Genomic DNA, 144,179 nt, shown 5'->3' with positions numbered 1-144,179 from the left:
ACGGATCCAACGTCCTCAACTCTTTGATCCGAGCTGAAGCACTGGAGCCGAGCTTTTGCCGCTTCTTCGGAATATCTGCCAGACACAAGCCCGTCAGACTCAGAATATTACAAAAATAAAGAAGGGCAAGAGAGAAGACCCAAGTCACCTGCTCTCTGGAACGCCCGAGGAACACGAGCCTCGCAGGACCCGGACTCAGCAGTCTCCCAGCGACCGCAGGCCCAAAACCAACGTTCTCTCCAATGTTTGTTGGAAGTGGGAGGGTCAGTTATTAGGGAGCCGCCTCCGCCCCGCCAAGCAGCGAAGACATAAAAGCCGGGGTAGTTCGGGTTCACGCGCACTTGGTATAAGTGGAGAAATTCGTCGACTGTTAGCGGTGGCTGTTCCATCTCAGCCCACAACACCGCACACCCGAATAAGTTCCTCCACCCATTCGGAACTATTTGCCCCGGGGCAATCTGAATACGAGATAAAACTCCCCGAACAATGGCCTGAAGGGGCAGACGTAAGCCGCATTGCATCGAGACTTGGTAGATCGCGACCGCCCCAGCAGGAGGATGATCCGGCAAGTCATTCGGACGGGGGAGATAAGTGATAACCAATTCGGGGATGTGATACCCGATTCAGATTCTGTCTAAATCCGCCTTAGTTAAAACTGAAGGAACCGGGCCGCTTAGATCATCCCCCGATCCTTCTCCTTCAGACTCGGCGTGTGCCGACTTATCAACAGGAACCGGCCCAGAGGTTCCCTCAGCAATCAATATTTCCTCTTCCTCCTCATCTTCTTCCTCCATGCCCCTTGAAAAATTAGGCCTTCCCGGGCGGGTTATTAAAGACGACCCACCACGAGAAGGATCAACGGAAGCAGGGCGCTCCGCCGGAGCTTCAGTGACCCTCTCAGAAAGAAAAGCAGCGTTCGCATCAACTGCTATCTCTGTCAGTAAGGAAGGCGATTCCGAAACATTCCAAAAACGTTGCGCTTCGCCTTCATCTCCGGAAACTCCCTCCTGGGGACTTCGAGAACCTCTAGCCGCCATTATCACTAAATAAAGAGGAAGGAGAGACTCACCGGAGGGAGGAAGGAAAACGGAAATGATGAAAGGAGCCGCTGACAGTTAAGAAAGAGGAAATGAAGAAGACGAAAGACCGAAAAAGCTCCAAAGGAAATGCAAAGCGGGAATGGCAGTAGAAGTTCGAAATGCGGGACCCCCACTATTTTATAAGATTGCCATGTGGCGGAAGCAATTAATGGAGAAATGATTCGACGCCTGCATCGACTCCCCCACTCGACACGTGGCGCACGTCGACTGACGACAATAATGCCCTTGCTACGTGTCCAACCCTCATTGGCGGGGTGAGCGATTTGACGGATGTCGGCGCATGCGATGTCAGAAACTGAACCGTCTCCCGTCAAAGGCGACACAGAATGCATTAAATGACTACTTATTGTCTCGGACTAAGTTATGAACCGACTCAAAACTCGCTACTCCTAAGTGTCATATGAAACACACAGAGTAAGGGGGCTTACTGTTGGGGATAAAAGATACAGAGTTCGGAGACTCGGACTTAATGCCTCGGGTCGCCAAAGGATGTGTCAGATCCGAGGCATGGTTCACTAAACCGAGACAGAAGTTAAGTCGGTTCGGACGACATATCAGCAATCCGGGCATGCATCGGGCCGATCTTCTTATCAGATCGGCCAGCGCAAGATAAAGCCTCATCCCGAATATCTTGGGATAAGATCCCTGACCCCGAAGCTCACGGGATCGGATGAAGACTGGAGATGGGCACGATCCTATCTCCGTGATACCAGGAGAGGATCCCGCACACGATATCAAGAGAAGAATCCTTGTACGATTAAATGCTCCAGCAGCTATAAAAGAGGAACCTCCATCGTCTTGTGAGGTAGGCAAAAAATTCTTTCTCAAAACCCCTCAATACATTTAGACCCAGAATCCAGGCCTAACTTTGGCATCGGAGGGTCCCCTGCTCAAGCCAGGGTCTCCTTTGTCCTCTTTCCGTGCAGGTATACGAAGGTCTAAGAGGACGAACCAGATTTTTGCATCAACAGGACTCATGCTCTAAAGTAAGCTGATAAGATAGATGGACTGTGTGGATAAGACATACACATCATAGTGGGCCCTATGGAGTTTACTTAGTGTACAATCCCTATCCAAGTTAGATGCCATTCACACACAACGTAGACTTGACAATGTTACCTGCACTGAATTTTCTTCTACAACTAGTTGTGTGTGAGATATTCTCTTTTTGTGGTTGCACTTGCACAATGCTTGACCATTAAAATTTTAAAATACAATGTATTTTGTTATCCTTTAGACCATTAAAATATAATGTATTTTGTTATCCTTTGGATGCGGATTGCCTTAATTAAGCCTCTGGCAGGAGCTTCCTAGGATGGGAAGTTAGGTGGGCCGAAATCCATCCAGTCCATTCATCCGTTTTGTCAAATCATGAGAAATCCACCTAGTCCATTCATTCATTTTGCCAAATCATGTTAGGACATCGGCTTAAAAATTAAGAAGATCCAAAACTCAATTGGACATCACTACATGAAAAAGTGGGCAGAGAAATGTCTACCATTGAAACCTCCTTTAGTCCACCATGATGTTTATATGACATTCATACTATTCATAAGGTCATTTCCACTGGGATGAATTGAAAAGACGAAAATATTAACCTGATCCAAAACTTTTATGACTCCACAAATATTTCAACAGTGGACATTTAATCCTCCCTGTATCTTGTAGTGTGGCATGCTTGAGTTTGGATCTTTCTTATTTTTGGGCCCATTGTCTTGACATGATTTGGCAAAACAAATGAATGAATGTGCATTTCTTAGCTTTTAGTTTATGCCAAACACTTTCACATGCAATCCATATTGGTGTCCATTGTTACTTGGGCATGTTTGGTTATGGGGATTAAGTGGTATGGAATTACATTAAATGTAATTAACACCATTATTGTACAATGATTGCATGTCCATAAATACCATGGTATTGGATTGTCCAATCCCTCATTTGTATGTGATTAAATTCTTACTTAAGCAAAACATTGCAGTAAGTGAAACCCATGTTCGGTGAATAATGGAATTGTGCTCAAAAGACCATATTAATAACTAACGTTGGTAATAACTTGTATGCATATGCAACTCAGTCACGTGTAACCGTGCATATAGATGAACGACATGGATAGAAACATGCATCAATGTGAGGTCCGCATATGTAGTAGATTTAAAATCTCCCAAAAATCTTTCATATTTATTTTTGAGATGAGATGATCTGATACCTAAATTAATTCAATTATTCTCATCATTTCCAAACACCATATGAAATTTGCATGAGACTAAATGCAATTTCATGCCACCTAATCCCATATACTAAACAAGCTTTTAAATCCATGGGCTTAATGTTAGACAACACATCGCATAAACGGCGTTGCATTATTATTTTGTGCTGTATTTTTAAAATATCATAACTTGCTTGTATGAATTGAATCCAAAGTTTCTTGAATCGTACCATATATGACCCGTGGAGCTGTGAGGGCCATATCAACTGCACCATTGATGATAGACAAGACCTTTGATGGATTGTCAAAGTTGCATTCATTTGTCATTTGCAAAACCTTTCGTTATTAATTTAATATGATAGGTTTAGCTTCCTATGGGTAGAGGGTTGGGTAACCGACCTGGGTGCCGAGTTGATGTGGGTAAGTTCCATGGGCCCACCATGATGTGTTATATCTACACGGTTCATGTATTTTGCAAGATCATTTTAGGGTTTGACCTCAAGTGGACTACAATTAGTGGAGATTGAACGCCTACCGTTGAAAACTTCTTGAGAGCCAAGTAAGTTTTGGATTAATCCGTATTTGTGGGAAGGTCTGTGTGATCTTATGAACAGGTTGGATGGAAAGTAGACATTATGGTGGGCCTTAGGAAGATTTCTATGGTAGGAATTATTGTCCCCATTGCTCTATGTGGTGTGGTCTATCCGAGGTTTGGATTTGCCTCGGTTTTAGGATCACGAACTAAAATGATCTCACAAAATGAATAGACGGTCTGGATATAACACATACATCATGGTAGGGCCCACAGAACATTGCCATATCAACACTGGTCCATTGTCGGCCCACCCTTTTTGTGGATCCCTGGCCATTGACCTGCTTGGACTGAACTTGCAGTTGCAATTTAATTAGGTCGGGCTGAATATGCTGTTTGTAATCCACCCCATCCATCCGTTCTGCTGGCTTATGTTAGAGACATGAGCTTAGAAACGAGGCAGATCAAAAACTCAAGTGGGCCATGTGCCTGAAAATAGTGCAGATTGAATGACCACCATTGAAACATTTGGTGGAGCCATAAAAGTTTTGAATCAAGATAATATTTAATTTCAATGGTAGTGATTTTTCTACTTAGTTTTTCTCGTCACCAGGCCCACTTTAGTTTTGGATCTATTTTATTTTTGGGCTCATGTTTTATTTTTGGGCTTGCCTGCTAACATAAGATATGCCAAAAATGATGGGTGGGTGGATTTCTAACAAACATCATGATGGCCTACCTAACTTCGCATGCAATCTGAGTCATTTTGAAAGTGGTCAAAGGTGTTGATTTCATTTTTCCACTCGTGTGACAAAATTCCACGTGTTTATGAAAGAGGGAGGAGCCGCGTAGCTTCTCTCCCCGTGTGTGCGGTACGCGTACAGGTAGACATGGCACGTGAAATTCACGTGGAGAGAGAGAGAGTGTTTGGGAGACGCGGGAATGGAGAAACGGAATGGGAAATGTAGGGTTGTTTTATTTTATTTTATTTTTATAAATTAGGTAGGCGAGACCCTGACTTACTCAAGACGGTGCAGCCCTTACTATGGGGCCCACTTTGATGTATATATTCTGTATCCATGCCATTCATTTGTTTTTTTAGATCATTTTTGGGCTTTAATCCAAAAATGAAGAGATTCAATTATCAAGTGGACCATATCTTAGGAAACAGTTGTGATTGACCATCAATGGGCCACAAAAGTTTTGGATGACGCTTTACCTTCATCAAGGCTTATGTGACATTGTCAACAGATTGGATGACAACTAAACACTGCAAAAACATTAAGGCCCACCTTAAGAAAAATTTAATGGTAAGGTGTTCAATAACTACTAGAGTTGGGTACGGGCCAACTCGACTTGTCCAACTTGTTTAGATCTGACTCGATCCGAACTAGAGGTGGGCATGTTGGACCCGATCCGGTAGATTTGACTCGATTTGACCCGACTTGGTATCGTTTCGAACAGAACTGACGGCGTAGATCGGCCCTGATCGAGTCTGTCCATCCAGATCCGATTGTTTTTCAGGTCGGGTTCGGATGATGGTGTATCCAGACAAAACCGATTCGAAAACCCAGACCGAAAGGGTCCGAACCGAACTTACCAGATCCAACCCAGGATGTAAATATGTCTCTGTTTTGCAACTTCACCCCGCCCAGGCTTTTCGTTTGGGGTCAACCCCCCCCCCCCCCCCCCCTCTCCAAAACTCTCTCTCTCTCTCTCTCCCCCTATATCTGTCTATCTCTCTCTCTATATCTGTCTTTCCCTTTCTGTTAGGGCTTCTATTTCTCCCCCAAATTGCATGACGTCAATCCCCACATGTAGATCCTTGTCTATCTGTGACCGACGGTCTCGATTTATCTCGGGGCTTCAGTTCCTGTGAACTTCGCATCAGATCCTGAGATAAGGCATCTTCGCCCATGGGTTTCTTCATAACGATCCTGATCTTCATCTTGGCCGGCGTCGTTGCCACTTTTTCCATCAGGTTGTGCTGCAACATGGGCCCTCTTTCCGTCAAGCTGTGCTACAACAAGGGCCTTTTCGGCAATCTGTATGTCGACTGCCTCTCTCCAATTTCATTTTATTTTATTTGGTTTTGATTTTTTGAATGCCGAATGCATGGAAAATGACAATTGGCTGATTAATTCTTGGACCCCACTATGATTTATGTGTTTTATCCACGTCGTCCATCCATTTTGAAAGATAATTTTAGGGCTTTATCTCAAAAATGAGGTAGATCTAAATCTCAGGTGGACCACACCATGAGAAAAAAGTAGTGATTGAATTTCCACCTTTAAAAAATCCTAGGGCCCATTTTAATGGTTATTTGACATCTAGCCTGTTGATTATGTCATACACTTGGATGAAGGGAAAAAATATATTTCAGCTTGATCCAAAACATTTGTGGCCCAAGAAGTTTTTAATGGTGGGTGTTCAATCAACACTATGCGGTCCACTTGAGATCTGTATCAAACTAATTTTTGGGCTCATATCATAAAATGATCTGGAAGAATAGGTGGACGGAATGGATGAAACATGAAATGACAAACGGTCTACATATGCACCTGTCCACCAACAGATGATCGGACAGTCATGATTCCCGCACGTGGCATGCAAAGAGTGGGGGAGGCCAGATGAACAGCTCAGATGTCACACGTATGACAGGGGAGCGAAGTAGGCAGAGAATGTCTACTCAAGCAATTAATGTAGGGAAATCTGCATCTTAGGGACTATGGAGGGGTACTTGTCTCAATGGCCAGTTGGCCACCGAATCCATGATTTAAATAATAGGTGTAATCTCATTACGAGATCTCTTCTGCAACTTCACCCGTTCTCTCTCCCCAACATCCGCCCTGACGTTTCGTTCTATACATCTTGACGTATTATGATTATACATTGTAAGTTTTGATATTTCAATTTTCATGCGTATTTTCAGTATCTGAAGTGTATATATGAGGTTACTCACATTGGAATGATGAGCCGCAAGAAACAAAAACTTTACATTGGAACATTTCGAACTTAGACTGTTTCTCTTTTCATTTGAACATGGATGATATCTTTAGTTATTTAATTTTTTTAATGGATATATCTCATAACAAGTTATTCCTATCTTTTAAATGGTTCGGATCATTGAAGATGATATCTATTCAACGGATAAAGTCTTGAAGTTTCCTGCCATAGTACATTAGGATGGATCCTAGCACAGGGGTTATGTCATATATGATACTCTGGTAGCATACATCGCTTGATACGCAGACGTTGAAAAATAGCGTACATCGACAGACTCACAATCTAAAACTCAGATCGGCTAAGCAATCTTAACCTTTGATTCTCTGATAGCTGGCCTTGGATTAATTTTTAACCGTCAAATTAAATATGGAACAAGCACATTTTCAAATCATCTGATAAGCATAAATTTTCCTCCATGGGACATCTAAACTGGGACCCATGATATGGACGGACTTATTTGATTTATTGTATGCCAGGTATGCACCGAACTGTGTCGTGCCCAATCCGATCCGACTTGGTTTTCCTAACCGAGTTGGACTCGGATCGGATAAGGCCATGTACCATTCGGTACGGTTTGAGTCTGTTGACCACGACTCGGTCCCTGAATGGATCGAATTCGGGTCAGGAAAATGAGATTTTGGATAGGATCGGGTTGGACCCAATCCGATCCGACTCGGTCCGATGCCTAGCTCTAATCCGAACTAAGTATGTGAGTTGACCCGAATCAAGTGGACTTTGTCCAATCAGAACTCAAACTGAGTCGAGTTCGAGTCACCTAGTAACTCAACTCGACTCGACTCAAAATCCAACTCGATATTGACTCGAGTACATGTATATTTTTTTTAAAAACTTAGATATGACGTTTGAGATATGAGATGTCATGTAACTGATGGAGAGGTTGCAATTTTGGCAAGTGAATATAGGCTTTAAGTTGTGATTTCAGCCCATGGATATCCGTTGCTCCCAACTTGACTCGGTGCTTGTGATCGGGCTAGACTTGGTGGCCAGACCAGCTCGGATCGGGTAAGGAATGCTGGACTCGGTACCGAGTTGGTTAGAGTTCGGGTCAAGCCTATTTAAAAACCGGATTGAGTCGAATCAAGCCCAACTCGGTCCAACTTGACTCAATGCCCACCTTTAATCACCACTGTTTTGTGTAGCATGGTCCACCTAATAATTGGATCTGCTTCATTTCTGAAAAAATGGATAGACAGTGTGGATACAGAAAACATGCATCAAGGTAGGCCCCATAGTAAGGGCTGCACTGTCTTGGGTGAGGCTGGGGTCTCACCTAATCACCCAATTGTAAGTGGCCTGTTGACCAATCAAATTCCACCACATATTCACATATTTCTATTTAATAAGGACGCACATTGGCTACGACCCACCTGTCCTGAGCTCGACACAGGTTGGGGATCTGAGGGGCCCATAGCGTCAACTGCTATTCACTTTGCTATATATCGTTGTAGAATAAGCTTATTTCACAATTGATTTACTGATTCATCACCTATTCATGTGCTTATTATTGCTCGAGGCCATTGCATTGTGTATCACATCTAACAAGCACCACTTAGTGGGCCCCACCAAAATAATCCTATCCAATCATCAGGTAGAATTCATCATAGAAAGTAATTGAAAACAACTAAAAATCTCTAAATTCATATGTATGATGGTTAGATTAACTTGATTTTTGGGCCATGCACACAGATGGTGGCCTTTGTGGGACCCTTATAAAGTAAGCTTATTCTATAAGGACTAAGTAGAGGAATTGACATAAGAGACACACATGTATCTTTCTGTCCGGATAGAGAAATGATCCAACGCTCTCATGGCATTATAAGTTAGGGTACTTCCACTTGCTTTACAGTACTTGGAGAGTCTACTTAGATTGATCTGAACCATCCATTAGGCAAAACAAGCACTTCATGGACCACCATGATTTTTGACTCATGCAGAAAATGGGCTGGGCTTTCAGTCCGAACATATTCAATTTTTTGCATCTGTGAGGCCCAAGAATGGCTCATTGACAGCCCTAAAAATAACACCAACCAAAGAGCTTTGAGCCTCTGATCAATGGTCTATAGAACAAACGGTCAAGATTAGAGCTGGCATCGGACCAAGTCGGATCGGATTGGGTCCAACTCGACTCGGTCCGAAATTTACATGGCCTGACCCAAACTCGATTTGATATGGGACCGAGCCCAGGTCATCTGATTCGATCCGATCCGGACCACTGCTGACCTGATCTAATCCGAGTCCGACTCGGTCAGGGAAACCAAGTCGAATCGGATTGGGTACGGTTCAGATCGGTCCTGATTTTATATTTTATTTTTGGAAAATTTTTAAATAAAAATGGTAGGCCCCCGCTCCAAAATAGTCCAAAATATATGCTATATACATACATACATACATACATACATATATATATATATATATGTATATGTATATGTATATATAAATGAAAACTACGTACCTACCTGATGAATGGAGATGATGAGCGGTGATGATGAGTGGGCCGGGCTGCTGAGTGGTCAGATCAAGATGGACGGGTGCGGCACTCGTTCGGGTAGAGATAGATGAAAGTAGGCGGATCGAGATGGCTACTCGTTTAGGTAGAGAAAGAGGGGGATTTTAAAGATTTTGGAAATTTAGGGTTCGGTCGTTCGGGTGCAGGTGCTGCTTGGTAGGGTAAAAAGTAAAAGAAATAAAATAAAACCATATATATACTTAGGGTAAAAAGAGTAATATATATATATGTATGTATGTACACACACACACACACGCACACACACACACTTTATAATAGATCTGGATCGGGTCGGGTCGGATCAGATCGGTCCGGATTAAGTAGGATCCGAACTCGATCCGATAAACGATCAGATCTAGTTGATCATACTCGAACTGCACCAATCCAGGCTTTCGGTTCGGTTCGGTTCAGATCAGGTCGGATCCACCGGATCGAGTTGGTTTTTGCCCAACTCTAGTCAAAATAACTTTAAAAAATTAGGTCCCATCAACAACTTGATTTGAACCATTTATTTGTTTGGGCTTATAGATTTTGCTTATGGGTTTAAAGAATCACTTTTATCCAAGAATCCTAACCATCCCTTAGCATAAAAAACTTATGGCTGTAGAAAAAAGAAGGCCCACTTGGATAAAGTTAGGAGGGCCCCACCACAATGTTTGTGAGAAATCCACTTTGTTCATCCCTAATCTCATATTAGGACATGAACAAAAAATGAGGCTTATGCATACCTCATGTGGGCGACTCAACAGGAAAATGTGGAGAGGAAAATGCCTACCGCTAAAACCTTTCTAAGGTCTACCGGGTTATTATATTCGATCTAAACCATTCATAAGGTCATTCACCCCTTCAATGAACTGAAAACACAAAAATACTAGCATTGTCTAAAACTCTTATGCCCCACAAATGTTCCAATAATAGACATTTTCCTCTCCACATTTTTCATGCAATGTGGCCCACTTGAGTTTTAGGTCTGCCTCATTTTTAGGCTCATGTCCTGACATAAGCAGGAAAAACGGATGGACCATGTTAATTACCCACAAACATCACAATGGGCCCCACCTAGCTTCCTACATGGTCGCACACAATCAATGTCCTTGGAATTGGAATCCATTCACACGCACAGTCGATTAGATGCGGCCCTGACCGGGTTGTATATTCATTCTGTCCATCCATTATCCTGATCATTTTAGGCCATAATCCAAAAAATTAAGCAGATTCAAATCTCAAGTAAGCCTTGACATAGAAACAGGTCTGATTGAACTCCCACCATTAAAACCTTTTTAGGCCCACAGTAATGTTTCTTTAATCTTTATTAGCCATAGAACCTGTTGATAAGGTAATAAAATTTGGATAAAAAGTTTTGTAGCCTACAAAAGGGGAGAAAACAAATACCAGCATGATTTAAAAATTTTGTAGCCTACATAAAGTTTTCAACGGTGAACAACACTGTTTTCTGTAGTGTGATCCATCTGCGGTTTGGATCTGCTTCATTTTTGTAATAACACCCTAAAATGAGATGGGAAAACGGATGTACCATGTGTGTATGTATATATATATACAGAGAGAGAGAGAGGGGCATGCTCACCTACGCACCTATGCAGAGGCATGCTCACCTAGTCACAGAGAGAGAGAGAGAGAGAGAGAGAGAGAGGCTTGCTCACCTACGCACCTATGCAGAGGCATGCTCACCTAGTCACCTATGCACGTGCGCACCTTTTCACATGTGTCATGGGTGTTGAATCCGAACGGTCCATGGGATGCGGAATCCCATGAAACCTTAGGGGATGAATTTTCACCCTGATCTTTCTGATGGGCCATATCAAAGAAAAATTCAAATCAAGGGAAGAAACTGTTTGCATCTTTATGGCCCACCAAAGTTTTCGTTTCATGATGTTCTTCTTCATGTGGACCGTTCAGATTTTCGAGACTCATTTGATATGATGAGGTCTCAAAAAAGTTTGTAGGTAGTCCATGCGAATTCGTTCGCAGGTGAGCGTTCCTATATATATATATATATATATAGACAAGTCATCATCACCTGCGCTCCTTCTTGCGTGACCAACCGTGCACGCCTTTGCACAGGTGTCATCGGTGTCTAATCCGATTGGTCCATGTGATGCAGAATCCCATAAAACCTTGAATGACAAATTTTCACCTTGTTCTAAATTTCTAATGAGCCATAGCAAAGAGAAATACAAATCAAGGGATGAAATTGTTTTCATTTTTCATGGCCCACCAAAGTTTTGGATCAAAGTAAAAATTTGACGGAGGGTTTCATGAGGTGCTGCTTCACGTACTTTTCAGATTTTGGAGTCACACGTGCGTATGGTGAATTGTCAACAAATTCGGCCCTAAGGTCAAGGCTGCATTATTCTCTTTTCAGATGTTCTCTTTTCTTGCTTGGCTATTATATTATTTTGGTATATCTTGCTATTTAAAATGCATGGTCTAACATTGGACAACAGGTGGCATAGGTCACGTGGCACTAATTTTGTACACTTTAATTTAAATACCATATTCTTTTCTTTGAATAATAATAATAAAAAAAATAAAGTTGAATTAATCCATGGTTTATCGGATTGCACCATATACTACCCATGTAATTAAGAGGGTGATCTCAACGGTCCCATCGGGCAATAGACAAGACCTTGTGATATGTTGTCAAAGTTGCTTTTGACCCGATTGAACTAATATTTTTAAAATTCTTATAAAAGATGTTCAGATTGCTGGGTAAAACTGTCGTGATTCAATGGGATGGAGTTGATTGGTTCACATGTCGCTGTTAAAATTGAATTCACAATTATATTTAAAAGTTATTACGTTGAATACACATCAGACCAACTGACCGACCGACCTTCCTTGACCATGGTACATAGGCTAATCAAATTCCACCACGTTCAGATTGTAGTATCTTTTGAAAGGGATGGGATTGCCCGTTACCTTGATGGGAGGAAGTTTCCAGGGCCAAAAGTTAAGTGGGCCCAGTATGATATTTGTGTGAAATCCATCCGTCTATGTATTTTGCTAGCTCAATGTTAGGACATCAACCTAAAAAATGAGGCAGATCCAAAACTCAAGTGAACCACACGGCGGGAAATAGTGTGGATTGAACATCCACTGTTGAAACATTTCATGGGGCTATAGTAGTTTTAAATCAAGCTATTGCTTTTGTGTTTTCAGCTCACTTCAGTGGGAATGACCTTATGAATGGTTTGGATGACATATAGACATTACAGTGGAACCAGAAAGGTTTCATTGATAGGTATTTTCCTCTGAATTTTTTAAAACTGTCCCACTTGAGTTTTGGATTTATTTAATTTTTGAGCTTATGTTAGATTGATATTGTACATTTCCTGGAATATCGTGATGGCCGCACCTAGCTTCCTACCACGGGCAATCCATGTCCTTTTGAAAGTGGTCAAAGGTGGTTATTAGGTATTTCGAAAGATCACATGGCTATCAAATAGGATGGAGGCGTGGCTTCTCTTTGTGATACCCAAGCGAGTAGATATGGCAGGTGAAATTCTGGTGGAGAAAGCACGTGAAATTCTGGTGGAGAGAGAGGAAGTGTTGAAGGGAAAAGAGGAATTACTAAGAGGCTTGGTAAAGTTGCTTTTGTTGAGGTTAGGTATCACATGCATAGAATTTTTCTTAAAGAAACAGTGAGACAATAGTCATGATTAAACGGTCCAACCCATTCATATGACTCTCTAGTAGCATTTTCTACGTATCTAAATTTATCACAGCTGCTATGTGATGTATGGCGTGGCGCAAATGCATTCTTAACATGGCGGGACTAAAAGAGAGTCAAATAGAAGTGGAAGTGGTCCATTAGTTTTGGGCCCATTCCATAAGTGATATAATTGGGCTCAGGTGTTGGAGATAGGCTTGTGGGGTTCATTTGTAGGCAACCAATAGTGGGTGGGTCCCACATATATTTCACGCTTCTCTCTTTCGGGACTTTGTTTTGGACTTTGAAATTCAAAGAGAATTTGAAACTTGTTTTTTTAAGGCGAGGAGGAGATACAAGGATGAATCTTATCACATCCAAACTCATCTTTTATCTCTCGATCCCTCTTTCTATAGATATAGTAAAATACCTTTCAATGAGATCAAGTCATTAAGAAATAAAGAGACCTCAAATAGAGAAGCAGAGGATAATGAGTTTGTGTCCATTTTGGGCTTTTCGTTAAATAATCTAAGTCGTAGATTGTAATCCAATGCCATATATATATTATAGAATTAGAGGCGTGATTAGACTCATCTGCTTCTCTAGTGGTTAGGTGGACCATTAGACCTGCGTCGTTCATCATCAACTTTTGCAAATGTCCCATATTGTGTAGACTGTTGGATCATGCGGGACCACTCTTCTGAGCAGACTTTCACCAAGAGTGTTCGGATCGAAGAATTTCATTCCAAATAGGAAGAAATTGACGTTCAATGTGTGAACCGTAAATCAACTACAACTTCTTATATGAGAATCATCATTGGACATGTGACCCATTAATCTTTATATAGAGGGCCATCCGAGGTTAACTAATTGTGTACCTCCATTTTACAAGAAAATGCACCTTCCAATTGGAAATTGTTATTATAGAAAATTTATTAGTTTTAGTAATTCTGATTTTTATTTTATTTCATTGTTTTTATAATTTTAGGATTTTCGTATTTTGATAAATTGCTTGTAATCATGCTAGGGCTCTTCCAGTGAGTTTTATATAATTTTTTTATTTTTGATAAATTAAGCTTTAAAAGAGTTTTATTATTTTGAGTAACTTTGAATTATGATTAGAATTTTACTATTTTGGATATTTTTTAATTAGGGTTTTACTTCTTCTTCTTTAATGGTGTAATTGAGAAATCGTACACATTATTTAATAAAATACTTAAATTTTATCTCTTATTTTCTTGTGGACTTAAGAACTCTTATTGTGGATTTAATATTTTAATCACTTGAGGAAGATGATGATATTTCTCTTATTATTTCACGCTCTTCCCTACGTTGCTAAGGGGCTCACCAGTATGCTCAGTCCAAATAATTCACCGATAAGGTCATTTAAACCATTGATCCTGTAAGGACTGTTGCACTCCAGTTCAATCAAATGGGATAACCCATGCGATCGAGGGTTTAGATTGGATACACTTGGGTGTGAGTAGGATGTGAGGGCGTGCCATAGTTTGCCTGACTCAAGGGTTGGTTGAATTGTTGGTGTCCCCTTCACCAAGATGGAAAGATTAGAGACTGGGATCAAAGATACAGGGTCCTCTTGGCCACCAAAGTTGCGCTATGCTTAGGTGGTTAGTAAAAAAAAAAAAAATGAGGCTAATTCTTCCGAATGAGTTCTTTTTGCCTTGTGAAAATAAACATGAGTCTACAACCTTAAAGACTTATTCTTTCACTAACTCTTTAAGTTCAAAATACTTACTAAATGAACAGATACACACACACACACACACACACACACACACACACAAAAATTAAATAAAGCCTAAATGTTGTTGATTTCATTAAGTATTATAAAATATTATTTATTACAACTAACAACTTACGAAACAACCAAATGAATAAAAAATGAAAGGGATCAATACCTAATACGCCTATCGGAACAAACAAATCGAAACGAAGGTGACCAACCAAATTGGAACTTAGAAAAATCACTATCTAAACTAACTCTATTAAAAAAGTACTATGATAGCTAAATTAAGCTAAGCCAAGAAAAGAAAAGAAAAGAAAATTAAAAGATAAATTGATCCAAAATTGTCCGTTTGTATTGGAAAGAAAGAGTCCCAATTCAATTCGGACTTGTTAGCTTTCCATATCTTCATCTCATAGCTGATCAATCACAAAGATTTTCGTGGCCCACTAAAGATTAAGCCTAGGATCACTAAAATTCCTCTGGATCTTGGTTACCCAATTAGGTTTCGGGAACCTCATGGGCCAATCCGGAAGGGACCCTTCTAAGAAATTGACGCACCCTCAGAATCCATTGTCTTGATGGTTTAAAGCATTGAAGGGGATAAATGGGCATAATCCATCACATCAAGATCTTCCAAACCCCCAAACCTTTGATTGGAGAATGGTCGTGCTAGATTTTGGATCTAGTTATCTCATTCCCTTAATTCCAATTAAGGCATGGAGAGAATGATTTGATCGGATCAATAAGTCTATCTCTCCTGATTTAGGTCCAAATCAAAGTTGTGATAGTTTGGACATCGGTTCAATATAGAGGTCTTTGGAAACTTTTGGATCACTATAGTTTCTTTGAACATATCTAGTAAGATCTCATATTTTGGAAGGATTATGAGAGACGGTCTTGTCAAGATCATCATCATCAAATTTGTAATAAGATCTGATTTCTCGGTAGGTCTCTTATAAACATAGTGGGCACATTGGCTCATTAATGGTCACAATAACCATGGTCACATGTCATGCGATAATTCATCCTTTCAACAACATGCGTAAGGTTTTATACCATCACATTAATAGCAGAGAATACATAACGCTCAAGGTAAATCAATCAAAGATTTCCTCAAATGCCGGTATGCTTTCGCTGTGTGCCACATGGCAATTTCTTATCGAGTCAAGTCTGACGGCCAAAAATATGTGTAAACAACGACAACCTAATAGAAGCCATCAGGTCAACAATTCAAATTACTAAGTATAGTCCCAGGTCGAGCAATTATAACCCCAACTTAGTCTATAACAATACATGGGGACCTATTGTTGCAAATCTCTTCTTTTGGTGCTATTCTAATAATGCATGCCTTGCAACCTTGTAGTTTTCCTTGATGGTGTGCGCCACCAAAGCAGAGGCCAGTAACCCTACAAATCATTGTACAATAAACTTATTATATAAGTGATTTACCTGGTGTGTGAAAAGTCATTCGACTCACCTATTCACCTACTTATGAAAAACATATGAGTTGCATTGATACTCATTTTGAAGCTTCAAAACTACTGCATGTGCTAGTGCCTTAATTTATAGTTGTTTAGAAGCATGTGCCAGTGTATTGTGTGGACCCCATCTAATCTGCATGCTGAGTTGGCCCCAATCATCAGGTAAACTACATCATAGAAATCAATTGATAACAGCTAAAAACCTTTAAATTTGTATCACATGATGGTTGGATCAGCCTGATTTTTGGGACATTATCTTTGTGGGACCCTCATAAAATAAGCTTATTTTGCCATATATTTTATTATATCCATGCGGTACATCTGCTTCCCCAGCTTGCCTAAAAATGCAGCAGATCTAAATCTCAGTGGACCACTCCATAGGAAACAATGGTGAATAAACGCCAACATTAAGATCTCGGGGCCACCGAAATATTTGTTTAACATTCAACCTGTTGATAAGGTCACAAAGATCTGGATAAAGTGACCACACACAAAAAGTTTTTAATGGTCAATTACTACTGTTTCATGTGGTGCGGTCCACCTGTGATTTAGATCTGTTGTATTTTTGGGCTTGTGCCCTAAAATGATTTGTTGAAACGGATGGCAGCTTGGAAATAAGAAAAATACCACAGTCAGGGATCCACTGAAGCCATGTTGCGAGCAGAGAACGGCCTCCGATACACTAGGGGTGCACACAGAATTGGTGCAATCGGTAACCCAGACCGGAACCGACCAGACCGCATGGTTTGGTCGGGTTCTGAAGTGCATCGGTTCCAGTTCCAAAAATTAAAAAACCGGTTAATTCGATTCGGTTATCGGTTTGGTGTTTTGTAGAACCGAATCAAACCATGAACCAGATTGTAGAACTAAACTTGGAACTGGACCCATTGATTAGTATATATTAAATTTTTTTAAAACAAAAAATTATACCAATTATCAAATGTATCACAACACAAATAGACATTGGCAGCAAAATTATTTTGGGAACACGAAAGGCTTATAAAAACAACCCATGATAAAATTACTCTGGGTGAAAATTTTCAGTAGAGGAGCTTGGGTTGAATTATTAAAAAAGATGATAATAATAATAATAATAATAATAATAATAATTTTTGCAAATGAACTGAATTATAAAAACAAACAATGATCCAATTCTTTCGTGGCATTATAAGCTAAGGTGCTTCCAGGTGCTTTATAGAGTACTTGGACAGTCCACCTAGATTGATCTGAACCGTCCATTAGGCAGAACAAGCACTTCATGGGCCACTATGAAAAATTCACTAGTGCTGAAAATTGGCTGGACTTTCAGCCGGGCCTATTTAAAATTTACGTCTGCAAGGCCCAAGACAGGCCCATTGATAGCCCTAAAAATCACACCAACAAATGAACTTTGAGCATCCAATCGATGATCTATAAAACGGACGGTCAAGATAAATTATTAAAATTAGGTCCCTTCAACAATTTGATTTGAACCATTTATTTGTTTGGGCTTATGAGAATCACTTTTATCAAAGAATCCTAACCATCCCATCCATAGCATAAAAATCGGATGGCTGTAAAAAAAGGCCCACTTAGAGATGGTCAGATCATCCTATCATGATCGATTGTCACTATATGGCCCACTAAATAAAGTCCAGATTGATCAATTGGACTGTACAGGTTCTCCAATGCAATGAGGAGCATTCTAACTTATGGTACTTCAAGAGCACTGTTTAAATTCCAACCGTTAAGATTCATCTACAAAATCCAACGGCCATCTGTTGAGTTGGGGAATGCCGCAAGTGCATGAATCACGTTCACACCATCGAGTCACCCCTGACTCAGTCGAGCCGGGTTGAGTCGTGACTCGACTCAGGACCTAACGAATCGGTCCAAGTTGCCGAGTCTTTTAACCATGATCGAGTCACTAATTGGCTAAGCCCGACGACCCATACGATAGAACCGAGCTCAATTTTAGCCCATTAAATAAATGAATGGCTCAGATTTAGCGGGGATGGTGATGATTGATGGGATCTCGATGATTTCGCAAATGGGTCAACTCACACTTTGTAATTGGAGGCCCATGTGTCTATGTATAAATGAGTCCGTCAATGGGCTAGGTCCACCAATAGTATTTTAGGTCCAGCCCAGTTGTGCCCCCACAAAACAAATCATTGGTCCAGATCTTGTGTGGAATTTTCTTAAATGCTTTTACAATGGTTCGATCTCAAAGTCCGATGACCCAACTTAATTTGGGCCATTGATAGCTTTGAAGGACATGAGCGTGGCCCAAATTCAGTTTGTGTGGTCCCTGCCTATCCACACACATGCAAACATGAAACATATGTAAATTGTGGCCCACTTGAGGATTGAAATTGTCTGATTGTCTTTAGATAAAAGATCTAACATTATTTCCACTTAGACAGAACCTAGGGTTGGCAATGAGATTGGCTAGGGCCGAGCGAATGTTGATCTTGGCCTGGCTTTGAACCTAGGACGGCCATGAGATGGGCTAGGGCTGGGCCAAGGTTAACCCTGGCCTGGCTTTGGCTCAGCCCTAACCTTCTAGACAAACCTAGGGGTGGCAATGAGATGGCCAAGGTCGGCCTTAGCCTGCCTAAGCTTTAATGAGCTAAAGAAGCCCTGGCCTTGGCCCTCACCCTATAGGCCAAGGCCTAGTTAAGGTCACCTACATTTATGCTGTGTATAAGTAATGAGTGTATGTTAATGATTTATCATATTCTTTTACGGTTCTGCCCTAATTCCCTATAATTTAATGTGAATGGGTAATGATTACTTACCTTGGTATTTCCTTTAATATAATGTACGCAACGTCTATATCATAGCAAAATATGATGGCCCCTCATGATATATGTATTTTATTCATGTCATCCGATTATTTTGCCATGTCATTTCAATGCATGAACAAAGAAACAAGGCAGATCCAAAGATTAAGTGGACCATGCCACTGGAAGTGGTGGGAATATGACACCTATACTTGAAACCTACATGGACCTACACCCAATTTATTAACAAGGTTAGGCATACATGGATGAAAGGAAAACACAAAATCTGGCTTGATCCAAAATTTCTTTAGTGCTTAAGAAGCTTTGAACAGTGGGTGTTCAGATCCCACTGCTTTCTATAGTGTGGTCCATTTGAGCTTTGAATTTTCCTTAGTTTGAACCCATGCTCTAAAATGATCTTACAAAATGAATGGACGGTGTAGATAAGACACATACAATCATGGTGGAGCTCACACAATTTTGGTTTTAAAGATAGGCAATGAAGGTTGAGTTTTGCCCTTCCTTGGAGTTGGAGGTTTAAAACTTTTCGTTATCATGCTTTTACTACCATTTACCATTTACCGATAAGTACACCGAAGGCCATAGAAAATCGAAGTTTTTGTGTGGACCACCTATGTTAAATAAAATCATTTTACCAACCAAGCACCCCATCCAATCATCCGCATCACTATCTAAAGTGGGGTCAACAATTTGGATAGTTCATAAGTGCTTGTGTATCATCGAGCCACACTCTACTAAAGTATCCATGTTCTTCAAAATAATATAGAAGGGTGTTAATGGGCTGGGCTTGAGCTCAAGAAATCAGAATTTTGAATATGGCCAACCCTACAGCTCAGCCTCAAACAGTTGAAAATCCAGGTGGAGACTAGAGCTGTACACGAACCGAGTTAGCTCGATTCGAAACTGAGTTTGAGCTAAGTCGAGTTGATTTTTTGAGCTCGAAAAAATTTCAAGCCGAGTTTGAGCTTGCCTGAGCTTGACTCGGATCGAACCCCAACTCGAATCGAACTCGGATTGAACCAGTTCAGTGACTTGGTTATTTTGATATTAATGTTGCTCACCAAGTGTTTGATGAAATGACTCAACGAAGTGTCGGCTAGTGATGAGGAAGGTATGGATATGAAACAAATACCCTTGTATTTTGATTTTGATGTTGCCTATTGAGTATTTGATAAAATACTTGTAAACTATTGTTGCTATTTTACATACCGTGAGAAATTGAAGGTGCACTTTATGTGTTTGAGAAAATGCCATATAGGCTTGATCATGTCTCAAACTGGGTTTGAATTGGTCCAAGCTGCTAACCAAACCGAGCCAAGCTGAGTTTGGGCCATGCCAAGCTCGACTCGATTTGACTCATGTACCACTCTAGCGGAGACCTACCCCAAGCCCATCCGTTGACAGCCCTACTAGTAATATTACTAGTATATAAAACACTATAATATTTAGTACTAATGCCTATGTACCATGTAGTATGCACTTAGTGAAAATAGGCTGGCCGTACAATTTATCATTGGCCCATGTGCGGCCCGGCCTGAACAACAGGCCTAGATTTTAAAGCCCATCTCAGCCCTCGAGTCAAGTTGGGCGAAGCTCTAGCCCTGCAGGGGTAGGTCATCCGGGTTGGGCCAGTAGCCCAACTCATTGTCACTCTCAATAGAACCCTCTCATCTCGCGCTTGTGAATCCGTCGAGATCCACGCGTAGATAAAAGAAACAAACCTCTCGATCTATGCGCGAGTGTATGTAGTATCTCGAAGAATGCCAATACAAGTGGCAAACTTTCCGAGTGATCGGAACCATCAATTTGGTATGGCACCGACTGGACGGGTGCGGGTGGATCCCCGAGTGTAGGGCCCACCGTGGTGTATTTGCCTGATATCCAGGTCATCCATCTGTTTTCACAACTCATTTTAAGTTATCAAAATCTTAGGTGGACCACACCACAGGAAACTAGAGGTGGGCATCGAGTCGAGTCGGACTAAATTGGGTCCAACTCGACTCGATCCGATTTTTCAAGAACCTGACCTGAACTCGATATGATCCGGGACCGAGTCCAGTAAGGCTGACTCGATCCAATCTGAGTCCTTGTTGGCCTGACCCGAACTGAGTCCGACTTAGTGTTCACTCCCCAAGTATAGGATTGTGATGTAGTAATAAACTTGGTGAGACCGAGGTCGAAAGTACTTAACTGGACTTAGAGTCCCATCTTCATCCAGTTGAAGAATGTAACCATGGAAATCAAGACTGAACTTCTTTTGATATAGTTTTCAAGAGATGAAAGGTATATGAATTAGAATGTATTCCATCACCAAACCATGCCCAGGAGACAAAGTAAACAACAGAATTAAACTAATTACTAATCAACAATGTATGAGGGTTAGGAAGGGTACCGTCATCCAACCATGCCTAGGAGACGATGGTGAACAACAGGGCTTCCTGAAAGGAAAGAACCAAGCTTATCCATATTTGGTGTCACAATGACCATTAAAAACTAAAAATAATTCCTTAATTAAACTAAAATATATTTGGATTTGGCAAATCTCAAAGTCCACTGTTGACATGCAGCTTGTAGGAACAGATCATTGTCCATTCAACTCCACATAGAAAGCTTTGGGCATTGATGATTTTCAGAAATTTGCAAATGGTGTCAATGGTATGTGTGATATTACTTCAATGCCCTGACTTGAAAAGAACTTTGTGTCGTTCAACTTCTTAATCCTTGCATTATTTTTTACATTCCAAGATTTCAATGAGTGAGGCCCACAACGATCAACTGGCGAAAACAACGTCGGACGCTGTGTGAATCCTGGTAAGAGTCGGGTCAGCCCGGCTTTGACTGGACAAACTGTCCGGTGCGGCGCGGCTAGTGTGTGTGCTATGCACATGCATCGCATGTGTGGGTCCCAGGTGATGTATTCGAGAAATCCACTCCGTCCAAATATTTTTTCGCCCCATTTAAGGGGTTGAAACCAAATTTGAAGCATATCCAGATATCAGGCGGGCCCCAAATCGAGAATTTATGGGATGATCTATCCATTGGGACGCTTCAACAATGATCCATTGGCTGAAATTTAACTTGTACGGTTAATTTAGGGTCCTCAGGCTATATATGAAGTCTCGAACAAAACGGATGGTTGAAACCTTGTGATCTTGTATTCTGGACCAATTTCGGGCCACTTGAACTTCAGTTTCTCGATTTAATTGTGTTTGTAGTGTATAAATCCGTTGATCTTGGTCCCCTAGAGTCCATCCCTTGCCTTGGTGGTTCTTGAGCACTAAATCTATGCTTTTAGTACCCTTTTCCAGTCCAGACTCCTAAATACACCTTGCATCACAAACACGATCAAAATAGGCCATTAAACAGTATCATGTTCGTAAAAGCAGGTAGTAACTGGGGTCTAATATGCAATATTCGACCCTCAACACTTAGTCTGGGAAACCGAATTGAGTTGGATCGAGTTGAGTCTAAGGAGAGAGAGGGAGAGAAAGGAGGAGAGAGAAGGAGATGTGGGCAACCGAGAGAGACAGAAGGAGAGAAAGGAGGAGAGAAGGAAGGAGAGGAGGGAAATCGGGAAACAAAGAGGGAGAGAAAGGAGGAGAGATGGGTGGGTGTGGCGCGGTTAGGGTTCGTTCGGATTTCGGATCGGATCGGTCCAGATTAACCACAATCCGAACTCGATCCGATGTATGATCGGATATGAGTGGTCCTACTCGATCCTCACCTATCTAGGCCTTCGGTTTGGATTTGCTGGATCAGGTCGGATTTGCCGGATTGGTTCGGATTTTGCCCTCGATTGTTAAAAACTTCTTGTGGGCCACAAATGTGTTGGATCAAGATGATATTTGTAAGGTCCCTTCATCCACGTCTTTGTGACCTTATCAACGGGTTGGATGGAAAATAAACATTCCCTAAATTGTATCTGCTTATCATCCTGTGGTGTGGTCCACCTAAGATTTGGATCTGCTTCATTTTTTGGATCATGCCCTTAATGAGCTGTCAAAACGGATGGACGGCATGGATGTAATGCATATACATCATGGTGGCCCCCACAATCAGGGATCCACCGAAGCCATGCCCCGGCTGGATATGCCATATCTCAAATATCAAGAGAATTGGAATATAATAACCGTCCAATCAACGGTCCAGAAAAGTCATGGATAGAGCAATGGTCCACATGCAACCAACGAACACTCACGATAAGTGGATACTCGCAGTTGCAAAATATTGAGATCTTCCACCTACGGTTTAGCCACGAGCTGGTCCACCAGATCAACAGTCCAGATTGGAAGAAATGTCTGCCACATGTACCATTTGGAGGGAGCTGCACTGAACACTTCTTATGCAGCGACCTGCAAATGCCGTTAGCTATTTTCGTTCTCCACCGTCCCTTTGAGGGCCACCTATCTGAAAGACAAGATTTTTCTAATAAGTGTAATTTTAGGAAAATAAACCATCCATTCTAGTGTCCAATAAATGAACGGACCCAATTTAATACACGTGATCTGGACGGTTGGCTCTACCATAGAATCTCTTTCTTGTATATTTACTACATGTGATCTTCTGTTGGGCTGGGCTCATCAATGCCGTTAAGAGCTGGGCTCGATGGCAATGGACCGGGTGGTCCACCCAGCCTGGCGAGCCTTGCCTAGCTTTAGACAGTACTTGGACCTATTAACTAGGCCCGTGGGCCTGGCTTGGGTCTGGCATGTATGGGCTTATCAATACACGGCTGGGCTTGGGCTAATCAATGCCGTTAAGATCGTGTGGCCCACCCAGCCTGGCGAGTCTTGGCTAACTTTGGACCGTGCTTGGGTCTGACATGCATGGCTCGATCAATACTCGGCTAAGCTCGGGCTTGAATCATTTTGGCCCGACTTGGTATGTAGATGTGTTCTATCTTAGAAATATGTTGTTCAGATCCTCGGCCCGGCAACAAGCGTAGGGCTGTACATCGAGCCAAGTCGAGTCGAGGTGGGCCAAGCACAGCTTGACTCGTCCGTGCTCTCCTTGAGCTCGAGCTCGTCGTCAAGCTTAACATTGGAGCTTGACTTGTTTGCCAAAGCTTTCGAGGCGAGCTAGTGGATCGAGTTGAGTTGAGTCAAGCCTTCTCACACTTCAATTTATCATATTTGTTGTTATAAAATACCACTTGACCCAACCAACACCCAAACCAGCTTGACCCGCACCCAACCTAGCCCTAAACAACGCCCAACCCAGCACCCAACCCGACCCAACCAATACCACAGCCAACTCAACTCAGCACCCAACTTGCACCCGACCTACCCCCAAATCAAAGGAATATTTAATTATATAAAAGAAATATTAGAAGAATCACAAGAACATCAACGAAATTGGACAGGCGCACAGGCTGCGAATGCGATTATTAATGGACCGGGGCCAATATTTAGGTAGATGTTGAGTCGAGCGAGAGAGAGAGAGAGAGAGAGAGAGAGAGGATCTCGAGCGCGAGCACCGACAGGTTATGTAAGGGAAAGGGACAGGCAGTCGAGTAGAGTTTTTTAGGTTTTAGTTTTAAATTTTAAGTTCTTAACTTCTTTTAAACACACACACGTGCACACACACACATATATATATTTGAATTGAGCTGAACTGCACTATACTCGAACTCAGCTTGTTTTGAAAACTTGCTAGGTCATACGAAACTTGGCTCGCCCCGAGTCGTCTTTCAAGCTGAGTCAATCTAAGCTAGATCGAGACAAGTCGAGCGAGCTTTTCGAGCTAGCTCGGCTTGTGACCGCCATAAACAAGCGTTTCTTGCATGTCGGCTGTTAATTTCAAAATTCTAAATATCTATTTTGTCAACACGTGGGGCCCACTTGATCGATGATTAGATTTTGAACATTCACATTGGAAGTAAGGGTTTGCTGGGCGGGCCTGGGCCTACCATTCTAGGCTCATGAGGGCTCATGCTTGGGCCCAATAATTATGGGCCAGGCCGGATATATGGACCATCATCCACACATATCCAACCATCATTTTATCATCCACGTGTCCGCACTCAATGCGTCCATCGAATTCGTCTTCCGCCAAGTCAGCATCCTGAGTGGGCCCCACCTAGTCGATTGCATGGCTAAAACCAAGTGTGCAGGTTATGTTGGGTTCAGGTCCAATCCATGGTTTGGAATGCTATCAAACATCATTAAATTTTTTTTTCTTTGCAATTCAATTCACTTGTGCATCCAAACACGGCCCACCCGTCACAAATGCTAGGTCTTATGACATGGCACCCTCTTCATTGAAATGACAACACAGGCCCTGATTTTTTCCTCACAAGAGAAACACGATATGACACCGTCCTTGTCCATCAGGCCAGAATTTCTTGTTTTTATTTTTATTTTATTTTTTACCAGAGGACACAGCACATCAAGAAAAAAAAAATGTACATCCAACACATTAATGCCATGTTTGGCTGTCAACAATATCATGAAAATCAATAAAATTAAAAAAAGGTTTTTACATGAATATAATAGTTTTAGATGTTTGGATAAAAGGAAAAGTGAGAATTCACTATCTCATTTTTTTCACCGATTAAACTATCTGGTACAAGAAATTTTGAAAATTTTAAAATCTATAGAACCTTATCATCACAGGTATACGATTCATCGAGTCCGTACTTTTGTGAGTCTAGCTCTGCACTAAGCTCATGGGGAGTCATAGGGGACAACGCCTCTTTACTTGGGGTGGGGCGCGTGCTCCTACTATAAAATGTCATTTCATAATTTCATAAGAAATTTTATGTAAATTATAATTCATTTTAAATAATATTTTTCAGAAGGAGAGAGAGCCATCATTATATTAAGAGATTTTATTTTATTTTATTTTTTATTTTTTCACTTTTAAGCATGATAAATTAGTGTGATTATGAAAACACATTGAAAGAGAACTATATGAATCTCTATATTGTAGTTCGCATTTTTATTTTTATTTTCAATTTTTTTCTAAAAACATTATGCTTGTGGTTGAGAACAGTAGGGATCTCTCACAATAAAAATTACGTGACATTTGTCCCGTAGATATAAAATTTTCACTTGCTATATAAATAAGATGCTTAAAAGTGGAATCCTTGTTTCAATAGCCAGCGTTTAAAGAAATAATTATGAGTTGATTGTTACTTTTTGTCTTCTTTGTGGATGATGCATTCAAAAATGACCTAAAGACAATTAATATAATATTTCTAAATTTTTTACACATGCACTTACTACACATATAAACCCATGCACTCATATCACTGTGATTTCTCTTCACAATAGGTACTCAAACCTATGACCTCATGTTAAAACTCTAGTAAGTCTAGAACTAATGGATGAGTAAGGACCCTGTAGGTTTTAAGCAAGCATAAGCCTTGTTTGCCTGTGAATGTTTCTCCTTTGTTGATGTTGAGTTTTATATATGCTCTTCATCCATTTTTCCATATCGTTTTAGGATATGAACCCAAAATTGAAGCAGATCAAAAGTTCCAGTAGACTACAGTGGTATGGAAGTCTCACCATTAAAATCTTCTTTTGAGCAACATAAGTTTTAGATCAATCTAACATTTGTGTTTTCCGTTCATCCACTTCTATATAACCTTATGAATAGATTGGATAGCAAATAAACGTATTGGTGGCTCCTTGGAAAGTTTCAATTCATTATTGCGCTGCTTCCTATGATGCGGTCCACTTGAGCATTGGACCTGCCTGGTATTTAGACTCATACGTTAAAATGATCTGACAAAATGGATACACAGCGCTGATAAAACCCATACACATCACGGTGGGCCTCATAGAGCCCCTGCCCAGACACATTAAGCATGCAGGCAGGATGCAATCCACTTCTCATCTTTTAGCATTAAAAGTGGGTGGGGCTTGATTGACTGAGGTCTCGGTGGATCTCTTACCGTAGGGTCCACTGTGATGTATGTACCTTACATTCACACCATCCATCCATTTTGACAACTCATTTTAGGGCATGATCTGAAAAATGAAGCAGATCCAAATTTAAGTGGACCACACCAAAGGAAACTGTGGTGATTGAAATTTTCCTTTGAGTCTCAAAAGTTTTGGATCTTGTGTGTTCCCTTCATCCAGATATTTATGACCTTATCAACAGGTTGATGGCAAATAAACATTTCAGTGGGCCCCAATAATTTTTTAATGGTGGGTATTTACTAACCAATGTTTCATGTGGTGTTGTCCACCTAAGATTTGGGTCCACTTCATTTTTTGGATCATGGCCTAAAATGAGTTGTCAAAATGGATGGACAGTGTGGATGTAAGGCACATACATCACTCAAGCCTTGCCAATAAAAAATTAGGTGGTTTGATACTTCATATGTGCCACAATATATCAAAACAAATAAATGACTATCTTTTATAAATGACTATCTTATATAAGTGGAGTTAGCAAACCTTTGTAAAAGCTTAGTCCAATGAAACTTTCACTTGACACAGCATTTTGATGAGTGAATCAATGGGTCAACTCAACTGGTCTTTTTGTTCACATGTTGAATGATGGCTCTATTTGAAATCTTGGGTGGTCCATGTTTCAAGTCTTGATAGTAGCGGGCCATGGTTAACTAGCCCAAACCATTGTTATCTAATCTTGACCATTGATCATCTGGGCTCCACCGATATCGGCCATGCTTTGAAAATATCCCCGGCGGGACAATACTAACCGCTCCATTACAATAGTTGAAGAAATGAATGCTAATTGTGTGGATAGCAAACTTGCATAACACTTTACTTTGGCTTTTTTTCATATTACTACCATTATAAAAGTCCCCCTTTGATTTTATTTATTCCAATGTATGGTACCAGTTCCAACGAAATATATGGCGTGATGTTTGTTGATGACTTTTCTCATTTTAATGGTCAAATCTATCATATTTTCAAGAACTTTTTACTTCGCAAGAGCTTTAATTCAACTATTTAGTATGGTTGGATGTAAACACCATCACATAATAGAAATTATATCCGATGAAGCTGAATGTACACATCGTCAAATAATAAAAACTGCTCAAACCCTTCCCCCCCCCCCCTCCCTTTTTTTTACACACATACTATTATTATAAAAGTCCCATTCAATTTTATTCACTCTGGTGTATGGGATCAGCTCCAATGAAATATATGGTTAAACACCATCACATAATAGAAATTATATCCGGTGTAGCTGAACGTAAAGATAGTCATATAATAAAAACGGCTCGAACCCTTCTTCTATCCCTTTTTTTTTTTTTACACACATACCCACACACACTGCTATTATAAAAGTACCTTTTGATTTTATTCACTCTGGTATATGGGATCAGCTCCAATGAAATACATGGTGCGATGTTTGTTGATGACTTTTCTTGTTTTAGTGGTCAAATCTATCATCTTTTCAAGAACTTCTTACTTCACAAGAGCTCTAATTCAACTATTTGGTATGATTGGACGTAAACACTATCACATAATAAAAATTATATATGATGTAGTTGAATGTAAACATTGTTATATAATAAAAACTGCTCAAACTCTTCTTCCGCCCCTTTTTTTGCACACATACCCACATACACTACTATTATAAAAGTCTCCTTTGATCTTATTCACTCTGATGTATACGACCAGCTCTAATGAAATGTATGGTACTATGTTTGTTGATGACTTTTCTCATTTTAATGGTTGAATCAGTCATCTTTTCAAGAACTTTTTACTTTACAAAGAGCTTTAATTCAACTATTTGGTATGATTGCACGTAAACACCATTACATAATAGAAATTATATCTAGTATAACTGAATGTAAACTTCATCACATGATAAAAACTGCTCTGCCCTTCTTTCGTCCTTTATTTATTATTATTATTTTTTTTTACGCACACTGCTTATTTAGACCCTCCTTTCTTCCATCTTCCTTTATACCAAAACAATTTTAGAGAGAAGCCACCTTAACTTCTATTGGTATACAAGCAGGTCTAAAAGCCTTTCTTATTTTCATCTTTCCTAGACCCTATTTTTTTCACTTCAGATATCATAAATCTACAAAAATATCCATTGCTTCCTATGTCATTTGATAATCCTAGATGCATTTTCAAGGAATACAATCTATACGAACCGTTTATTAGGTAGGTCAAACAGTTTGGATGTTATCACTCAAAAAAAATAAAAAATTGGATGGGTAATTAATAAATCTCCAATCACTTTACATTGGTTTCATGAACTTTGATCCACCTAACAAATGGGGCCCACATGGTACTTGGGTAAGAGCATCTATTTAGTGGTCCCTACATGATGAATGGATAAAACACGAAAACAATGAGGCATTAATAGAAAATATGTGTACATGAGCTGTCTTCTACATGCTCTTGCCCTTAGCAAAGCTTTAAATACAATGTACTAAGATGAAGATGTAATTTGTGAAAGTTGCATGGTTGTACACAGTTAAAAGAGCACGGCTAGACAAGTATTTAATGAGTTGGTACTATGTCACACATTTCCAAGTAATCAAAGACCAACCCATTTAATAGTGGGGCCTGGTGGGCCAGGTTGGGTCTGTTTGGACTGTGGAGAGGAATCCAACAAGACCCATTTAAGAAATATGCTGGTTTTTTGGACCCAAAGCTCAAATTCTCAAAGACAGCTAATAAATAAAATAAAAACCCATGAATATGAATGTGGCAAATTTCTTTTCTAATATCAAAGTGAGGGATCCTTTCATGGGATTATTTTCTTCTTCTATTTTGAAATTATTTGGATTTTTATATTTCACTTATCAGGATGGAAAATAGGTGTATGCAAATCAATGGAATGGATGTAAATATCAATTTCCTTGCACCAAATCCAGTTGTTTTTTTTTTAAAAAAAAATTAATTAATTTTTAATAATGGTTTTGGATCTTTCTTGCAGCAATTATCACCTGGGACAAAAACAAGATCAGATGGCAGTCATGGAAAGTAGATGTCTGCTGGGGAAAAACACATTAGAAAAAAGGCATGCAAATACAGATTTGTTTTAAGGGCTAGGATATGATGTGAGGCCAATGCAATTTTTAAATGGTGGTGACCATGCATGTTTGCTTTAGATTGCATGTAAATTGATCTGAACTGTCCAAATATACGTGTCAATATTAGCCATCCAACTTTGTCCATTGAATTGCACCACTACCCAACTTTTAACCATCCATTAACGGACACTAGTTTGATGGTTAAGATCAATTGGTCCATGTACCCTTTATCTATAATGAGCTTCATGATCTGGACGGTCCAGATCTGTAAATATGTACGTGCAAAATGCATCATGGACCAGTGACCAGTCACCACCATTTAAAACTCAACAGTGAAGAAAAACAAGAATATTTTGGAGGGCTGGAGAGAAAAATCTCACTTGAGGAGAGGAGACAAGACGCATGGGGGATTGTGCCAGATGTGGGGCCTGGATTGCTGTGGAAATTGGATTTTCAGACAGCTTTTTGATGGGTCCAATGGCCCATTGGGGGGGGGCAATCAGTGGTAGGAGTGTTTGCTGGTGATGTGAAGTGCATGTGACATTTTTTTATTAGATTTATACAAAAAAAATAAAAAAGAAAAAGAAAGTATACATGGGCTAGGCTCCCATATTAATTCAAACTCCTCACATGTGGTACTCATGTACAACCATCCAGACCATCCATTTAGTGGGGTCCATTGTAGATGGGGCACATGTCTAAAATCACATTAATCAAACAATTCAAACCATTCATTTGATGGATGTAAAATGGATGGTTTAAGGTAGAAGTTGAGTTGTCCAACTTCCCAAAAAAAGATTTTTTTTAAAAATCAGATATTGGGTTATGCTCCATCCACAGTTGATGGCAATGTGAATGGTCCAGATTGCCAGACAAACATACCATGTGTACGGTTACAGCGTGATCATCATTTTCAAAATGGTGGTAATTAAATTATCATAGGAGTCTGGTCCAACATGAGAAAGTGATATCCTGATTTTATGTTGCGTTTGGATGTCCCTCTTTTTTCTTTTTTTTTTAGAAGTGGACAAAAATCGATGCATAACAGTCTGGATGTCGATTTGTTGGGGAGAAGGCCGAAGAATGAGATCCCATGTAATGTGGTTATCAAAATCCGTGCCATCCAAACATGCTAAGGAACGGATGACTATTTGTCCAGTGGAACCATAACACCAGATTGCAATTTGGGGGACATCCAAACGTGACTCCAGTCACGAAAACTACAAATGGGACTATGTTTGTATCATGTTTCACAAACAAGATTCAGCAGATTAGATGCATCAAGAGGAGAGAGAAACCCATTTGTTACGTTGGTAAAATTGTAGCTAGAAAAGGGACATTCCAAAACTTAGGTGGGCCACTCCCCGTTAATACATAGGTCCAAGGCTTTATCGTACATTGCTACCAGTTGTGGGTCCCACCTAAGTTTTGAATCATGATAAGTCTTGAGATGTACGGTGAATATGAGAAGCACAAGGTGGTGGCAGGTGCATGGTTTGGATTACATGCACCACATGGGTGGGCCCCATGCAGTGATAAACGTTTGGTACTGCAAAAGGATGCGATCATTTCGTCTCATAATCTCAACCATTGAATAGTTCAATGGTTTGGATTAAGGTGTTTCCTATTAATAGTATTGATGGCAATGACTACTGCCATTCCTGTTATCGTTACGATAAGGGCCGCTCATTATACCATCGAAACTTTTATTACAATCTTTAAAAATAAAAACCATTCTAGCCTATTTTTTCTATAATAGCCCTTTCAACCCCATAATGAACGGTTACCATCATTACAATTATGTGATTGTACCAATGATATGGATTCCATGTACCTATCACATAAGTTGGAAGTATGGTAACACCATGTTATCCATGTATCATGAAATTGAGCAATCATTTATATATCAATGATGGAGATTCAACGCTTTAATCTTAAGGCATATTTAATGGGAAAGACATGGCGGTTACCTTGATGCCACCGACAGTAATATTAATTTTCCGCACCTCACACCCTTAAGAGTACCTGTATATCAATGATCGTATGTGGCCCACTTTGTAAAAGTCTTACATACCATTTTACAAGCACGTACATGATCTTCCCTCTCTTATAATCAAACCCATTTCAATGTTTGGATTCCACAGCCACATCATGTGTGGGCCCCACACAACTTCAAAGGTATGATAATTACCATACTAGAAAAGCATGTGATCACTCCCTCTCTTATAATCCCACCCCATTGAAGACCTCAAATGAGGATTTTCCTCCTATGTTGGTATTGTGCTGGCTGCGCTTGGATGCTCAATAGACTTGAATTGCAATATTGCATTTTAATTGAGAGTAAAATTATTGAAATGCAGTCACCCCTAATTCCTATGGTTTTAAGTAGTAGAAACAGATGGGTAAGAAACTAGGGGTCCCACTTTGTTCATTTCTTTATTCATGAATTGGATAAATTACAATTCAATTGAATTGAGCAACCAAACGTGCCTACTATTTTTCGTAACTCAATGGCAGCCACAGATCATTGCATGGGAACTTTACAAGTATGAGGGATGGCCACATCATAGAGAATCAGAGATTAACAGAAACAAAAAAATAACAACGTCCCATCGGTCTAATTTAAACCATCCATTGTTTCGGTACAATGTGCCCCATCCAATAATCCAACCAGCCCGATTTTCGCTCCATATGATCATCATGGTGGGCCCCACTATTTGCACGGTTCGGATGTTATGCCACGTGACACGTCAGCACATGTGCAGCCATTACATGTGAAATTAAGTTGCAGTGGGTTGTAGGTGGACATGTTCTGACTGTAATAATGGTAAAAGGGAGAGCACCATGTTGGGAAGACATGGGGTGGGTGTGCTCAGGCCTGATGGATGGTGTAGAAGGACACAGCGATCAGAATAAAAGGTGGCAACGTTAAGATCATGGGTTCCATGCATGGGCATAGCTCATTAATCAGAAAAGGACGGGTGAAATATTCTCTCTACACTACCATGTGGATTCATCCTAAGCGGAGCTGTGGGGCCCATTGTGATGTATGTGTTTTATCCACACCGTCCATCTGTTTTGCCAACTCATTTTGGGTACACCCAAAAATTGAAGCAGATCAAAAGCTCATGTAGACCATGCGATGGGAAATGGTGTGGATCGAACACCTACGGTTGAAAACTTGCTGGGGGCTACAGAGGTTTTGGATGAAGCTCATATTTGTGTTTTCCCTTCATACAGGTCTGCCTGACATTGTCAACGGGTTGGATGGAAAATAAACGTTATGGTGGAGCTTGGAAAGGTTTAAACGGTGGTTGTCATTATCAACACTTTTTCTTGTGGTGTGGTCCACTAGAGATTTGGATCTGTTTCATTTTTGGATTAGTTGTGTAAAATAAGATGGAAAAATGGATGGACGGTGTAGATATAAAACAAACATCATTGTGGACCCCAGACCTGAGGTCATCTCTCTCTCTCTTTTTCTCTCTCTCTCTCTCTCTCTCTCTCTCTCTCTCCTCTACAGCTTTGAGTTCATCACATTTTCTCTCTCTACTACAACGTCAGTAGGGCTGTTAACAGGTCGGGTCCAGGTGCACCCGTACTTGGACAGACCGGGCCCCGGGTCCTGTTGGGTTGGGTCTCTGGTCGAGTCCGCGTACGGATTCTATTGGAATAGGGTTCCTGTCGGGTACGCACCTTGTCTCACAACAACAACAGTAGTTGAATTTTAAGATGGGCCATCAATGACTGGACTTAGTTGAACGGTCGCTATTGTAGCATTACCCTTTCACGTACAAGAGTGAAATGGTTGTTTTTATCTTTGATAAAGATACTCTGGCAGAGTGTGATAAATGATGTACATGCACTAAGAATTTGTTGGCCACATGGGTTGTGAACTGGCTTGATTTTTGGGTAATGGTACAAATACAGTGTGTCACACCTGATGGACGGTGTGGATTCATCCACATGAAGTTGATCCATTCACATCAGCTCCGTCTTGTCACTACCCAAAGCACTATGATTTATAGTGCTCCTAGGTTGTGTTGGATCATTTGACAATACCACTGATCGATTCGAAGTATCCATTAGGTCTTTGATGTAGAGTGGGTCGCAGACACTTTTATATCCAAGATGGATTAGAGAAGGTCCGATCAGAGGCAGAAATCATTAAGACCGTCAGAACTTTAAAATAGGCATGTCTCACGAATCGGAATGAGTTACTAAACTTACCATATATGATTTTGAGGTTGCCCATGCTAAATTTGTGAGATTCCATCCTATTGACCACCAAATTTCATGTTTAATTCCATTTTACTTATTTATGATAAGTTTTAGTTTGATTATAACTCTTCATACGTGGGGTTTAGGAGTTGTGTCTAACGTGAAAATTGTTTAGAATAATTAAGAGAATAACATGAGTAAGCAACGTAAAACACTTACTATAAAAGTAAATTTATAGTTAATTATGAATTTTAAGGAGTTTTAGTTATTGTGTACTTCTGATTTCTCTCCTATTGATATCCCTATTTAAAGGGTTGTGAACTCGTTTATTTAATTTACCAATTAATTTACAAATTTTCATGAATAATATTTTTATTTTCTTGCTTTCATTTCTCATGGATTGTGATTGACTTCATCATATTCATCCCTGTGTCAGCCTAAAACTTATTTCATTTACTACCATGTGAAAATCACATTGATATGATGATCTAATCCACCTTGACTTGGCTAAAATAGGCCTTACTATTTTAGCCATCCATTTCTGAGCCATAGATTAGATGTTTAAGATTGCCTAACAAAACTGATCCATTAAAATCATGAGCAATCCATGATGGGCCCTAACAAATTAGGTGGACCAAATGATGATTGAACCTATTTTTGAGTAAATGATCTTGACTATCAATATTAAATGCTAATGATCAGATGGTTAGTATTGTCAGATTGACATAAAAGTTACCGGGCAACGGTGAAATGATCGTTGAAACCTAGTGAACGGTCTAGATCAATGGATTGAATTATCTAAGTCTCACTAATAATTTATAGTGCTTTGAGAGCACTGGAGCCTTTCTCATTAATATATATATATATATATAATATAGTATTAATCGGGTACCGTCGGGTATCCGGTGCGAGATCCGGTCAAACCTGGTTTTCTAAACGAGTATAGGGATACCCGACTGTGGGGCCCACCGTGGTTTATGTGCTTTACATCCACTTCGTCCATCCGTTTTGACAGCTCATTGCAGTTCATGATCCAAAAAACAAAGCAGATCCAAATCTCAGGTCGACCACACCACCGGAGACAGTGGTGTGGGTCGGGTTCCTTGGGTACCCGTGGGTCCGGGTACCCATTGACCGCCTGGATGCGAGTTCATCACACTCTCCTACTACAGTGTGAGTTCACCACATTCTCTCTCTCTTTCTCCACTATGATGCAAGTACGTTATGGTTCAGTGAACTTGATCGGGCACACATCTACCCCAATCCAGACCGTCTAAACAACGGGCCTTATTGAGGATTAATAAGCAGAGATCAAATTTGCAACTATTGGGGGTGATCTTAGACGTCCATTTCTTTAACTATTCATTTTGATCGAAATGATTGGACGGTTAGAATTATTTCATTAGCAGTGTCTTGTGCTAGTAGCAATACGGCAATAGATTTGGATGGTCTGGACTGGAAGGAAGTGAATGGATGATCTCAACCGTCTGATTTTGCCTGCTGAATTCATGCAACTGGCTATTCCACTATACCATCCATTTGATGTCCACAGATTGGACGCTTAGGATCATCACGTTAATATGATCTCTCTCTCTCTCTCTGGTCCATTCATGATGATTAGAATGACTTTGAACGGTGCAGATTGATGTGAATGCATATCATGAGCACACGGGATGAGTTGCTGCAGCTTAATAAGCTATGCCAAACGCACATTATAGACCAAACTTGAAAATTCCTGGAGGACGAGAATTGTAATATTGCATGCATAAGAACATGAGAAATATCCTGACGCGCATCTCCTTATAAGCAGGGCCCACCTTCACGTGATCCAAACCGTTCATTTGATCTCTCTCATCATGGATAGAAGATGGCACAAAAAATCACTAGTTTGAAGATCCCAACCCTTTGATAATCGGCCTACAAATAGACAGTTAAGAAGAAACAAAGCAACAATCCAGAAAAAATGCCCATATATTGGACGGCCATGATCATATAATCTCAGACACGTCGATTATGACCACCATCCATCATGGGCCCCATCGAGCTAATGGCTCTGATCACCTAATTAACCATGTCTCCATTCCCACCAACAAGATCCATCAGGACCACTATTGAGATCTGGATACATCACAACCATACAAATTGTCATGGCATCATAAATAGAGGGAGTTTGTTGTTAAAAGGTCACTATGATGAGAGGTTGATAGAAGCTGAGAGGGAGACTTTAGGTTTTGTCCTTTTAAGGGATATATGTTTTGTATTTAATTGACAGGCATGGGGGACAAACCAACAGAAACAAACCATATCAAGAGGGCTGTTTACAGCCTTTGGTCTGTGGGCCCACCATATCAACCCCTCTTGAGAATTTTCCCAGAAAAGTGGGCTGAAAAAGTGAAAAGGGGAGAGAATAAAAAGGCCCATCTCCAAGATGGGTCCAAGCCCAAAAGGGCCATGGATAGGATTTTCTTCTTACATCGCAGGAGCACGTGGAGACGTGGCGCACGTGGGCATGATCCGAACCGTTCATCTTGTTGGCCACGTCATGGACGTGCCATCAGGCTAGTTTGATCATAGTTTGGTCCTGGGTGTACAATACAAAATAGATGGTTAAAATAAAAGGACCGTTGGTCCATCAGGACGCCAGTTCAATGGTGGGACCCACCAGATGAACGGACCGGATATCGTAAACGTGTGATTTACTGGCATGTTTCAAAATAAATTGAACCGTACAGATGTGCACGGAATCCAATCCGTTCATTAGGTGAAAATTGAATTCCAAGCGTACAATAAAAACTGACGGTTAAGATAAATTTACAGGTGATCCACAATATTCATTAAAGACAAGTGACCAACCTGGTGAACGAAGCCAGCTTGATTCTTTGTACCAGGGCATTCCGTGGTGGGTCCCACCAAATGAACAGACGGACATTGCAAGCGTGTGCTGCACTGGCACGTGTGCCCTAAAAGGGATACAGGAATACCCTCCATTTGAGAGTGACAAAATCACAACTTTTATTTTGCTTTATTTTGTTCGGTTGCTATCATTTTATGGGTTTTGTTCAACGGAAGCTAATATGGTAGAAACGGAAGGACCCGAATCAGGTACAGCCGCATCTCTCCATAATTAAAACTGAAAGTTTATTGTCGATCCAGACCGTCCATATAGTGGGCCCAATCAAATTACCCATGATTCTGAAACCACGTTATAATTTTCCTTATGTTTCATCACATAAAGCAGACCATTACAATCATATTTTTTTACTATTGCTTTAAAGGCCACTGATCAGATGCGTATCTCTAGTTATCCATAGTGGTTGCGATTAGATTGACGGCCCAGATTATACGTTGGCTTCCACGAATGCTGTGGAGAGATGGGCCTAACACATACCCATTCTTCCATCACTGCCGTAGAATCTACCTTATTCAACTGGGTCCTTTTTTATTAGAAATTTAAAAAGTGGCCCTTTTTAATCCTCTAAGAATCAGATTTTGGGCGGTTACTTAAAAAAAATGGATGCCTTTTGTTGAAAATTTGGGTCATGAGGCCCTACACGTGTGCATGAATCCACAAACAGGTAACACGTGCATACAACATAGAGTCGAGGGCTAGACTCCTATGCTAGCTTTTCACCATTTAAAAAAATGGTGGTGACTCTTGAACCGTACACATGGCATAGTTGTACAGCAATTCTGACCGTCCGAATCACTAACCTAAATGTGGATAAAGCATAACCAAAAGGGGGATTTGCTACTCTGGCTGCAGATGGTGCTTGATACGTGGGCCCCTTATAAATTATAAATCTTGCATCCATTGACTGAAATTAAATTAAATAAATTGTGGTACTCACTGTTGCTAAGTCAAAGTCCCAAAAATAATTGTTTGGCTGACTACCTTTGATTTGTGGATACTTGTTTATTGAAAGAGGACCATTTTTTTATTTTTTCCATTTTTATAAAGTGTCCACCAATCCAATAATGAGATGATAAAATAAAAGTAATTTTTGGGTTATGATGCATCTAGATTGGGATCCAAAATTTGGACGGTTTAGTCTGAATTACTTACAATTTCTAAGTAATTTGTAAGTGCCTGTGTATCATCCATCCCTCTTATTTCTTCTCATACCAAAAACTTGTACTAAGAAAATAATATTAAATATATAATTTTTTCTAAAAATGTGGACCACTCAATAATTTTATTTTAATCATTTATTTCATAGTCATTAATTGGATGGTCAGCATTGCAGAGTGAGCAAGTGTTTGCAGATATGCTTCATCCATAATGGCCACAGTTCTACTGGTCTGGATTGATGTGTATCAGTGCCACATGTGAAAAGGACAAGCTAGCACCTGCCTTCTTGTGGTGCATTTATCACAATAACCACGCTTATGATGGTATTGATCAGATGTGGGGCCATGTGATGATATATCACATCTAGACCGTTCACTAGGTGTGTCACCTCAATGACACCTCAGGGCTTGAAATATAGCTTAATCAAAAACTCAAGTCACAGAAGTAGCTGACTGTATCCTACACCACCTATCTCTAGTTGGGAACAAGTAGGAGCTCTGATTGGCCACTGTGATGTACAGGGTTTATCCACACCATCCATTTATTTCTCCGTGGCATTTTATGAAATAAGACCAAAAGTCAGGCAGGTCAAAGACTCAAGTGGACCACATCATAGAAAGCAACAATGATAATGATGCTCATAGTTGAAACTTTTCTAGAGCCCACTATAATGTTTATTTGTCATCCAACTTATTCATAAAATTACATAGACATGGATGAAATAAAAATGCAAATATCAGATTGATTCAAAACTTCTATTACCCTTAAAAAGTTTTTAACAATAAGGGTTTAATCTCCGTTGTATAGCTCACTTGAGTCTTTGATCTACCTTGTTTTTAGTCTATATTTTAAAATAGAAAAATGAATGAACACGGATACACCACGGAGGCCACTTAGAACCCTTACCTAGTCCAGGCTGAAAATGGGCCATGGTTGGACGCGTTCTTCACTCGTCGCATAATAGGAACAATATGGGAGGGAACACCCACCCTTGATTTTCAATTGCCGTGGCATGAGTCGCAAAACCACTTAATTTTTAGTCCAACACTGGATTCTATATACACAACATGACGAGAGAGCTCTCTACCTAAATCAAGGGTACGTGTGCCTCCTATCTTGTTCCTTGTGTTGTGGCTCAGCCAACATGATTTTCTAGCACTAGGGATATTTTGGGTTGACACATCTAATGGACAGGTTGGTTATTGTGAACACATCATGTGGACCATGAATTTGTACGGACACGTTTTGGGAGACTAGCTCATTTTTAAATGTTCAAAGCTAATTCAGTACCCTATGGGCAAAAAACATACAATATACATGTACAATGTGACACACATGCACAAAAGAATGAGAGAAAAAAATACACACACATACATGAATATACATATATAAATATATGTAAATAGCATAGATGCACGTGTTCATGTATATAGTGTAAGAGACAATAGGCTGTGGGATAGAGAATGCTAGTGTAGAAACTGTTGGAGCTTATTGATGTCTATTCATTTCTACTATAAGAATAGTACAATAATAATAGAATAATAGAAAAGATGTATGGATGGGATCTATAAAGCCTTTGAAGTTGGAAGACTAGACAATAAGCCTTCTTCGTGTTGTGATGTGCTCTGACTGAGAGAGAGAGATAGAGAGAGAGAGAGAGAGAGAGAGAGAGAGAGAGAGAAAATGGAAAGGAAGGCATGGCTAAGGGGCGTATGGGAGATGGTTAAGGAGGCTTTTTGTCAAAAGCTCTTCACATGCCATCTCCCATCTTCTCCTCACCTTCTCCCAGATCAGTTTTCCAGTCACTCTGTCATTGTCACAGGTGCAACCAGTGGAATTGGGTTACATACAGCAAGGTATCTCTCTCTCTCTCTCTCTCTCTCTCTCTCTCTCTCTCTCATGAGTAAAACAAGCAAATACTAATACAGAATTAATCAGAAAATGATATTTATAACCCATGTTTTTAACTTTACACCCCTTTTCCCTATTCTTTAGAAATGAGATTTGCACCCCTTTTCTTCTATTATGGTATCAAGGTAGTAAAGATCAAAACAATATAGCAATCTCTCTCCCTCTCTCTCTCTCTCTCTCTCTCGTATGAATAAACCCAGCAAATGCTTATACAAAATTCATAGGAGAATGATATTTATAACCCATGTTTTTTACTAGTAAGCCCACTTTTCCCACTCTATGGAAATGATATTTACACCCTTTTTTTCTATTCTACTATCAAAAGTAGGTGTATGCATAATAACTTCTCTATAATTAATCAATAGTGCACGTAGTTTACAAACATAAAACCATGTGTTTTGTATATCATTAAATACCAAATAACTATAACCGTTGATTTGTCTCCTCGCGAACGTGGCCCACATGATGATGATCATAGGCTTTCAAGGTAGGATATATAACATCATGCATGGATGGGCCTTGAAACAGGAAAAAAAAAACCACCCAATTCGAACGATGCCAGCCGTTCAACGAAATGGGCACTCACGAAATGACAATTGGTAGGGATTAGAAGGGAAAGTGGTCCACCAGTTCAACGGTTGATCATCCGAATTATGAAACTTTTGGTCTGTTGGACTATTGATGGTCTCATGCTCGACTTGGACGGTCCAGATTACATCCACCAAGATTCTGAGGAGTATTATTTTGCATGCTCACTCGACATGCAAAAACAAAGCCAGCATCTATTTTTCTCTTCTAATTCTCATTCCATTAATCTCAAAATTATTAAATAAAAACACCCTATAATTTAAGCTCATCCTTCACTCAATCAACATCCATACGATAATGGTATGTCCGAAATTTGGACCGTTCGTATAATGTCCACTACCCAACTTGGGCCATACTCTAAAAATTAAACAGACCAGATGATCCTAACCATCCATTGGAGGACTTTCGTCAATTGAATTTTGACCCTTTCCTATTCATCTATCTGTTGTTTCAGTAATCCACTAACTAGCGGCTAGGATTTTACAATCAATGCAAATTTAGACGTATGCACAGGTCCCTCCAATAGATGAAAGGTCCAGATATCATGAACGTGTGCCACGTGTGCAGAGATTTACTACTTGATTGCTGACTTAGATAACGTTGATAGCACCGTAATATATTGTTATAATGATCGCCGAGGAATTCCCGATTTTCTGACAAGTCGCAGCGATTTTTTTACCCAGGGAGGTGGCCATGTGTGGCGCCCACGTTACCCTGGCCTGCAGGAACACCAAAGCCGCCCGCGAAATCGCACATCGGTGGCAGCAAGAAGCGCACGCTAGCAGAGTCCTACACGTGGAGGTAACGTGCGCCGCGGGAGTACGATCTTTTGTAGACCTCTTTCTATTCCGTGGGCATCCGTTCACACGTGCCATTCCATGCAGGTGATGGAGCTGGACCTCCTTTCTCTCTCCTCCGTGCGGAGCTTCGCGGCCGAGTGGGAGAGACGCGCGCGGCCCTTGCACGTGCTAATCAACAATGCGGGCGTGTTTCTCATGGGAGGTGAGTTGTCACGTGCGACTGAGATGCATTGCACACGTCTAGGCATGCTTGGATCACACGCTTTGATTGGACGGTTGATAAGAGCTGACCATCCCAAGTTTGGTTGTGGGGCCCACGATCCTTATCCCCTCAGATTGGATTGCGGCATTCTCACAACTTGGCTGCGGCTGTCCTATAATGCATTGCTTTTCAGGAGGTGGTCTGATCATGTGGGGCCCACCCAACTCTAATCACCTCGGACCAGATGGTTCCAATGGAAGCTTCAGCCCAATCATGCCCATCATCGGACACACTAGATTGATAGTTCACCACACAATTTAAGATATACCCGATCATTAAAACGGATCCCAATCGGGCCTATTGGACCCGTTTGAAATCGGGGGCTTGTGTACAATCGGGTGCACCATTTAGACTCAATTTAGGTTCTCTCTGGATTGGGTTAACTTTAATCACATCCAACCGATTGGATGATAAATTGGGGTCCATCGGTCCGTGCAACCTTAGTCATCCACCCACCATGAGTATCAGCTTCGATAAAATTCAGCCACAGCCGGTCATTATGCATTATTTTCTATGGTGTACCCCACCTGCTGAGCTGATAGGTAGATTTTGAGCAAGGCGATCCCATGGTTGTGCCAGCTTAGCGGACAGAGTCCATGTCACACCCTGTATATTGAAAATTACCCATTGTGTGATAGTAACTTACTGTCTAACCTGTCTGATGTAACCATCTCTAGATGTGATGTGATGTGATATATATATATATATACACACACCTGTGTGTGTGCACGTACATATATGTACATCCATGCATGTATAGATACACATATTTCACATATAATGACTCACCCAATGGATAACTTACAACCTATTAAGTTCATGAGACATCCAATCCATCCAAAAGGTTAGCCCCAACACTGAGATCACCTTATCCAAAAATCAACCATATCCATTCATTGAGTTGACCATATATATTTTTTATATTTATCAGTGGCTATACATTGTTTTCTATGGTGTGGCCCACTTGATGAGTATGTCAAGATGATTTTTTTTTTTTTTACTAGATATTCCTACTGGTGAGGTAAATCTATTAGAAGGATTGGATGTTGTGGGAACTTCCCATTAGTTGAGACGTATTATATATATATATATATATATTTGAACAGTCCTGATGAAGATTGCTAAGCCCAGAAGATGAGAAAGCTCATGCACACCATACATGTGGCAAGGTGGCATATGTGTGCTAGTCCATTTATTTTGGTGGGTTGCATCATTCCCTTATTTGACTTGGTGGGCCATTGTGTTAGCGGTGTGTGTCTTAAAAGGTCAATTTTGATCTTGACCTTTGACAATGATAACCATCGGTCTTAAATGAACTTGTTATTAATGTCATAATTAATATGTAAGTTTACTTCAATTGTTCATGTATTCATGAGTTAAAGCAAGAGATATCCTTTGGTGTTTTTGTGAACTAGAATTTCGGCACAATACCACGAGTTGAAGGGCAGTTGTATTCCATAAATATTAGTACATTGTTAGTTAATTACGACCTAATAGGTTTTAAGATGAACCTACTGTTGTGCTTATGTGCTCATCCTGATTGAAGGGATTGATAACAAGTCGGGATGGATAGCCTATACCATCTAGCTCAATGACAATTTATGCATTTTCAATACCCAACATAGGAGCATGAGTGTTCATAGATATGAGATTTTATTATTAGGCCTTTTGGACAATTCGACTAGAGGATTCATTAAAGTCTCTAAATTGGAAGACGTATAATGCTTTCTTTAGATCAACTTTGACTAATTCTTACACATGATGACGTATGGAAAGTTCAAGTTCTTAGTATAATGTATTTTGCTTCTCCTCAGCAAGTTCAATTCAATGACTCATATGTGGGTTTAATTAGGTGGTGTAATGAGGTATAGTTGAGATTCATATGATCCAACAAGGAATCTATTAATTGCTTAGGAAAATTTTTATGACTTGAAGCATGTTAATTAAACTATCTATCAAGTTATTATTAGTTAGATCCATTGATTAAATGGTTTTAAATGTTTTCAATCGTTGATATTTTGTTTAACCATTCAAAATGTTTTAATTGCACTTGATGGATATTCAATGAGATCTTGTGATATACCTATTATTTTACATAGAAATTAAATCAAGGGTCAATGACTATGGTTAGTAGAGGGATTATGTCAATTTAAATACATGGAGTGTGTGAGTACCATAAAAAATAAAAAATAAATAATTTTTAAAATTAAAAAAAAAAGAAAAAAAAAGAAAAAAAAAAGCACATGGATAGGCAAAATCATAGACTTTAGACATAATAGGGCACATCAAAGTTTATAAGGAAGAGAAGCATCGTAGCTAGTGTCCGCTTAAAACCCTAATTTTTCATATATAGATCATATCTTAGTAGAGTAGAGAGAGAGCTTTAGACATCCTCTCCTCTTTCAGATGCCCCTCATAAGCACATGAGGAAACCTAGGAGAATAGTCCACACCTTATATAGGAGGATTTCTCCCAATTTATGACACTTCTAAGGTTAAGGTTTATAGACAATCACTGGTACCTAATAAAATGCCAAGGGTATTGTGAGATTCATAAGATTTATCCTAAGAATACTTAAACTAAGAAGTGTAACTCAATCTTTACCACTAATCATTGACAGAAGGCTTCAACGAAGGATCCAAAAGTCGTTAAGGCTTCAATTAAAGGGGATAAAGTAAGAAGATGCACCACCCTCTCAATCCACCACCTCTCTCTCTCTCTCTCTCTCTCTCTCTCTCTTCTTCTTCTTCTTCTTCTTCTGTCTCTCCTAAGGCATAAAATTCGTTTGGGAGCAAATGATTACCTTAAAAGCGCCTTTTATAGCACAAAAAAGGGTGCAAATGGCCCTAGTGGCCAAGTGTTTCGTATATTAACCATATGGGAGGTTAATTTCCATTATTGATGCCCACAAAAAGGTGCATGGGTTGATCTAAGTCATTGAATAAGTGACTTTTTTGGAGATCTACATAAGGGTGCGATCACTCTGACCTCCAAATGTGTCGATCAATAGATAATGTCCCAATTCAGTTCGACGATCACTGATGGTCGATCGGGTCACGACTACACGAATATGTACAGGGTATTATCTTAACTTAGTATCTTGAATTTGATCGCGATCTAACGGTCCAAAAGTCATAACTTTGGTAAAGTCCATATACAAACAATTAACTTTAGTTCCTATTTAATTTCATGAATATACATACATCTCATGCACTAACCTTACGAGCCTAAGTTGAGCAATTCGAGATGTGATTTCAGCTCGATGTTCCACAATAGACGTCAAACCTTCTAAGACAAACGTCTTTCTATAGTTCCGAGTTTAGTGACCTACTAATGAATAATATAGAACTTGTTTTGATAATCAGTGCATTTCTAGAATGAATTCGATAGCGAGATTTCTTATGCACGATCATTAAGATTTGGATTACATAAGTTCATAGTATGACATATTCGCAATTAGCAAAAATAACGATTCAATTCTAATCACCCTAAACCATTGGTTCTTAGGCTAATAGAGTAAATGTGTCAGTTTAGTAGGTTAATCAAAATCCGGCCCCTAGTTGTCTTAGCTTTAAGTAGGTCTTTATTTAATTACACTTGTCTTGATTAGTTAGTGATAAGTCGGCTAGATCTAAGCCTTAGATGAATAGGTCACAAGGTTAGGCCCAAGATTTTAGTGGTCAGGAATATTCGTTAGCTTCCTACGATTAAATAATCAAATTTGTGCAGTTCTTTACTAGTAACATCCGTATATAAGCTAACATCAAGTGTTAAAGGTTAGTAAGTAATAAAATAAGTTAATTCTAACGATTTTTTTAATGATTTTAGAAATTCAAAATAGTAAAAATTTGGGACGTTACACTCATAATTTAATATATTGAATATCATGAACCAAAGATCTATATCCCATGGTGATCGAATAGTGAACCATTAAATCTAAGTCATTTGATCTTCATCAAGTACAAAAAAAAAAAAAAAACATTTTAACGGTTGAAATAAAACTTAAATGGTTAAAAACTTTGAAAACCCATTAAAGAACTTTCAGGTGCTTAGTCCAACGATAAAACCACTTGATGAGTCAATCTAATTGGATTGAACCATATCTATGAATCAAAACTCCTTATGAAAGTATCCAGCTATCTCCGCTTTTAATGCCACTTGCATGTACCTTATAAGAAGACCTAAGACCGACCAATTAGAATCATGACCCTTACACAACCTTAAGTCTATACATTGATCATTTTTATGCATCATTGAGTCCTAATCATTAATTGATCATGATCTAGGCTAATGAGCTCCCAAACTACTGACTTAATATTGATCCTAACAATGTAAGTGTCCAAAATTCTTATCCTGGATTATATATTTATGGCATACATTCACTCTCATATGGAGTAAGAGGAAAAGGAACATTAATACTATATTAGTCCTGATGATGGAGACTGTCCGTCTTGATCAGTCCCCTTACATAGGATTACTGTACATTTCATAAAAGGATGTGATCAATGGACGTGTCCTGATCACAACTCTCCCCGATAATGACCATGTGTCAAATATCAAGTTCCCAATGACATCTTGAGGAACCATTCCTCTACTCGATCATGTGTGTGTGATATTATTAGTTAACTAAAGCACCATAACATATCCAACAAAGACATTTACTCATCATAATCTATATCATGAATTGTCCCTATCACATTCATATGACCACAAATTTAAAGTGCGCATTGGTCTTCCAGAGCAACAATTCAACAATAAATCTAACAAATTAATCCATCCGGTGGGTTCTATGATGGCTAAAAAGCTTGAGATTAAAGCCAAAGACAAAAAATTATACTCGATCAGTGTATAAATCATTCGAGTAGATCATCTGGCTAATTTTCTAAGTAGAGATCTATTTTAACGACCTGCCAAACCTAATATAGGTGAACAAATTATAATATTTTAAGATTTTTTTGTTGCACAACACGCCAACAACACAGTGAACCGAGATCTAATCTCCGGTCTCACCCATAAACGATAAACAAGAAGAAATATAGACTAGAAACAGAATCAAAGCATTCCAAACAAACCACAAGACAAGATATACGTGGAAAAATTCCAACGAGGGTAAAAAACCACGAATGCAAACTTTCACTATGCAGAAAAACGAAGATTACAAGGCAATATACTAACCTCTCCCTTGGAAGTATAGAGAAAACCCTTTTGCTCATACCTTAGAATTATTTCTCATACCCTAAAAAAGCCCTAGGGATACCTATTATAGTTTAGGCAACTTCCCTTTCATACCTCTGTGAAAACCGACTCAAAAATCTGTCGTCCGCATCAAATCCAGAAACGAATCTGCGTAACCTCGACTGGTCGAGTAGGCGACCGATGGAGCACCTCGAAACCCAAAACCTGATGCTCGCTGGACTTTGAGTCGAGCCAGTCATCGATTAGTCAAGTGGGCCACTCGACCGGTCGAGCGGCCCCCAGATGTGGCTCCACATCTCAACATTTTTTTCTAACACTACATTTATTGAATACAAGCTTACTAGAAATTTTGTGGTATTTTCTTATTATTTTTGAATTCTTTTGAATTTCTTCTACATAACCTTGTATTTGATATGAAAATTTCTTTCTTTTAACATCAGAGCCGCAGAAATTCTCCGATGATGGAATTGAGCAACACTTGCAAGTTAATCATGTGGCACCAGCATTGCTGACACTCCTTCTCTTACCTTCGCTACTTAGAGCTCCCTCCTCTCGAATAATCAATGTTAATTCTGTGGTACTTCACTCTTTCACATGCCTTTAGCATTAAGTTTTAAAAATATTTTACAAAGTAGCATTGGTTTGGTAATTTTCTTTCTTCCTATTCATACCCACATCCTCATAATAAGTTGTGAATAAATAAAACATGCAACTAACTACATGTGGGGCCTACCATGGTGTGTGGCATCCAACCCATCGAGTAGGGTTAGACTCCATGAAAATGAGCCTCTCTAGCAATAGGCTACAACAACCATAAAGTAGACCACCACGTGTAGTTGGAAGCTTTTGGGTGGTTATCTAATATTTTATTGATTTAATTACCAAGCTTTTGGGTGGTTATCTAATATTTTATTGATTTAATTACCATGCGAATTTAAAGGTCGATGGATGGTTGTCCATTATTTTTTGGTGTGAGGTGCTAAGTGATTAGATCAATCGGATTCCTAAGATAGTGTGTGTGTGTGTGTGTGTGTGTGTGTGTGTGTGTAAAATGTTAACTTGCCCACATTCTTATGTGAGCACTCGTGCGCACCTTTGCACACATGTTATAGGCATAGAATCTGAACGGTCCACATGATGCAGCATCTCTTAAACCTCATTAGCCCAACTTCCAGCCCGATACAAAATTCTAGTGGGCGATGGCAAAAGGAAATAGTTTTTTCCCTTGATTTGCATTTCTCTTTGCTATGACCCACTAGAGTTTTAGATCATGCTGGAATTTGGGCCCATTAAGTTTCAAGGGGTGCCACATCATGTGAACTATTCAAATTATGTGCTCATGACACATGTGCAAAGGTCTACAAAGGTGCTCACGGAAGATGGTGCATAGGTGAGCATTCCTCTCTAGTCCAATGATGCTTAGTTGCACGCCATATCAGAATGGCCCACATGATGCAACACCTCGTGAAATCCCTAAGGCGCAACTTTTACGTTGATCTATAACCCATGGTAAAAGAAAACAGTTTCCTTCCTTAATTTGCATTTCTTTTTGCTAGGACTACCCTAGCAACTTCACAAAGTTTCCCGGTTGCACGCATGCACGACATTCTTTATTGTATTTACACATCACATGCATGTCAAAGTGACACATGTATGTGATCTAATCCGTCCATTGAGTAAAATTGACCATGTAAAATCACTTAGTTAACCACCACCACCTAACTATAAACCTAAATTTAAAGATCGAGTTACACTCAAGCCTGATTAGAACAAGGCCTAAGTCTTTAAGAACAAGACCCAAATTCAATTAACCTGAATACAAGTACTACAGAACCTAACATGAACCCAACCCATATTTTTGACAGCCCTATTAGTGAATAGAACGGTCTACGTGCATCTAGTTGCAACATTTTCTCATAAGAATACAACTAGTTGCATGTGAGATCTTCTTTCTTTAATAATTTCTAGATACTTCCAAAATTACATGTCTAAATCCAAACTAACACATGATGATGATGATGATCTTGATGATCATGGCCATGATCATGACCATGATTGATTTGAGACAATTGAGTTGACTTTTCTTTTTTTTTTAAATAATAGGATATGGCTAATGATGATGGTGAAAATATTAGGTCAAACCACTCAAAATCATAGAATATCTGACTTTATAGACATGTTGATTTGTGGCATAAAAAAGGATTAGATGCTGATTAATACAGGATTAAGTTAAAAAGATCCCTCCCACTTCACACGCATGTATAAGTCATACCATCTACACATGTACAATAATCCAAGCCGTCCATCACATGGATCGGATCGTGTTGATAACCTCTGCAAAAATTGAACCTGGTCCACTCATCAAGCTGGCCACAATGTTAGAAATACAATGATAGATCAGAAACTTGGGCCAAGCTATTTTTCTCCCTACATTTGTCTAATCAACTATGCTGACTTGACTAGTGGATGGACCTGATTATTTGGTCAGGACATCTATGCAAGGGGCCCGCTCTGATGGATGGATTGGATCCTTTACTTATACGTGGCAGTGTGTGCATCGTACATATATAGTGGCTTCGTTTTAACCGTTGATGTGACATGTAGGCCCATCATTGTGCGGTGGTCAACCCTCGACAGTGGGAGAGTAGGATCGATGAGAAGAAGTTCAGTAGCATCCGAGCCTATGGAGCAAGCAAACTCGCACACGTATGGACAAGATCAAGTGTAATCAAGTTTTCACGTGGGAACCATTGATTGGTGTGGCCCACCATCCCTGCATGTGACCTTTGTCCGATGTGGGGTTACAGGGAAAGACTCCTATTTTAGTTTATCACCATTTTGAAAATAGTGGTGACTCATCTACCTCACACGTGGCACAGTTGCACAGCAATCCAGACCGTCCAAATCGTGGATGGAGCATTTCTCTAAACCATACTGATCAAGCTGTCCTTATATTCTAATTAATGGTATTAAATGGATGGTGGAAGCAAAATAGTAACGGTTAATATTTTATTCCCAGTGTGATTTTATGACTATAATCCATCAACAGTTTTTCATCGATTGGACGGTCAGGATTGCCGTATAACTATGCATGTGTACAATTGAAGAGTTACCATCATCTTTTATAGATTTTTATAAACTAACAATGGAGTGGACGACGATTCGGTCAATCTCGGAACCACAATGTCAGTGGATCCGTGACTGTGGGGCCCATTGTATGTTTTATATCCATGTTGTCCATCTGTTTTTTCCAGATCATTTTAGGTCATGAGTGCAAAAATGAAGCAGTTTCAAATCTCAGGTGGACCACACTGTAGTAAACAGTGGTGATTGGACGTTCAGAATTTAAAGATTCTAGTGGCCCACCGTAATGTTTATTTTGCATCCAATCCGTTGATGAGGTCATCTAGATCTTGATGAAGGGAAAAAAACAAATATCAGCTTGATACAACACTTTTGTGGGCCACAAGAAGGTCTTAATCGTGAGCGGTGAATCACCACTGTTTACTGCGGTGTGGTCCATCTGAGATCTGGAACTGCTTTATTTTTGCGCTCATGACCTCAAAAGAGCTGGAAAAACGGATGGATGGGATGGGCATAAAACACATACATCAAAGTGGGCCTCACAGTCACGGGTGTGGACATATTGGCACGTGTGACTGAAAATGGATGGGCTGGTATCGTACAAAAGCTCTATGCACCGTATGTTGATGAAATCGATCTTTTTTTTTCCAGCTCATGTTTTTGAAGATTCTGGCAAGCAAGCTCATGGACGAGAGGAAAAACTGCATCCAGTGCATTGCAGTGCATCCGGGGATTGTGACCACCAACTTGGTATGTTATGAGATCTTGACCATTCATTTTGTGGGCCTCATGATTGATAGACCACCCCATAGAAATCGCCTCGGTCTAATAATCCTAGCCACCCATTAGAGGACCTTTTCGCATTGAAATTCAGCCATTGGTTTCACCCTCTTCCATTTCTAATCATATAGAGTCATCTAATTGACGGCCAGGATCATATGAAAAATGTGATCCTGATTTGATCCTGAAATATAACTTGTGGCAGACTAACACTAAAATTTCTCTCAGGTGCGTACAGTTCCAAGCTTTCGGCGTAGGTCGTTCTGGAGGTTCGATCCAAAGGAAGGTTAGTGCACCATGACCTGTAGTGCTACTAGTTGCAACGAGATGCCTGAAGAGCCTAATAAATCAATCTAGACCGTTCATTGGGTCCATTACACATTTCATGGTCTACTGTGCAAAATTCGCATTGATCGGATGAGATTAACCCTCTGATCAATAGCCACTAAAATGGATGGCTGTGATCATGTGTAGAAATGGGCCAAATCAGAAATTTGAGCCCTTTATTCGTCGGATCTCATCATGGATTGTTTATGGTTTTAAATAATTACTTTTATAGGCCATCCTATCCATCCCATCCAGCCTGGAAAATACACGGCTGTAAGTAACAAGGCCCACCTATAGATGGCTCATCCGATTAGTGAGATTTTTAGGTGGTTACCCACGAAATATGCGATGCACCTAATGAACAGTCCAGATCAATCGATGGGGCAATGCAAGTTTCTCCATGCAATTAGAAGATAAGAACAATGGATCATTTCTCTACCTTCCTTCACTAACGTGCACCGTGGGTGCATGGACTAATCATGTCCAATCAGGGGCTAGGAGTGTGCTCTTTTGCGTGGCCAGTGCTGACGTGGCAGCTGACCTGGAAAAGGGGTTCGCGTACTACTCATGCAATTGCAAGCCAGCCCGTGTATCAGCTCAAGCAGCTGACGTGGACACCTGTATGGAGGTCTGGCAAAAGACACTTGAAATTGCAGGACTAAATGCTGATTATCTGACTCAAGTGATGGATAATGCAAGCAATCCCACATTAATTTATAGAGAGTTGTTAGGTAATACAAGTATTATAGTCTAGAAAATGTGTAAATTGTAAAATCATTCCCACCGAATACATCTTTAATTATTTAAATTCATTCATATATGTCAACAATGTGGACTAATTTCCTTAAATTTTTTTTTTTTTTATTTTTTTAAATGCATTTTCCCTTGTACTTTAATGAAGTGAGAAGTCCTGTGTCAAGTCATGATTAGGTCGAGTCCAGCTAAGACATTCCCAATTTTTAATTATGAGCCATGGTGTCAAAGTATGTTACTCCTCCTTACTTGAGTTAACTTATAAGTCTTAAAATTTAGATGGATAGAGGGGTACATGGATGTAAGGGTTGAACTCCTTTTTAGTTTTGTGCACTTTAAAAATGAGATGTAGATTGGGTATTAGTTTGATGAGGAAGAGATTATTTTACAAAATAAAATTTGATTGAAAACCCACCTTAGTGTATGTATTATATATTCATGTTGTCCATCCATTTTGCCACGAGAGCCAAAAAATGAAGTAAATCTAAATCCCAAGTTGACTACACCATAAGAAATAGTGATGATGGACCATTAAAACCTACTTGTGGGCTACAAAAGTTCTTGATCAAGTTAGTGTTTGTTTTTTCCATTCATTTAGGTGTATGTAAACTTATCAACAAATTGGATGGCAAATAAACATTCTGGTGGACCTTATGAAGCTTTTAATGGTAAGGTGTTCAACCACCGTATTCTTATATTATGGTCCACCTAAAATTTGGAATGCTTCATTTTTTGGCTCATGCTCTAAATTAATTTGATAAGACGGAAGGACAACATGAATATATAATGCATGCATGCACTAGGGTAGCCCCACACTAAGAGTCACAAGGACTTGGTTGAGACTGAGACGCACCTAACATGCCCCCTGTTAGAGATAAGGCCCAATTGAGAACGTGCCACTATTAGGGGATGGGCCGTTTTTTCTATACCTGACTGTATGTCCAATTAAATGGTGCCATGTAGGCAGGGGTAATACCTAATCAATTTCCTTACAAACATATTTTCAAATTCCTAACCATTTGTGAAAGTACCGAAATTAAAATATATAATTTTGGTCACAAAATGAAATTAACCATAGGATTTTTTTTCTTTGAATTTTATCACAAGATATGTGGACACCCCACAATCAAAACATGACCACTTAGCTTTGTAACTTAGGTGGGCCCTTAATTTTGAGTGACTAAAATCATCGTATGAAAACAACTAATGGTCCAGATTAATCCTAAGTACTAGCGTAACTGAATGACGGCTTTTTAGACGTAGCAGTCACCGCCATCTTTGCTCAAAAATCACTGCCGGCTCGCTCGCTCACTTGTTGGCTCTTCCGTTTGCTCATTAGTTCAGTTTCCTTGAGCCTGTGAGTCAGCATTTCCACCTCAGCAGGCTCTCAGTTGATCTTATCCCTTCCACGACATTCCTGTCCGATGCTCGACCAACCGACACCAACCATCCAATCTTATGTGTCCTCTCCAAATGCATGTAAAATGTGACCCTGCACTCACAACCAATGAGGAGGGAGCCCCCAAGTAGAGAGAGTGTGAGATTTTGACAAGATATATATATATATACACACCCCGAAACGCTCTCCTGCGAGCCAGTTCATACATGTTACATATGAACTTTTTTAAGAACCCATCATACGTGATGTGGATCCAAAATTCGAACCGTTCATGTGAAGCAGCACCTCATGAAACCTCGCAAGACCAAGTTTTACTTTGATCTAGAACTTTGATGGGCCATGAAAAATTAAAACAATTTCCTCCCTTGATTTGTGTTTCTCTTTGTTATGGCCTATCAGAATTTTAGATTAGGGTGAAAATTTCTCACGTGAGGTTTCATGGGATTTCACATCACATGGACTGTCCAGATTAGACACCCATGACACGTGTGCAAAGGTGCGGGCGTGCGTAGGTTAGCAGGGGAGCATGACTCTCTCTCTCTCTCTCTCTCTCTCTCTCTCTCTCTCTCTCTCTCTCTCTCTCTATATATATATATATATATATATATGTAGAGTGAAAGTCAATGTCATATTCTCGATCTATAATTTTTCAGCTTATATATTTCAATCCCACTGCTTTGAACACATGAGATGTAGGCTCTGCTCTGACATCACATAAAGTATACTTTACAGTTGCCTCACTAAAGGATTTTCTGCATTAGAAAACATGACCTAAAGGAATAGCTGAAAACTCTGTATTATTTTTCTTTTCTTTACTTGTATCGGAAAAATATTTTTACTGTTTTCATTTTGTATTCTATTTATATTTTGTAGTTTAAATATCTAAATCTTAAGTATTTTATTGAAAGTTCTTTAAATCCTTTTTAAAAACGTATCACTTAGCAAAGTAAAGATAATGTTTAACATGGGTGGTAAAATGATGCCTAACCTCTTTCTTTTTCGTAACCAATGCCTTTACCCAAAATTTACAGTGTAGATTTACCCAAGAGTCACTCAGGCCGAGAATTCTTCGGTTTTCCCTATCCTTAAGCGATTCCACGAATTTTGTCCAATTATGGATCCTAGAACCTTCTCTTTGACCGATATTGACTCTGATGAATACATGGACATGAGTAAGTTGCATGAGGTATGACCAACAATAATAGTGTAATTATCAGTCTCTGTTCTCAACTCCTTTGCGAGGTTCTGGTATGGAGATATTAGCTATAGATTTTATCGGATCTGGGGCTTCTTATGTTATTACTCATATCAACCAAGCAATAAAATTATTAATCTTCTCTTCTCTACTTATACCTGAAGTTCAGGTATGGAGGTCTTAATTATGAGTTTTATTGGATTAATTTGGATAGAATTTAGATATGGGCATTTACTTGACTGGCGTGTAACTGACATTGGAGTCTAGCCCATATATGTGCAGGTGCCTTCATGATAACTTACCGTATAAAAGGTAGGCCCCACCATGAAGATCAATCAGACCAATACGCTTACTGGATGGACACAAACAGACAATGGATCAACATGCTAGTGTGGTCCACCTAAAGAGTAAAGCAGCCTATTTTTAGGTCAAAAGATCCAAAGAATATATGAAATGATGGGATTGTGATCGATGGCCCACCAAGTAACTCTATAGTCCGATGAGTAGATTAACGTTGTCATATTCCAATCAAATCATGATTTGAAGGTGAGGGAGAAGACAGTGATATTCTAGATCAGGACACGTGTCAGGGTGATGGATCGGGTCCACCCATATACTGTCACCAGGACGGATGGCTTAAGTTTTCAAAATAAAATCCATAAGACAATCCTATCCATTACTTTTCCTAAAGTTCATCTCACTGACGGTTTTTGTTTTCCACCGTCTATTTAATGGCCACAAATCAATGTATAGGACCGTCTAATAAGGGCTATTTTTCAGATATTAGCCATCCAGTCTAGGGATCTGCGTATAAGAGGACCTGATTCGTAGACCACCTTTCCACGTGTACGGTATAGAGATGGATGTACCATATTTCGGTTCTTCCCGCTCTACCGTATCATCTCCTATTTGAACTATCAACGGACGATACGCGCACGCCCACATTCACTTTCAGTCGCACCTCTACACCCAGCCACGTGTGCCAACTTGCCATACGTGCAGAAAATCCAATCAGTTGCATCATGTGGGCTACACCGTGTGGGTGATATGATCCATTAGTTAGATAAGTCAACTAATCAGAAAGTCAACACCTAAAGAAAAAGCAAATAATAAGTTAAAGAGTCTTCAACGGTCCACATTGAAAGTACATGTGCTGGCATCCCGTTCAATGGACCAACCAGACCATTGTCTTATATTACATCTAAAGTGGGACCCACCTTCTGGACGTCTCGGATGTCAAATACACGTGCCAAGTCAGCACGTGTAAGCTGAGCATGCCTTCATTGTGTTAGCATAACTAAAGAGACAAAAGTAGAAATTAGAATTACATGAGAATCTTTGAAACTGTCTTCTTTCAGCTTTCTAAAAGGCGCATAAGGTTATAGAGAGATGTTCAGGTACAAGCAGTTGTATGATAAGTTACTATACATCAGAGGGTAGGTGCCACCTTGTCAATTTAATATGAAATCCAGATCGCGTAAAGATTGGGCCCCACCATGAATGATATGAATAGAAACGTTCCATCCAATCCACTTATCAGGTGGACCACACTGCTAAAGACAATGGACATCCGTTGATCTGACCCAAACTATAGATGTGACCCAGTTGATGATTGGATTGGGATTTTTTGTGGTGATCTTTATGGTGGGGCCAACCTTTCAACGGGTTAGATGTCGCGGGCATTCATTGGAGCATGTTTTTGTAATAGTCGGCAATGTCAGAGGGCAGTTCAAATCTAAGAACCCATGGCATCAATAGCATCTCTCTCCATCCATCCCCACCACACAAATCACATTGACGATATCTATTCCCATATCATCAAAGGATCACAAGTTGCCACGTGGCAAAATAATGGGAAAGAATCTCTCTTCTTTTGAGTCTAATAATAATTCTATTACTTAGGTCCTTATATATTTTAAGGTCTATTTGGACAGCTGTTTGGACAACTTTTCCAGAGTCTCATTATTCTGAGATATTTCACCTAGGGTTTGGTAGTGATATGGCCTATCAGTATAAGCTTGTACGGATAGTGTAAATGATTTAATACTTGATTCTTACTTTTGGATTATGCATGCACCATCTTTGGTTAAGCTGTAAGACTTCTATTAAGTGGGCCCCGTGTGATTAATGGTTTAGATGTTTTAGTCATTGAATATTTGGATTAAGCATATTGGTGGGACCCATGATAATTGTAGTCATATCAAATGTATGAGGGTGTTGCGATTGTCCTGTCATACATTCTACAAAACTTCAATTGGAAGTAACTATTCTATGTATTTATAATACTGTAGTTGAATAGTCATAGAGAAGCAGTTGTGATGAGTTAAACTATTCTAAAGTCATTTTTTTTATATATAACTAAAGGGCTCATAACCCTTGCCTTTACCGAAAACCCAATTCCATTCATGTACTATCTTACAGATTCATAATACTTTAGTTGAATGATCAAAGGAAGATTAGATGTGATAGGTTAAACAATTCCCATCCCTTTCCTATAAACAAAGATCTGTTACCCTTACCTACACTTATACAAAACTGAGTCCAGCCGATCTAACATTTTCTTATATATTCATAATACTTCAGTTTAATGGACCGACGGAAGAGTAGTTATGTTGGTTGCAAACCCAATGTGGTGGGGCCCACTAGAGTGCCCACATGCGTGGCCAGTTTAAGCATAGCTTGCACGATATGGGCAAGTTAATTTAAAATTAGCTACAAATCTATGAGACTAGCTAGCACAAGATTATTGCATTATAAGTAGGCAAAATCTCTTGCGTAGATTGTTATGGGAAGTCGCTAGTAAAGCTATGTTAAGGATGAGATACTAAACATAGAGACATGGTTTTTTTTTTTTCAAAACTCTCTTACACTTTTAAACGTGTTGTATGAGGAACTACAACTTCATATAAGGTTTTTTAAAAAAAAAACTATCTCTTACACTTTTAAACGTATTGTATGAGGAACTACAACTTCATAACTCCATTAACGATGGTAGGCTAACATTCATTCACTATTGCATGGACCATCCATCATGGCCAGAGTTGTTAGAAGGGTGAATTCTTTCACCCTTTTCTTATAATCATTATTGTGTGGACCATCCATTACTTCAGTTGGATAAACTAAGGGATAAGTAGTTGTGAAGGATTAAAGTGCTATTCCAAGTCCTTTTTTATAAACAGAGGTCTGTTATCCTTATCCGTATTTACAAAAAACTCAAGTCCAATTTTCTACTATCTTTCATATTCATGATACTTCAATTAAATAGACTGAGGGAAGAGTAATTTTATGGCTTAACTATTTCAGGCCTTTTCTATAAATAAAGGTCCTATTACCTTTATCAGCACTCAAGCCTGGTATTATATTATCTTACATATTCATAAGATTAGTTATATGGGTTAAACTAGTTCAAGTCATTTTTTTATTAATAGACCGAGGTCCTATTACCCTTGCACTTAACATAAAACTCTATAATTATCTTATACCATCTTATCAATCTCATATGGTATTGATTCCTAGTGGGGGTGGCTAACAGTGAAGTGTCAACTGACAGTGGGCTGTACTAACAAGCTAACAACCTAAAAATAATTATTATTATTTTTATTATCTTATACCATCTTATCAATTCATAATATATATTAGTTAAATGAATTAAAAGAAGAGTAAGTTTGATAAGCTAATTAACCATTCCATACTATTTTCTACAAATAGAGATCCTATCATCCTTCCACTCACAGAAAACCCAAATTCGATTACAAGATTTCTAAAAAAGTGTAAGCTTTGAAGAATAAGTTAATCCTCATTCAAACAATCTACCACCGTTTAATTATACATGTGTAGTAACTATACTTTTACCCCGAGATGGTTGGCCATGTTCCCGAAAGCAAATTAATCAAGTGGACCAAACAACAAGAAATGGTGTAAAATCACTCCTATTTAAAATATTTAAACACAATAGGTGGAGCCATTTTGATAAGAATTGTTGAAGGCTATTGGTGAAGGTTAGATGAGGAAGGAATATGAATGAGATGCACACAACAATCAGATGCACTGCCTCACATTTGCCTTGGAAGAAATTAAAAAAAGGCAGACCCATAATAAAAGTGGGCCACACCATACAGAAGCAAGGCTGATACTGCCTGTCATTAGTTAGTGTAGGACCACCTTGGTGTTTATATGCAATCTGATCCATTCATCTAATGCACCCCAAAAATCAAAGGATTCCCAAACTAGGGTGGCTCCCCCCACATATATAAAGGTTCTAAGCATGATTATACTTTATACATGGCCCCTGAGGTTTGGATCTGTTTAATTTTTTAGATTAGACCAAACATGGGGTGGCCCATCAAATGGATTGTGTGGATCTCATGCACCTAATGTATTTGTGCATTAGAGAAATGGTCCATCTGATATTGCATGCATGGTCCGAATTGATGTACGTACATGCCATGTATACGGTGGATGATCATGATCCGCCAAACGGGGATGAACGGTGGATCACTTGATCTTGTCCCTTCAACAAACACCTTTCTTATTTCAATCTTGTGTTATTAGAGAATAATAACAATACACAGCTAAAAACACACACATCATCCAGTTCAACTAGTGGGGCCCACATCATCATTTCCAGCCAGCATCCGATACTTATCCCTACGTGTGAAGCTAGTGCATTGGTACCCAAGCACACGTGCGATAGCTTCCTGCACGTGGTTCGCAACGTCGTAGCTCGATCTCCCCAGCGACATGCCGGCAGGGCCCACCGGAACCCTTTGGAGGAAATCCAACCGATAATTCGGTCTAGGATTCATCAGAAAGAAGAAAGAATCCAGCCATTTGTAGCCCCTGACAGTAGTACCATAGAACATGCTCGTATCGGCCGAAACCGCTACCGGCACGACTGCGTCTGCAATCTCAGCAAACAGTGGGCTGAACCGGAGAAGATACGGCTCACGGCAAGTGGTCCCTTCCGGGCACACCACCAGATCACCGTCCATCAGTAAGGCCCGCATCATCTCCCCATCCTTGGCCCGGTCCCGTCTCAATCTAACGGTCCTGATTGGCGATAGGATTTCCGACAGCCTGCTAACGCTATACGTGACGGCCGTCACCCGTCGCTGCAGCGTCGACGCGACTATCACCGGATCGATCAACGTCCGGTGTGAACACACGTATAATGTTCCCATCTCTCTCTGTGTGGTCCCACAGACTCCGCACGTGCATGGGGTGCTGGTGTCACATGAATGGCACGTGCAATGCAGGTGGGAGTCACGTGAGGAGAACTTAGCTCTGATTCTCAGGCCTGTGGCTGCGGCCCCCAGCAATCCTAATTTGTACGGTAGGAGATTTCCGACCAGAAGGCGGGAAATGGCTAGAAGGATGCCTAGAGGTAGCCAGAGGAAGATGGCCATCGAATCCAACGGTGTAGGTCGCAACACGAACCGGCCATCGTGGAAGATCAACGGCTTCGGATAGTCGTTTCTGTCCAAGCGCGACGGCTTCTCCCCGCTTGGAATCACGTAACCCTCCTGCCACGTAAGAAAACAGACATGCATACGGACATGATGTTTTAATTCCATCCAAACCGTCCATCAGATGCGCCACTTATGTTAGGGCTAGCTACTAAAATACGGCCTGATGTGTAATTCAGGTGGGCCACACCAAAAGGACCAGGGCATCTCAAAAAATCAGGTATGGTTTTGTGTGTCCCAGGTGATCTTTGGATCAAGATGATTCTTGGGAGGTACGGTGATCCTAAGGAGTCTCACCAGATGAACGGTTTAGATTTAACATACACATGATGGATGGGCCCCATGGACCCAACCCGTCAGGTTCTTTTAATTTTAGATTAACATAAAGCATTCACCTAAATAAAATGCGGTCATCGGCTAACCTTGAAACAATTCCAACCGGTTCGAAGACCATATTGAACCTGAACTTAACCCAAGTTGCTTATTTGACCTTGGACCTGACCCAAACGGCTCAAATGATGAATTATGGGTAGAACAAGACCCAGTTATTAAATGGATAGGATGTAAAAACTCCCCTTGAAAAGACCTGATGTAAATCAGTGTCCAACCGGGTCACATTGGCCACAAATTATTATTATTTAAATAAAAAAAAAAAAAAAAAACATTTCATAATCCTTAAAAAATATTATAGATATAGATATAAATATAAATAGAGAGAGAGAGACCAGTGCCTCTAGTGGAGTTGAGCACTGTGGGGCCCATATGATGTATGCATGACATCCAATGCAGAAGGTGCGCCCTCCTATGTTGGGCACTGACCTCGAAAATCAAGCTGATCCATAACTCAAGAGGGCCACACACCACAAGGAAAAACTAGGGCCCACTTTGTTTTGTATATGCCATTTAATTCATTTATCTGACATATGAGGTGAAGGGAGAACCCAAAAGTCAGGCCATTCCATCCTTCAATTGGGGCCCAGAATAATCAATGGTAGGAGTACTCCTCTCCTAACTATTTCAGCTGGGGCCCACCAGAGCGATGGATCGGCCTGACTTTTGGGCCTTTGGCCTGATACAAGGGATAACGTTTTGATAGATGGCCGGATGTCATGCACACAGCAAGTGGGTCCCACAGAGCACTCTATTCGATCAATCCATGACTTTTTTAGGCCACACCACATACAAAAGTTGAGAGGGGTTATCCTCCCATTAAAACATTCATAATCGTTTTTTGGGCCTACCGAGTTGTAGTTCACAAATCCAACCCATCCATTATGTCTGTCCCACTTGGACAAGGTGTCAGACCAAGTTTCAGAAGCATTCATCCAAATTTCAGGTGGGCCCCACCTAGTGCTTTTATATGTTTTATTCGTGTCTTCATATGATTTTAGATGGTATGGCCCACCTGATGTCCATGTACAATGATTTTTGGGATATTCCGTAATTTAAAGGGGACCCATCAAATGCACAGTGTTGATGTTCGACATGCATCACAGTGGGGCCCACACAGCTCCACCTCATGGGAAGTTCCCATGAGCTCGACCGCATAGAACTATTACTATATATATATATATATATATGGATTGCATATGAATGCAAGCGAAAGAGAAAATGTACCTGGCACAACCACATGAACGAATGATCTCCGACTCCGCTCCCCAATCCAACATTGATCTCCCCATCGCTTCCCATCGCCAATCTAAGAGCGTCCAATCGGTGGGCCCCACGGATGATCCCAGGCGCAGCCGGTAGGCCAATGCAATATCCCGATCGGCTCCTCAGATCAGTGCCGATAACATGGTCCACATCTAAATACTCCCTTACGAACGGTTCGATCATGATCTTAGGCATGGAGCTGACCACATACTTCTTCCCTCCAAAACAAGAGAACATCTTGTACACATTGCCATGAATGTCATCCAAATAGAATCTTGGAAGGACTGCCTTTGCGACGGCCTTGATGTCTGCCACCCTAAGACCGGCCATGGCTACGAATATCATGATTTGGAGAGCTGTGGGACCATGGCCTAAGATCTCCAGGACCCAGATGATTGGAGAAATCAGGAGCAACATGAGAGCCCTGATGGGCCCACCTGCTTCGAAGGCCACAAGCATGAAGTATGGAAATGGGGTTCGTGAGATGAGAAGTGTACCGTCCAATTCAGTGACAATGGTGTGGTTCTCTCTCCCTCCACCGTTGGATTTTGAGATTGATGGAAACATGGTAATGGAAACAAATGAAAATAACACTAGTACAACAGATGGATAGATAGATAGATATGTAGATAGATATAAATAGAGAGAGAGAGTGAGTGATGGCTACTCGCGAGAGTAACTGTTAGAGTCCTACTCAACACTTACAAATGTAGCCATTTGTGCGAGATCTAGGCCGTTCGTTGGTGGGGCTGACCGGACTCCGTGGAAGTACGGTGATGTTTGTGTTTTATCCAGACCGTACCTCCATTTTTCCAGCTCATTTTAGGGCATGAACCCAAAATTCAAGCATATCCAAATCTCAAGTGGACCACACCACAGGAAACAATGAAGATTGAACGCCTGAAAAGTTTGGTGGGCCACAGAAGTTTTGGATCAATCTGATGTTTTTTTCCCTTTATCCAGGTCTATACGAAGTTATGAACAGTTCAGATGGCAAATAACCATCATTATGAGTCCTATGAGGGTTTCAATTGTGGATATCAGTATCTCCACTCTTTCCTGTCGTGTGGTCCACCTGAAATTTGGATATGCTTCAATTTTGGAATTTTGTCCTAAAATGATCTGGAAAAATGGATGGACGGAGTGGATAGAACACATACATCATGGTGGGACGCACATAGTCCCACCACCTGGGATACGAGGTTGGGCCTCCTTTCCAAGTACTATTGTTGCACACCTGATTACTTGACCAACCCGAATTTCAAGTCACATCACAATCACATAGCCATCGTGGTCTACTTAGATGAACGGCCAGGATCTCACACATGTGTTGTGAGAGTAGGATTTTGATGGCTAGCACCCCAATGCATGCTCTTGGTATTTGTTTAGCTGCATGGCTCAACGGCTCCATATGGCTCGAGCCACGTTGAATACGTATTTCAACATATATTGCATGGCCCATTTTCATGACATTTACCTGATGTTGACGCATCCCATTTTTGTGCATTTGATAGTTATGGTCCGCATGAATTAGTGCAATGGGCGCACCCACGAGAAAATGACTGAGAACTACCATGACAGTTTGAATGGACAGGATTCAATGATCACGTGATGCGAGATGGATGCGTGATAAGCACCGTAAGTTTGAGTTTTGTGGGTCCCAATCATGATGTGCATGATGAATCCAAACCGTGCATCTTGTTTGTCTCCTCATGGGTACCGTACATCTCAAGAATTCTTCCTCCACATCAAAAATTCAGGTAGGACACATCATGGGGAGATATGCATGGATTGAGTTTCGGTGTGACATGTCATCCCGGTGGAGAGCGTCTGATGAGTGGGTTGGATGACATATACATGGTATGGTGGACCCTACATTCTATATGGAAGTTTCAATGGTAGGGAGCTCCAAGGTGTCCCCATTGTTTCCTTTGGTGTAGCCCACTTAAGTTATCTATCAGGATCGATCTTGGGTTCTAACCTAGCATTGGGGAGCACAGCTAATGGAGGTGGATGGCATTTCGTTAGGCTCCACACATCTCGTTAGGTGTACTCCATCACCCATTACATATATTTCAACCCCAAACATTGGATTATAACCGTTGGCCATTTTTGCTTTTTACAGTCCCTGTCACCCACCAATTGAATGGTGAGGATCATCCAACCATGTGTTTTTCAAAGCATTCTAACATAAATGTGTATTTTTGTGGTTGAGAGTAACACCACACACAAGAACAAAAGAGGAACAATATGATACTCGGGATTCAGTACAGTAGACCCAAGTGATCTAACCTGTTGGTCTGTTGGGACCCTATGTGGATGGACCATGCTCCAAAAATCTCCTCAATACGACTGTCGTATCTTCGAAATTTGGCCCGCAAGAACCATGGTACATGCTCAACCGAAAAAAAAAATTTGCTTGATATCTAACTAATATCCTCCGTTGGGGTAAACTATTTGGGGCATCATCTACTCACCTCAAATCATGCCACATCAACCGTTTGGATCATTAAAACATGGGCTCGACTTATATAACCCTACCATAAATCTTAAGAGTGCAAGTAGAGCTTGTCCTGTTTTGCTGAGAGCAAGGTATTTCAAGATGGTAATGGTGTTCCAAAATAGCAAGACTTCCAAAATAGTAATGGTGCCCATAACAGCTATTACTATTATTGTTATGGTCTTCATATTGGCTCTTATGGTTCATTTATTAGCTGTTATGGCCTTTTTTTATTTAAAAATAAAAAATAAAAAAATAAAAATCGTTATATGATCATTAAGGGGCTATAATGGTCCGTTACAGGCCGTTACGGTCTGTTTTTCTGTAAGTACCGTCTTGATTGTTTTGACCATTTAATGAGTAACAGTTATAACCATTACTTTTACTTAACGGCCATTGTAACAGTTACGTAACTGATTTTTAATACCTTGATTGAGAGTCAACACAAACCAACCCAACCTCAAGGTCGATTAATCTAACCCAACCAAAAACCTAAGTCGAGTTATCTAACTTGAGTCCATCTGAGTCATGATGGGATGATTAGAATTGCCTAACAAAAGTGACTTCTTAAATGGATGGTAGGATGGTAGGATGGTCCCTGACACTAATGATCAAGTTGCTGATTAAAAGTATTTTTGTATAAATGATCTTCACCATTCATATCAAAGGCTACTGATAAAATGATTAAGATTGCTAGATTGGTGCATTATTTTCATGATAGCTCATAAAAAACTGTATTGAAATCAATAAATGGTCTAGATTAATTGATTGGATTGTCTAAGTGTCCCAGTGCAACCAAAAGTACTAAAGCCCAACCTAACCTAGGGTCGAGCTCAAGACTTCCGGTCCAAGCCCAACCTGACCTCAACCGAACCCACCAAAATTTCAGCATGGGCAATTGGGTTCGGTTTTAGCCCCACCTAAGTTATATGTGGATCGACTGCCAAAGCCTTTCATAGGAACTTTATGAGATGGGAAGTTAGGTGGGCTACCCTAATGTTTATGAGAAATCCACCCATCCATCTATTTCGTAGGATCATGTCAAACAAGAAAAAGTGGGCAGGGAATTGCCTACCGTTGAAACCTCCCTAAGATTCACCGTGACGTTTATATGCCATCCATGCCATTCATAAGGTCACTCATATGGGATGAATTAAAACACAAAAATATTAACCTGATATGAAACTTTTGTTACCCTACAAGCGTTTCAACGGTGGGTATTTAATCCTCACTCTTTCCTATCATGGGGCCCACTTTAGTTTTGTAGCTACCTCATTTTTGGGTCCATGTCTTAACATGATTTGAAAAAATGGATGGATGGGATGGATTTCTCACCCACATAGTGATGGACCCTACCTAGATATCCGCGTCCACTACCCAAGCTGCACTCCAGACATGGGCGAGCCTAGCCTAGCCTAGCCTAGCCTAGCCAAGCCGAGCAGGCCGAGCTTTGGGATCACAGGGTCCACGTGAGAAGAGCATGCCATCTTGGTAAGAGAGTGTAAAAGCTGCCATTTTTATCATCCTTTCATCTTCTTATCATCTGAGCATTGATGGTTAACATAAATGTCAATAAAATCCTCTGAAATCTTTTGAACTACTGAAACTGCCCTTATATATATATACTTAAATTGACAAAAAAATAAATACCTTTAATTGCAAGATTTTGTCATTGACCAGAGCAAGTTTGCAATAGGTGGCCCCACACATCACCACAGTGCAAATCCTCAAAAGATCCTGACCGTTCATAGGGAAGGGATCCAATGGTGATTGCTCTTGGTGCTTACATAAGACCAATAGAACAACCATGTTACTCCGATGTGTGCATCTGGGATGGATGGTGGAAAATCAATGATAGCAAAATGGCCCACATGTTGTGAAAAGTGGTTACACTTGATTTGATTGACACAATCAAATTAGATGGCTCAAAAGGTGCCACGTGGCAATGATGTATAACACATGATGAAAATAAAATTCAAGCTAAGAAGTTAAAGACATGTCGAGATTGGGAAGCATTAAATGCTACAATATTGGTACCTCGTTTCAACACTTGAGGTCTACGTAAAGATCCCTAGCGGGGGTGGCTAACATGAGTGTGTACTAACAAGTTAAACTCCCAAAAGGGAAATAGAAGCTAAAATCTAATAAAAATAACTCTCTGACAAGTATTGTATATAAGAGTGTAGCCGAAGAAAATCTCCAACAAAATATTAAATGTATATAATAATTATAAATAAAATTAAAATCAAAACAAAAACTAAAAAAAAAAAAACTAAAACTAAAAAACAAAAATCAAAAAACTCTCTAGCAAACTAACAAACAATATCTAAAGTAATAGTATATGAAAGCATGCACAGCCGCGTAACTTGCAGGAGAGTATTTTACATGGCTTTAAATAATATGCACGTTCATGCTACATTTTTTAGATTATACCTTCTTATACATGTGGCCTAATGTGAAAGGTTACACTTATAAAAAAAATTTACTTGAGATCGGATGGCTAACCATTTTAATCCCTTACATTGTTGAAGATTGCGTAAGATCGTCGCTTATCTAAGTCTATAAAAGTAATAGAGAATGAAGATCTCTGGACCGTCAAATCTAAACACACAAATATCTTATTCAACTCAATGCTGGCTATCTTAGTTTTTCGTCTAAAATGGGCCACTATCTTAGCTTAGCTTAGTCTACTTTAGCCCCTCCACTTTTGTTAAGAGCAATGTTAAGATAAGTTCAGATCAATTAGGGCCTGTTTGATTTTCCAATATACATGTAAATCACGGTAAACAAGTAATTATTACTTTTCACTGTGTTTGAAAATATGAGGGTAATAGCACCTCGAAAATCAAAACAAAAATATTGACTTAAATATGTGGACCTCAGTGTAATGTATATGATATATCCACACCGTCCATCTATTTTATTAGAATATTTTGGAACATGAATAAAAAAAAAGGCAAATCCAATACTCAAATGGCCCACACTAAAGGAAACAGTGGCCTTAATTCGTCCACCATTGAAAGTTATTTTCTTCATTGGGCCCACATTGAGGTTTTTTCATCATCTAACCCGTTCATAGGGTCACACAGGTATGGATGAGGGGAAAACACAAATATCAACTTGATCCAAAACTTCTAAGGGCCCTAAGAAGATTTTAATGGTAGGCGTTTGATTCTCGTTATTTCCTGTGGTATGGTCCACTTGACCTTTGGATCTACCTCATTTTTTGCTAATGTCATAAATTTGGCTGGCATAACAAATGAGCGGTGTGGATAAGTAGCATACATCATGATGGGCCCCACATTGATGTTGTAAATTTCTCGATTAAAGTATTAAAAAAGTAAGTTGTCACATTTGCATTGAGAAAGATGCAATAATTACCTAGGTAAATAATTATTACCCATTTACATGGTAATTACACTTGAGCTGGAAAATCAAACAGGCCCTTAGCCTAATTTTAATTTAGTTTCATGTACTTTTGTCCAGCACATCGCTTCAACAAGTTGGAATTAGTTTAACTATTCGTTCACAACCTCAGCATTGGATACCAAAGCTTTAGATCCTAACTTAGCAATTCCAATAGGCATTGACTAGTTGGCCAAACAATGATTGTCACTCGACCATCCAAGTTTAGACAATCGTTACTTATCAATGGTCGCTTCACCCACACAAACTGTTATTGGTAATTTCTCTATTTTATTTATTTTATTTGCCAGTTGTACTACACTCATATTCAACTTTTAAAAAATCAACACCTTATCTTAAACTTCTTTTTATTGCTTCGAGTCCAACAACCCAATAAATAGCAACTTATAATTAGTCTAGTTAGTCATGGCATTTTTGCAATGAATTGGGTTACAAGATTTTTTATGTGCGAAAACTATGATTCGATTTAGCTGAGTTGACAACATGGACTTTTCACAATTAGCGAAAATTACGATTCAACTCTAATCACCCAAATCAAGAGTCCTAATTGATCTAAACTATAAATTATCCAAAACAGTAAAATACAAAAAATTAAAAAAAAAAAAAAATCTAATTTAATCATATAAGATGAATCTTGGCATAATTAGAAATAATTCTTAAGAAGACATCATACACTAAAACTCTAAGATGAAAAAGATATGTTCAGCCCATCAACAACTTGCGATTGTAGAAATTTTGTATTTTAATAGATCTATTACTTATAATATTTTTTATACTTTCACTTATTGAATTTATTTTATAATTTTTTTGGTAGTTCATTATCAAGTCTAATCTAGCCCTACCAAATTTCAGTCCATTTCGAGTTCTAGAAAAATAATAAAAATTTTGAAAGTATTAGCTATATGAAACCAATGATTTTCTATACAACTTCTAAAATGTCAAAAAATTAACTTTTTTTTTATTATTATTATTATATAAAAAAAACTAGACTCATTAAGCATTAATTTGAATTTTGAATCACCTTAATCAGATTTGTATTGAATAAAATATGAATTTTTGAAGTTAGCACATTGAAATTATATGTTGTTGAACATTGTTGTCCATTGTTAAATAGAAGGTAACGGTCACACCGTGGATTGCATAGTGGCACCGTCGACTGCTGCCCAAAAATACTTATTTTTCATAGTGGCATCGTGCCTCACTGCCCAAAAACCTCCATTTTCACGGTGGCACCGTGGGGGTCTGTTCATGTTTTCCAAAACTTACAACTTTCCTTCATTCGTGCAGTTTTGGCGGCCATAACAAAAGGAAACAATTTTCTCTCTTGATTTGCCTATCTTTGCTTTTGGCTGATGAAAGTTTCGCTTCAGGTTAAAAGTTCGGCCCAATTTTATAAGGTGCCACGTCACACAGGCCGTTTGGAATTTGTGCCCATGACACGTGTGCAAAGGTGTGCTGGTGAGGATAACACTCTCTCTCTCTCTCTCTCTCTCTCTCTCTCTCTCTCTCTCTCTCTCTCTCTCTCTCTATATATATATATATATATATATATATGTGTGTGTGTGTGTGTGTGTGTGCGCGTGCGTGCGCGCGCGCTCGCCTGTGTGTGTGTGTAATAATGCTAATTAGAGTTGCCCTACACCCAACATAACCCTATTGAGTTTAAAACTCAGGTTTAAGTTGGTGGACCCGACCAAACTAAACTTGATTTCTAACCATGTTGAAAATGATAAGACCTGAACCCTGCTCAATTTCGCAATGGGTCCGAAATAATCAGATCTAGACCGATTAAAATCAGGTCAGGTCAGTTGGGTACGGGGCAGGTCTGCCTACATATCAAGAGTCGTGTGGGAATATTTGATATACTAGTTACACATGCAGCATGATACATTAGCCATTTAGATAGTCTGCACTCAGTTCACATTAGCTCAATTTAAAAAGGCTAAATTGTGGGGTCTACTCTTTCATTAACTCACAGTCCCGTAATTCGATTGGTTGAAAAATGCTAGGCACTGATATGTGGACACTTATTTTCTGAAATAATACTATTGGATAATTTTCATTCTTAGCTATCATACAAGTGTCCACCAATCTGATAGTTGTATCATCAAAGAAGCATAATTTTGGTTTATGATAGTCTGTTATGGGGACCCACAATCTGGACGGCTCAATTTCATTTCATTGCATGCATTCGGTCCAGTGGGTCAAGCATAGTTTTGCAAAGATCTGAACCGTTTAAATCTACATGTGGATGGGCCACAAGCTTAAAATTACCTCAAATTTGATGTCTGCCATCTATTTTTGCCACAAACTATGAACGGTTGAGGAAATTTTTGATAGATATAATTGTTTGGTCAACAGAAATTTAGAGAGATGCCACTGATTACATGATAGAAAGGAAGCCACTAAATGAATGGTTAAGGCATCATTTGGCACCATGGTTTCATTTTTTTCTTTTTCTTTTCATTTTACACACTCACACACACCCACACACACTCAAGCCGCAGTGGGATTTCACCACCTATGGATACTTGAACCCTTGACTGGGTGTTGAAACTCCTGAGAGCCTACAACGGGAGCAAGAGTAAGGATCCAATTGTGTTTGGCACCTTGGATTTAAAATTCATTGTAATCCAAAAATAGCAATGCACTTAAATTATGTAGTATATTTACAAAGTTTGAATTTAATTATTAAATCAATTTTATTATCCTTAATTAGCGTACATATTAATGTTTGATACAATGATTGTAATAAACCTATTGAAATATATACTTTAACAAAAAATAATGAAATTTCAAACCTCATATGAGCCACAAGCATAAGATCACAAGTGAGCAACTAACTTACATTTTCAACCATTAGTTTATATGGCTAATGTTTGGACCACTCAAATCATTTTACTAATGTAATTTTAGCAATGCAGTTGATAATCTAATTGTTTTATGATTCATTGGCGGGCCACATGTACAATAGACCAGTAGCCTGTTGATACATATGTTACACACGTTACTCTCTTATTTTAAAAAATGAGAGAGAGCAGATTGATAATCTAAGTAAAAGGTAGATATTGCAAAATTCACCTAAAGTGAAGATTTAAAATTCCGAATACCGCCTAATTCACCCTACTAACCAATCGATGCATTTTAAATGCCCTCAAATCCCCCCAAATCCATGGTGCCAAACGTCCCCAAGTTCAATTTTCCTAAGTTGGGTTGGGTTGGGTTGAGAATAAAGTAATTTGGGTTGGGATTGGGCCAGGTACCTCGGCTTCGAATTTGGTTTTGGACTGGGCCTGGTACCTTGGGTTGGGATGGTTCTTGGGCTGAGAATAAAGGCATTTGGATTGAGTACCTTGGGTGTGAATTTGGTTTTGGTCGAAGTGCAGGTTGGGTCTGCTTTAGCTTGGGTTGGGCTTGGGTTGACCCTAGCCCAACCCAACCCGACCCGACCCGACCTAATCCAACCTGCCCAAGTTACAGCCCTGTCGACACCACACACACATTCACATGCAACTACTAGACTGCATATATGGGTCCATGTGTTGGTGATGGGACGTGTGAATAAGGTGGGCCCACTTGATGGGCAGATCAGCATGATTTCTTCAAATGGCCATCTTCACGACAAGGGCGACCTTATGTGCCACCAATCAGATGTCCCTCTAGCTTTATTGTATCAATTTTTGCACGTGGGAACAGTGTTCTAGCAACTCAGACCGTTGATATGATGGGGCCCATCATAGGTCAATGGATTGGATTACTTAAAAATGTGGGACCTACCCGTGCAAACTGAATTATGGGCTATAATCAAGAGGTTTGGTATGCTTGTGGGGCCTTTCCTTCCACAGGTAGGACTGTCAATGGGCCGGGACAGGCAAAAATCAAATTTTCTAATAGGGCCCGCCCAAACAGTTCAACATTCGGGCCTTTCCTTGACAGCCCTATCCACAGTCGTGGCACATTCAGATGTGGCTAATGCCATTAGGTGGACCACATTGCTAAGATCCATTGGCCCAAAAATCACTGTTTCATTTTTTAAGTGGGTCCCAGTGTACCAATAAAATGGAAGGCTAAATTATTTTCTTTATTTAACCATCCACTCTTTTTATACGTTGTGGCTCACTAGAGTAAATGGCTACCTTAATAGGACCCGGAACCATGACCCTCATGGTAGGGCTCACCTCGATGTATTCATTGTATATTTATGCTGTCCAACGTTTTTTAAAGTTTATTTTAGGGCCTGGCCTCAAAAATGAAGTAGATACAAATTTCATGTAGACCACACCATGACAAATTGTGGAACACGCGCCTACCATTAAAAACTTCCTAAGGTCCATGGTAATATTTTTCTGAGCATGCAACATGTTGATAAAGACGCATAGACCCGAATGAAAGGAAAAAAAGAAGAAGATAATTATCAGCTTAATCCAAAACTTTTGTGGCCCTTAAAAAGTTTTAAATGGTCTATAACCATTGTTTTCTATGGTGATGTCTGCTTGAAATATGTACCTACTTCATTTTTGAGAGCATGCCCTAAAATAAGATTGAAAACCAATAGATGGCATTGATACATGATGAATACATTGAGGTGGGCCTTACTGTCAGAGTCACACCTGTATCACTGGTTTTGAGGTTTGAGTTGGGTCTACTAGGTGTGGGATTGCCCGGATACCTGACCCAACTCTATTGGGCCCACTGTCATCTATATCCATTTTATTAGCTCATTTTATAGCATGAGTTGAAAAAGAGGCAGATGTGGAGCTCAAGTGGACCACACCAAATGAAACAATGTGGATAATGACACCCACCGTTGAAACTTTTGTAAAGCTCACCGTAATGTTTTTTGGTTTTTTTTTTTTTTGGGTTATCAAACATATTCATGAACTTGGACGAAAGAAAAACACAAAATTTCATTGGTAGGCATTCAATCTCTTATGTTTCATGTGGTGTCATCCACTTGAACTTTGGACCTTCTTCATTTTAGGCTCATGCCCTAAATGAGCCGGCAAAATGGATGGACATAGGAGATAAAACAAATCTATTGTCAAGGGACCCATAAGTTCAAGACTCCTTAGATTTGGAACCACCTGGATTTGAAATGCCCTGGTGGTGTTTGGCACCCTGAAATCAGAATTTCCTATGATCCAGAAGTAGTCTTGCATAATATAGCATAGTATATTTACTGGGTTTTAAACTTAATTATTAAATCAACTTTAATATCCTTAGTTAATATACAGATATAATGTTTGACACAATGATTGTAATAAGCCTATAGAAATATATACTTAGGCAAAAAATGATTAAGTTCTAAGTCTCGAATGGGCCATAACATAGGATCACAACTAAGTGACTAACCAATGATTTTTAACCATTGATTTACATGGGCAATGTTTGAACTACGCATATCATCCTCTTATGGGGAAAATCGGGTGACCCATGAAAAGAAGTTGAACCAATAGCCAACACGAACCAAATGGGCCAAGCTACTCAAAAGATAACTACTGTCAAATAAGGGCCGACCATAAGATAGGTCGACACGACATTTGATAAACTTCCTAAAAGAGCAACCTAATGGGATCGTCGAGCCCAGCAAATAAGCTAAAGAATACTGGAGTCAAAGACATCCCAAACTTGCTTGGTCAATATTATCATCGAAATGATACTGACCTACTGATAGCTCGGTATTGTCTGTTTCCAAGGCGTTGTCTGCCTCTACCGTCCGACCTTATTTATGGGCCAAACGGATCTATCGGCTTTCAACCGACGTTCGATCCTATTCAAAGCAAATGACCCAGGGATCTCTCCTAGAATCTCGGGGATAGGGTCGGAATCCCAGAGATCTCGGACATTAAAGATCTCCGAGATACGAGAAGTCCTAAACAGAAATGATCTCCAATAGTGTGATTTTCCCTCTAACAAGCAAGATCTTCGACGGTGTGATCTTCCCTTTAACAGAAAAAATCTTCCAACTATGTGATGTTCCCTATATTATAAATAGGTAAGCCCTTAAATGGTAAAAAGTACACACTTAAATACAACTCAATAGACTTATGACTCTTTTCCTTTGAAGTCAATTCTACAAAGACTCAAATTCCTAACTTTGGCATCGAAGGGTCCCCTGCATAAGCCAGGGTCTCCCTTGTTTGTTTCACGTGCAGATACCCAAGGGTCTAAAAAGTGTCCACCGGAAAACTGCATCAACACATCCTATTAAAATAACTTTACCAATGCAATTGATAATCTAATTGTTTTGGGATATCATGGGTCACGTGACCAATAGATTAGTAGCATAATGACACGTATGCTACACATGCCACTCATGGGAGGATTTTAGATATAATCACATCTATGACATTTAACTTTAAACCCTCTCTTTGAGGGAATTTGAAATCCCCTAACCCCCATTTATTCTATGGTGCCAAACTTCTAAGATTTGATGCCCCCCGAATCTATAGTGCCAAACAACCTCTTAGTATCCATCGGCCTTGGGAAGTTTCAATGGCAGGTATTCAATCTCTGCTGTTTCTTGTGGTGTGATCCAACTAAGCCTTGGACCTTTTTCATTTATGGCTTATGCGCTAAATGAGGGGGCAAGATGGATGGACATAGGATCTTTACTCTTGCTCGGTAGACTCTCAGGAGTTTCAACAACTAGTCAAGGGTTTGAGTATCCTTAGGTGGTGAAATCCCACTATAATGTGAGTGTGTGGGGGTGTGTGTGCATGTGTAATATATATATGGAAAAAGTACTATGCACTCAACCTCACGAGTCCATCTCATAAGGTCGAGTTGTGTGGCCCCCACTGTGATGCGTTTCGAACATCTACCCCATTAGTTAGATGCACCATTCCATCGTGGGCTTAGGTCTAAAAAATCAAGTCAATCAGTGACTTGTGTGGGCCGCACCACATACAAAAGTGGGGAGGGGCCGTGCACCATTAAAACATTCATAATCATTTTTTGGGCCCACCGAGATGTGGTTTGCAAATCCAGCCCATCCATTATGTGTGTCCCACTTGGATGAGGATTCAGACCAAGTTTCAACAGCATTCAAAACTCAGATGGGCCCCACCAAGTACTTTTATATGTTTTAATGGTGTCTTCACATGATTTTAGATGGTATGGCCCACCTGAGTTCCGTATACAACTGATTTTTGGGATATCCCATAAATTAGAGGGGACCCATCAAATGTACAGTGTTGATGGTCGACACGCATCACGGTGGGGCCCACATAGCTCGACCTCATGGGAGCTTATTATGAGGTCGAGCATATAGTAACTTTTCTCGTGTGTGTGTGTGTGTGTGTGTGTATATATATATATATATATATATATATATATATATATATATATATATATATATATATATATATATATAAAAGATGAATGGACATGGGAGATAAAACACATAAATCATGATGAGACCCACTAGTTCGGGTGACTTGTCCTATTAATCATCCCATTTACAGGATTAAGCCCAAAAATGAGGCAATCCAAAGCTCAAAGTGGACAACATTAGAAACAAAAGGAGAATAAATACATGTTATTAAAACTTCTTAGAGCCATGTAAGTTTTGGGTCAAACAGATATCTTTATTTTTCCCTCATCTAAGTTTGGGTAACCGTATGATGAACTAGGATTGCATCCCACCTGATTTTAGTTGTGGCCCACCTAAGTTTCGGATCATCTTATAATTGGGATCCAAGGAGAACATAGGGGAACAGCACATGGTGGACGTACTGGATTTCATGAGACGTCAAGGTGGGCCTACGCACCTCGTGAGTTTAGGTGGGCCCACCTGGGTTTTTGGATCTGCCTTGTTTTTAGATCTATTGAGAACATGATTGGACACATATGATGGACGGATTGGATGACATTCATACAACAAGATGGGCCCCACACACCACGCTGTACTGTCACCTTATTCTACAGAACGTTGCATAGGATGCAAAAGTGGGACTATACATCCTCTACCCTATGGTTGCACATCGTCAAACCGATGACAACGCAACTTCTCATCAAGTGTCCATAGTGCCACGTCATCAATTTGGTGGGCCCCCCGCTTTTAATGGTAACGGATTGGCTAGTCCCACTGCCACGTGCCATTGGCTAGTGGTCGTGCTCTGTGGGCCCCACAATGATGTATGTGTTTCATCCATGCCTTTTATCTATTTTTTTAGATCATTTTACATCATGAGAGCGAAAATGAAATATATCCCAATCTCAATTGGACCACATTACAGGAAACAGTGTTGAATAAACTTTGACCATTAAAAACTTTTTGGGAACCATCGAAGTTTTGGATCAAGCTGATATTTGTTTTTTCCCTTCATCTAGGTCTTTATGACCTAATCAATAGATTGGATTTCAAATAAACAGTAAAGTGGGCCTTGGGAGGATTTAAATTGTGGATATCCAATCACTATTGTTTTCTGTGGTGTGGTCCACTTGATATTCATATCCCTCTAATTTTTAGGATCAAGCCCTCAAATGATATGTAAAAATGTACGAAAGGCATGGATGTGGCAGGGGAGTAGCCAATCCGTTTCTGGCCATGATACCACGTCATCGATTTGGTGTGCCCCCGCTTTTAAAGGACCATCACCTAAGAATGTCCTACGCTGGATGGTGTTTTCCACCGACCGGCCACCTTTTTTTTATCTGAATGTAGACCGTTGCTGCATTTCTATTCTCAACCGTCTATTTATAAGCCACACGTATAAAGGTAAAGAATGTCTTTTAGAGAAATATTTCACTGAGAATATCCCATCGACGGTGGGATCCAAAATATGAACAGTCTGGATCACTCGATGATGGCCCCAGTGGTCCAAACTGAAAACCCGAGGAAACTATTGAGTTATAATCGGGCCGAGGATGGTACGTGTGATTTCAATATTTCATCCTACCGTCCTAAAGCCCTAAACCCTTTCCAGTCTCCCCTCGTGTGGAACAAAGAGCGAAGCTCTGCTCTCCTGCCATCGTCCTCAGAACATAAAACGGTGTTCTTAGGGTTTTTGCTGCAGAAAGCTCCTTTTCCTCTCCGGGCAAGCATCTCTCTCTCTCTCTCTCTCTCTCTCTCTCTCTCTCTCTCCTTTGCTTTCTCTTTATGCTTAGCTTTTCTGTAGCTTTTGATTGATTGCAGAAAACAGATTCATGTGTAACGCAAAAAGTAGTAGTATTTTCTCGAGTGAAAATGGGGGAAATATCTCATTTTAGTTCTTCAAAGTAGTTTTTTTAAATTTATTAAAATTTATTTTTTTTAAATAGAAATGACCAGGTATTGCCCTTTGAACTGCTAGCTTACCGTGCTGCAACAAAATTTAAATATAGAGAGTGACTCTATGACTGTTGTAGATAGTTTGGAGAGATTTTTTCTCGTCTGTAGAGAGATTTTTCTCATCTGTGGTTGTTTTGGTACAAATGGGTGATGGAAAAATAGCTCATATTTTCTTACTGTTGAATCATATCTTTTGGGAGTTCAACTTGGAGGCAGATGGGCTGGCCCACTTGGGAAGTGGCTATGTAGGAGGGAAGGTTTGTCAGAGTCAGAGCTTCTGAGGCGTGTAGAAGGCATCAATCGTAGTCGATTAAGTAACATATGGATAGATAAAGCCTCTCAAAAAAAAAAAAACAAAAAACATAAGGATAGATAAAAGTACGGTCTCCATGGTGGATTGGGTCTAAGAGTAAATTGTGTATAGAATTCCTTCTGGTTTAGTGCATAGAACTCTATCAGGTCTATCCGGAGGGGCAAAGTCTCTGTTCCTCCCTCCTTTGATGTATCTGAGTTTTTTATATGAACACAATTACATGTGGTAGTGTGTTCCCACCTTTCACTGGAAAAAATGATAATAAAATTAAAAAATGATTAAGAAGAATTACACTGTACGTTGGCAGAATAAACTATCCATTTCTATGCACACAACCAATATACAAGTGCCATACTTCTGAACAACCCAAGAAGTGGGTCCCACTGTAAATGGGTTGTAAGAAGTACTATATAGTGATGGTTATCAAGTGGATGGTTAACTTGAAATGTATTCAGCTATTCAGTTTCCATTAGCAAATATCCTTTAAACTGGAGTTAGGAACATCAACAATCTGATTAGGGGACTGGCCATTCAGTATGTGGTCAACTCTTGTGACGGGTTGATTCATAGCTAATACATGTAAGCCTATCAGATTCGCGTAGTTTGTGGGTTATATTGTTGTAATATGTCAAGTTCTTCTTTTGGGTGTGTTTCAGGTGCCTGGTTAGGTTGATTGATTAAACATGCTCGTGCTATTCGAAACCCCTGCGGGATTTGCCCTATTCAAAGTGTTAGATGAGGGGAAGCTTTCAAAAGTTGAGGTATGCAACCATTCTCTTTTTCTTTTTTTTTCTTAGTTATTTTCCAAATAATTCATTACTGTGCACGGGTTGTCCAATTTTGCAATCATTGCAGTGGATGTGAGCGTGCAAATTTGTATTGATTGCATATAAAGGTTTTCTCATTATTCATAACATGTTGCAGGACTTGTGGAAGGAATTTGCTACATCTGAATCGGCTAGACAGGTCAGATATACTATCTTTATGCTGCTGGTTATTGCATTTAAACGTTCCTTTTTTCAGTTCAATCAATTTCCTACATTGTTATATAAGATTAGTTTTTGTTGTAATTAATCATTTTTGAGAAGTGCAAGTGTAACTATGGAGAAATATGCCATCAGCAGGATTTATATCTTGAGAAACCAATAAATTTGGATGGATATTGTGAAGCTTGGCTTCTTTATAGATATTTAAATTCTATTAAAACATTTGCTAAGTCTAATATGCCCTGCTAAGGATATATGTACCTATAGGATTTTCGATCCTCATTGCTGCTATGTGCTAGATCTGAGCCATTCATGAGGTAGGCCCCCACCATGATCATGCACTGACCCAGAAATCAGTCCAGTCTCATCATGCAGGCAAGATGTATATGATAAATGGCCGGCTGGCTTGCTTGCATTCGTTAGTAGCCTTTGTGATGGGCAAACTGGCTCGATTTTGGGTCAGGTAATAGGGCTCATCTAATGAAGGGATCTTGTGTGCATTTGCCATGTTTGCGCGTATGCCACGAAGAGAGGTGGCCGAAGGGTTCTCAATCCTCTTGCAGACACATGCTTTGGACTTCTGAAGTATGATAGATATCACTGACCAGCAGAACCTTTTCTGACCCAAGTTCCCTGTTGTTTCATGTCTGTTTCTCAAAACTTTGTTCACCCTTTTCTTCGGAATCTTATGTGCATTTATTGTTTCATCAACATCAGGTGGTGAAGCTGAAAGCTTTTACCAAGTTTGAGAACACCTCGGAAGCCTTATCAGCAGCCACTTTATTGATTGATAGCAAGCCTAGCAAGGGTCTTCGCAAATTTCTGCGCACTCACTGTGAAGGAGAAATGTTAGCTGTCGCTGATTCAAAGCTAGGAAATGCGATAAAAGAAAAATTGGTCAGTTAGCAAACAGCTTACTGAAAGCATTCAGTTATTTGACAGCTATATGGGATCTTTTGTTATTTTATTGTATTGTGATTAATTGCTTCTTTTTTCCCCTTGCAGCAAATAGAATGTCTTCACAACAATGCTGTAATGGAGCTGATGAGGGGGGTTAGAAGTCAGTTGACCGAACTCATATCTGGGCTTGCTGTACAAGACTTGGCTCCAATGAGCTTGGGTTTGTCACACAGCCTATCAAGATACAAGCTAAAATTCAGCCCTGATAAGGTGAAAATCGTTTTCATATGACTCAACGTTTCCACTTAGTGCTGAAGTTAGATGTACCATTGAATGGTTAGTTCAATGAAGTTGAGATGTCCAAATGGTAATTACCTTCCTGTTTCATGGTGTTTCTATATTGGAGCTCATAAGAAATTGGTGGGGCACTGTCAATAAGTTTGGAAGATAACCAAAGGAAGAAGTTGAGTTAAACCCACTATCAGCGAGTGCTCCATTGGGAACCCCAGGCCTTTAGGAATCGAATGGGTGTTTGCGAGAGCATTGTATAGTAAGAATAGGTTTATCTAGCCCCATCCGCGTTCGCTGTTCGAATAGAGCTGAGTTGGGAGCTTTCGTCATGGGCATTAATCTCATTCATGAATCTTTCAATGGTTACCCTCTGGTGGAAAGTGACTTGAGATTTTCTATTTCTGGGTCTCTTTGTTGGGTGGGCTCCATTAGAAGAGAAGTTTTGTTGCAAGTGAAGTTCTTCTTGGGGTCCAACCCCAGTTAGTTGGGATGAGGCTTGGATGGTGATGATGATGTTGTTGATATTAGGGTAGAATGGGTCCACTTTTGCCATAATTCATAGAGCTACAAACTTGATTGTAGACTCTCTAGCTAATAATGGTGTATTGAGGACATCTCTTGTACCTATAATGGCATATTCGTTGCCCTAATGGATAGGTAGCATTTAATGCTTGTTTTTGTGATAGTTAGATGGGTAGATGGATATACAGAGGGAGGGAGGGACTGTTATCGAGCTCAAATTGGACCTTTTTTCTTATATGTTTGATATTTGCATTTGGTGTATTTATCTGAGTCATCTTTGGATTCACTGTATAAATACCGTAACTAATGTCTAATGTTGTTTTGTACACTTCTCCAGGTTGATACGATGATCATTCAGGCCATTGGCTTGTTGGATGATCTTGACAAAGAGCTCAATACATATGCGATGAGGGTCCGTGAATGGTATGGCTGGCATTTCCCAGAGCTTGCAAAGATTGTAACAGACAATATCCAGTATGCCAAGGTTGTGATGCTAATGGGCAACCGTGTGAATGCAGTGGGCCTTGATTTCTCCGAGGTGGGCCAGTCAACTTCTTTTCTCTATCACACTAGAGTTGCTTTTAAATGTTCGTTACTTCTAAATTTTTGGTTTGTTTCTACAGATATTGTCCGAAGAGGCCGAGACAGCTCTAAAAGAGGCAGCAGTGATATCAATGGGAACCGAAGTTAGTGATCTTGATTTGGCAAATATTAAAGCCCTTTGTGACCAAGTGTTAGCCCTTCCAGAGTATAGAGCTCAGCTCTATGATTACTTGAGGAGCAGAATGAACACGATTGCCCCTAATCTGACTGCCCTTGTTGGAGAGCTTGTTGGAGCTCGCCTCATTGCTCATGGTGGTAGCTTGTTGAACTTGGCAAAGCAACCTGGAAGCACAGTTCAGATTCTTGGTGCAGAGAAGGTATGTTTATTTGATGCTTCTTTGAAAGAAAATGGTTTTTATGTCTTACCCAATAGATTGGCCTCTCTTTTGTTAATTTCAGCCGTTCATCTGGTGGGTCCCATCATGGGAGTACTAGATGCCAATGCAGCATTATCTCCCCGGTAGATGATCTTACTCGTGCAATGGTGGCTTGCAAATGGACAATTACAACCAACAATTTACATTTATGGTGTGGCTCAGTTGGATGGCTAGGAGAGTGGTCCACCCATATGAATGGTGTGGATCACCAAAGATGGCCACATCAACATGTATACTTTGCTGGGCAAAGCAAGTTTCTTGACTGATCATTGAATACTTCCCCGCTTGAACCTTATGGACTGTTTCTTTAGGTCTAAAGAGGGATTTGATTCATGTTTGATTTTGTATCTTTCTTTTCTTTTTTATTTTTTATAATTATCCTTACTGTAACAACTGGCCTGCATACATGCATGGGTACAACACAGTTGCATAAAATTATAAATCTCCCTTGGGATGTTGTAATGTGCACAGATATGCCGATCATTAAGATCCATCCACTGGCTTATTTTGTGGAGCAATACCCATATATTGTGGTGCATCACATAAGGCTCATGGTTGAAAGAAACCAGGGAAAGTAATGCTCATATTTCTAACAGCTACTTCCATGCTCTAGATTTTCTTGTCCTCTCCGATCCATGTAAACACGTATCATGAAATGCCATTGCAGTGTACATTACATGGGCTGTGTTTTACTTTGGTTATATGCTTGAGAATAACATGTTCTGTTTATAATTATCATATTCGTAGGCACTTTTCAGAGCTTTGAAGACAAAGCATGCTACTCCAAAATACGGGCTCATCTTCCACGCATCCCTAATTGGTCAGGCACCCCCAAAACTCAAGGGAAAAATTTCTCGATCTTTAGCTGCAAAGACTGCGCTTGCTATTCGATATGATGCTTTGGGAGATGGTCAAGACAACACTATGGGACTTGAGAATAGATTGAAGGTAAAGCATACGAACCCTCAGCCATGATATGTTCTTCTCTCGTTCTGTTTTATTATACTGGAAAGTAATTGCTGCTGTGAAATTTTCACGTGTAGCTTGAAGCCCGGTTGAGGAATCTTGAAGGGAGGGAGTTGGGTCGCTCTGCTGGGTCAACTAAAGGCAAGCCCAAGCTTGAATTTTATGACAAAGATCGAAAGAAGGGTGCAGGGGCATTGATAACAGCTGCCAAGGTATGTGTATTTTGGAAAGTTATCTTTTCGAAGGTAGGCGAAATGGTCGTTATTTTTCAGTAACATTATAATGAGGAACATCACCTACATTAGAATTGTGGTCCAACCCTTCGACCCTTTTTTAGTACCCATTTTGCCGTTGAAATATATGATAATTTTTAAGTGCCAAAATGATAGTGTTGGTGCATATTTTGAAGGGAAGAAAAGGGGGGTTGTAGCCTCAAACTGTGATCGTTCGTCAATTATGAATGAGTAAAGACAATGTCAGGTGCAACATTTTTAATCCTTGTGGGCTGCACATTTCTTTTGCCCTTTTCTTTTTTACAGGCCATTCTCCTTTTCTTCCTTTACATAACAGCCACTAGCATCATATAATAGGGTTATTATCCAATGCTTCAGTTGAGCGATTGCACAGTATTGTTTGGGTTTTTTGTTTGTTTAAGTGTGCCCATTGCTGGGTGAAACCTTCAAATCTGTGGGCCCCATCATGGGAAGGTCAATGCATCAAAAATTTCCCAGATTCAATAATCCTTCACCTTTCAATATGTGGTCAACGAAGCATGGATAAAAAGAAAAATGTGGCAATTGTTCCATTCAAGCAATCAATGCCCAAATATGCTATTGCTAGGTCTTTCAAATCTAGGGGTTTTGGTGCATAGGCCATCCACAGTCCCATCATCCCCACATTTTGCATTGCTGCATCATGTGCCCCACTTGTACAATCTGGAAATCCAAATGTATTGTACACCTCCAACATACCTCCCTGTAATGGTTGCAACTCTTAACATTATCTTTCTTTTTTGGAACATGGCATTGAACTCAATACTACATTCATGGTCAATTAAACACAATATGGTCATTTGCTTGCATGTGCAGACCTACAACGCCGCAGCTGATTCAGTACTCGGGAAATCTGTAGAACTAGCAGCAGAGAAACCAGCTGAAGAGCTGGAAGAGACGTCGCCCTCTAAGAAGAGGAAGCATAAAGAAGCAGAGCCCTCACAGCCCGAAGAGGCAGGAGAAGGGGAAAAGGAAGAAGAGGACAAGAAGGAGAAGAAGAAGAAGAAGAAGAAGCAGGCAGAGTCCGCTGAGGATGCTAATGTGGAACATGAAGAGGTAGAAGCAAAAACTAAGAAGGAGAAGAAGAAGAAGAAGAGAAAGCACGAGGAAGCAGAGGATGGAGCAGCGAGCGTCCAGGTTGAGGAACAAGAAGCTGAAACACGAAGTAAGAAAGAGAAAAGGAAGAAGGAAAAGAAGAGTGAGTGACGTTGCAGGGTGTGAACGAGGGGTTTCTGCATGGAGCAAGAGCCCAACAATTTTTGAGTATTTAGGCACCAGGACGGTGAGCTTTGTAAAATCTCCTTTACCGTATTAGCGTTTGGATAAATATGTTGGCTTGGGAGTTTTTAAGTTATTGTCTTCAGATATTCTTGCTCTCACCATAGTGAGAAATTGCAGAAGAAATGGTTGGAGGAACAGTTAGAACATTGGTGGAATTTCATGAATGTGTTTTGGTAGTCTCTTGTTTTAGACATGGCATTCAAAGGCAAGTGTTTTGTTGTTAGGTATGGGCCCTGCTGTAGATGTTGCAAGTAGTTTTTGGGATTGGAAGACCCCATCTGTTTGAGCTAATCACCGACTACCAAAAAAACTATCAAAGGCTACGGACCATGCTAGTTTTTAGCTACGGATATACACCGTATCTATCTTACTACGACTTAAAACTGTAGTTAAAAATGAGAAAACCGTAGCTAAAAGCTAATGCCACCACACGTACCTACAACATGTGGCAGTTCCATAAGGGACTCTACGAGGCCCATTAAAATGTGTGCTCCATCTAATACATATATCTGTTTTGAAAGATCATTTTAGGGCAAGAGCCCAAAAAAGGAAGTAGATCAAAGACTCAAGTGGACCACACGGTAGGAAACAGTGGAGATTATATACGTACCATTGATCGATGGTGTGGTTCAATTGGACCTTCGATTTACCTAGATTTTGGGGTCATTTTCTATTAAAAAAAATACAAAATTAATGGATGAAGTGGATATATCAAATGCATCACGATGGATCCCACAAAGCCTTTGACAAGATCGTTCGTCCAGAACCTGTCAGACTTGTGCGAACGTGGAGGGGTTGTGAAGGATGTAACAACGGTTATGGCTAGAGGGCTTTTAGCTACGGTCTAAAACTGTAGCAGGAAAATTTGAGGAAACCCAGCCCGCGCTGCCCTTTATCTCCTTCCCCCTCTCACGAACTTTCTAAAATTTCATCTCTCCCTCCACTCCGGAGAAAAAAACCCAAATCTGCGTCGCTTTAGATCTCCCGCACGTCCCTTTTCTCTCTCTCGATCTCCCGAACCCTCTCATGAATACTCCCCTCTCATGAACCCCTCTTCTTTCCCTAACCATCCCCTCTCTCTCAATCTCATGAAGACTCCCCTTTCTCACGCCATAATCTGCGTCCATTTTAGGTATGCAAGACCGATTATCTTCTTCTTTCTCTTTTGAATATTCATATTTCTGTCCTTTTTTTTTTTTGGGAAATGGATTTGGGATTTAAGGGGGTATTGATTAGATTGATTGGGGGTTTGAGGGAGTTCATAGATTTGGGGTTTGTGCTGATGCTTGCGGCAATGAGCATGAATTGGGCCACACCCCGAGGGACAGTTGGGATGGAAATGGCAACCACTTGAACCTTCTTAGGGTTTTTGTGGCCCCTATGAATGTTCGGTTGGGGGAGTTCAATCCCCTATGTATGTGTTTTAGATAAAATGCCTCACCATTAAAAGCTTCTTGGAGGCCAATTAAATGGCTGCAATAGATGTACGTCCACAGAGTTTACTAATAATGCTTTGGGCCATGGATTTGAAATCCTCCTGTTGTTCTCAGTTTGGCTTGTCTGGTTGAGAGTGTGCTAGCTAGATGTGGTGGCCCAGATCGTATTGGGTCTTCTTACTCTACCATGTAGGTTTTTTTATTTTTTTATTTTTTATTTTTATTTTTATTTTATTTATTTTATTTTAACTTTTCATGTCTTTGGCTATATAGCAGAGTATATGATAGGTGAGGCTTGGTGTTTTTGTGGTGGCTGGATATCTTGTGGAGTTGCTGAATTTTAGAGCTAGGACATGCATACTTTCCTCTCTATTTTAGGCTTGGTGTTTTTGAGTAGGCATGCGGGTATTGAGTGTGGAAAAGATTGCCAATCCTCAGGACATGGGTACTGCAAGGGCCAGTTACTAGTTTCTATTGATACCTAAAATCATGTGAAAATACCTCCCTAACAATCTCACAAATTTCCTTGTTGCCCACTTAGTACAACTATTCTAAATAACTAACAGCTCTAAAGTTCAAAATTCCAGTAGACCTGTATCGCAAGTCCTGAGGAAGGGCTATCCATCACCCTTATTGTTACCTAAGTACTTAAGGATATGAGTATGATAGTTGGGTACTCAACTACTCAGTTAACCAAGTTGCCATGAGTAGAATTTCACAGATCTTGGTCCAATGTCAAATTTAGATGAAAACTAAGTAAGATTTGTATCCTCAAGTTCAAGCTGCAATGTTAGATCTTGACTCAGGATTAGGATTGAACACTTGAAGGAAATTTGAGGGATTGGAATTGTAATCAGGTTATAATGATTGATGTCAAGCATTTAGAAGTAAAAATACATCTCTTTGAGAGCAGCCTACAGGGCTTAAATTTGATAAGAAGATTTTTATTTTTATTTTCCTGGTTCAACCTTACATAGGGCCTAGAGTTGATATATTAGGCACATTTTTGCTAACAAGGTATGATTTTAAGACTAAATTTCAGCAAAGTTGAGAAAACGTAAACAGAATCTTCTTCACTAAGAATGGAGAAGCAATTAGAAATATGGGTTGCTGCTTGTCTAAAGAAACTACCAAGAGAGAGAAAATTACATAAGCAAGAAAATTACTTGTGGAATGTTGTTAAACCATAGGACATGATCAGATAGAGTTGAGCCCAGAAACACGTCACCCCCAATTGCAATTCCTGCAGAGAAGTCAATGCATTCTGGAATTTATAAGAGCCTTAGATTCATGCACAAAATGGTAGCTCAAATATAAAAGCAAAATAATATTAGTCGTGCTGATATAGATACCTTCATATATTCTATCTGTTATACGTGCAATTGTGTTGTACAGTTCATTTGACATTCCTCCCTGAGATTGTAAAACCAAAAGTCCGGGTCTGATTAGTTTTGCCAACTACAGACTTTAACCAGAGGTTCATTACATGGGACACCAAAAGGCAATGTGTTTCAATTTATGGTTGAAAAACAATGGCCAGCATAGGATAGAGGGTTTTGAGTTTGAAAACACCCCAAATTGAGTATAGAGGTATCTCTGAATGCAAATTGACTAGTCTGTCCCAAAAATAAAAGGAAAAAGATTACCATTTCTTACCATTTCTTAATTAAATCCCAATGCTAACACCTTGGCGCTCTTTTGTGGAAAGAAGATGGATTCGCATCTACACTTGGAGAGGCCGGTCCAGGATCATTTGTGCAATGGGGTGAGGACTCATTGAGATTCGAATAATTTGAACAAATATAGTACTATATAATTGAACATATAGTAATTTGACTTAAGTGGGGCTTGGTTGGGGCTTACGTGGTGTTTTTTTTTTCCTAGTTACTCTATATGATGTTTGACTTGTTCTTTTTCTAATTCTGAACTAATTTGGTACTCTATAGTTCAACATATTTCTAGTCTGCATGTATTTTCTAGTTACTCTATATGATGTTTGGCTTGTTTTTTTTTTTTTTGGTACTCTGTAGTTCATCGATATTTATACTTTGCATGAATTTTGTACTCTATATTTGAACATATTTATAGTCTTAGGCTCCATTTGGTCATCACATTGGTGTTTATGAATATAAATTTATCTCAAACCAAATGGACCTTAAGCCCTTTTTTAAATCCGCCAATGCAACTCCTTGCATTGCTGGTCCCAAGCCCGGGTAAAGGATGAGGGAGAAGGGCTTCAAGGTGAGTTTTATCATTTTTTTTTCCCATTTTCTGAAGCTGTTATAATTTTTGAGTTTATGAAACATGTTATATTGTAGCTTAGCTTCTTTGAAATCACATTCATGTTCATGTGGTAATTAGTCAATACAGGTATTCCAATACATTGACATGGGTTACTGTACCATGCCGTTTGTCAAGCTTGAAGATCAAGTGGTAGACATGGTAACGATTGTTTAGTCTTTGTTGGCATATTAGATTAATCAGTAATCATTAGTTCTCTATTGAATCTATAACCATTCTGTGATTCTCATGCTTGATTGAGTTCTAATTTTGAATGAATACTTGACTGAATTTTTTTCCAGGTCTTCTCTTCATGGGAAGGGATTAAATAGATTCTGGTCTAACATTGAAGGTTACTATGGAAGCTCTGCATATGTCTATGCTATAAGCCCAATTTTCCACGTATTTCCACCTTCTGGTACGTAGAACAAATTCTTTCTACCTGTACTGGCATTCTGTAGCTCAACTGAGCATCTATTCTATCGCTGTACAGGGAAGGACAAGAATTTTTTATATAGCCATCTGCATCCTACAGGGAGATATGAAGCACATCCAAAGCCAGTGGGTATTGCGTTTGTATATTTTCTTGTGGCCCATTTGGTAGACAGATGAGAAATGATTACATGCGACGGTTGTATGTGAATTTCAACATCCATCTATTTTTTTCCTCCCGGTTTTAACATGTGAGAGCATCCTATCCCATCAACTTTCACATCCATCCACTAATTAGCTATATTATGGACAGTTTCTATCCTAATTCCCACTTCTCCTGGCTTATAGTAATCAGCAGGATCCTTCTAACTAGGTGCTGCTCCGTCTTTGAATTGCGCATTGGACTCTGGCTCCCAGTCCTGCTTCCTACCTATTTCTACTTGTTTACATTTGAAACTGATAACCTGATTATACTGTGCATTGGACTCTGGCTCCCAGTCCCGCTTCCTACCTGTTTCTTTGCCTGCTATCTAATTACCTAAATTTTCTTCTATGCAGCTGTATTTTAATCCTGCTACTGTGAAAATGCTGAGCAACCTGAAGGTATATATTGTTGACATATGGATTGTCTTTGACATTTTGCATTTTAGCATTAACTGCTGCACACTTGCTGCATGTTGATGAAGTTTGGTTTTGCAGTATGAAAGCAATGCGTGGTTCGTGAGGTGGTTGGATGGCAGTTTGCAATTGCTAATTGGTAAAGAAGTTCGCAATTCCTTCGACATGGAAAGGTGGGCCTTCACAACTTTTGACATGTATGCACAAAATTTTGAGCATATCATTGCCTAATTGCATCTGCAACTGGTGTTGTAGTATGCATGACTTAATAGGTCAAGGTTTAAACCTTGTCTATAATAATATTGACTGCCCATTTTCCAAACCATTGACAAGCAAAATGGACCCTACATGATGGATGGTCCCATATCAATTATCAGAGCTTTTTCACTTTCATCAATGTGGTTTCTTTGCTTTCCCTAGCCATCTATTTACCGGGTGATTCTATCACTGGATGAAAGTGATTTTTTAGAGTAGGCTATCAAAGTGGGCGCTACATGAACTGTTCATGCCAATGATTGGAACTTTCTAGTATAATCACCATGGATCATTCATATTTTCTCTGTGGATTAGATTATTATGACATCCAAGGTTTTAAGACTTGAACTCAGTTGGATCCAATCCGGCTCAGCATTGTGAGTCAAAATTGAAAATTGGGGTTGACTTAGCCGAGTAATGACGAGGGACTAAACGCTGTCAAGTCTCAAATCAATGATATCACATCCTATCATAGTGATTTTTTAGTGGAATGGGCTTGAAGGTGGGCCCCACATGATGGACACTCCAATAATTGGACATTCTCCATAAATAACCAGTATGGTTTCCTAGTCATTGATTGGATCTTTACGCAGCATGGTTTGATAAGCATTTTTTTTCTCTACTATTTTCTGCAGGCGAGGATCTTAGCTTTGAATGCCTCATATTTTTTGAAAAATGGAGGTCATCTTGTGATATCAATTAAGGTGTGCTGCTGTCAAATTTATTCAGCCTTAGCTTTGTAGGATGGGAGTTAAACTGCCTTCTAAATGAAGAGTGGCACGAATGTTCTCAAATGCTCCCTAGCTTTTCTTTGTAAGATATGTTGATTGGTGGACCATTTTGATGAGGGTTCATTCCAAATTTCCAATGGACTAGACCTCATCATAAAATAGACTGTCAATATGAAAAGATCTACTGCAATTCAAATACAGCAAATAGATTTTCAAATATCAGAAATACTTGATTATTGTAATTTTATTTTACCTATCTTCCTTGTACTTTTGCTGTTCTCTCACACTCTTTAGAAAGTTTCCTTGGGGACTGTCTTCTTTACACATTTTGTTGAACTTTTATCCATCCAAGGAACTGACAAATCATAGGTTGAGTGAAATCTTAATTTAGCTAAAATGGTTGATCTATTCTGTTTCCGCGAATTTAGTTGGTATTGCTATACCCATGTTAATCGGTATTTTTGAATAGCTAAATGTTTATTTTGTCTTTGGCTGTTGCAGATTTTGCTTGTTCAGAAATGAGAAGATCAGTGCATGCTCCTGAGTATTGTTTTTCTTTTTTATGTCATCTCGTCGTCGTCTTTCTTTATAATTTAGTTCTTCAGTTTTGGAGCATAGCTTTTTCATATGACTACATTGTTTGTATGATGAAATTGATTTTCAGCCATGTGCAGTAAGCTTTTAGATCAAAGCGAAGTTGAGAATAGGGTGTTAGTTGATGGTAAATCGATAACCAGTAGAGGCACATACATGGAGTTCTCGCCTGCGATTGTTGAGAAGTTATTCGGCTACGAGAAGGCATTCGATCTTGCTGTCAATGAGAACTTTAAATATACATATAATTATTACGTTGGTATTGTACTTTTGTGAATGGATTAAAATAAATAATTGTATTTAATTGAATGAATGAATGATTTAGCCATTAAGTATTTATCTGTATTAGCGTATATGAGTTGATCTATTGGGGCACATACTACAATGGTAAGAGATACCATTATTAAATATATTTTTAGATTTGTATTTTGAAAAACAGGTAGCTGCTACGGCTATTGACTGTAGGTCTTTTCCTGGAAACCGTAGCTGTTACTAATTTTTAGCCTATTGCTACGGTTATCTTAACACTTGTAGCTACAGATATAATCTGTAACTTTATGTACTTTAAAGCTACCAAAGTATGGCTACGAATTTTGTCCATACTTATAGTTTAATCCGTAGCTATATCTTCAAGACCTAAGCCTACGGTACAAATAGCTACAATCATGCTACGGATTTTAACGGTGACCATAAATATTTTATCCATAGCCTTTTCCCAGTTTTCCAGTAGTGACCATTTTTTTTCTTTGGATTGTGGGTTTGTTGCCTAATTCTTGTGTCTATATGCTGGCCATTGCCACTAGTTGGATCGGAATAGAATTCTTCTGATATGGGAGATTTTCGAGGCCAATTGGATTGGTGGACCATGGAAAGATGGGTCCCACATGTATAGGGGAGAAGGGAAAAAAGGCATGCACTGAATAGATTCTGATCATCATTGTGTAAATGATTGTAGAACATTTTTCAACGGTTCACATTCCATCCTCAAATTGGCAGCTTCAGTTTTCGAAGCCTGATTTTCGAAGCAAACTTTCTATTTAGGACACCTGTTCATCTGGACCATCCAATTGAAGGACTTATGGATCAGAAAATGTATTGATTGTCCTTTGATGGGTGGTTGATTAGAAATAGTGGCTAGGATTTTCTGCTTGGTGCAAATTTAGGTTGTAGGCCGTCCAAGGATGTTCATTGATTTTAGAGGAGTTTACAGGCCAAGCATGACACTTGATATGCAGGCATAAGAAATTGTAACCTTGTAAGCCCCAAAACAGGATTCTTTTAATAATCCTAACCCTTAATTTTTGGATGTATGTTTGTTGAAATTAGACGATTGCTTTCCATTTTTTCCGCCATCTAGTAGATGTTGGTAGATAATAAAAAGCCAGTAATTTTTGGTTCATGATATATACTGGGACCCAATATATGGGCACTTTAGTTTGATTTGCATGCCAATCATGTAATATGGTGATTGCTACTGCGTATTATCTATCACACAGGCAGAGTATAAATTATTATTTTTTAATTTTTTATCCGAAATTTGTTGTGGGTTTGGAGTATTTGCGCACTGGCCATGACAACCGTGCACTTAGCTTGTCCGGCACCCACCCAATCCATTGATATTAAGATGGTCTCGAAAATCTCCCATTATGGAAGATAAAGCTGGGCGCGGAGTGACTCGACTCGTTCAAACCCGACTCAACCCAAACTGAGTGAGTGAGTTGATCCAAACTGAGTAAACTTTGCTCAGTCCAAACTCAAACAAAGTCGAGTTTAGGTCACCTGGTAACTCGTTCAGACCCAACCCGACTCAACCCAAACCAAGTGGGTTAGTCGATCCAAACCGAGTAGACTTCATTTAGTCCAAACTCAAACAAAGTCGAGTTCGGGTCACTCGTTGACTCGATTCAACCCAAAAACCAACTCTGTCTTGACTCGACTCGGGTTCAAGTAGTGTGTGTAAGAAAAAACTAAATCTAATCTAACCTACTTGTCGGTCTGACCTTCTCCTCTCCCAAGCTCGACAACCACCCACCAGTGCCGCCACCACCATCAGGGCACTCCTCTCTCTCTCTCCCCCACTCCCTCCCTCATCTCTCGCACTCGACAATCCCAACTTGACATCCACCAATTTTGTTGTTCATCTCGATTGAGCAGCTCGTCTGCACCCACCCTGCCCACCACTTCGTGATTGTTTGTTAGTGCTGGATTTTAAAACAAGTACCTTAATGGGTCCATGTGGGCGAGTAAAAGAATTGGATGGGCGACCATGTATTGATGAAGCCATTGAGTTGCCCATACTAGAGTGAGGCAATACTTCTCTGAAGTTGAATACCTTGACTCATAGTCGGTGAATCTCCGGCTTAAATAATAAATCGCTCGCTCTTTTCTTCCTAAGTCGTCGTGTTGGCCAATAACACATTTGATTGCTTCTGCTGCAATTGATATGTAGATCAGTAATGGTCTACCGAGTGTAGGCGACATTAGTACTAGGGGATTTAGCAGATGTCTCTTGGTTTTGTCAAAGGTGACTTGACGGTCATCATTCCATTCCTGGTGAGTTGTTCCTTATAAGCTTGAATATGAGCTCACAAATGTGGGTGAGCTAAGCGATAAATTGACTAATGTACTGTAATCGGCCGAGGAATCCCCAATTTTCCTACTCAATCCTTGGAGGTGGCATCTCGATGATGACTCTTGTTTTGGTTGCATCGACCCTGATACCATCCTCGTTAACGATGAAGCCTAACAGTTTACCCCCAATTGTGCTGAATATGCATTTATGTGGGTTGAGGCAAAGCTTGAACTTTTCCAACCAATTGAAGAGTTTTTAACATCTTTAAAGTGTCATTCGATTGTGCGAAATTTAACGATCATGTCGTCCACATATACTTCCATCTCATTGTTCATCATGTCATTGATATAAGGCGATCATGTCTTGTTGATATGTAGCTCCGACATTCTTCAATCCAGACGGCATAACCTAGCAGTAGAAAGTTATCCAAGGTGTGATGAAAGAGGTCTTCTCACAATCCTCAATGGCCATCCTGATTTGATTATAGTCAGAGAAATCATCCATAAATGAGAAAATTTCATGTCATGCTGTGTTGTCAACTAAATTGTCAATGTGAGGTAGCAAGAAGTCATCCTTTAGACAGGCTTTGTTTAGGTCTCAGAAGTCGATGCACATCCTTACTTTGTCATCTTTCTTTAAAACTGGTACAATGTTTGCAAGCTATTACAAGTAGTTGAAGACTACCAATAACCCTTTATTGTACTGCTTGGTGACTTCTTCGTGAACCTTCAAGGCCCACTCTAGTTCCTTTCTTGGATTTTATGCTTGACTGGCTTCATTTCGGGCTTCATTGGCAGATTGTGCACAACCAACTCTTCATCGACCCCACGCAACTCTTCGTAGGCAAATGCAAAGTTAGACAGTCTTGGTTTCAAGAATTCTATCATCCTCGGTATATATTCCTGAGGTAAGGACCTCCCAAGGGAGCTCAGGGGATCCCAAAATTATAATTTCAAAATTTTTTGTAGCGGCATTTGCCTTTGTTTCGAACCTTTTGAGGGAATCCTCTGACCCAAGAGTCAAATCATCATCTTCCCCAACACGGGCTTCGTTTAAACCCGTGAGTTCGAATTTTAATTCTAGATTGAAGTCATATGAGTCGACTTCGAACTTAAGTGCTTTGACAGACAAACTTGGCACATTAAATTACTTGTGATTTTTAAAAAAATTTATGATATTTTTGTGTTTTGTGGAATTTTTATTTGTTTTGTTTTGTTTGGATTTTGACAACTATATGGATTTTTTGGCAATTTTGAAATATCTAGTATTTTTAACTTTTTTTTTTTTTTTTTGGATTTATGGCTCTAAGAGACCCCGAACATGATGGTGTTGCAAACTATGATTGATCTTGACCTAGCACGGGGTGTCAATTGCTATTTACATTGACATTTTTTTACCAGCGCCCTTGGATGGCTCGTTGATAAATTCAAATGTCAGGGAAATGACTGACCAGTTTTGTCCCCATGCCCTTTCCCATTGAAGGGCATGGTCCAATAATGTTTGCGGACCATTATTGTAAGGCCCAATGACCATGATGTCTGTTGGGCCGGGGTTAAGATTTTGCTTCCGACCCAGTCTCCTTGAGCTATTTATTCAGAAACTGGAGCTCTTTTGACTCATCTGGTTCGCTTTTCATGAGGAATCTTAATATCAGACCAATTCGGGGCGGGCCACTTCCCTTTTTCTGGTCCAATGAATGAGTACCTTCTATCCTTTACTACTGCTTTGACTGGCTAGTGGGAGATTCTCCCTATGGTTGAAGTCAAAGATGGGCGATTCCTGCCCCTGATTGTTTGATCTTGAAAATGGCACCCCTTACCCCTTGCTTTTGCTTTTTTAGAGCAGCCCTTCTTTAATGCCCATGGTCCCACTTGGTGGGTCAGGCGATCTTGCCCCTTGCATCAAGTGACCTTTTGGAACTCTGATGATTCCGTCCCACCAAATCAAGGGCCGAATTGACTCATGATATTAGATGAGAGGGCCGTGGCCTTTTGTCAACCTTAATCCCTGCAATTGCTCTTTCAGGATTGGTTCCCTATCTTCACGTATTGCCTTAGATTTGACAAACTGGATGTGTGTGCATTTGAATGATTGCTTCTTTTCAAACTTTGCAGTGTGCCCCTCTAGTGACAAGCGATATCCCAACTGTTGATCATGCCTCTTTCATGGAACTCAGTATGGTATCTGAGTATTTGACGCTCAACGGGAAGAATGACAATCTAAAGTGAGAGAACATGGATTGGTGATAGAAACCACCCCAGCAGGTTCGAAATTCAAAATTTGAGCTGAAGCCAACATCAGGCCTAGCAGGTTGACAGCCTTATCCAAATGCATACTTGTAGATGTGGCAAATGCCATTAGGTGGACCACATTGCCTAGATCTAGTGGCCTAAAAATCATGCTGTTTCACTTCTTAAGTGGGTCCTAGTGTACCAACAAAATGGAATGATAATTTTTTTTTATTATTAATCATTCAAATTTTTATAAGTTGTGGCTCACTTGAGTGAAATAGCCAACAGTGTGGTCTACCTTAGCGACTTGGCTGTGACCTGAACTAGCAATGTGGGTGCAACCTTGACCATAGGGCCCACCTTGATGTATGTATATCCATGCTATCGCACCCACATCGCTAGTTTAGGTCACAACCAAGTCGCCTGGGTGTCTACACCCAAAAAATGAAATTGATGCAAATTTCAAGTAGACCACACCACATCAAACAGTGGTCATTGAACGCCCACCGTTAAAAACTTCCTGAGGTCAATCGTAATGTTTATCGACCATCCAACCTGTTGGTAAAATCACATAGACCCAGATGAAAGTAAAAAATTATCAGTTGGATCTAAAAATTTTGCAGCCCACAAAAGGTTTCTAATGGTCAACAAGTACTGTTTATGTGGTGTGGTCTACTTGAAATCTGTACCTACTTCATATTTGGGACCATCTCCTAAAGTAAAGCTATAAAAACCGATGGACAATGACAATGAATACATCCAAGTGAGCCCTATGGTCAGGGTTGCACCCATATCCCCGGTTCCGGGCTGCATGCTTGGTGTAGTTCTCTGGGCTATGGATTGCCTGAAGACCTAGGCACCGGATATACTCAGCGACCCATTTGTGATGTATATGTTTTATTTATTTTTGTCCATCTATTTTGCCAATTTTATTTGTTTATTATTTTTACTATTATTTACACACGGACCCCCATTAAAAACTCATGACATCATAGTGGGATTTCACCACCTATGGGTACTCGAACCATTGACTGGGTGTTGAAACTCTAGACTCCATCCATTTTGCCAACTTTTTTTTTAAAAAAAAAACGCATGCGCACACACTCACACCGTAGTGGAATTTCACCACCTATGGGTACTCGAACCCTTGACCTGGTGCTGAAACTCCTAAGAGTCTACCACCGGAGCAAGAGTAAGGGACCCACATCCAACTTATATTTACCACATGTGCCCAAAAGTAAGGTAGATCTAGAGCTCAAGTGGACCACACCACAAGAAATAATATAGATAATGACACTCACCATTGAAACCTTTGCAGAGCTCACCATAATGTTTAAATGCTATCAAACATGTCCATGAAGCAATGTAGAGGCTTGGATGACGGGAAAACACAAATATCAACTGTTCAGACTTCAGTAGTGTTTTAGTGGTAGGCATTCAATCCCCTTGTCACCTTCACTTGAGCTTTGGATCTTCTTCATTTTTGGCTCATGTAGATATTGATGTTTTCCCGTCATTGGAAGTTTGAGGGAACTCATGATGAGGTTGGATAACAAAAAAACATTATGGTGGGGCCAGAAATGTTTCAAGGGACGTCATCATCCCCACTAATTTCTATAGCATGGTCCTCTTAGGGGTCATTTGGCACCGTGGATTGGAGGGGATTTGAGGGGGTTTCAAATCCCCTGGTTGTTTGACAGCATAAGGGTTTGTTTGGGAGCATGGATTTGGAACCCCTGGATTTAGAACCCCCGGGATTGGAAACCCCTTGGATTGGCAATCCTCCCAGTGTGTTTGGCACCCTGGGGTGTGAATCAACTTTAATTCAAAAATACCCATGCATGATATATTTACGGGGGTTTGAATTTAATTACTAAATCAACTTTAATATCCCTAATTAGTGAGATATATAATTTTCGACACTATGGTTGTGATAAGCCCACTGAAATATATGCTTTGCCTGAAAATGATAAAATTATAAGTCTCGGATAGACCGCAAGCACAAGATCATGTCTAAGTGACTAACTAACGATTTTTAATCGTTGATTAATATGGACAATGTTTGGGCGGTGCTGATTTACATAGACAATGTTTGGACGGTGCTGATCATCATTAGTGGGCCATGTGCCTGATAGAATGATAGTGTACAATGATACACATGTTACACTTGCAACTATTGAAATGATTTTAGGTGTAATCTAAGCTCTCACCGTGGGTTGCAAACCCCCTCAAAGTGGGGATTAAAAACCCCTTGAGTTTGAAACCCCGGGTTACTTTATTTTGCCAAACAACCAAGGGGATTTGAAACCTCCTCTAATCCCCTCCAATCCACGGTGCCAAATGACCCCTAAAGTAACTGAGGGTTTCAAATCCAGGGGGTTTCCAATCCCCTCTTTGAGGGGGTTTGTAATCCACAGTGAGAGCTTGCATTATACCTAAAATCATTTTAATAGTTGCAGGTGTAACATGTGTGTCACTATACACTATCATTCTATTTGGCACATGGCCCACTAATGATGATTGACACCGTCTAAACCTTGTCCATGTAAATTAGCACCATCCAAACATTGTCCAGCACTATCCACACATTGTCCATGTAAATCAATGATTAAAAATCATTGGTTACTTACTCAGACATGATCTTGTGCTCGTGGCCCATCCGAGACTTGGAATTTCATCATTTTCAGGTAAAACATATATTTCAGTGGGCTTATCACAACCATTGTGTCAAAAATTACATATCTCACTAATTAGAATATTAAAATTGATTTAGTAATTAAATTCAAACCCTGTAAATATACCATGGATAGAAACTTTTGGATTAAAGTTGATTCACACTCTAGGGTGCCAAACACACCAGGAGGATTGCAAATCTAGGGGTTTTCTAATCCTGGGGGTTTCGAATCCATGCTCCCAAACAGGCCCTTAAGCTTTTGGTACGCTTTAATTTTTGGCTAGATCTACCCAAGAGGCTAGGATCCTTGACCATGGGACCCACTTTGATGTATGTGCCTTATATCCATGGTCCATTTGTTTTGAAAAACTTATTTTAGGGCATGATTCCAAAAGTTAAGTAAATCCAAATCTCAAGTGGACAATAACATATGAGACAACGGTGATTGGCCATTAAAAACATCTCATGGGCTACATAAATTTTGAATGGTCTCTTCTTCACGGACATTTTGACCTTACTAATAGGTTGGATGGAAAATAAACATTTTTGTGGCCCCATGAAGTTTTTAATGGTGGGGATTCAATCATGACTGTTTCCTCTGTATGCTCCACCTAAGATTTAGATCTATTTCATTTTTGAGATCATACTTTAAAATGAGCTTTCAAAATGGATGGGCATCGGGGATGTAAGGGATATATGTTGCAGTGGGCCCCACAGTTAGGGATCCACCCAAACCATGCCCATAAAACACATACGACCTTGGTGACATTCTTCAAGTAATCCATGTCTAATTCTTGAGTCTGTCACACGTGTGCTATGTTGTGTTGGCCCGGGTATATGAGTGTGGTTGAGGAGGCAGGGGTGTGGGCCTGAAAAATAAGAGTTTTGAATAGGAGGGTGTACAGAACAAACTATTGTAGCTCCTGTCGAAGATATTTCCCCTACTATGATTGCAGAATAAACTCCTACCGCATGCTGTGTGGGGGCCACAGTGATGGAGGGCCAACATCCACCGTCCATTTGGTGCGCCCTGCAAGTTCACCAGTCATCATAAAATCAGACGATTAAAAACAAAGGTGGGTCACACCCCCAGGAATAGTTGGGACACCAACGGCCAAAACCTTCCGAATTGCTTGTGGGGTCAGACCTTATTTATTTATATGTTGGATCCAACCCCATTCAGGGATACCGAATGGACACCCAAAACTAGAGGTGTATGCTCGGTTAGCTCTCGCTCGACTCGGCTCGAGAAAGCTCCATTCAACTCGGTTTAAAGCTGAGCTCGAGCCGAGTTGAGCTGATTTTTCGAACTTGAAAATGAGTTTGAGTGGAGTTCGAGTTGGCCTAACTTGAATCGACTCGGATTAAACTCAGATCAAACCAGTTCGGTGACATGGTTACTTTGATATTGATGTTGCCCACTAAGTGTCTGGTGAAATAACTTAAAGAAGTGTGGCTGGTGGCAAGGGAGGTATGTATGTGAAATCAATATCCTTTTTTTCTTAATTTTTATGTTGTTTAGAAAATGTTTGATAAAATACTTATAAAACAATTATTGTTGACAATGATATTTTGAAGGTGTAGCCCAGTGTTGGCAAACTTGGTTTGAGCTCGACTCAAACTAGCCTGAGCTGCTGATTGAACAAGTTCAGCTGATCAGTCAAGCTCAGGGACCGAGCAAAGCCAAATTTAAGATGAAATCAGCCAGTGGGTGAGTCTAGTCGAGTTAGCCATTTGACTCGATGTACACCCCTACGCAAAACTAGAAACTCAGACCAGCTACGGCCCCTGATTTTATTTGTGGCCCACCTGAGTTCTGGATCCTCTTATAATTAGGATCCAAGGAGAACATAAAAGGAAAGCACGTGATGGACGTACTAGATTTCATGCACACGTCAAGGTGGGTCCTACACACCATGTGAATTTAAGTGGGCCCACCTGAGTTCTGAATCTTCCCTATTTTTAGAATCAACAAGAACATGATTGGAAAAATATGATGGACAGATTGGATGACATTCATACAACAAGGTGGGCCCCACACATCACGCTCTACTGTCACCTTATTTTACGGAACGCTGCAGGGGAAGCAAAAGTGGAATAATAGATCCTCAGCCCTAGGGCGCTCATCTTGAAACAGATGACAATGCGGCTTCTTATCAAGCGGCCATGGTACGACGACATCGATTTGGTGGGGCCCACTTTTAATGGACCATCATCTAAGAATGTCCTACGCAGGAAGATATTTTCTACCAACTGGGCCACCTGTTTTTTTACTTGAACGTGAACCGTTGATGCATTTCTATTTTTAACCAACTATTTAGAAGCCACGCATGAAAAGATAACGAATGCTATCCAGATAACATAGTTTACTGGGAATAGCCCATCGACGGTGGGGTACAAATGATGAACGGTCTGGATCACTCAAGGGTGGACCCCAGTAGTCCAAACTGAAAACCCGGGTAAACTATTGAGTATAATCGGGCCGAGGATGGTACGCTTGGTTTCATCCTCCCGCCCTAAAGCCCTAAAGCCCTTTTTCTCCTCTCTCACCGCATATAAAACGAGAGCGAGGCTCCTCTCTCAAGGCCTCTTCCCTTAAACCCTAAAACGGTGTTCTTAGGGTTTTTGCTGCAGATAGCTCCATCTCCTCTTGAGGCAAGCATCTCTCTCTCTCTCTCTCTCCCACCTTCACTCTTTCTCCTTCGCTTTCTCTATCCGTGCTTAGCTTCTCTGTAGCTTTTGATTGATTGCAGAAAACGGATTCATGTATATTTCTAAAAGTTGTTGTATTTTCTCGATTTCTGTAGTGAAAATGGGGGGAAATTATCTCATTTTAGTTATTCAAAGTAGTTTTTGTTTTTGTTTTTGTCTTTTGTTTTTGAGAAATGATCATGTATTGCGCTTTGAACTGCAAGCTTACCATGCTGCAACTTATTTCCTGCCAACATGCTGGATGTGTAAGACATCCAAGCCGTTGGAAAGGTTGGCCATATCACCACGATAAAATGACTTGAAAATCAGGCCATTCCACTCATTGGGTGAGCCACGCCATTGAAGTCAAAATGGATGGCTTTGGTTCTGATCCCACATAAAGGTGGGCCCTGCATGTTACGTGGGTTGGCGTGGTTTTCTCGCCTGGTGATCTTATTGATATGGCTGGCCTATTTGATGGCTTGGATGTGCTGAACATGTGGTACTAAACCCTGTCCAAATTCCAAGATGGGCTGGACCAGGGCCGGTCCACTATCAAAATACTGACCTCAATCCTGTGGGCTTGGCCGTTTGTGATCTGGACCGTTCGTCTGTGGGCCCTGCAAGACTGTTGATAAGTGGTGCTGAGAAGAGGACCCTACTGGTCTGTCCTGGCTATCCCATTTCCTTATTGGAAATGTATGGTTGTACATATAGCTAACAGTTGATGTCCAATGAAAAGAACTTCAACTGATCTATAGCTGGTATAATTCAGGTGATAGGTTCTTTTCTGCCCTTGGGCCATCCAATGTGGCATGATTTGCATCCCACCAGATGAAAGATTATGATAATTGAAATGCAGGGACCACTTGAACTGTGATACTGGGCAGAGTTAAGTGCATTTAGCTATGACCTAGCATTGTATGATGCCCCTCATTATAGTTTGCAATGTTACTACTTTTTGTGTGAGACTGGTCAGCTACAGCTGGCTGTATACTAAATTAGCATGCAGCCTTGCTTTTATTAGCTGCTTGTTTGTGTGTAGGACATCTGACCTTTAAAATATTATTGCCCCACAATGAAGACCACGCCGCAAAATCAGGCTAATTCATTCATTTGGCGGGCCATACCTCTATGCTGAGGCAGACTGTCATCTGTCTATTTATTTGGTTTATGTGGCCCTCCAGTTGAGTGAACTGGCCTGTCTTTTGTGCTTGGTGATCATCATGGTCTGGCCCACCATTTTGCATGTTTTGGTTGTCCTGCAAAAGGTCACACACTGGCAGGAAAGATGGGATTGCATGATAAGTTAGGGCTACTGATGATTAGTTCTCTTTTTGTGAATGATACTGTATATTTAGTTTCAATTGAATTGTAGAAGCTTTTGCCACGAATTCTATACTTTGTAATTTTCAGTAGTCTTGTTCTGTAGTGGAAAATTGTAATTGTAACTAATAACCGCTGAATCTGACATGTTTTATCATACACATTGTATATAGGTTTTTCTGCAGGCATTCATTTTTAAAGTTCTATATTTATCATATATCAATTTGGCATTCACTTAAATCGACATGGGCAAATCCAGCAAGAAGTCCAACACTCCGGTATTTTTTTCCTTTCATTTCTCTTTTTTTATTTCAATTTCCAAAATTTTGTCTTCAGCAGTTTTGTTATTATATGCTTTCTTATTGCAATACAGGTTGCTGCAACTCCCATGGCAATTTCACCAGTGAAATCTGTGAAGAAGGGTTCGTACCTTTTGTTCTCATTTAAAATATTTTTCTGTTGATTTTTATTTTTGAGAATTAGTTAGAACATTAGGTCTGGTGATTTTCAGGAAAGAGGCATCCAGAGCCTATTGAGAAACAATCTGCTGCCAAAAAGCTGAAGAGAGAAGTAGAGGAAGCAGTCGAGAAGCAGAAGAGTGGCAAGAAGTCAAAAGCTTCTTTTGAGGTGGCACCAAAGAAGAAGCCTGAAACCAGCAGTTCCGAGGATGTATCTTCGTCCGAGTCGGAAGAGGAGGTTTGCTCAATTGAAGCAGATTGTGTTTTATTTATACCAATGTAGATGTTCTATGCTTGGGGGCTGTTTGGTGAGGGAAAGAAAATGTTCAGTCGTATTTTTCTCTTACTGTTGGGTTTGCCCTGCAAATACAACAACTTAGCAACAGCTTGTGATTTTGTGTTCTTTGGCACAAAATATGAGTTGGAAAAGGATAAGCTGATTGCTGATTCTTATTAGTTCTCGGCTGGGTTCCAACTTGCTGAGCTGTTGTTTGCAGGACCTGTGAAGTTGATATGGCTCCATGATGGAGCTGATATTAGCCACTCACTTGATGGCAGTGTATATTGCTTCTTCAGGCTTACTTTTTGTATTAAGAATTTTTAATTGAGGCTGGATCCTTGGATGGCATGGACCCTTTTGGATCACCTCTCTCTCTCTCTCTCTCTGTGACTTTTTTTTTTCCTAGATGCATTATACTTTGCTCTTTATGGAACCTAATGTGTACTTAACAGGTTAAAGTGCCACCCAAAAAGGACAAAAAACCAACAAAGACACCTGTGAAAGAACCCAGCAGTAGTGAGGAATCTTCTTCTGATGAGGTGAGTGGCATGAATGGACATTGACAATACTTTTAGTGATGATTATAATAATGTCTAGAAGCACATTGCTGATCTTATGTTTTGCTGCCTTATCCATTTTTTAAATGAAGCACATGTTTGATTTTATTTTACGTTTCTTTAGGAGCCTGCTGTTCCTGCAAAAAAACTGCCAGTTCCTGTCTCCAAGAACGGTACTCTGACTAAGAAAGCAAAGCCAGTGAGCAGCTCCGAAAGCGATTCAGATGAGGAAGTGAGTTGGCAATATTAGTGTTCACTTGTCCTCGTTAAAGACACATGCTTTTGAACTACTGTAGTTTGATGTGTCCACAGTACATATGGCATGTGTGCAAATCAATGCAGGCATTCAGAAATGTGGACGTAACATACCTCAGTTTGCATGATCCTAACAGCCAATGCACTGTTTAAAAGCAAATGGTTGGCGGTCCAATTTCAATGGTCAAATTAGATGGCTATGATCTTTCTCTCAGTGATTTGCAGACTACGCTCCTTCTGTAATCAGACCCAAGAGCAGCATATGTTTGCCTTGTATACTGTGGTTGGGTTGCCACAGAGTAATACTGTGTGGCAAACAGACATTGTGGTCTATCTCAGTGGTTGACCAATGAATGAATGGCCATAGGTATTGCAAGAGAGCACTATAATAAAGTTTAGAAGCTCATTCCTCACCTTATTTTGCTGCCCTCCATTTTTTTCTTTGTGAAGCACATGATTGATTTTACTTTATGTTGTTTCAGAAGCCTGCTGTTCCTGCAAAAAAATTATCAGTTCCCGTCTCCAAAAATGGTGCTGTGACTAAGAAAGCAAAGCCAGCCAGCAGCTCAGAAAGTGATTCAGATGAGGAAGATGTAAGCTGGCAATTCTAGTGTTTACTTTCCCTTGTTAGATATACATGCATTTTGACTTCGGTTGTTTGATAGGTCATGATACATGTGGCAATCAATCCATGGCCATAACAATCGTGGGCCAATGTGTACTGATCGTAGCTTGGATTGCATAATTGAAACCGTCAAATGGGCTGTTTAAATGGTCAGTGGTCCAAAATCAATGGTCACCTTAGATGGTTAAGATCTCCCAATCAATGATTTAATGCTATGCTCCTTTCAAAATGGGGCAGTTATTTTGACTGTTTGGATTGATGCACGTCTTCCTCACGTACCATGGATCAGTTGCCACAGAAGCACTTTGTGGCAAAAACACACTGCTCTATCAATAGCTAGTTTTGTTGTTTTCATCTGGTTGTATGCTGTATTGCTTACTGAAGAGCATGTCATTTCTGCATGTACATATGCATCAATGCATCTTTTAATCTCTTTTAATTGGTTAACGAGATCTGTTAATGTGTGCCCAGGAAGATGAAGCAAAGGTTACTCTCCCATCAAAAAATTTGCCAGCTGCTGCTGCTAAGAATGCTTCTGCTGCAGTTGCGAAGAAGAAACAAGAATCAAGTGACAGTTCTGATTCCGATAGCAGCTCAGATGAGGATAATGTGAGTACTGCTGTTCCATGTTGTCTGTTTGCTCTAGCAGTGTAGAGTTTCTTTGTTATTTTTGCTGATACATTAAAACTGAATCAAGTGACACCTCTGAGAATGAATCTGAGGATGAGGTGTGCAAGACATGATCTCTCTCTCTCTCTCTCTCTAAAAGCTGGCATTAAATATATTGTTGGGTGGAAATGCATGTATGCTCCTGCAATTAACATTCTTTTAGTGATCGTGATCATGTGGTGGCTAACTGGTATCCAGTTGGAGTTTGAACTGCTGAGATTCTTGTCCAGTAGTCCACGCAGCGATTCATCAGATGTTGGAGAGAAAATGCTTAATTTCATTGTCACCAAAGAGCAGCCTGGTGCCAATAAAGAGAGCACCTCTCAATTCAGTCACTTTTTTTTTCCTGCTTCTTTCATCGATAAGTTAAATAAGTTTTGTTCTATTGATTATTTTGGATTCCTGCATCTAATAAACACAAGAAACGTATCTGCAGAAATTCGTTGCCAAAGTTCCTGCTGGATCGAAGAAACCTGTCCCTGCACCTGCACCAACATCAAAGAAGGAAGAATCTAGTGATAGTTCAGATAGCGATTCTGAAGACGAGGTGAGTTGACTGGTTTTCAGTGATAAATGCATGAAATGATGAGGGCGAGCTTGTGGATGAAAACTGCATTATGGTTGTTTTCCCCAATGATTACAAGTTCTTTAATTCAGTAAAAATTTCTTGCCAACATTGATCAATCTAATGTTAGCAGAAATTAGTGGCCAAACTAGTTTCTGCAATAGCACCAAACAGTTCTTCGATGATCTGAGAACATCAACTTGGAAGCAACCCTGAAAAGGTGCCATGTTTTACTGTTATCTGTGGTTGAAAAGGTGCATTGTTTGGAAAAAACATCGGATACCGGTGCATTGAGTTGGACATTTGTTTTCCATCAATCCAGTCTCGGAGAAGGATTCCACTGGTTCTGCTTTAGATGTGCAACTGCTGCTTCCATTCACCAAATGACTGTACTTTACATGGACAGAAGCGGACTATACTCTTATATAATGTTAGCTTGTATGGCATAAAATTGTATCAATAATCAGTATAAAGTTTGGGCAAGCCATACAAATTGGATGCGGATGACATTGGAAAAATGATTGATAATGTTTTTTTTATATATAGAAGCAATGGAACATTCTTATGGTTATTGCATATTCCATGTTGCTTTCCCATGCTTCTGTGTCATCAATTTTTGTGCATCCACTCACTGTTCCAATTATGGATGCAATTGTGATGCAGGCACCTCCAGCCAAAGTTGCCGTTGCTGCAAAAAAACACCCTCTAGTGACTGATACTAAAGAATCCAAACAGGTAAGCTCTCTGATTTTGTCTGCCTTTTGTGGATTAACTTCTGCCATTTTCTTGACATGGCCATCCTCAGTAATGTTTTTTTTTTATACTACGTGTCTTACTGCTTTAAAGTTTCGGAAGAGTTTTCTTCTCAGTTAAAGAATATTTATGAAAGAGGTGTATTGTATTATGAGATAGTCCTTGTGTAATTTGTGAAAAAGAATCTCATGTAGAGCCTCATCCATAGTAGTATCAGTAGTCACAGTAGTCACAACCCTCTCTGATATTATAAAATATCACAATACTCTCCTGATATTTTTCAAAAAAATGACATTTACCTGATACTATCCATATATTTTAAAAACATCTCCAATGGACAGATCGTATAATGATTATTGATATTTAAGATTTCTGATATGTTCTATTTATATTTTTACTATTTTTGGTTTTCTGTTTTTGGTGGATTCATGTATACTGAGAAAAACCAAAAAAAAAAAATGTAAATATCTGGAGAAATTCCTTCTCAAGTAGTCGACTGGGAATGAGATTTGTCACTATTGTAATTACTAAGTCTCATGTTTTCAACGTACAGAATGCTGGAAGGTTTGACATTTGCGCCTGTTTTCAGTGGTAGTATTGCCAGTACCCGAAGTTTGCTGTTCTAAATGTATCATATGCAATGAAAAGTTTGAACTGTTTCTTTCGTATTTGCTCCATTTACCAAAAGAAAGTAAGATGTGGGTGCTTTCGTGCACACCCTTCACTGAAATCATTATTTAGCATATGTTTTTGGCCTCCGGGATTTTGGATTCTTAGTTTGGTCAATTTCACACATTGCACGGAGCTTGTCGATATCTGTCTTTTTTTTGTTTTGTTTTGTTTTGTTTTGTTTTGTTTGTTCCATGACATTTTTACTTATCTTGCATTGTTGTGTTACTGCCAAACAAAATCTTATAGTGATATTTCTCCTTTTTTTCTAGGGAAGTGACAATCACAATCTTATTGTGGTTATTTTTACTTGCTGTATTATTCATTTGGTATCACCATTCATGTGGGTATTCAATACTCTAGTGCTGCAGTAACATCTTAGGGATATTTCTTTCTTCGTCTTTTTTATTGGTATTCTTGGGGTCTTGTTTACCATGTTGGTGGTTGGTTGATGCTTTGACGTTATTTGACTCTTTTTGACCAAGTTCATGCAACTTTGTATGCAGAAAAATGCTGTTCCCAAGAAAGATGATAGTTCTGATGAAAGCTCCGATGATAGTTCCGATGAAAGCGACGACGAGCCAGAAAAGAAGAAGTTGAAAGTTCCGGTAGGTTTAATCATTTCTTGGAATATTCAATCATAATAAACATCTTCTGTTAATCCTGTGATATATATATTCTTTGGTTTGATTGATTTCCATGGTCTTGTACTGACCACTATTACCGGTAATGCTGAGAAGGCCGATGCAAAAGTTGTTAAAAAGGACAGCAGCAGTGATGAAGATGAGGATGACAGCTCTGATGACGAGGCTGTAAAGAAACAACAGAAAAAGGTGAACAATGTTAATGGTGAAAATATATTGGAATATTCAATCATAATAAACATTATCTGTTGATACTGTGGTATTCTTTCTCATTTGGTAATCAGCTGGGTTTGTTTTAGCTACTGAACTGCTAACTCTATCTTTTGATCTCTATCCCAGTCAACTGTAGCTACGGAGAAAAGTAGCAGTTCAGATGAGGAGTCTGAGGAAAGTGAGGAGGAAGAGTCTGCCAAGACTCCCAAGAAAAAGGTAATGATGTATGTTCATGATTTGATAAATTAAATAAGGGACCAGAAGCCATCTGAATGGAGTTGATGATATTGTAAATATTATTTGTAATCTGCCTCAATGAATTAAGTCTACACGGGTTGATCGACGAACAGTGTGTAGAATCACAGCTGTCCGTTGTTAATCTTGAGACTAATTACATGGGCAAAATTGTCCAAAACTACTGGTGTTATATGTTTTAGATGTTTTCCCCCATGCTTTTTTGTGCTGGTATCTTTCATGGTATTTACAAGTTTGCTGCAATACAACGGTACATCATATTAATTGTACTAACTTCAGAATGGTATCTTAATATCTTATATATTTGCAAAGATGGCATCATAATGATGAAGTGCTGCATATGCTCTGTTTCTCTTTCCTTGTGCAAACTGTTTATGTTGTTTTAGTTTCTAATCTTTTAATTGATTGAAAGACGTTGCAACCGCAGGATGGTGATGTCAAAATGGCAGATGCCACAACGGCAAAGACCGAAAAGAAGGCAGTAATATTCTTGACTATGTGGCTATGATATTTTTTTTAAGTTCTATATTACAGAACCTGACAGCCATATACTAAATTGATACAGCCTAAAACACCTGCAACTCCCGATGCCCAGCCTTCTGGATCAAAAACCCTATTTGTTGGCAACTTATCCTATTCTGTTGAAAGATCCGATGTGTAAGTATCATTTAAGAATACCAGAGAACTACTCTTCTGACTAGATTTTAATCTATCAATGTGTATGGGAAATGAGATTGCTACATCTTGATAAAATGAGGTAATCTGCTTCCTTTGTTCACCTGCAGAGAGGAATTCTTCAAAGCTGCTGGTGAAGTCGTTGATGTCCGATTTTCATCAAGTGAAGAGGGTGCCTTCAAGGGATTCGGCCATGTTGAGTTTGCCACTGAGGCAGCAGCTCACAAGGTAAGCTTTTTTGCTTTCTGAGTTACCTGTGTTATGTCAACATGAAACTGTTGGAAGCATTGGCTGGAATTGCTGTTGCTTGTCTTGTTTGTTTGCCCACTCCGTTCTCATTCATGATTTCTTTCTCGCTTTTGGTTTTGGTGCAGGCTCTTGAATTGAATGGTCAAGAACTATTAGGTCGTGCTGTGAGGCTTGATTTGGCCCGTGAGAGGGGTGCATACACCCCACAAAGCGGGTATTGCCATTATGCTCCGAATTTTTGTCTTCTAGATTATTAGGTTGTCTTATGTCTCTTAGTCTGTAGCCTAACTCCATGTTGAAATTGTAGCAAGGAGAGCAACTCTTACCAGAAGGGTGGTCAGACCCAAACCATATTTGTACGGGGTTTTGACAAATCTCTTGATGTGGATGAGGTGAATTTTTATAAATCCTTTACCTTTTTGAGTGTATGCATGTGGTTCCAGTAGGTTTTGTACCTGGAGTACTTCACTAGGGGTGTTGGACAGCTTTGTCTGAAGGAATGCTACTCTTGGACCTCCATCCATGGTCATCCACATGTGCAGAGGTGGCACACATGTGCATGGTCCAAGCTGCATCGGACGGATTCCACTCCATTGTGAATGCTACCTGCCTGAAACTGTGGACTGGTCCACTTACCATGGGCCACTCTTCTGTAGAACGTGGACTGGCTGACACCCTTTATGTCTATACTTCTGTTCATTTGTGGTACACTCGATGAGTGGATGAGCCTAATTGTTAAATATGGTACATGCACCAAAGTCCTGCCTGATGAAAAGACCATCATATTGAACATGTGTGGTGCCTCCTCTTTGGTGCATATGGATGGGTGCCTGAAAGTAGACTTTTTGTATATGGGCTGTCGTAGACCTTGAGGTCTTGAGCCAGGTTATTTTGCCTGTCTGCTCCCTCATCTTGTAATCATGGTTTGGATTCTCACTTCTTTTTTTTGGCTGCAGATCCGCAGCAGTTTAGAAGAACATTTCGGTTCCTGCGGGGAGATCACAAGGATTTCAGTTCCAAAGGATTATGACACCGGTGCTTCCAAGGGGTCTGTAGTCTGTGGATCTTTCTTTTCTAGTCTCAGTATCTGATGCTCCCTTCGCTCATTTTGTTTTGATGATTGTGCCGTGTATGTTGTTCTTACTTTTCAAAAAAAAATAAAAAATGTCGTTCATGCGATATTGCTTTGAGCTATGATATCTGTGGAGTGAAGCTCTTGTTATTTGTGACGAGGTCTTGTGAAAAAGCTATTGTTTTGCTAAATGTCAAATGTGCGTAGGTATGCTTGTGATTTTGTTCTGACATCTTTTGAGAAAAGCTATTGTATTTTATTACACCTTTCAAAAAAAAGGCTCTTGCGATTTGTTTTGCCAATGTGTATAGATGTATCCTAAGTGCAGTTGAGTGCTCTGTAGAAGCCAGCCCAAGAAATGTGCTGATTGGCCCCATGTGTACTACTGCTGTGTTGAATGGGAAGATGCCATTTCTTTCAATATTGCCACTTCTGACATACCTGCTCATATTCTTTTTATCTTTTTTTTTTGAGCAAATAATTTGGGGATTTTCCATATCTGTTTGGTTGTTGCTTGTTAGGTGACTTTTGCCTCACCTTTGTTTGCAGGTCAGCTTACCTAGATTTCACAGATGGTGATAGTTTCTCCAAGGCCTTGGAACTTAACGGTTCGGAACTTGGGGATTATGCCTTGACAGTAGAGGAGGCAAGGCCAAGAAGTGACAACCGTGAAGGTGGTGGATGGAGTGGTGGTGGCAGGAGCGGTGGTGGTAGAGGTGGCAGGAGTGGCGGTGGTAGAGGTGGCAGAGATAGTGGTGGCCGATTTGGAGGCCGACGTGGAGGCGGCCGAGGCGGTGGTCGTTTTGGTGGTGGTGGTTTTGGCGGTGGTAGGGGACGTGGAAATAAACCAAGCATGGGCGCAGCTGGTACAGGTAGGTCATGAAGTCTCATTACTTGTTAGCCAGTGTCGGGAACAGATGAATTGTATGATCTGCAACCCAAGGATGTTGTGTAATATCTCAGTTCCTACAAGCTGAGCCCATCATTTTGTTCTCCAATTTCTGAACCATCAATCGGATGGCTGCCACCATGGATAGACCATGCCCCAAAAGTCTCTCAGACTGGTCGATCCTGGCCACTGGAAATTTGGCAATCTGCTGTTTTCTTAAGCAGTTATTTGCAGGCTACAAGTTATATTTGTCCAACTGGAAACTTGAGTTGCGCGGCCCATTACCTTTGAGATCGACGGTTGGGTCATGTATCCTGTTGGCTTCATTTCTATTATTTCCATGCCCGAGGACAATGTAGATCCTTGTGGTGGGGATCACATTGTTGCTATCAAGAACACGGTTCTTTAGGATCATCTGTCTCAGAACTTTGTGTGTGTGGCCCCGTCTTGGGTGAGTTGAATTGTTACCGAACACATTCCGAGTCCTACAAGAACTTGTGATGTGGCAAACTGAAGGAAGCTACTGGCTTAAGGGCTAGTGTGCAAAACTGAATTGTGAAAACTAGTTCCTTCAAATTGCTGTAGCGTTCCTCTATTGTCCAAAATGTAGAAATGCAGTTCTAATTTGGATTCCACCCTCAAATTTAAGTTGTTGTGGAAGGTAGCTGTGATTTCATTCAGTCATTTCCTTTTCAACGAACAAACATATTGCAGTTCCCTTCAATTGCACGTCCAAACATCCCTTAATAATCCCTTGTTTATTTCTAAAAAAAAGTCACCATTGCCCGTTCTAGAGTCCCTGTTATTATTAGTTACGAAACTCTTTAAGTTCTAGTTGTTTTTGTCTGCATTGTATTTGCACGAATCTTGCTTTTCTTTCAATCAGGCCTTGACAACTGACATTTGGAAATGGACAGTCCCTGCCACTGCTTCACTTCATGCTTTGTGCCGTACTGTTTGCATAAAGGGCAATTCAGTCCCTGTGTTCTGTTGTGGGCTAGTATCGGTTTTGTTGTTGTTGGTCTTTTGTGGGTCATGGCCTCATGGGGGCTTTTATTCGTATAGTCTTTGGTCTTTTTCCATTTTGGACTGCCCACCTGAAAATCTCACCAGGCCAATTGTTTTTGTTGATGATCATATGGGCGGCAGTCCTGGCTAAAAGCCCCCATCTGTTATCTGTTAGATGCTGGGGTTGGGCGATTTTATCATTCTTGAGGAGTATGGTCCATTCATGATGGGGCTCAATCGCCTAGATCTTTGCCCTTTTCATTGCTGTGGAGATTGTTCAATGGTGTAGGCTGTGTCATATTTCATATTGAAATTTGAAATTGTGTTTTTTTTTTTTTTTTTTGCAGGAAGGAAGACTACCTTTGATGATTGAGTAAGAGGAAGTCCGAATCTCCTCTTTTTGGCAAAGAAAATATAATTTTGTAGTATTTTGACAATTTTTTATTTTGCTTTTATTGGATATTGTCAGTTTTGACTTTTTTTTTGTTCTGCCATCTGATTTTGCCTTATATTATATTATCTTTCATTAGCGAAATTGGGTTTGATGTGATTTTCACAAAGAGAAGCAACTGCCGACGTGGAAATACATTTAAAATGGAGGGTAATGCGTATCTAACCTTTTTCTTTTTTAAAATTTTATTTGACCAGTCTTTAGAAGTGGGTCCCACCCCTGCTGGCCCCACTTTCATACTATTTGTGATTCTTAGGCCGTCCATTGGCGGGGGTTGTAGGTTGTCTTTGTCAGAAATGCAGCACTGTAAATGGGCATTTGAGATGCAAAATGAGCCTCTGAATTGTTGGGATCGATCAGTCCCTTTTTTTGCAGTGTATACGTGTGTGCGTTGGGCTGAAGATGATACACGTGCCTCCTTAATGTTGGATTTGTGGGCCCTACTGTTGCCAGTGAGTTCCACCTGGGCCTAGATGGAAGACTAGTAATCCTGACCGTGCATTCATTGGTCAGAGGGTTGGACAATATGCAAAGCTGTGCTGAATGGGCCAGTTCGTCCTACTACTAAGCATACCGGAACACGAATAAAAAATGGTCGACTCCTATTCTGGCCTTGTCAATATAGATGGTTATCCTGCGTCGATCCGTCCTGCAAAAGTAGCGGCATGAGTATCCAAACCGTCCATATTGTGGGGATGCTGCTGATTATGTACCCCCTTGATTTGCCACCGTCTATTCATATTTCCATATCATTTCAGGGTACTTGTTAAAAATTGAGGAAGTTCCATGGTTAGGGTCGACCATAGTGATTCTTAAATACCTACCGTTGGCAGACGTTTTTGATCCATGCCTGTGAGTGGTGGGCTCTAGGAAGGTTTCAACAGAGTGGATTTAAGACACGTCATCACTGTGACAACCTCAGTCAGGTATCCCACCTACCTCGGTGATTACGGGTATCCCACCGAAACCGCGCCCCTCCTGGGAGAAATCGGATTGCGTACTGAGTTACTCAGTACGCTCTTATCGTACTGAGTAAACTCTGTTGGGCCCACTGTAAATGTATCTTGTCTATCCACGCCGTCCATACGTTTTTCCCTCTTATTTTAGGGGTTGAGACCAAAATTTAAGCATACCCAAAGATCGTGGACCATACTAATAATGACTTCCACCGTTGAAACCTTTCTAGGGCCCACAGTGATGTTTATTTCTCATCCAACCTCTTCATAAGATCACATAAAAAACAAATACAAGCTTGATCCAAACTTCTGTTGCCCCCAAGAAATTTTCAACGGTAGATGTTCAATTCATACTGTTTCCGATGGTGTGGTCCACTTGAGGTTTTTATATACTTAATTTTTATGCTCAAGCCCTAAAATTATCTTTTAAAATGGATGGACGGAGCGGATAAAATGCATAAATCACGGTGGACCCCACAGAGTTTACTCAGTATGCAAGCATTGGATCTATTCTATTCTAACGGATGGAGGATTGTCATAGGCCGTATATCCCTCACCAACCATTCTTTCATCTCGTCATTAATTAGCGTGTCCAACAAACTGAGTTGGTGGTCCACTCAAATCTCCACCTGTCCCGTGAATGCTGACCGCAACTTCTGGAGCCCATCAAGCAGTGGGACCCACATTGGATCTAGGGCTCTTTTTTTTTTTTTTTTTTTTTGTTTAAATATAGTCAGCAAACCTGTTGAATTCTTCTTAAAGGGCAGTTAGTTGATACTCCGGCAGCGCATGATGGTTGATATACGTGCGCTCAGAAATTGTAGAGGTGGTATGCACTAACTCAGATATTAAACCGCCTAAATTGTGGGACCCACTTTACAAAGAGCACTGTCCAAAAGTCTGGTTGATCAAGCTGTTCTAACGTCCGCTTAGAAGGGATTTCTGTGTTGAATTCTGACCATTGACTTCACTTCATTTCAACTGTCCATCAAATCTCCATCAACCAGCTATGTGAGCAAAGCAGTGTAGTTATCGGTTTACGAGACATCTTAAAGAAGATCAAAGATTTGGACGGTTCATTCGAGTAAGAAAAATACTCCACACTGATTGCGTGGTGTGGCCCACACCACCGATCTTGGTGGTGTGATGACGTGTCAAAGTTTGTTGGCCCCACTATGAGTATACGTTCTATCCACACCGTCTGTCCATTTTGCTAGATCATTTGAGGGCATGAGCCCAAAAATGAGGTAGTTCCAAAGCTCAAGTGGACCACACATAGAAAACAGTGGAGACAATGACTCACACCGTTGAAACTTTCCACGAGCCCATCATGACGTTGATTTGCCATCCAACCTATTCATAAGGTCACACAGACATGGACGAAGGAAAAACACAAACATCATCTTGATCCAAAACTTCCATCGACTTAAAGACGTTTTCAATGGTAGGCATCCAATCTCCACTGCTTTCTATAGTGTGGTCCACCTGACCTTTGGATCTACCTCATTTTTGGACTGATGCCCTAAAATGATCTCACGGAATAGATGAACAGTATGGATACAACACAAATATCAAGATGGGCCTCATAAAACTTTACCATGTCAATACAATATCCAGCCAGCCACACTCTGCAATCCAACGGTCACCAAATTATTTTAGTAGTGTAACCTTCTGAATTTTTGCTATTTTGGATTTCAAAAAATCTTAAAATTTTTCATTATAATTAACTTATGTTGTCACTTATTGGTCCTTAACGCTCAAAGTGAACGTATATACGAGTAGTATTAGTAAAGAACTACACAAATGTGATCAATCAACCGTAGGAAGCCAACGAATCATGCCGATTAGTTAAACACCGAGTTTAGCCATGTGATTTGTTCACATAGAGTCCAAATCTAGCTGACATATCACTAACTAACCGAGACAAACGTAACTAAATAAAGATCTACCCAAAACCGAGACAAGTAGATGTTAGATCTTAATTAACAAACTAAATCAATCAGTTACTCCTTTAGCCTAAAAACCAACGGCTTAGACTGACTTTTACTAAATCGGCATTTTCGCTAATTGTGAATATGTCACACTACAAACTTAGCTAATCCAGACCATAATTATTATACACGAGAAATCTCACTACCCAATTTATTCCAGAAATGCCCCGATTTTTCGAATAAGTTCTATACCACCCGTTAGTGGGCCACTAGTACCAAAACTATAGAATAATGTCCGTCTTACTGGGCTTGACGTCCATCGCAGGAGTCGGACCTGTGTACTGTCCAGAATCGTTCAACTTGAGTCAAAGGACGAGTGCATTAAAAGTGCAAATACCCTAAGGAAAGAAGCTAAAACTTAAGTGAATTGGGTCGTCCATTCTTATGTAAAGTTGAGGATTTCGGACTGTCGGTTTTCAACTAAACTTCTCACGTGGAGTAAGGATATTTTCCTGCTTATATCTGTATAGCCGCGGCCCCGATCGACTATCGATGACCATTGAACAAACTTCTGATCATATCCGTCGATCGGTGCATCCAAATGGCGGGCCGATCATGTCCATACGTAGATCATCATTAGGGCTAACTATTCTATGATGTATATCGACATATACGCCCGATAGTGGGCCATAGAGATTAAAAAGACCCTCCCATAGGGCTAGTATAGTAAAAACCTAGTCATTCGGGCCATTTACACCAAATCTGGCACTATAAAAGGGCCTCATTTGGGCACCCCCTCTCCCCATACGAATTTGTCCTAAAGAAAAGAAAGAGAGAAAGAGATAAAGATGAGAAAAGAGGAGAAAGTGAGAAGGAGAGAAGGAAGAAGGGAGAGAAAGGTAGGCTCAAGGGAGGTGAGATCTAGAAACCCCTCTTCCCTTTCCTCAAAAAATCCCACATTCACAAATACAAGCGATTTCCATCTAATTGGGGAGGTAAGCACCCATCCTTTTTGTAATCCTTTATGTTGAGGTAGGATTTGTATGAAATCCTAACATGCAAACGCATTGACACAGGATTCTGGCCAATCGACCGTGAGTTCGACACTTTTAGGTTGTTTCCCCAAGTCTTCAACGATCCATAGGTGCGGACTATTGTTCTTAGGTGGACTAGCACCAATTTTAATATAAATCTAATGATTTTGCTTGTTTGGTGATGTATTTGGAAAATCTAGAAAAACCTAGACAAACCATTACACTTTAGATCCTCCCCCAAATTAATATGAAATGATGATGAAATGTTTGATGTTTCTCAACATGATTGGATATGAAATTGATGATTGCTTGTATAATCCTTGCTTAATTCTTGTATGATGATTCCCCACAACATTTTTGATGTACTAACCCTTATGTATATTTTTGGTATTAGGAAATATATGAAATGCTTGGTTTCCCCACTAACCCACACATCACATATGCACCTTTATTTCACAAAAATGTTAGCATTTGCGTCGTAGAAAAATCTAAATTTTATGTTGAGAAATATGAATGCATGATATTGCTTATGTTAGTTGATAACCCTAATTGTTGAAGTGTTATGGATTACCATCAAAACCCTTGGGTTGGTCAGGAATCTGAGGAGAGAAACGGTGGTCCCATTGGTAGGACTACCCTGAGGCTAAACCTGTGAATTTGGGCGGGTGCGTATGAGTGACAGTAGTTAGACTACATGGGTCGCTTGTACCCGATGTCGTTTGTTACGTACTCGCCTGAACTCGTGCGGTCTAGTCTACTTACTGACAAACCATGTTTGTTAACCATGTCTGCTCACGTCTGAATGGAACCTAGGACACCCTTCGCCCACTGAAGCACATTGATAACCATTGAAAATTGATCCACTGTCTCGAGAGTCGGGCATGGTGGAATGAGACACTGTGTCCGAGCTGTCGGCCTACGCTAGGGTGACGAGCCTTCCCGTAGTGATTGCGAGTGATCCCTTTCCCAGCACTCCCCATGTGCTTGAAATCGGGGATGGGGAACCCAATGGAATCAAGGATCGCGGGGTCTTGGCCTCGCGCATTAAGGGATCTTGGCCTCGCAACTAGTTAAGGACATTGATATCATGGAGTGTACCAGATTTCCCAATCTGCTGGATGAACGGAATTAATTAAATACTCGATTTAATATTATTCATGCATTGTATTAGCTAGGATTTGGCGACTCGGCAGTTGAGGTCGCAATGAGGGAGTGCTGGTCATGTGCGATCGTTAGATGGAGTCGCTCGAGGGAGTGTTATGGTGAGGTCATGCATCATATCATTTATCATACATATACATTAACAAGATTAGTTAATGATTTATGAATGTCTGCCTTTCATTAAATGCATAATATGATTGATGCCTAATGTAACTTAAGATTAATAGCACCCACTGAGTTGATCACTCACTCCCACTCTGGGACGGTGTTTTAAAACACCAACTAGACTCTTTAGTAGATGCAGGTGATGCTGAGTACGAGGAGCCTTTCGGCGCGAGCCTGAATGAGGAGGACGAGCTGTCATATTTGCAGTTGATGGGCGGTTCGTTATAAATTTTGTAGGCGGACTTGAGTCGTTGAGTAGTGGACTCAAAACACTATTCTTTTGGACGTATTATTCCTTTATATTTTTAGTGGGCGACGCCTTGTGCGTCCCATCGATATTTTTAGACATTGTATATATATTTAGCCTTATCCCTTCCAGTAGAGTAGTCGTGAATTGTGATTTATGTGTCCAGTAATTCCATGCTGCTCAGTGAACCTGGTTAAATGCAAAACAGTAAAAATTGATTTTAAGTAATACTTGGGAACTTGGGAGTCGAGTGTATACACGACCCCCAATTTTCAAGGCGTTACAAGTAGCCATTCATTAAACTTGTGCAAAACAATCATGCGTGTTTTGTCAAGGAGATAACAATGATAATGTGATATATCGTGGGGCCCACTTATATAAATATTTATTTATATATAGTCGAATGCTAGCTGCGACCCAGTCCGCAAGTGCCAACCTTTTTTAGAACGCATTATATATGATGTGACTCAAAAATCTGAACAATCCACGTGAAACAACACCTCATGAAACCCTCCAGGCCCAATTCGTATGTTGATCTAATACTTTGGTGGGCCATGAAAAATAAAAACAATTTCCTCCCTTAATTTGTATTTCTCTTTTCTATGGCCCATTAAAATTTTAAATCAGGGTAAAAATTTGCCCCTTAGGGTTGCATGAGATTCCGCATTACAAGGACCGTTCGGATTAGATGCCCATGACACGTATGTAAAGGTGCGCATGTGAGCAACATATATATATATATATATATATATATATATATATATATATATATATATATATATATATATATATATATATAGTAATGGTCTCCTGCATACTGTACTGCAAGGAGTTTATATGCGATCCTCCGTATAAGCCATATGATGAGGAGAGCAGGTGGGATTTAACTTCATTGAAAGATGGAGTCTTTTTAAAAAGAGTTGAATGCCACCTATTCATCTCATCCTACGGCTTACATGAAGGCTTGTATTTAAACTCCTTGCGCTAGTGTGCGTGCAAGTGACCGTTACTATATATTTGGTCACTGGTTCTCAGTTAGTTTTAGTTTCATGCGCACCTCAACATCAATCTTCGTTGGATATGGCAGATGATTGAGGCTAAAAAACGTTTGACAGGTGTGCTTCAAAATACTCACTAAAGCTCTATCCCTAAATCCATTGCCGGATCCAACCACTCATGTTGGGGTGCGCATATATATTACAAAAAAATTCGGGTGCGACACACCACACCAAGTAATGTTAAATACTACATTTTGCTTGTGGTGGACCACTTAAAATTTGGAAGCTTTGAATTTATGGGTTGTCGGTCTTCAGGACTTGTGGGCCATCCATCAAGGTGATCAAGATCTACAATAAATTATATCAAGGTGGCATTATGAAATGGTCCCAATCAAGAAGTCCCACTGGTCACTGTTGTATTTGTTCGGGTCCGGACCTTCGGGTCAGTCTCAGTCTGACTTTGACCCACCTACTACGTAAAAAGATAGACATGCTACGTGCACTCTCTCACACGTGTAAAAATCCACTCGTGTTGATTTGTAGACGCTCACCAGATCTGCCATCTACCAAAAATTGGCTCGTGCGATCGTTAGGTGTCCCCTCACGTGTATGAAATAAATTGAACCGTTAAGATAAACTCACTAACGGTCCAAATTCTGTGGGCCTGATTTTTAAGAAATGACATCCTGACGGTAGGATGCATCAATCAGAACCATTCATCTTGCATCCAACAAGTGTCCTTCAAATTGACAGTAGAAAACAGATATTGCCAACGGTAGAGATTCCGTGAACAGAAGTGCAGAAAGTGACGGATAGTATTGTTTCACAGGTGCTATCTTTGGATCGTAGCGGTCCATGATATGGCCAAATGGATGGACGGTCCAGATTGATAGATTAATTGCCACGTGGACGGGCACTACAGACATTGCAAATTGAGAAAAGATTGCAGTGCTAACTGGTACACGGGTTATTGTGTACACAATGACAACTCCAACCGTCCATTATGTGGGCACGAATCTAGAATACGTGGATCACATTAACATCTGACCGGTGTATAGGATGGAGACGCAAGGAGTGGATAACTACTACAGGGTAGGCCCCGTATGAGGGGTTAACGTGAATAGGTTTCATCCACACCGTCCATGTAGTTTGCCATATTATTTCAGGATATAAGGTCAAAAATGAAGCAGTTCCAATGCTCAAGTGGACCACACCAGAGGAAGCAGCAGTGATAATGACACCCACGGTTGAAACCTTCCTAGGGCCCACCATAATGGATAATTTCCATCCAAACCGTTCATAATGTCACGGATACCTTGATGAAGGGAAAAAACAAATATCAGCTTGATCCAAAACTTGTGGCCCCCAAAATTTTTTAATCGGTTGGTGTTTAATTCCTACTGTGTGGTCCACTTGAGCTTTGGATTTGCCTCGTCTTGTTCCCTAAAATGATATATAAAAAAATGCATTGACGGTGTTGATAAAACCAATACATAGTGGTAGTCCCTCAGGGCCCTTGTCTGTTCCTAGCTATGGACAGGAGGGAGTAGCATCCAATCAAAAAAAATTAGCACCATAGAAGGGTCCATACAATGCGTTTTTTACAATTTTTAAGGTACGGATGCTAATTTTTTGATGATAATATTCCTCCCAGAGCAGCTGAAAAAAGTATAGATATTTTTATCTTTCGGAGTTCGTATAATTAGAAGTCTACTTTATTACTTAAGATTTTTTTCGAGTCCAATAGAAAACAGGTGGATAGTAAGTCACAAAATCCCCATCCAATTCACGTCTAAAAACACTTTGGTGAAACACTCCGCAGTGAGCAATATACAATCGCACCGAAATCCTATTTACTCATGTGGTGTGGCCCACCTAAATTTTGGTGTATCCATTCATCCTGGTGGGTCTCACCTGATGAACGGATTGGATGGAATATACACAATATGCGGGACCCCACATTCCATCTAGAAATTTCCACGGTGGACGTCACCCTCCCCAATTATCCCCTATTGTTCCCTTGGTGTGGCCCATCTTAATTAACGGCCAGGCTTGATTTAGGATTACACTGGAAGTTTTTTTTTTTGGCTAAATCCGTACTGTTGAATATTTGTTTTCAACCGCTCATTAGGCGTCCACCATCTTAGGTGTTAGGTGCAAACGGGTGCAGCTGAAATTCTAGCTTTAGCTACAATTCCCAAATGCCAACGTATGCATAGAAGGGTAGATATGATATGGTATGCGTTTTGAATCCGTCTTATAAGATTGCAGAGTCATTGCATGTGAGAGATGGACGAAGGTGTTGATTCTAGCATCCATCAAATGGGGGAGAGTGCATCAGAACCGTTGATTCACAACAGCTCGATCATCCATGCATCGTCGGATGAGATTGAGGGCCTTCTGGGGAGGGAGCCGGTCCCAATTCGCTCGATGATCTGGGCCGCTGCTTGGGAGTCGAAGGTTCTGTGGACGCTATCTGGAGCGTCGATCATCGTGTCCATCTTCAATTTCATGCTTAGCTTAGTGACCCAGATGTTCTCGGGCCACCTGGGGGCCTTGAAGCTTGCTGGAGCGTCGATCGCCAACGTTGGAATTCAAGGGCTGGCGTATGGGATCATGGTAACTCCTGCACTGTACCGAGTGTAATTCATGTGCTCGGTGTTCTCTTTCTCATGGGCATCAAAATCTCCACCGTCCACGATTAATAGACGGTGAGAGATGTTTGGTACGCAGGTATGAGATCCAGACCGTTCTTCGTGTTCATCGACTAGGACGTTGTGGGTATATATATCATATGGCAATATAGCCCGTTGATGGGATGATCCTAGCTGCTAGCCGTTGGAACTTTTTTTTTTTTCTTCTATTGAATGCTGACCATTGGTTGGGCCTCTTTTACTACCCAATTGCAATCCACATAAGTCTTCTGATCAGCGGCTAGGATCAACCATCTGGTTTGATTTTGATGCCATGTCCCGTTGGCCATTGATCACAACAGATAGACGGTATGGATCTCATACACGCGTGGCAGACATAGTTTTTACAATCCGGACGGTCCACACAGCTTTGTGGACGGACCAACCACTCATCATTTTACTTTCAAGCGTCCATGTGATAACAAAATGGGGCCATCTATCACAGGAGTCTTGTCCTTTCTTTATTCAGTACATGCGGTTGCATCCATTTACTATATGCACTCGCATTGCATAGATTTTGGTGGCCCACTTACTAAAGCTTGCTAGCCATCCATTCAGATATGCACGTGCCACACGTGCTAAAACCGCCCTCAGGATATTTAACCCGTATATCAGGTAGACCACTGTCACAAAATAAAAAAATAAAAATAGACCGTTCAAATTTCAGATAGGCCGCCCGTGTATAAAATGATGATAGGTCCAAAAAACTAGCTCCTATTTGGACAGTCCAAGCAAGCTTGAAAATGGCCCACCTTTATTTTCCGGACAGATGATTTAAATACTGGGTCCCACCTGATACACGGGTCTGATGTACTATACCTAGGTTAGTTAGATTATATCTATATTTCATCCCAAATCGAAAATGTGGTGATTCTTTAACCACACACATGGCATAGCTGTCTGATTTTTCTATTAAAATTTGAACCCTTTCTATTTATTTTTAACCACTCATTTGTTAGCCGTCGATTGGATGGTTAGGATTGCTTGATCAATGTGGTTCTGGAGATGCCCTCCATCCAAAATGGGCCCCAGAATTTGGACGGTCTGAATAGCCGTATATGAGAGCTACAATGTGCCACAATGTGGAGTAGTTATATGCATGCCATGTGGACAATTGCTGCGTGCTTGTGTATGGAGAGTATAGTCTATCAGAGTATCAATGTTTCTGTCTTCTTGTAGGTACTAGGGACTGGTCGTTTGTTAGGTCTGAATGTTAGGAAACCACATGCATCTTTCATTACAAGGTATAAAAGGGAGAAGTGGGGCCCAGGGTACGTTAATCCAGACCATTGATCTGTTGAGTGACACCTTTGATGGAGTTTATATGTGAAAAATCTCTCAGATTGGGCGATTCCAACAATCAAATTAGGACATTTTAAAAATGTTGAATGTGGACCGTTGTTGTATTTCTCTTCGAGGCAGTGTCCATTCAAGGTGGGACACAACAGACACAACAGACCATTCATCTGAAGCAAGTAGGCCCGGATGTGGGGCCCACTTGTCAACTAATTGATAGCCATTGCTAACCATTAGGTGGACTCAGTGAGTCGACTCAGCGACTCAACGAGTTTTTAGCTGTATTTATAGGGCTGGCAATGGGCTGGGCCTGGGCTAAGAAAAATCATTATTCTCAAAATGCCGTGCCGACATCAGGCCCATCTGTTGCTGGCCCAATTATGTATCACCAGAGTCTAATCTAACCCGTCCATTTTCCTTCAATTCCATTTCCCAGTTAGGCATGGCGAGCGCGGTGCAGACAGTATGCGGTCAAGCCTATGGGGCGAGGAAATACAACACAATGGGCATCATTTGCCAGAAGGCCATGATCCTGCACTTGGGTGCTGCTGTCCTGCTCACATTCCTCTACTGGTACGCCGGGCCCGTCCTGATTGCGATCGGGCAGTCGAAGGACATCGCCGAGCAGGGTCAGATTTTCGCAAGGGGCCTGATCCCACAGCTCTATGCATTTGCACTCAACTGTCCAATGCAACGGTTTCTTCAGGCCCAGAACATTGTGAACCCTTTGGCATACATGGCTGTAGGTGTTTTTCTATTGCATACACTCCTTTCATGGGTGGTGGTCTATGTTTTGGATTATGGGCTTTTGGGAGCTGCTCTTACACTCAGTTTCTCTTGGTGGGTCCTTGTAATTCTAACTGGGCTTTATATAGTTCTGAGCCCATCTTGCAAGGAGACGTGGACAGGGTTCTCCGTCCGTACCTTTGTTGGGCTTTGGGCCTACCTCAAGCTGACCGTCGCGTCGGCTTTTATGCTTTGGTGAGCTCTCTCTCTCTCTCTCAAACACACACACGCAGAGACACACATCATGAGCCGCCCAATGGGCCGGACTGGTTGTTGGGCTTTATTATCATGCTGGATCCAAGTTGGGTTTAGAAGCCCAAGACCAGAGGCCGATGGGCCAGCCCAGGCTATTCACAGTGGAAACGGATTGGCTACTCCCCCCTGCAACTAGCCCGGCGGCTGGTGGTCGGTGATCTGTGGGACCCACCATTATGTATGTGTTTCATCCATTCCGTTCATACATTTTTAAAGATCATTTTATGGCTTCATCCCAAAAATGAAAGGGTTATAAATTTCAGGTGGACCACACCACAGGAAAAAGAAATTTGATTGGATATCCACCATTAAAATCCTCCTAAGGTCCACTGTACTGTTTATTTGAAATCCAATCTATTGATTAGATCATACAGACCCAGATGAAGCGAAAAAACAAAGATCAGCTTCATCCAAAACTTTTATAGCCCCCAAAAAGTTTTTAATGGTCGAGATTCATTCAACGCTGTTTCCTGTAATGTGGTCCAGTAGAGAACTTGATATACCTAATTTTTGGTCTCATACCCTAAAATTATCTAGAAAAATAGATGAACGGCATGAATGAAATAAATACATCACGATGGGGCCCACATAGTACCGATCACCAGCCATTGGCTGGTGGCAGGGGGAGTAGCCAATCCATTTCCATTTACAGCCCTAACCCAATTTGGATGTCCCACACAAATCCTCCACCTTCCCGTAGGAACGCATGTGCAAGATCCTAGTGGTCCATTATAATGCATGTATCGTGGATGAGTAAACTCTGTGGGGCCCACTATAGTGCATGTATCTTATCCACATTGTTCATCTATTTTTCACCTCATTTTATGGCATGAGCCTAAAATTGAAGTATACCCAAAGCTCATATGGACCAAACCATAGGAAACAGGGGGAATTGAATGCCTACCGTTGAAAACTTCTTGTGGGCCACAAGAGTTTTGGATCAAGCTGACATTCCTATTTTCCATTCATCCTTGTCTGTGACCTTATGAACAGCTTGGATGACAAATAAACGTCTCTGTGAGCCCTAGGAAGGCTTCAACAGTGGATGTCATTATCCCCTTTGTTTCTTGTGGTGTGATCGACTTGAACTTTGGACATGCTTCAATTTTGTGCTCATGCCAGAAAATGAGTGAATAAATGGTGAGCCCCACAGAGAAATCCGGTCCATTACAGCTGTCCATTTGCGCTACACGCGGTGGCACCACGTTATGAGTAAACCAGCCTGATTTTCATCCTCTGGAAATTAATGAGTGTGACCACCTGATGGACGGCTCGGATCTTGGTGGCGCACATAACTTAAATTATTTTATTTATTTTTTTATTTTTAATGCAGCTTGGAGATATGGTACTTCCAAGGGATTGTACTTATATCAGGCCTCCTTCCTAACCCTACAATCTCTCTTGATTCAATTTCCATTTGGTAATTTCATGGCCCACCCTCTTTTGTACTCTTATTTGTTACTTGAATGCTCTTAACGAACTTTGCTAAGCATGTGGGTAACAAGTGACAATATGTATCACGTGTGTGACATGTGAGGCTGTACACGAACTATGTTAGCTTCGTTCGCTTGCTCGTTTCGGCTTGTCTCGAAAAAGCTTGATTCGGCTCAGTTTGAAACCGACTCTAATCTTAAAGAAAAAATTTTAAACCGAGTTCGAGCTTGTCTGAGTTCAATTTGACCCGGATTGAACCCCTCAAACTCAGATTAAACAATTCATTGACTTAGTTACTTGGATATTGGTGTTCCCCACTAAATGTTTGTTGAAACAACATAACGAGGTATCAACTGGTGGCAAGGAAGATATATATGTAGAACAAATATCATTTTTTCTTAATTTTGATGTTGCCTACAAAGTGTTTTTGATGAAATACAGCTAAGCTAGCTTGTGCTGGCGAGTCAAGCTCGAGGGCTGAGTTGAGTTCAGCTAGTGGCCGAGCCGAGTCGAACTGTACCAAGCTGGACTAGGTTGGAGTCGTGTGCACCTATTCTGTCATACGTACGATTTAGATATGACTGGTCTAATCCAACCTCGGACACAATTAAATGTAGACCATTAGTTGGCATTTTGTCAGAGGATTAGGCCATTCGAACAGGGAGAAATTGGGGATGGTCCATCCCGTGATATTACCTACCAGATTAACGGTTCAGATCATCATGGATGATGACCATCATGTGAATTATATCGTCATTTCTTTGTTTTCTTCAAATGTTGGCTACTCACACTTCTCTTTTTGACGGCTATGTTGCAATCACAGCATGAACTACTTGAACTGGGACATGCAATTCATGTTGGGCCTCTGTACGGCAATCAGGTTTGTAATTTCCTCTGCCACGTAGACACAGTACATGTGTATTTGTACGTACACACACACGTGCATGTATCATGCATACGTAGAGGTTTGCTAAACTTGCGAGCGTGTATAGCTCCAGCCCATGTAAAGGCCCCCACGTGCCGCGATCAGAGCCGTCCTTCATGTGGCCCACTATGCAGATGGCCTGAACGTATAAAAGAAATGGACGGATAGAAAAGACTTGAACAAGTTTATTTTGAGCCTCCACACTGGGGCCCACTTGATGATTGGATCTATCCACCTGATGGACAACTGGAGTGTTTCACACGTATGCTGTGTTGGCACGTGTGAGGGTTCTTACAGAGGTTATTGTTGGTACGCCTTTGTGGAATTAACAAACCTCTGCGTGTATGAATGCATAATCACCGAAGTTTCAGTATACCTAGTTGCATCAGAAGCTTAGACAATGCAATCGATCAATCTGGATCGTCCACAAGATCCATCACATATTTCATGGTCTGCCTTGCAAAAATCACACTGATCGGACAATTCTAACCATCCAATCGATATCTTATAAAATGGACAGTCATGATTGTTTACATGAACATGCCAAAAATTTGAGCCATCTTTATGTTGAAAACCATCATGGATGGGTTATGATTCCAAAAAGTTACTCTTTTCATGTGATCGTAACCATCCCATCCATGGGTTGGAAAATGGACGGCTATAAAAAAGTGTCAATTTATAGAGGTCGGATCATCCAATTGGAGTAATTTTATCATGGGATACCATAAAATTGATATGGGCCTCATGGACGGTCCTGATTGGTCCAGTGGACTGGCCAAGTGTCTCAATGCAACTAGCAAGGAATCATTGTATAGTAAGAAAATACAAAATGAAATCTCAGGAGTTGTGGACCTGTTTCTACTTAACAAAATTTCAATATTTGGCTAACTTGAATATGTAAATGCTTGTAAATTGTGGTAAATAGGTAATTACGATGAATGATCACAGTTTAATTTTGAGTAAGAATTTCACCTAAAAAATTGGGCAAAACTCAACCTCATAACATGTGAGCCCCACCATAATGTATGTGCTATATTTATGTCGTCCATTTATATTTTTCATATCATTTTAAGTTATGAGTTAAAAGATAAGGTAAATCCAAAACTAAAGTGAACCACACTAACTCTTATCACTGAAAACTTTATGGGGATATAGAAGTTTCTGATATGCTTCATTTTCAGGGTCATACCTTAAAATGATTCGCAAAAATGAATTGCTGATGTGAATAAAATAATTACATCATGGTAGAGCTCACATTAAGTGTGAGTCTCTTTTCAAAATCTTAGGGTGTGTTTGATTTTTCAAAGCATGTGTAAATACCCTTGAAATGGATAATTATTATCATTACACTTGTTTGAAAATTCATCAAACTTTCTACCTTGGAAATCATTTAAAAAACTTAGTTTAAGTTTACGGACCCAAGGTAATGTATATAATATATTCATTTCATCCATTTGTTTTACCACAATATTTTTAAGCATGAGCCAAAAAAATGAAGTAGATCCAACACTCTATGGCCCACATCAAAAGAAACAGTGGCCTTTAAAGGTTTTTAATGACAAGCATTTGATTCCCTTTTTCCAGTGGCGTGCTCCACTTGAGCTTTGGATATGCTTAATTTTCTAGCTCATGCTATAAATTCATTAGGTATAATAGATGAATGGTGTGGATAAGCGATATGCATCACGGTGGAACCCACAAATATGTTGTCGGGTTCTCAATTTTTGCATCAAAAAAGCATGTAGTCAAATCAAATATAAAAAAGAGTGAGGCAAATATTAGGAAAATAATTATTATATATTTACACGGTATTTATCGGTGAATTGAAAAATCAAACAAGCCCTTAACATATCAAGATCTTTGCTGATGAAAATATTAAAGTCAACATTATTTAATTATTATCATTTACATGCATTTATAGCTAACTAAAGAAGAGAATTCCACAAAAGAAATAAGTTTTGTTATTACAATTTCCTTTTCAATAGTGTCAAAATGTCTTGGATTCTCTTATTTTCTAAAACATAGTGCATCACTTGCAATCCAAATATAAGAGAATTGTAATCATATCATTTGTAACTTGATTTATCACAAAAATTCTTTTATCCAAATTGATTACCTGTTCCGACAAGAAAATTCTATGATAAAAGAAATCAATTTTACAACTATCATTATACCTTTCCCACCACATGCAGGAAATGCCTTGAATTCCCCCCTTATTTTTTGGGAATGTAATGTATTTATTGCAATATAATTGGAGGAGAATTGTAATAATATCACTTGTGATTTTATTTACCATTGAAATTTCTAATGTAAACTAGCTCCGGAAAAGATTCTGTCTATGATGTTTGGGTACTAGTAAAACCATTTTTGAAATGCATTAAAAAATATAACTATTAGATTGGAATTTATTTTGTTAAAAATTTATAACGTAGTTTAAAAATTGTAATCATAAAATGATAGATTTTGAAAATTAGATTTTTATAAAAATTTATTTTCCATTATTCAATCTAAATCAAGATATTCCATAACGGCATCATCGTTAACTTTACAATATGAGCTGTAACGACTATTATGGCCACCATAACTGATATTATAATTTTTTTTTAATTGAAGTAAAAAAATCCGAAAAACCTATATTGATCTTGTAATGTCCTTTATGCATAAGGCTTTTATGGGAGCATAACAGGCCCTTACAGGGATTGTAATGGGCCGTTATAGATTAGATTTTTTGTAATGACTATTACGGCTTTTACTACATCGTAATGGGCTTTATGGCCCGTAATAACCGTTACGACACACCAAGATCTAAACAGAAATTCAATTCCATTAGTAACGATCAATACCTAAGAACAAAACCCCCCAAGTATTTTACATATACTTATAAATGCCTCATTCTCTTGCTGATTTGCTTTGCAGCATTAGGGTGGGCAATGAGCTCGGTGCGGCCCATCCAAAGGTGGCGAGATTCTCCGTAATTGTCGTGACCACGACGTCGGTCCTTATAAGTATAATTTTCAGTGTGATCGTGTTGATTTTTCGGACCCCGTTAAGCAAACTTTTTACCAGCGATGACGATGTTATCGACGCCGTTTCAGACCTCACTCCGTTGCTCGCAATCTCTGTGCTCTTAAATGGAATTCAACCCGTGCTTTCTGGTAAAATGTGAACACTTCATTAGGGTTTGTAATTCGTGCTAAGTTGCGAATTCGGCGAGTCTGAGTCAATCGTGACCCATCTGACTTGATTTGGACTCGGTTGAGTTAAATCCAAATTTGTACCATGAGTCATAATTGAAAATAGAGGGTGACTGGCTCAATGACTCAGCTAAGTAGCAACTCGACTTGGGACAAAATGACTCGGTTGAGCTTGATCCTGCTTGCGACCATAGAGGGTGACCGGCTCGATGACTCGGCCGACTCGCAGCTTTAATCACAACTGAATGAGTCGGCCGAGTTGCCGAGTCTTGAAACCTTTGTACAATATTGAAACCCTACGTACATTGGGGGACAATCAGCCACTAATTTTTATTGAATGTTGGATTTGCACAAATGAATAAGGTTGGGCCGTTCATCAGGTGGGCCTTGATTTTTGTGAACATGCTCTAACCATAGATGGTTCATATGTGGGGTTTTTGAAAAATAAACTATCTAACCGTCTATTTTCTAGGTACATGTGTGGTTTGGTTAGCTTGATTTTTGGACCAGGGAATATTCATGGTGGGCCCCAATATACATGGGTGACAAATTGGCATGTGTGCCGTCGATTACCTAGGGGGATTTTAATTTGGGGTTTTGAACGGTGGAGACTTGATTTTTAAGGATTTTGGAATGCAGGTGTGGCCATTGGAAGTGGTTGGCAAGGGCTAGTGGCGTACGTTAACCTGACCACTTATTACATCATTGGTCTCCCCATTGGATGCGTGGTTGGCTTCAAAACAAGTCTAAGAGAAGCTGTAACTCTCTCTCTCTCTCTCTCTCTCTCTCTCTCTCTCTCTCTCTCTCTCTCTCTCTCTCTCTCTCTCTCTCTCTCTCTCTCTCTCACTCTCAGATAAATCTGGACCGTCTACTAGGTTCATCCCATATTTCATGGGCCACTATCTTATAATCTCACTGATTGGATGATGGCATCCTTTCGAAAGGTGGCCATTTTTTTTTCCAACCATCATTTTCCATGCAATGGATGGTACGGATCGTGTTTTTAATTAATTAATTGGTTTTTTAATTAATTTATTTATTTTTATAAAGGTTATTCTTTGGAATCATAAGATCAAATGCCTCAGTAAATAGGTAGATGGCTCAAATTGTCTATTACACCTATTTTTTTCAAAAGAAATCTTGACTGTCTATTTTATAGATTATTGATTGGGTAGTTATAATTGTTCGGCCAGTATGCTTTTTTGCATGGAAGCCTTTGAAATACGTTCTGAACCTAATGGACAGTCCGGATCAACTAATTGGGCTGTCCAAGTATCAGTATGAAACTACGAGCACTATAATTTTAACTTTATGCATTGAAAGCACCGGATCATTTCTCTTGTATTCCAGTGCTCTTGGAGCATTATAAGTTATAGTGCTCGTAGTTGCATTGGGACAGTTGGATAGTCCAATGAAAGACCTGATCCGTCCAATAGGTCCATCGCAAATTTCATGGTCCACCATGTAAAAAGTACATAGAAGGGATGACTTAAACCATCCGATCAATAGCCTAAAAGTGGATGGTCGAGATCAATTTTGGAAAAACTGGCCTAACCAACAATCCGATCCGTATGCCTCTTGGGACCCATCATGGATTGCTTATGGTTCCAAAGATTCCCATTTGTCAAAAACATTAATCATCTCATCCATCGCTTTGAAAACGGAAGGCTATAATAAAGAAGGCCATGTTATGGATGGATCAGATCATTCGATCAGTATGATTTTCACTTCGTAGCTCATGAAATGAACCCTGAGAAAAATTTACGGTATGGATCAACCCATTGGTCGTCAGATTGTGCCGATGCAACCAGGAGTACTATAAGTAATAGTGCTCAGGAACCACTGGACCGTTTCTCTGTAGAAGCAATGATCCGGTGCAATCAGAGCCCTATAAGTTATAAATATAGTGCTCAATTATGTACTGATACCAGGACAGCCCAGTACGTTGATCTGGACCGTCCATTAGGTTCAGCATATATTCCAAGGGCTACCATAGAAAATAACACCAATCTGATAATCCTAACCACCCGATGGATAGCTTGTAAAATCAACGATGATCATTTATGAAGAAATTGGTCCAATCAACAAACTGGGCCATTTATTTATTGGGGCTCATCCAATCACCCCATGAAATACGTGCGCGGGACGTAATAGATGGTCCAGATCGATCAAATTGGTCATTGGAATTGATCATTGCCCTCAACTAAAATGGGCCCACCACCATTTTGTTCATTTTTTGTTTAATTATGTTATTACAATTCAGTTGGATTGAGTATCCAAACGCATACTAAATCCCTTATTATATTGTTTTGAGAATCTGACGGCTGGGATTGCATGTGCTGGCTTTTATCTAGGGGATTTGGTGGGGCATGATCTTTGGAGTTCTTCTACAGACCATAGCTCTCATTTTCTTGACGGTCAGGACAAACTGGAATAAAGAGGTACATTCTCTTATGTCTTTACCCTCTTCCCCCTTCTCTACTTTGATCCATTTGGTAAAATAATCACCGTTGATTTTTCTTTTGTAGGTTGATAACGCCGTTGAGCGCTTGAAGAGATCAACGGATGAGGATACTCGAAATCTAGTGGACGCCATTGCATGATCATTCCATGGACCATAAGAAGATCTACTTCTAGGACTGTAGATTTGAGAAATGTGATGGATACTCATCATACGTCCCAACAAGTGTGTGCGATATCCGGGCCGTCCATCTTTCGGGCCCCACATGAACGTGCAATGGCTCAAAAAATAATCCGGTCCAGCCATCATGCAGGCCAGATTGTTCGACCACTGCACATCACTCGGAGTACCTAATAAATGGCTCAGATCCTGCACATATGTGCCACGTTTTGCATGTATGGGGATATATAGTAGGACCCACATTGGAATGTATGGGAATGGAAAGATTTAGAATGCTAGTCCTTGAAAGCAGCCTTAGCGTTGATCCTTAGATTTTTGTAGTTAGTTGAGATCTACGGTGTGGATCTTCGGTCCCATAGTGAATTTTCGGCAAAGAGTGTACTTTATTTTCTTCTAGCAGATATGGAAGTAGCTTTTGCAAATTTTTTTTTTTTTTTAATTTATATTTTCCAAATCTTGCGTTTGAATTGGCAATACTTTACAGAAGGCCCGGTACTCGCTATCACTACCGTTCAAATTGCAGGCCAACGTGTGTATGTACAATGTATGATCAGTTGATAGGGATAATAATATATGAAGGCTCGATCCAAAGTCTATTCAAATCGTTTGAAACTTTTAATTAAGCCCTCCTTACTTGAACATTATAGGGAGTTGAGAAGAGGTTAATGCTTTTAAATGCATGGTTGATACGGATAGTAGTGCATGAAGGCTTCTATCCAAAGTTCATCCATATCCAGGAGAACCCATAGCTAAGACCTATATATTCGAATCTTGCGAAAAGGTTGAGAAGAGAAGCTATTAATTATATATACATATATTGCTTATGAAACCTTGTGCAACATGCTTGTATTCTTGGATGTTGAGCTCGGATGGGCGTGGAGGGTGGGGTGTGACTGATTTATAAACTTGGTTTGATTTTGTACTATCTTTCACAAGGTCGACAAAATGACTTTTCAGCACTGTAGAAGTCGCCACTAGTTAAAATGAAGACTTCAGATCAACAGTTGAATAGAATTCGTGAAATCGCTAAGAGATCGGAAAAAATAAAGAATTCACGACTTGCATGACTGCAACGTGGATTTTAGGTAACGGCATCGGTTACGGAAAAGGAAAATGTTAAACACATTTTTATCGTTAGTATAAAACATAGTTTTTACTTTGTCAGGTTATACGTTTTCAAAGGGGATTTAAAGAAATATTAAGATTTAAATGTTTAAACTACAAAAGATAAACTAAAAATGAAATGGAAATAGTAGAAAAAGAATTTTTTGATAGAAGTACAGAAAAGAAACGAATACAAAGTTTTCAATTAATCATTTAAGTCACGTATTTTGATACGGCAGATTCTCAAAAAAGGTAACTGTAGATCATACTTCACGTGATGTTAGAGTAAAGTCTATTACATTAGATGTTCAAAATAGTGGGATTAAAATATACATATTGAAAAAAGATAAATCGATTATACAATGTTGGATTTGAAGTTGAAAGAGAGTAGTGTTGGCCTTGAAGGTGAAATAAAATAGAAGAGACTAAAAAAATATAAAAAGAATGAGAGAATAGATGGGAAGCCGAGCTTTGAGGTCACAAACACTTGGATTAAGAGACCACACAAACATCATTTTGATCCAAAGCTTTTGGTGGTCCACAAGAAGTTTTTAATGGTCAATCACCATTGTTCGTATACTGTAGTCCATATGGGATTTGGAACTGATTCATTTTTTGGATCATGCCCTAAATTATGTGCTTTCAATACGGATGAACGGAGTGGATATAGTCACATAAATCAAAATGGGCCCCACAGTCAGTGGTCCCACTCACCTTGGTGGATCCGGAAGTCTCACCTAATCCGCTCCCATGTGACGTTACCGAATCTTCTAGGGGCAGCAGACCCACGAGTCTTAAAACCATGGACTCCCGAAAAACACATTAAAAATAATAATGTAGATATGCTTTTATACTCTGGTTGACTGATTAATGATACTCAGGCAGTTACATGTCACTGAGAAATCACATACACGGCATACAATTAATTAATCCAAACTAGGGCCTCCTAGATGGGACATGCAAGTCGAGCTGGCATTGGTTTTATTGGCTGCGAAGGATAAATAGGCTGTCTCGGAAGTCAAATTGGTTTTTCCCACGCCATTAGGGAAGGGAACAGGCCAACGGATAGTTTAATCCGAATGGAGTCTGATCAGCAACAGTCCTTTCTAGCGAAGGATTCATCGGTTCTTCCCCCCAAGTTAGGGGGCTGATTTTTCTAGATAAAGTAGGCCTTTGTAATTTTAAGGAGGAATTTTTCTCAGATTGAGCCCGGTCTTAATCCATTCTCAACTGCAAATTTTGATTTCTCCTCGTGAAAGGCTTCCCGGGTCCTTTTACCCTGGGCGGCCCGAAACCGGTCGCGGTCTCAATTATAAAAAAAATGAATAAAATTGGCAGACGCAACGTAAGAGATGATGAAAGAGACGAAATGTAAAAGAAATTGGCAGTGCCACATGCAAGGAGCGTGGAAGTCGGAGATGGCTTACCTGCATTAGATAATTGAAAAGATAGAAAGATGGCTACTTGTATCAAAGAATTTAAAAGAGGCAAGTGAACACTTAACAGTGGTCAGAGTAAAATCTAAAATGTGCATTGATAACAACCACGTTTTCTAGTAATTAGAATGTGGTTGAGTTCATTTAAAGTATAATCTTTTATCTTTTGATTATATAAAGTTTTTAGCCTTTAAAATCCGTTATTCCGGTGAAGATGTCTAAAATTTCTACCAAAAAAAAAAGAAGAGAAAAAAGAAATATCAGATTGATCTGTTCAATCCCCCCTACTTTTTACAGCGTAGTCCACTTGATTTTTGGATATATCTTATTTTTCAGCTCTAAGCGTTACAAACGATCTCACCAAGTTGATGAACGGTTTGGATATAACTCATGCCTTCGTGATGAGACACACATAACTTGGTGACCTCAACACACAAGCCACGTCAGTGGTGTGTGGTACACCAGCCAATCTGATTCCTGTTTTTTTTTTTTGTTAGGTTTCCGGAAACGGATTGGCTACTCCCCTACCACCACCCAAGTGGTTGGTGCTCTATGGCCCAACCATGATGTATGTATTTCATCCGTGCCGTCCATCTATTTTCCTACATCATTTTACTGGATGAGAACAAAAATGAGTTATATCCAAATCTCAAGTGGAACACATTACAAGAAACAGTGTTGAATGGACATCGACCATTAAAAACTTTTTGGGGCCATAAAAGTTTTGGATCAAGCTGATCTTTGTTTTTTCCCTTCATATAGATCTGTATAACCTAACAAACAGATTGGATGTCAAATAAACACTACAGTGGGCCTTATGAGTATTTTAATGGTGAATATCCAATCACTATTGTTTTCCTGTTGTGTGCTCCATCTGAGATTTATATACCTATCATTTTTAGTATTAAACCTAAAATGACATGTAAAAATGGATGCATGGAATGGATGAAACAAATACATTATAGTGGGGCCCACAGAGCACCGACCACCAGGATGGTGGCACGGAGAGTTGCCAGTCCGTTTCTTAGGTTTACTTTTACTTTTGTGAATTTGCATTGCTACGCAGCAGCGGATTAGATACTACTGAACAATTCGGTAGCCAAAAGGCTACTGAGGTGACGTGGTGAAATAGAATTGGTTGAATGCCAGTTAATGCTCTTTCCATTTTAGCTCCTTTATACGTCTCTCTCCGTTTGGCAGTGCAATCACTCAACCACACGAGGGCAAACTCCATTTTTAAGTCATTTCTTTTCTCTGCTGAAGCGATGTCATCACTTTCCGTAGGCACTACCATGACCATCCATTTCGCAAGATCTTTTTAAGGCATAATCCAAAGAGTGAGAAAGATCCAAATTTCAAGTGCACCCAACTGGAGAAGACAATAGGGATTGAATGCTTAGGGCCTGTTTGGATACGCGTTTTGCAATGTATTGTATCGTATTAGAAGTTATGATTTGACGTTTACTGTGATTGGATTGGAGTGAATAGGAGTTGAATCCCATGCGTGCGAATACAAAGTCCAACCAAAATTTTGAACTGACGGTAGAGTATTGTCAGTGGTTTCTGTTGTTGTCAATACTTCGTATTTATTGCGCTGTATTCGCAGCGAATGAAAGTTTGAAATTTGTATGATTACAAGATATCTGGTATCTATGCGGTGTAAGATCGGGACTGTTCGTTTGGTACATTTCAACGTGAAAATCATCTGAGCTAGAAATCAGAAAGTTTTATACCTCAAACAGGTCACCCGACCCAATTAAGATTGTACAATACGCAAACATAATATGTCATATCCAAACATTGATCTGTATAACCTATTGTATACTATGCCAAACAATACCTCATATCCAAACATTAATTAGTATCTGATTGATTTAAATGTATTCTAAAAATCGTCCAATGTATACATGAACAGTACCCAAATATAATACAATACAATACTATACGCGAATCCAAACAGGCCCTTACCATTAAAACCTTTTTCTAGCGCTAACGCTCATCGATCTCTGAGTTGTACGAACGGTTCAAAGTAGATCAAAGTTACGTGGCCCCACAATGATGTATTTATCATATCTACACTGTTCATCCATTTTGCAAGATCAGTTTAGATCTTAATCCCAAAAATTAGTAATTTCCAGGACTCAAGTGGAAATTACTAATTTTCATTAGGCCCACTGTAATATTCTTTCCATCCAATCTGTTCATAACGTCAAATCTGTTCATGACGTCACACAGACCTGGATGAAGAGAAAAAATATATATCATGTTATCTCTTCAATCCCCACTACTTTTTACAGTGTGGTCCACATGATTTTTGGATATATCTTATTTTCGGCTCAACCGTTACAACGATCACACAAAGCGGACAAACGGTTTGGATATAACTCATACCTCATGATGGGACCCACAGCACTTGGAGATCTCAACACACAAGCCACATTAATGGCTGGTGGTCGGTGCTCTATGGCCCCACCATGATGTATGTATTTCATTCATGCCGTCCATCTATTTTCTTAGATCATTTTATGGTATCAGAACAAAAATGACGTATATCCAAATCTCAACTGGAACACATTACAATAAACAGCGTTGAATGAATGTCGACCATTAAAAATTTTTTGGGGGCCATAAAAGTTTTGGATCAAGCTGAACTTTGTTTTCTCCGTTCATCTAGATCCGTATGACCTAACAAACAGATTGGATGTCAAATAAACACTACAGTACGCCTTAGGAGTATTTTAATGGTGAATATCCAATCACCATTGTTTTCCTGTGGTGTGCTCCATCTGAGATCTATATACCTATCATATTTGGTATCAAACCTAAAATGATCAGTAAAAATGGATGCATGGAATGGATGGAACAAATACATCATGGTAGGGCCCACAGAGCACCGACCACTGGGATAGTGGCATGGAGAGTAGCGAATCCGTTTCATAGGTTTCCATACTTTTGTGAATTTGCATTGGTATGCAGTAGGTTTTCACAACAGTGGGAACAGAATGAGAAAAGAAATAGCTAAGGTCCACTCATTTGGTAGGGTCACGTGCGGACAACTAACCAAATAGGCGGTAGCAGGAGAATAGGGAGGATTTCCACAGATATGGGCCCACCTAAGTAATGGTACTGAGCAAGTTGCATTTCCTGTAACAGAGAGTCCAAGCTATAAAACAATCTTCAGCTAAGCCTCGATAAGCAATCAAAATCTGTGCATCAGTTAACCAAAAAAAAACAATGGTTTCATGGTTCATGTGCCTATACAAAATGCTTTCTAGCTACCCTGAAATCTTCCTTGCATTTGCTTGTTTCTTCTTCATTAAGATGTTGAGAATCAAAGGCAATGTTCTCGTGAGCTGGCCTATCTTTGGCATGTTGCCATCTCTTCTTCTCAATTCCCACCGTTTGCATGATTGGTTAAACGAAGTCATGACCAGAAACGGTCTTACATTCGTTTTCTGTGGCCCTTGGTTTACTCATATGGATGCCGTGATAACATGCGATCCAGCTAACGTGAACCATGTCATGCATACCAACTTCTCCAACTTCCCAAAGGGTTCTGATTACATCAAGATGTTCGATATACTTGGAGATGGGATCTTCAATTCAGAATCTGAGTCGTGGAGATTTCAACGAAGAAAAGCCCAGGCTCACCTCAAATGTACACGATTCCGTCGGTTTACGGCCAAGACTACAAAAGAGAGGGTGGAGAAAGCGCTTTTTCCTGTCCTTAATCACATCATGCAAAAAGGCAAATACGTAGACTTGCAAGACGTATTACACAGGTTCATGCTCGATAACACCTTCATATTGATTTTTGGGGCTGATCCAAACTGTCTATCCATCGACTTCCCAGCACTTCCTCCTATCGTCAAGGCCATGGATGATGCATCTGAGGCGGTGTTATTCCGCCACTTGGTGCCTCAAAGCTGGTGGAGGTTGCTATGGTTGCTAAAGATAGGAAAGGAGAAGAAGCTGTATGAAGCTTGGAAAACCATTGATAATTTCATATACCAAAGAATTTCAATGAGAAGGAAAGAAATAAAAGAAACCAATGGTTTAGAGGAATCTGGGGATTTGCTGACATCTTACATGGATGAGATGGAAGGAGGAGCGGAATCTGATTCGTTCCTCAGAGACACTGTGCTTAATTTCTTGTTTGCAGGGAAGGATACCACAAGCGCCGGCATTACATGGTTCTTCTGGCTAATTTCTAAGAACCCAAGTGCCAAAACCAAAATCTTGGAAGAACTTAAAGCAATCGCAGCTAAAAAAGAACAAGTGTCACGGACTCAACTGACGGTGTTCGATACTGAGGAGGTTAGCAAGCTGGTTTATCTACAAGCAGCCTTGTGCGAATCGCTGCGGCTATTCCCACCTATTCCGTTCGAGCACAAAGGAGTTCTTCAGACTGACATTCTTCCCAGTGGTGAAACGGTCCAAGCAAATACAAAGATTATATTCTCGTTGTTTTCGATGGGGAGGATGGAAGCAATATGGGGGAAAGATTGCTTAGAATTCAAGCCGGAGAGATGGATAACCGAGCAAGGTAGCTTGAAATTCGAACCTTCCTACAAGTTCACGGCATTCATTACTGGGCCGAGGAGTTGCTTAGGTAGGGAGTTCGCTTTTACTCAAATGAAGGCTGTTGCTGCGGCCGTGCTTTATAATTTTCAAGTTCATGTGATGGACGGCCACCCTGTGTCGCCGAGATTCTCGGTAGTTCTCCACATGAAGGATGGTTTGATGGTCCGAATCAGTGAAGGAAGATGTTCGTGAATCGTGATTGTGGCGCGTTTGGTTGCATCGATATCTGCTGTTTGTTTTATATAATATGGGTGTCTTACCTTGTTTTACTAGAATGGTTGTTAGGAAGTAATACCGACGTAGAATGCATGAGTATGCATGGCTTAGCGTAACCTGTCTGCTCTATAGTTTGCAGAGTCAGGACTCGGTTGGTCAAGGTTGCGTCAAGAAAATGTGTTTTATTATTTATATTATATATGATATAATATAAAAATAAAAATATATGTTATGGTGTGTTGCATCTCTATTTTCAAGGGAGAATGTCCAGTTTTCTATTTTCTATGTGGCAACTAAATTGGAATTAAGATATACTATTTAAATGAGCTCTCTAATATATCAAGTGGGATCTCTTGGGGGACCACGGAAGCACACAAAGATGAATCAAGCAAAGTATTCCAATCACAAAATCAAACCCAATCACAAAGGCTTCGAATTTAACATGGAAAAACCTTTATGGAAAAAAAACCATGGCACAAAGCAATAGATATCACCATGAAATCATAAATTATAAGAGATAGAGAGAATACCTAATTCGAATAAGCCTCAAATTTCCTCTTACATGCCCTTGAAAATTCTAGGAACAAATTAAAAAGCTACTGGATTCACATTGATTCCGATTACACCCATATATATAGCCTCAAGGTGAATCACAATCGAAATAGGAAATAAATCATGCAGATATATAACTCCACACGATCGTTCGATGGCACCTTCGATGGGATTTCGATGGCATCGAATAGCCTTTGATGTCATCGAATAATCTTGCATTGAACTAAACATCAAAATGTTCCAACAATAAATCATGAATTTTTAAAATTTTTCCAATGGCATTGAGCAGGCCTTCGATGGCATCAAACATCTTTCGATGGCATCGATCAAGACACCTAAAGTGTACAACAACCAACATGAGAAATTTTGAATTTTTACAATGACATCGAGTAGGACTTCGATGACATCGAGTAGGACTTCGATGGCATCAAACTGTCATCGACAGGCATGTTGATTTACAAATTTAAGACATCAACTACAATCTCCACCATGTCTTCAATAGTCATTCTTCATAGCTCATTTTTTCTCATCTTTAAGTCTGCCTTGCATTATAACTTTACCATCACTTTTCGTGTACACTCCGTCTTCCTTTACACCTTCACCAAGCCTAGATAAGTTGCACAAAACTTGAACTTCTTTGAGGAAACCACCTCAGTGAGCATGTTCATCGAATTCATGTTCGTGTGAATCTTCTCCAGAGTCACGCCTCCTTCCTCAAGCACCTGTCGGATAGAATAGTGACGAACATCAATGTGTTTAGTACAAGAGTGTAGACACCCCACCTAAGTTAGCATCTCGAGAGAACTAGAACAATCCGAAAACTCTGACCATATCCTAAACCAAACTCTAATCCCAGCCCAAAACCTAAACCAAACTCTAATCCCAGTCCGAACCATAACCTCAGCATAAACCCTACACCCATCCTAACTCTAGCCTAAAACCCTGCCTGGACCCAGCCTAATCCTAGCTCAAAAACCTGCCTGAACTATAAGCCCTAGCCTAACCCTAGCTTAAACCTTAATCCAAACCCTAAACCATCACCCAAGCCAGAGTGTATGTGCAAAACAGTACAGACCTCAAAAGTACACTCTACCATTTGAGCCCAAAAGCCCGAAAAAAGACTTTATGTCAAGCCAAAACACCAAAGAATGCCCACCGGCTAAAGCCCGGGAGAAACCCAGCCCGAGCGGTAGTAGGACTACCGCTGGCTGTAATCTGACTGCTTTTCCCTATCCAACAGGTGTCCCCTCTGGGCACACAGCTGTCTCCTGTCCCAAAGTCAATTTTCATACGAAATTATCCCTATAGTCCACCCTATTTACCATTTTACCTACCCCCAAGAGCCTATAAGAGTATGTCACATGACTTTCCTCTCTCATCAACCAATTCCAAGCTGCCATGTCAGCTTTTACCCTTCACAAACCCAGCAATTACCACAATGCCATCCCAAAAGGCTATAAATAACCCTCTCCTCTTCACAACAACAACAACAATCCTACCACAACTATCTCATTTCAAGAGAGAGAGAGGGAGAGTGAGGAAGAGAGTGAGGGTGAGAAGGAGTTCCAAGCCTCTAAGATTTGATTTTTTTAGCCACCCCTTAGCCTCATCCCAACCATCTCCACCCTACAGTCTAGCCTGGATTGATCATGGTGTAGTCCATGTTCTAGCCAACTCGAGAGCAAGCCAAAGATCATTTCATTTTCTGTTCAAGCATTCATCATAACATCTCTTCTCTTCTCAAAGCCCTTGCTTCTCTAGATTGCTAGCGAATGTATGCTCTGTGACTTGCCGTACATCAGATCCTATCACATTAGAAACTCTGTAACGTCCTGGATTTTCACTGTTTTGGATTTCCAAAAATCCTTGATTTTTTTAAAAATGTAATTAACTTGTATTATCACTTACTGACCATTAACACTCAATGTTAGTTTTTACACGGGTGGTACCAGTAAAGAACCGCACAAGTCCGATTAATCAACCGTAGGAAGCCAACGAATCCGCCCGATCACTTGAGCATCACGTTTAGTCCCATGATTTACTCACATAGGGCTCAAATCTAACTGACCCATTGCTAACAAATCAAGACAATCATAACTAAATTAAAGATCTAACCAAAGCCAAGTCAGATAAGGCCTGAATCTTGACTAATAGACTAAATCAATCCCATTACTCTTTTAGCCTAAAACTGACAGTTTAGAGTAATCATGACCAAATCTCCACTTTCACTAGTTATAAATAGGCCACACTATGAACATAGTTAATATAAACCCTAATCATTGTCCACGAGAAATCTCAATACCTAATTCATTACAAAAATGCCCTGATTTTCTGAACAAGTTCTACACCGCTCGTTAGTGGGCCACTAGTTCCAAAACTATAGAATAATGTCCGTCTTACTGGGCTCGACGTCCATCGCGGGAATCGGACCTGGGTAGTGTCTAGAACCGCTCAACTTGAGCCAAAAGATGAGTGCATGAGAAGTGCAAATACCCTAAATGAAGAAGCTAAAACTTAAGTGAATTGGGTCGTCCACTCTTATGCAAGTTGAGGATTTCGGAACGTTGGTTTACGACCAAACTTCGCATGTGGAATAAGGATATTTCTCTACTCATATCTGTATAGTCGCAGCCCGAATCAACTATCGGTGATCGTTGAACAGACTTCTAATCATATCAATCGATCGACGCATCCAAATAGCGGGCCGATCATATCCATACGTAGATCATCATTAGGGCTAACTATCCTATGGTGTATATGAATAAATACACCCCATAGTGGGCCCTAGAGGTTAGAAAAACCCTCTCATAGGGATAGTATAATAAAAACCCAAACCTTAAGGCCATTTACACCAAATCTAGCATTATAAAAGGGCCTCGTTTGGGTACCTCCTCCCATTCGAATTTCATGCCCTACCTTGGTGAAGGAGAAGAGAAGAAAGAGAGAAGGAGAGAAAGAAGAAAAGAGAGAAAGATGGGCTTAAGGGAGGTAAAATCTTGTAATCCCTCTTCCTTCTTTCTCAAGAAACCCCCTATCCACAACTACAAACACGATTTTCAATCGATTGGATAAGTAACCACTCTTCTCATTTAGAAGCCTATTATGTTAAGCTAGGCCTTGCAAGTGTTCTAACATGCAAGCACGTTTGACTCAGGATCTCCACAAATCGACCCGTGAGTTCAACAACCTTAGGTCGATTCCTCAAGCTCTCAATGATCCGTAGGTGTGGACTATTATCCTTAGGTGACAAATTACCAATTCTAGGATGAACTTAATGATTTTGGATGCTAGATTGATATGCATGTGTAGATTTTAGGAGATTCTATCTAGGAACCTGTTTGATGTGTATGCCTAACATGCATGCAAAGATAAATTGATGTTTGATCAATCTGAAATGGTGTTTAGGCCTAGAAATTTTTCTACATGTTCACCCCTTGCATTTGATTTTCAGTATGATTTTCTATACCTTTGTATGTCTGCATTTCCTACATTGTGAATGACATATGAAATTTTTGTCTCTTATAAAAAAATCCAATTCCATGTACATGCATGTCTAATTCTTGCTGCTAGGGGTAGTTTGTATTCATTTTGATATTCTGAAAATTATGTGTTGACTGCTTGTATGTTATATTCTATGAATATTTGATGAGAAATCATGACTATCTTAATATGTTAAGAATTGAAGCCCTTTTGTTTGGGTTGGTCAGGAACCTATAAATTATGAGGGCAGCCCCGTCGGTTGGGCCGTCCCGAGACTAGACCGACCAATTTGGGCGAACTCGTATGTATGACAGTAGCTGGACTACATAGGTTGCTTTCACCCGATGTCGTGCGATATGTTCTTGCCTAAGTTTTGGGCGGTTGGGTCTACCAATTGACCAACCATGTTTGCTTACGCCTGTTTGGAACCTGGAACACCCCTTGCCCACTGATGCCCACTGACAATAGTTAAAAATTGATTTATAGTCTTGTGAACCGGGAGTGGTGAAATGAGACACTATGTCCGAGCTATTGGCCTATGCTAGGGTGACGAGTCTCCCCGTAGTGACCGCGAGCGATCCCACTTCCCAGCACTCCCCACGTACTTGCAATCAGGGGTGGGGACTCCGATGGGATCAAGGATATCGGGATCTTGGCCTCGCACGTTGAGGGGTCTTGGCCTCACAAATGGATGAGGGTATTGATATCGTCGGGGTGTACTAGTTTTCCTAACCTACTGGATGAATGAAATTAACTAAATACTCGGCTAACTTATTCACGCATCGCATTAGCTAGGATTTGGCGATTCGGCAATTGAGGTCGCAATGAGGGAGTGTTGGTCATGCACGACCGTGAGATGAAGTCACTCGAGAGAGTGTTGTGGGTGAGGACATGCATCATACATAACTCATGCATACGCATTAACAAAGACTATTTAGTGATTTATAAATTTATGCTTTTCATTAAATTTATCATGAAATTATTATTTGATGTAACTTATGGCTAATGGTACCTACTGAGTTAGCTACTCACTCTCACTCTCACTCTGGGACGGTGTTTTAAAACATCAACCAGACACGTCATTAGATGCAAGTGAGGCGGAGCTCAACGAGCTGAGCGGGGTGAGCATGGATGAGGAAGAGGAGCTTTCCTGCTTCTAGACTTTCGGTGAATCTTTCTAGTCTGAGTTCGGGCTACCGCAGGATATGGGCCAGGGCTCTAGTCACTTTGGGTCAAGTATGGGTGGGACTAGTTCCCTATTTAGATGATTTTGAATTTGTGGTTTGGATATTTTTATATTTAATGGCAATTGATACTGCTTTATGACGTACTTATGCTTCATGCCTTGCTAAATTCTCCATTGTTTATGAGATCATACAAATGTAATTAAAATCTGAAGCCCATTAGGGCACCCAGTGGCACCTGGGAATTTGGGAGTCGAGGTCGTACATGGTCCCTGAAAACCCGGGGTGTTACAAACTCCTAGTAATCTAGTCCACTTTTCTTCACTT

General features: G+C 40.0%; 6 protein-coding genes and 1 long non-coding RNA gene across 11 annotated transcripts; 6 read left to right on the top strand and 1 right to left on the bottom strand.

Moving 5' to 3' along the window:
• The first annotated feature begins 39,944 nt into the window (after positions 1–39,944).
• On the top strand, positions 39,945–52,101 carry LOC131220740 (dehydrogenase/reductase SDR family member FEY-like). 2 transcript variants are annotated; one of them, XM_058215554.1, is made up of 8 exons: positions 39,946–40,182; positions 41,509–41,626; positions 41,710–41,827; positions 47,524–47,660; positions 49,688–49,789; positions 50,819–50,917; positions 51,176–51,233; positions 51,766–52,101. In XM_058215554.1, exons 1-8 carry the CDS (start codon positions 40,010–40,012, stop codon positions 52,026–52,028), a joined length of 1,068 nt encoding a protein of 355 aa, XP_058071537.1. In that variant the 5' UTR covers positions 39,946–40,009; the 3' UTR covers positions 52,029–52,101. The 2 variants fall into 2 exon arrangements, with proteins under 2 accessions (XP_058071538.1, XP_058071537.1); XM_058215555.1 differs by lacking the exon at positions 49,688–49,789 and having other exon boundaries at positions 39,945–40,182.
• Positions 52,102–59,132: 7,031 nt separating this feature from the next.
• On the bottom strand, positions 59,133–62,330 carry LOC131219889 (glycerol-3-phosphate acyltransferase RAM2-like). The gene is made up of 2 exons (XM_058214890.1): positions 61,704–62,330; positions 59,133–60,143 (listed from the first exon to the last, which is right to left on the bottom strand). The coding sequence occupies exons 1-2, from the start codon at positions 62,307–62,309 to the stop codon at positions 59,217–59,219; spliced, it is 1,533 nt and encodes a 510-aa protein (XP_058070873.1). The 5' UTR covers positions 62,310–62,330; the 3' UTR covers positions 59,133–59,216.
• Positions 62,331–77,865: 15,535 nt separating this feature from the next.
• LOC131220738 (probable nucleolar protein 5-2) lies at positions 77,866–83,744 on the top strand. The gene is made up of 9 exons (XM_058215553.1): positions 77,866–78,016; positions 78,180–78,221; positions 78,959–79,138; positions 79,247–79,411; positions 80,292–80,492; positions 80,578–80,874; positions 81,682–81,882; positions 81,978–82,112; positions 82,989–83,744. The coding sequence occupies exons 1-9, from the start codon at positions 77,939–77,941 to the stop codon at positions 83,376–83,378; spliced, it is 1,689 nt and encodes a 562-aa protein (XP_058071536.1). The 5' UTR covers positions 77,866–77,938; the 3' UTR covers positions 83,379–83,744.
• Positions 83,745–86,626: 2,882 nt separating this feature from the next.
• LOC131220739 (uncharacterized) lies at positions 86,627–88,357 on the top strand. Its single transcript, XR_009158804.1, has 3 exons — positions 86,627–87,587; positions 88,160–88,204; positions 88,301–88,357. It is a non-coding gene; the product is annotated as an uncharacterized LOC131220739 (long non-coding RNA).
• An 11,469-nt stretch (positions 88,358–99,826) lies between these two features.
• Positions 99,827–111,664, top strand: LOC131220737 (nucleolin 2-like). 4 transcript variants are annotated; one of them, XM_058215550.1, is made up of 21 exons: positions 99,827–99,931; positions 101,467–101,571; positions 101,667–101,715; positions 101,805–101,989; positions 102,484–102,570; positions 102,713–102,820; positions 103,326–103,436; positions 103,940–104,077; positions 104,574–104,684; positions 105,366–105,437; positions 106,631–106,732; positions 106,865–106,957; positions 107,108–107,197; positions 107,649–107,714; positions 107,802–107,893; positions 108,022–108,139; positions 108,286–108,374; positions 108,468–108,552; positions 109,117–109,208; positions 109,782–110,104; positions 111,477–111,664. In XM_058215550.1, exons 2-21 carry the CDS (start codon positions 101,539–101,541, stop codon positions 111,500–111,502), a joined length of 2,070 nt encoding a protein of 689 aa, XP_058071533.1. In that variant the 5' UTR covers positions 99,827–99,931; positions 101,467–101,538; the 3' UTR covers positions 111,503–111,664. The 4 variants fall into 4 exon arrangements, with proteins under 4 accessions (XP_058071533.1, XP_058071535.1, XP_058071534.1 ...); XM_058215552.1 differs by having other exon boundaries at positions 99,828–99,931; positions 107,664–107,714; XM_058215551.1 differs by having other exon boundaries at positions 99,828–99,931; positions 107,664–107,717.
• Positions 111,665–120,331: 8,667 nt separating this feature from the next.
• On the top strand, positions 120,332–131,725 carry LOC131220732 (protein DETOXIFICATION 41-like). Its single transcript, XM_058215546.1, has 8 exons — positions 120,332–120,691; positions 122,498–123,042; positions 124,436–124,522; positions 125,360–125,416; positions 128,378–128,616; positions 129,295–129,413; positions 131,010–131,096; positions 131,184–131,725. The coding sequence occupies exons 1-8, from the start codon at positions 120,362–120,364 to the stop codon at positions 131,256–131,258; spliced, it is 1,539 nt and encodes a 512-aa protein (XP_058071529.1). The 5' UTR covers positions 120,332–120,361; the 3' UTR covers positions 131,259–131,725.
• Positions 131,726–137,070: 5,345 nt separating this feature from the next.
• On the top strand, positions 137,071–138,612 carry LOC131221713 (cytochrome P450 86B1-like). The gene has a single exon (XM_058217010.1). The coding sequence runs from the start codon at positions 137,071–137,073 to the stop codon at positions 138,610–138,612; it is 1,542 nt and encodes a 513-aa protein (XP_058072993.1).
• The last annotated feature ends 5,567 nt before the right edge of the window (positions 138,613–144,179 follow it).

Source organism: Magnolia sinica, chromosome 12 (genome assembly GCF_029962835.1).
Source record: "Magnolia sinica isolate HGM2019 chromosome 12, MsV1, whole genome shotgun sequence".
Classification (NCBI taxonomy): Eukaryota; Viridiplantae; Streptophyta; class Magnoliopsida; order Magnoliales; family Magnoliaceae; genus Magnolia; species Magnolia sinica.
The sequence above is the reverse complement of the archived record's forward strand: the minus strand, read 5'-3'. Positions and strand labels throughout refer to the sequence as shown.

Coding starts and splice junctions, on each gene's coding strand:
- LOC131220740 (XM_058215554.1), top strand. CDS start 40,010: ATGGAAAGGAAGGCATGGCTAAGGGGCGTATGGGAGATGGTTAAGGAG. Junction 41,828..47,523: donor GGGCGTGTTTCTCATGGGAG/GTGAGTTGTCAC, acceptor TTTTAACATCAG/AGCCGCAGAAATTCTCCGAT. Junction 50,918..51,175: donor GGATTGTGACCACCAACTTG/GTATGTTATGAG, acceptor AATTTCTCTCAG/GTGCGTACAGTTCCAAGCTT.
- LOC131219889 (XM_058214890.1), bottom strand. CDS start 62,309: ATGTTTCCATCAATCTCAAAATCCAACGGTGGAGGGAGAGAGAACCAC. Junction 60,144..61,703: donor CGTTCATGTGGTTGTGCCAG/GTACATTTTCTC, acceptor CTTACGTGGCAG/GAGGGTTACGTGATTCCAAG.
- LOC131220738 (XM_058215553.1), top strand. CDS start 77,939: ATGCTCGTGCTATTCGAAACCCCTGCGGGATTTGCCCTATTCAAAGTG. Junction 79,139..79,246: donor ATGCGATAAAAGAAAAATTG/GTCAGTTAGCAA, acceptor TTCCCCTTGCAG/CAAATAGAATGTCTTCACAA. Junction 80,493..80,577: donor TGGGCCTTGATTTCTCCGAG/GTGGGCCAGTCA, acceptor TTGTTTCTACAG/ATATTGTCCGAAGAGGCCGA.
- LOC131220737 (XM_058215549.1), top strand. CDS start 101,539: ATGGGCAAATCCAGCAAGAAGTCCAACACTCCG. Junction 102,821..103,325: donor AAAGCGATTCAGATGAGGAA/GTGAGTTGGCAA, acceptor ATGTTGTTTCAG/AAGCCTGCTGTTCCTGCAAA. Junction 108,375..108,467: donor GCATACACCCCACAAAGCGG/GTATTGCCATTA, acceptor TTGAAATTGTAG/CAAGGAGAGCAACTCTTACC.
- LOC131220732 (XM_058215546.1), top strand. CDS start 120,362: ATGGACGAAGGTGTTGATTCTAGCATCCATCAAATGGGGGAGAGTGCA. Junction 129,414..131,009: donor AAACAAGTCTAAGAGAAGCT/GTAACTCTCTCT, acceptor GCTTTTATCTAG/GGGATTTGGTGGGGCATGAT. Junction 131,097..131,183: donor GGACAAACTGGAATAAAGAG/GTACATTCTCTT, acceptor TTTCTTTTGTAG/GTTGATAACGCCGTTGAGCG.
- LOC131221713 (XM_058217010.1), top strand. CDS start 137,071: ATGGTTTCATGGTTCATGTGCCTATACAAAATGCTTTCTAGCTACCCT.